Source organism: Heterodontus francisci, chromosome 5, assembly GCF_036365525.1.
Source record: "Heterodontus francisci isolate sHetFra1 chromosome 5, sHetFra1.hap1, whole genome shotgun sequence".
NCBI classification, from domain to species: Eukaryota; Metazoa; Chordata; class Chondrichthyes; order Heterodontiformes; family Heterodontidae; genus Heterodontus; species Heterodontus francisci.
In genome coordinates, this window is record NC_090375.1 from 27,935,525 (window position 1) to 28,079,703 (window position 144,179).

A 144,179-nucleotide genomic window follows, 5' to 3' on the forward strand; every position below is an offset into this window, starting at 1 on the left:
AAACCAGAGTATGAGAGAAAGCTAGCTAGAAATATAACAAATAGTAAGAGAAAAAGCAGGGAATTATAGACCGGTTAGCCTGACATCAGTAGTGAGGGAAATGCTAGAGTATAAAAGATGTATTAGCAGAGCACTTGGAAAACAATGACAGGATCGGACTTAGTCAACATGGATTTACGAAAGGGAAATCATGTTTGACAAATCTACTGGAATTTTTTGAGGAGGTAACTAGTAGAATAGATAAGGGAGAACCAGTGGATGTGGTGCATTTTGACTTTCAGAAGGCTTTCGATAAGGTACCACATAAGAGATTAGAGTGCAAAATTAAAGCATATGGGATTGGGGGTAAGGTACTGACATGGACAGAGAACTGGTTGGCAGACAGGAAACAAACATTAGGAATATAAACAGGTCGTTTTCCGAATGGCAGGCAGTGACTAGTGGAGTACTGCAGGGATCAGTGCTAGGACCCCAGCTATTCACAATATATATTAATGATATAGATGAGGGAATTAAATGTAATATATCCAAGTTTGCAGACGACACAAAGCTGGATGGGAGCATGAGCTGAGAGGAGGATATAGAGAAGCTCCAGTGTGATTTGGACAGGTTGCGTGAGTGGGCAATTACATGGCAGATGCAGTATAATGTGGATAAATGTGAGGTTATCCACTTTGATGACAAAAACAGAAAGACAGATTATCTGAACGGCGACAGATTGGGAAAGGGGGAGGTGAAGCGAGACCTGGGTGTCCTTGTGCACCAGTCGCTGAAAGTAAGAATGTAGGTGCAGCAGACAGTTAAGGCGGCAAATTGCGTGTTGGCCTTCATAGCGAGAGGATTCGAGTACAGGAGCAATGATGTCTTGCTGCAATTATACAAGGCCTTGGTGAGACCGCTTCTGGAGTAGTGCGCGCATTTTTGGTCTCCTTATCTGAGGAAGGACGTTCTTGCTATGGAGGGAGTGCAGCGAAGGTTCACCAGACTGATTCCTGGGATAGCAGGACTGACGAATGAAGACAGATTGGGTCGCTTAGGCTTGTATTCGCTAGAGTTTGGAAGAATGAGAGGGGATCTCATAGAAACCTACAACATTCTAACAGGACAGGACAGACTAGATGCAGGAAGGATGTTCCCGATGGTGGGGAAGTCCAGGACCAGGGGTCACAGTCTAAGGATAAGGGGTAAGCCATTTAGGACTGAGATGAGAACAGATTTCTTCACCGAGAGCAGTGAACCTGTGGAATTCTCTACCACGGAAAGCAGTTGAGGCCAAATCATTCAATATATTCAATGAAGAGTTAGATATAGTCCTCAGGGCTAATGGGATCAAAGGATATGGAATTAATAAGGGAAAATAAGGAGAAGGCAGATGAATTGGACAGGTATTTTGCATCAGTCTTCACTATAGAGGATACAAGTAACATCCTAGAAATAGCTACAAATCAGGAAATGGAAGGGAGGGAGGAACTGAAGAAAATTACAATCACCAGGGAAGTGGCACTGAGCAAATTGTTGGAGCTACAGGCTAACATGTCTCCAGGTCCTGATGGACGTTATCCTAGGATCTTAACAGAAGTGGCTAGTGGGATAGTTGCTGCGTTGGTTTTAATTTTCCAAAATTCCCAAGATTTGGGGAAGGTTCCATTAGATAGAAAAATAGCCAATGTAACTCCTTTATTCAATAAGGGATGGAGACAGAAAGCAGGAAACTGCAAGCCAGTTAGCTTACAATCTGTCATAGGGAAAATATTAGCAGTTATTATGAAAGACATTATAGCAGGGCACTTAGAAAAATTCAAGGTAATCAGGCAGAGTCAACATGGTTTTGTGAAAGGGAAATCATATTTAACCAATTTATTGGAGTTCTTTGAAGTAACAGGGCGGTACAGTGGCGCAGTGGTTAGCACTGCAGCCTCACAGCTCCAGTGACCTGGGTTCAGTTCTGGGTACTGCCTGTGTGGAGTTTGCAAGTTCTCCCTGTGACCGCGTGGGTTTCCGCCGGGTGCTCCGGTTTCCTCCCACAGCCAAAGACATGCAGGCTGATAGGTAAATTGGCCATTGTAAATTGCCCCTAGTGTAGGTAGGTGGTAGGAGAATGGTAGGGAATATGGGGTTAATGTAGGATTAGTATAAATGGGTGGTTGTTGGTCGGCACAGACTCGGTGGGCTGAAGGGCCTGTTTCAGTGCTGTATCTCTAAATAAAAATAAAATAAAATAAAAAATAAAACATGTGTTGTGGACATACTGTGCTTAGATTTCCAGAAGGTATTCGATAAGGTGCCACATCAATGGTTATTGCAGAAAATAAAAGCTCATGGTGTAGGGGGTAACATATTGGCATGGATAGAAGATTGGCTAGCTAACAGGAAACAGAGAGTAGGCATAAATGGGTCATTTTCTGGTTGGCAAGATGTAATGAGTGGTGTGCCACAAGGATCAGTGCTAGGGCCCCAACTTTTTACAATTTATATAAATGACTTGGTTGCTAAATTTGCTGATGACACAAAGATAGGTAGGAAAGTTAAGTTATGAAGAGGACATAAGGAGGCAACAAATGGATATAGGTAGGTTAAGTGAGTGGGCAAAGATCTAGCAAATGGAGTATAATGTGGGAAAATGTGAAATTGTCCATTTTGGCAGGAAAAATAAAAAAGCATATTATCTAAATGGTGAGAGATTGCAGAGCTCCGAGTTGCAGAGGGATCTGGGTGTCCTCGTGCATGAATCACAAAAGGTTAGTATGCAGGTTCAGCAAGTAATTAGGTAAGCTAACAGAATGTTATTATTTATTGTGAGGGAATTGAATACTGAAGTAGGGAGGTTATGCTTCGGTTATACAGGGCATTGGTGAGACCACATCTGGAGTAGTGTACAGTACCGGTCTCCTAATCTAAAGGAAGGATGTAAATGTGTTTGAAGCAGTTCAGAGAAGGTTTACTAGACTAATACCTGGAATGGGCGGGTAGTCTTATAAGGAAAGGTTCGACAGGCTAGGCCCATATCCATTGGTATTTATAAGAGTAAAAGGTGACCTGACTGAAACATACAAGATTCAGAGGGGTCTTGATAGGATGGATGTGGAAAGGATGTTTGCCCTTGTGGGAGAATCTAGAACTAGGGGGTCACTATTTAAAAATAAAGGGTCGCCCATTTAAGACAGAGATGAGGAGAAATTTTTTCTCTCAAAGAGTCATAAGTCTTTGGAATTATAGAAAATGGACTCAGAGGAACAAGAGGTCAAGAAAATACAAATTATAAACATTTTGACCAGATAAAAGCTCACAACTTCAAATTCCAGTAAAACATTAAGTGGAAATGGTAATTAAAGATATGGATTTTAAAAGGAACACACAAAGGTTACATAAATGCTGGAAGTCAGATGACACCTTAGAAATGGTATAAAAATGAGAGGTTTTGAAAGCAAAGTTTAGGGGTGTTGTATCCTCAAACAACACTTCTCAGCCCATGCTTTGCTTGTGGGATTTAAGATAAAAGTTTACTTTAAATTTTGATAGATATTCTGGATATTCTAAGATAATTTTGCTTTAACATTAGCAGGGTTAAACTTTTGGATTCTATGTTAGAAATAAGAATACATGTTACATCTCTCAGTAATATTTGATATTGTGATATAGTGTGTATAGCTAGGCATTATGGTCGGCATGGACACGGTGGGCCGAAGGGCCTGTTTCTATGCTGTACGACTATGACTATGACTTATCCACTTAAGTTTATTGCATGTTAAATTCTTTAATAAATCTTTAAAAGTTAATAAATCATCTCATGTAGTATTCTGCGTACAACTACAAGAACCCCCTCTCTGTGTAAGTGGAGTGATACGTATTGAAGAGAGTTTCCTAGATCCTTATAATATCTGGGATATTTACAACTTAACCGTAAATATTAAAAATAGCTACCCGAAAGATGGTAATATTCTCTGTTGGTTTTCTTTCTTTGAGGGAAAGCTAGTATAATCCTTTGGAGCCAAATAAGTGTCTGAGAATTTGTCTGGTTTGAACTTGATTAAAGGAGATTTATAGGGATGTACTCCTGATTTGATTCAGTCCCTATAAGGGGTTAAAGTTATAAATCACTTCAAATGCACAGAACTCAGTGGGATCCACAAGGAAGGAAAGAAAGGGCCATAGCAATACAAACACAATTAAACAGGGGCAACCAGTTTTATAGCAACCGGTTTCAGTAACCGTATATTGGCTCAAATCCTACAGTTGACACTCACTAATTATAATATTTAGCATTCTCTCCAATGGTCTGTTCTTTGTAAACACTGCTTCCCTTAGCAATGTAAAAAGCGAGAGGGGAATAGAAATGTTGATGACCAGGAAGCTTATGGGTTTAGAAACATTCAAGAGAGAGCTTTTCAGCAAACCAGCTCATGCAGCCTTTACAGGGAGCAGGATGGAGAGAGAGCTGCACAATTCGAGGAGGGCAGTTCATTGTAGGAGTTAAAGTTAACTTATATAGCACAGTTAACATGGTAAAACATTCCAAAGTGCTTCACAGGAGCATTGTTAAACAAATTTGACACCGAGTTACATAAGGAGATAAGTCAGGTGACCAAAACTCAGTCAAAGAAGTAGGTTTTAAGCAGCGTATTAAACGAGAAAAGTGAAGAAAGGCAGAAAGGTTTAGGAAGGGAATTCCAGAGCTTAGGGCCCAGACAGCTGAAGTCACAGCCACCAATGCTGGAGAGATTAAAATCACATTGTGTAAGAGGCCAGAAATAGAGGAGTGAAGATATCTCGGAGGGTTGTGGGCTTGGAGGAGATTACAGAGATAGGGAGGGGGGAACACATAGAGGGATTTGAAAACAAGGACGAGGAATTTATAATCAAAGTGTAGAATGAGGCCCAAAGACAGTTTTAAACTGCTTTACTCTTGCCAGTACCAGGCCACTGCAACCTGACATGGGCTGTCTAGCAGGCCAGTAGAGGGGCTGAATGGCGGCCTCCTCCTCCCGAGCCAAGGCGACCATTTTGGAATTACTCACCTCTTGGCTCACCCGGGGCTCCAGCTTCCCCCTCACTTGGGTCCAAGTGAGCTTTTGCAGATTTGGCAGCTGTCCCACAAACAACACCGGCCTGAACTGAGGATCGGCATCCCCCGCACTGGCAGTGAACACCAAATGCTGTACCACGGCCCCACCGTCACCGCTCTTCACGCCGCCTTTCATCGCGCCGCTTCTATCAGCACGACACCGCCTGCGCAAGACCGGCGCCTGCCGGACCCGGGGCGCATGCGTAGTCTTCTACCCCCCACCCACCACACACACAACACGCAGTGCAAAGAGTAGACTGCAAACGTTGCAAAGTGTTGCTGTCATTTAATAGGTCCGTTCATATTGAATAGAATACAATGCAAAGTTTTAAAAACAAAAATAGCAGAGGTTGGGTACCTGACACAATATATGAATCTGTACAGGTGGCATTCTAATACAACTAAAAGTTTTCACTTTAGGGCTAGTAAAAGCTGAAAGTCCTAATCCCTTTCCTTTTTTCATAAAAGCAAAATACTACAGATGCTGAAATATAAACAGAAAGTGCTGGAAATACTCAGCAGGTCAGGCAATATCTGTGGAGAGAGAAGCAGAATTAACGTTTCAGGTCTGTGACCTTTCATCCGAACTGGCAAAGGTAAAGAAAGTATTAAGTTTTATGCTAGTGAAGCGGGTGGGAAAGAGAACAAAACAGAAGACGTGTGACAGGGCAAAGGATAGGAGAGATTAAATAAAAATGATGTCTCATGGGACAAAGGCAAAGTGAGTGTTAATGATTGTGGTGAAAGACAAAGCATTAGTCCAGAGAGAGTATTAATGGCAGAATAATGAGCAACTCTGTCCAAAGCACAACATGAAAAACAGGCACATGGTTAAAAAATAAAATAAAATAATTGAAAAAAGAAATAAGAAAGGTCAGTCATGCTCTGAAATTGTTGTACTCAATGTTGAGTCCACAAGCTGTAGAGTGCCCAATCGAAAGATGAGGTGTGCTCTTCGAGGAAGGGAAGGGAAGTCTCAGAGATAGACCATGTAAAGGTAAGAGAAGGGTGGAAATTGGAAGGAAATTTGATGAAGTTTTCCAGTTCGGGGCGGGAGCAGGAAGCAGCACAGAAACAGTCATCAGTGTACTGGAAAAAGAGGTGAGGGAGGGGGCCTGAATAGGACTGGAACAAGGAATGTTCCACATAACCCACAAAAAGACAGGCATAACTAGGTGGGTACCCATGGTAACACCTTTTATTTGAAGGAAGTGAGTGGAGTTGAAGGAGAAGTTGGTCAATGTAAGAACAAGTTCAGTCAGGCAGAGGAGGACAGTGGTGGTTTGGGACTGGTTGGCCTCTGTTCAAGGAAAAAGCGGAGTGTCCTCAGACTGTCCTGGTGGGGGATGGAGGTGTAGAGAGATTGGGCATCCATAGTGAAGAAGAGGCAGTTAGCGCATTTTATCTTTCTCACCTTTGGCTTTCCTCTAGTGCATTAGATAGCATAATGGCTTGGATTTTGCTGTCAGTGGTGAATGAACAGCACAATGGCTTTATTACACCTACAATTTCTGTAGGCTTTTGCAATGAAGTTGTCCTAATTAGAAATCTAAAACAGCACTGCATCCTCTGCAGGGGATCTGGGGCCTGTGTACCGATGTGACAGTACTTCTATATTTTTTGTTAGGTTTTTTTGAGGACTCGTGAATTTTAGAATTATGGACACTGTTTTATTTGGGAAAACTGTAAAGGATTCCATGGATTTTTTTTCCACTGGGTCATCGGAAGGTCTTTTGGACTTGTTTGTAAACAATCCTTACTGAAAGTCACCTGTCTTCAAATAAATACCCAGCAGGGGCTTTTTGACTTGGAGAAGATGTTTACGGAGAAGTGACAGGTCAAGATTTATAGGGGTCAGGAGGCTTGACTCTTGAGATGTTTATGTTTAGTTTAGAGATACAGCACTGAAACAGGCCCTTCGGCCCACCGAGTCTGTGCCGACCATCAACCATTTATACTAATCCTACACTAATCCCATATTCCTACCACATCCCCACCTGTCCCTATATTTCCCTACCACCTACCTATCCAAGTGGCAATTTATAATGGCCAATTTACCTACCAACCTGCAAGTCTTTTGGCTTGTGGGAGGAAACCGGAGCACCCGGAGAAAACCCACGCAGACACAGGGAGAACTTGCAAACTCCACACAGGCAGTACCCAGAATTGAACCCGGGTCGCTGGAGCTGTGAGGCTGCGGTGCTAACCACTGCGCCACTGTGCCGCCCCAGATATTGTTTTTGGTTTCGTTTTGGACAGTGTATTGGGGTGAACTGTTTTGGAGGCAGTTGGAGAAAACCAACCAAGAGAGCAGTCACCCCAGCCTTTTCCATCTCTTTGAAAGGTCTGCCAGCTTTTCCATCTCTTTGAGAAGCTCTTTGAAGCGAGTGTAAGAAACAGAGAAATTGATGCTGCATTCCTCATGAAAAGCCTGCCAGAAACCCCTGGTGCTCCATCTTGCCTGGAAAACCTGCCAAATTGATCTTCAACATCGCCTGAAAAGAACTGTTCTGGAAAGAGCCCAGTGACAGCCGTCTACGCATATTTAGGACACCAAACACAAAGAGACAATTGACATCTTTCCAAATCTCTTTTTTCTTCAAGAATTAGCAAGTATTTGGCCAAAGTATTCTTTTTGGGGGGGTTTTGTTACAACTCTGAAAAGAATATCTCTATTTTCCAGTTAACCAGTGTGTGTGTGTGTGTGTGTGTGTATATGTGTGTGAGGGGCTAAGGTAAAAGGAACTTTCATATTTCACTCTGTGTGTTAATGCTTTGCTTCGTTACTGGTTATGTCTTGTTTTATAATAAACTGATAATTTTGTTGTTTATTAAAGAAACCTGGTTGGTGTATTTTATTCTGGGATAAAGAATAGAATCTATGATTGACTGTATCGGTAACTGAGTAAAAATTTAAATGTATGTCGTGACCTGTGGAGAAGTGGAACTAGAAAAGAGTGCACTCCTCCCACCTTGGTCATAACAGTACACAGCCCAAGAAATGGGGAGGTGGTGGCGTAGTGGTAATATCACAGGACTAGCAATGCAGAAGCTTAGGCTAGTGCTCTGGGGACATGTGTTTGAATCCCACCATAGCAGATGATGAAATTTAAATTCAATTAATAAAATGTAGAATTAAAAAGCTGATCTAATGGTGACCATTGTTAAAAGCCCATCTGGTTCACTAATGTCCTTTAGGGTAGATGGTAGAACCTGCAGGGCTACAGTCCAAATGCTGGAAGGTTGGATGAGGCTGGGTGGCTCATCTTTTGGCCAGTGCAGACACGATAGGTCAAGTGGCCTCTTTCTGTGCCATAAACTTTCTATGATTCTATGAACCAGTACTGAAGTCAGGAACACAAATGGTGAAGAAACAGGCTTTGCCATGGCTCTTTAATTCAGCAAGGGCATTAGCATTCCACCTCCAGCTTCCCCAACGAATTAGGGAGGGTGGGCAGGATGACACATCCATTTTGTCAAAGGAAGGATTTCTAGTTAAAGCGATCTGCAGTTGACTACAGCATGGGTTACGATGGCTCAACAGCATTTGGATTTTTGAGGCTGCAGGGTCTTACCAGGAGGTCCTGCTGCGGAATATGAGGGGCTGCAGTGAGGTGAGCTCTTCCAGGGACGGCATAGGCACCTTATTGGCCATGGGCAATGCATGTCCACCTGATCCATTGGGAAGGATGGCTTGTTCCAGGAGGCAGCAGATGTTAGCAGTGGCCTGCCATGTAAATCTGAGGCACTGGTGCTCAGTCATATCAAGAGAGTTCTCTGCCAGTTGACATTTTTACAGCAGGATCCCACCCCGTTTGCCCTGTGGAGGGCCATGTGGCTGAGGAGAAGGCAGCTAGCTGGTGCCTCCGTTAGTGTTATGTTGCTTCTTTTGTCCCTCATCAGAGGTGCAAGGTGAAGCTGCATACACTGCTTCCATGCCATGGTGAAGGCTGGCAGCAGGGAAGTGCAGCTGAAGGTGAGTGAAGAGCAAGGTTGGTGAAGTGCTTTCCAAGCAATTGGCAATCACCTGTCAAGAAGTGATAGCATTCTCAGAGCAGAGGTGCTATCAACAGCAGCATCTCACCTGGGCATGGCTGGAGCTCTTCAGTTTCACTGATCAAAGCCATTCCATCTTGTCATTTTCACTGAAGAAGCACTCCCTGCTGTCCACTTGCCTTGCTGACCATGGTGAGTTCCTGACAGGTTGGGAATCAGGTGCCCTGGCTGATAAAGCCAGAATTGAGGGTTAAAACACATGTTAAGTGCCTATTATATTCAATACCTTACCCGACAGCTGCACAGGGGTTCCCTGCTCACCTTCAATCCTACCCTGGTGAAACCCAGAAGTGGGTAGGATGTCGGGATCCAGACTCGACCACTTTTAGGTGATTTAACTCCCTGCATGCACCCAAACTTGCCTCCCCTTGCCTGGGAAAATTCCACCCACAAAGTCTAAACCAGAAACTTAGAATATTTCTGAGTTCTGAAGAAGGGTCACTGACTTGAAACGTTAACTAGGTTTCTCTCTCCACAGATGCTGCCAGACCTGCTGAGTTTTTCCAGCACTTTCTGTTTTTATTACTTAGAATATTTAATTCAATGCCAAATCTTGCACATGAAGCAAAATAAAAAGTGAGACATAAAAAAGTTTAAAAAAAAATCACCAACAATAATTAAAATCTGAAGGAATGGGACACCACATTGTAAAAGTTACTTTTCAGTGCCAAAGAGATTGTTTGCTAGTAATTGTCTCATCCTGTCATTCTTCGACAGGAAGGGACAAGCCCCAACTTTTACTGGCATGTTTTGTAGGTATCTGGGTGCCACAGAAGGAGTGTACACGTCACAGTCCCTCAGGCTTTGTCAAGCCTGCAAATCCTTCCACAATGCTGCATCCAATTTTCTGCCACCCAGATTTCTCCAGAGTCTGCGTGGAGCAGTGGCAAGGGAAGGTGTAGCAACACAAGAAGTTAGGAACAAAAACAAGAAAAGCTGGATTCACTCAGCAGGTCTGGCAGCATCTGTAGAAAGAGAAGCAGAGTTAACGTTTCGGGTCAGTGACCCTTCTTCGGAACTGACAAATATTAGAAAAGTCACAGATTATAAACAAGTGAGGTGGGGGTTGGGCAAGAGATAACAAAGGAGAAGGTGCAGATTGGATCAGGCCACATAGCTGACCAAAAGGTCACAGAGCAAAGGCAAACAATATGTTAATGGTGTTTTGAAAGACAAAGCATTAGTACAGATTAGGTGTGAATATACTGAATATAGAGCATCAGCAAGTGCAAACCTGAAGAAAAACAACCTGAAAAAAACAGTGGGTAAGCAAACTGAACAAACTAAGATGAAATTAAATAAATGCAAAAAATGTAAAAAGGAATGCAAAAAAAAGGAAGAAAAAATAACTAAAAATGACTAAAAATGAAAGTAAAGTGGGGGGCTGTCATGCTCTGAAATTATTGAACTCAATGTTCAGTCTGGCAGGCTGTAGTGTGCCTAATCGGTAGATGAGATGCTGTTCCTCGAGCTTGCGTTGATGTTCACTGGAACACTGCAGCAATCCCAGGACAGAGATGTGAGCATGAGAGCAGGGGGGAGTGTTGAAATGGCAAGCAACCGGAAGCTCAGGGTCCTGCTTGCGGACTGAGCGGAGATGTTCCGCAAAGCGGTCACCCAGTCTGCGCTTGGTCTCCCCAATGCAGAGGAGACCACACTGTGAGCAGCGAATACAGTATACTACATTGAAAGAAGTACAAGTAAATCGCTGCTTCACCTGAAAGGAGTGTTTGGGGCCTGGGATAGTGAGGAGAGAGGAGGTAAATGGGCAGGTATTACACCTCCTGCGATTGCAAGGGAAGGTGCCCTGGGACGGGGACGAGGTGGTGGGGGTAATGGAGGAGTGGACCAGGGTGTCGCGGAGGGAACGATCCCTTCGGAATGCTGACAGGGGAAGGGAGGGGAAGATGCGACTGGTAGTGGCATCACGCTGGAGGTGGCGAAAATGGCGGAGGATGATCCTTTGGATATGGAGGCTGGTGGGATGAAAAGTGAGGACAAGGGGAACCCTGTCACGGTTATGGGAGGGAGGGGAAGGGGTGAGGGTAGAGGTGCGGGGAATGGGTCGGACACGGTTGAGGGCCCTGTCAACCACAGTGGGGGGAAATCCTCGGTTGAGGAAAAAGGAGGTCATATCAGAAGCACCGTCATGGAAGGTAGCATCATCAGAGCAGATGCGTCGGAGACGGAGAAACTGGGAGAATGGAATGGAGTCCTTACAGGAGGTAGGGTGTGAAGAAGTGTAGTCGAGGTAGCTGTGGGAGTCAGTGGGCTTATAATGGATATTGGTAGACAACCTATCCCCAGAGATGGAGACAGAGAAGTCGAGGAAGGGAAGGGAAGTGTCAGAGATGGACCATGTAAAGGTGAGAGAAGAGTGGAAATTGGAAGCAAAGTTGATAAAGTTTTCGAGTTCGGGGCGGGAGCAGGAAACGGCACCGATACAGTCATCAATGTACCGGAAAAAGAGTTGGGGGAGGGGGCCTGAGTAGGACTGGAACAAAGAATGCTCGACATATCCCACAAAAAGACAGGCATAACTAGGACCCATGCGGGTACCCATAGCGACACCTTTTACTTGAAGGAAGTGCGTGGAGTTGAAGGAGAAGTTGTTCAATGTGAGAACAAGTTCAGCCAGGCGGAGGAGGGTGGTGGTGGATGGGGACTGGTTGGGCCTCTGTTCCAGGAAGAAGCGGAGAGCCCTCAAACCATCCTGGTGGGGGATGGAGGTGTAGAGCGATTGGACGTCCATAGTGAAGAGGAGGCGGTTGGGACCAGGAAACTGGAAATTGTCAAAATGACGTAGGGCGTCAGAAGAGTCACGGATGTAGGTGGGAAGAGACTGCACCAGCGGAGAAAAGATAGAGTCTAGATAGGAAGAAATAAGTTCAGTTGGGCAGGAGCAGGCTGACACAATGGGTCTGCCGGGACAGTCCCGTTTGTGGATTTTGGGAAGGAGGTAGAAGCGGGCTGTCCGGGGTTGCGGGACTATGAGGTTGGAAGCTGTAGAGGGAAGATCTCCAGAGGAGATGAGGTCAGTGACAGTCCTTTGGACGGTGGCTTGATGTTCGGTGGTGGGGTCATGGTCCAGAGGGAGGTAGGAAGAGGTGTCTGTGAGTTGGCGTTGAGCTTCTGCAAGGTAGAGGTCGGTACGCCATACAACAACAGCACCACCCTTGTCTGCAGGTTTGATGACCATGTCGGGGTTAGACCTGAGAGAACGGAGTGCCTCAAGTTCAGAGGGGGACAGGTTAGAGTGAGTGAGGGGGGCAGAGAAATTGAGACGACCAATGTCTCGCCGACAGTTTTCAATGAAGAGATCAAGAGCGGGTAAGAGGCCAGGGTGAGGGGTCCAGGTAGAGGGAGAATACTGGAGGCGGGTGAATGGGTCTGCTGGTCGGGGGGAGGACTCCTGGTCAAAGAAGTGAGCCCGGAGGCGGAGGCGACGGAAGAAGAGCTCAACGTCATGCCGAGCGCGAAATTCATTGAGGTGGGGGCGTAAGGGGATAAAACTGAGTCCTTTGCTGAGTACAGAACGCTCAGCATCAGAGAGGGGGAGGTCAGAGGGTATAGTGAATACACGGCAAGGGGTCAGATCAGAAGGGGTGGGGTCAGAGGGAAGTGAAGCGGAAGGAGGATCTGGAGGGGCATTAGTCCCCATCAGCTGCTGGAGCTTGCGTTCCTTAACACCTGAAAGGAAGAAAAAAAGTTTTTTGTTAATGCGTCGGATGAGACGTAAGATGAGATGAAACTGCGGAGTAGAACAGATTTGAGATAAGGTGAGACGGTGCTGCTGGAGAGAGAGGTCCAGTGTGTGCATATGGCGGCGCATAGCACTGAGTGTAGATCTCAGGATGCGGCGAGAGTAGCAGTCCGAGGAACGTTGTATTTCTCGGAGATACCTGTGATCCTGGGTGGTTTCAAAGCATGATGGGTGAAACTGCAGTTGGAATCCACGTGGAATCAGTCGGAGCCGGAGACAGTCACTGAGGAAGGAGATGTGGCTGTGAAAACGAGTTTTGGTAGATACCATATCAAACACCAGGAGGGAAATAGAAAGCAATGAAGGTGAACAAGGTAAAAGAGACAAACGAAAATCCCGTCGGAGAGAAGAGCAGAACTTCTTCAAGGCAGGCATTCCTGGAAGAGAAGTGGCAGTGAATTAAACACTAAAATAAAAGCAAAATACTGCGGATGCTGGAAATCTGAAACAAAAACAAGAAATGCTGGATTCACTCAGCAGGTCTGGCAGCATCTGTAGAAAGAGAAGCAGAGTTAACGTTTCGGGTCAGTGACCCTTCTTCGGAACTGACAAATATTAGAAAAGTCACAGATTATAAACAAGTGAGGTGGGGGTTGGGCAAGAGATAACAAAGGAGAAGGTGCAGATTGGACCAGGCCACATAGCTGACCAAAAGGTCACAGAGCAAAGGCAAACAATATGTTAATGGTGTTTTGAAAGACAAAGCATTAGTACAGATTAGGTGTGAATATACTGAATATAGAGCATCAGCAAGTGCAAACCTGAAGAAAAACAACCTGAAAAAAACAGTGGGTAAGCAAACTGAACAAACTAAGATGAAATTAAATAAATGCAAAAAATGTAAAAAGGAATGCAAAAAAAAGGAAGAAAAAATAACTAAAAATGACTAAAAATGAAAGTAAAGTGGGGGGCTGTCATGCTCTGAAATTATTGAACTCAATGTTCAGTCCGGCAGGCTGTAGTGTGCCTAATCGGTAGATGAGATGCTGTTCCTCGAGCTTGCGTTGATGTTCACTGGAACACTGCAGCAATCCCAGGACAGAGATGTGAGCATGAGAGCAGGGGGGAGTGTTGAAATGGCAAGCAACCGGAAGCTCAGGGTCCTGCTTGCGGACTGAGCGGAGATGTTCCGCAAAGCGGTCACCCAGTCTGCGCTTGGTCTCCCCAATGTAGAGGAGACCACACTGTGAGCAGCGAATACAGTATACTACATTGAAAGAAGTACAAGTAAATTGCTGCTTCACCTGAAAGGAGTGTTTGGGGCCTGGGATAGTGAGGAGAGAGGAGGTAAATGGGCAGGTATTACACATCCTGCGATTGCAAGGGAAGGTGCCCTGGGACGGGGACGAGGTGGTGGGGGTAATGGAGGAGTGGACCAGGGTGTCGCGGAGGGAACGATCCCTTCGGAATGCTGACAGGGGAAGGGAGGGGAAGATGCGACTGGTAGTGGCATCACGCTGGAGGTGGCGAAAATGGCGGAGGATGATCCTTTGGATATGGAGGCTGGTGGGATGAAAAGTGAGGACAAGGGGAACCCTGTCACGGTTCTGGGAGGGAGGGGAAGGGGTGAGGGTAGAGGTGCGGGGAATGGGTCGGACACGGTTGAGGGCCCTGTCAACCACAGTGGGGGGAAATCCTCGGTTGAGGAAAAAGGAGGTCATATCAGAAGCACCGTCATGGAAGGTAGCATCATCAGAGCAGATGCGTCGGAGACGGAGAAACTGGGAGAATGGAATGGAGTCCTTACAGGAGGTAGGGTGTGAAGAAGTGTAGTCGAGGTAGCTGTGGGAGTCAGTGGGCTTATAATGGATATTGGTAGACAACCTATCCCCAGAGATGGAGACAGAGAAGTCGAGGAAGGGAAGGGAAGTGTCAGAGATGGACCATGTAAAGGTGAGAGAAGTTAGGTATCTATCATGTAAGTACTCCAACTTCACACCATTATATGTATTTGAATACCATGTCTTTCAGTAAGATACCGGGCTAGCACAGCTTCTGGAGGAGCAGGGGAACTCAGACGGCAACTTCCGAATTCTTGCGTTTAACTGTACATGTGCAGTGATCAGAAGTTGCTGTTCGATTTACTCCGTAACGACAGTCAGTGCTGATAGCCTCACCGTTAGTTCTACCGCAAAATCTGGGTCAGTAATATGCGTCCCAAAATAAACAGCGGTGGTGAGGATATGAAATTGACTTGGCTGAGAGCAAGAAAAAAGCTGAATAAATTGGAGTACTGCCTGAAACTGGAAAGACCAAATCCCCTGGCCCCCAAGAACCCCGATTCACCAGGCAATCAATTAAAACTATCACTTACTCTCACACACATGTATTAATATGCAAACATTGTGTACAAGTACAAGTCGGTTGGTTCTCTTTGTTATGCAAGAACCCGTTACGTAGCACAGACAGAAATGTGCCTTTATATGTGCAGCATATTAAAGACAGGGAGTAAAATAGTGTGTCAGCTTGTTTTTTAAAATTCATTCATGGGATGTGGGCGTCGGTGGCTAGGCCACCATTTATTGCCCATCCCTAATTGCCCTTGAGAAGGTGGTGGTGAGCTGTCTTCTTGAACCGCTGCGGTCCATGTGAGGTAGGTGCACCCACAGAACTGTTAAGGAGGGACTTCCAGGATTTTGACCCAGCGACAGCGAAGGAACGGCGATATAGTTCCAAGTGAGGGTGGTGTGTGAGGTTGTATTAACCAGTAACAAGTAGCAAAAATGGCCACTTAGCTTTGGAAGTGTTTGCAATTAGAGAAAGAGGTGCATGAAGCAAGCTCAGATTTCATCATTCGTTCTGAAGGTGGGTTCAGCTGGAAATTAAGATCCAAGTAGGGCAATCTCATTGCTAACAGGGGTTTCAATGTCTCAAGCTCCAGTAGCCAGTACCTGCATCCCATGGAAGATTAACTCAATTACATGGTTCAGAAACACAAAGCTATGCAATCTCAAACATTGCTAACCACAAGTATCCAAACAATATGTCCAAAAAAATGGCTATGAAAAGCTATTTATTTGTCAGTTACATAGAAGTTTAACCCCAAAATGATTTCATCAAATGTGATCATCTAAGACTGTTCATTGCTGTAATACACAGCATCCACTAATGCCCAATTATAGTGATACACTGGCTTAGTGTCATTACTGCACAGAAGGCCATTCAGCCCATTAAGTCCATACCAGCTCTCTGTAGAGCAATCCAATCAGTCCCATTCCCCAGCTTCAACCCAAGCTTATTTCCCTCAAGTGCCCATCCAATTTCCTTTTGAAATCATTCATCGTCTCCACTTCCAGTACACTCGTAAGCTGAGTTCCAGGTCATTATCACTTGCTGCAAAATAAAAGGTCTTCCTTTTATAGGCTGCAGAGCTGGGCTGAGAGATGGCAAATGGAGTTTAATGCGGAAAAGTGTGAGGTGATTCACTTTGGAAGGAGTAACAGGAATGCAGAGTACTGGGCTAATGGGAAGATTCTTGGTAGTGTAGATGAACAGAGAGATCTTGGTGTCCAGGTACATAAATCCCTGAAAGTTGCTACCCAGGTTAATAGGGCTGTTAAGAAGGCATATGGTGTGTTAGCTTTTATTAGTAGGGGGATCGAGTTTCGGAGCCACGAGGTCATGCTGCAGCTGTACAAAACTCTGGTGAGACTGCACCTGGAGTATTGCGTGCAGTTCTGGTCACCGCATTATAGGAAGGATGTGGAAGCTTTGGAAAGGGTGCAGAGGAGATTTACTAGGATGTTGCCTGGTATGGAGGGAAGGTCTTACGAGGAAAGGCTGAGGGACTTGAGGTTGTTTTCATTGGAGAGGAGGAGGAGGAGAGGTGACTTAATAGAGACATATAAGATAATCAGAGGGTTAGATAGGGTGGATAGTGAGAGTCTTTTTCCTCGGATGGTGATGGCAAACACGAGGGGACATAGCTTTAAGTTGAGGGGTGATAGATATAGGACAGATGTTAGAGGTAGTTTCTTTACTCAGAGTAGTAGGGGCGTGGAACGCCCTGCCTGCAACAGTAGTAGACTCGCCAACTTTAAGGGCATTTAAATGGTCATTGGATAGACATATGGATGAAAATGGAATAGTGTAGGTCAGATGGTTTCACAGGTCGGCGCAACAGCGAGGGCCGAAGGGCCTGTACTGCGCTGTAATGTTCTAATTCTAATTCTCACATCCCCCCTGCATCTCTTGCCCAAAACCTTAAATCGGTGTGCCCTAGCGCTTGTACCATCAGCTAATAGGAACAGCTTTTCTTTTGTCTACCTTATCTAAACCTGTGATAATCTTGTACACCTCAATCAAATCTCCCTTCAATTTCCTTTGCTCTAAGGAGAAGTAGTCCAGCTTCTCCAACCTAACCTTGTAGCCAAAATCCCTCATTGCTGGAGCCATTCTGGTAAATCCTCTCTACACCCACTCAGGGACCCTCACTTCCTTTCTAAAGTATGGTGAGCAGAACTGGACACATTACTCTAGTTGTGGCCTAACAAGAGCTCTATAAAGTTTCAGCATAACGTCCTTGCTTTTGTACTCAATGTCTCTATTTATGAAGCCCAAGATTCCATATGCTTTGCTAACCACTCTTTCAATATGTCCTGCACATGAATCCCCAGGTCCCACTTTGGAACTGTGCCATTAAGTCTATATTGCCTCTCCCTATACCTTCTGCCAAAATGCATCACCTCACACTTCTCTCTATTAAATTCCATCTGCCACTCGTCTGCCCATTCTGTTAGCCTATGTCCTGTTACAGTCGTCTGGTATCATCCTCACTGCCTGCCATATCTCCAAGTTTGGTATCATCAGCAAATTTTGAAATTTTACTCTCTTTTCCAATATCCAAGACATTTAAGCAGTGGTCCCGGCCCTGAACTTTGGGGAACACCACTGTTTACCATCCTCCAGTCTGAAAAGTAACCATTTACAACTCCGTTTTCTGTCCTTAAGCCAATTTTTTATCCAAGCTAACACTGACCCTCCTATTCCATGAGCCTCAATCTTATTAAGCAGCCTTTTATGCAATACTTTGTCAAATGCTTTCAGAAATTTGTATAGACAACATCCATTGTTTTCCCTTCATCAACCTTTCTGTTACGTCATTAAAAATTTCAATTAGTCAAGTACAATCTGCCTTTTACAAATCCGTTCTGGCTCTCCTTAAATTAACTCAAACCTCCCCAAGTGCTTGTTGGTTTTATTCCCTGATTATTGTTTCTAAAACCATACCCACTACTTAGACTTGCCTGTCTAACTTTGGCTACTCATTTTGTTCATCAACTTGTCAGTCAACTATTTGCCATTCAGACTGCTAGATAATAAAAAATATATGTAGTCGAGTTAAGTGTTCATGTACCCAATTTTAATCTTAAATTGTGATTTTGCAATCAATAAAAATTCTTAGTTTTCTGACTGATGATTTAGGAAGCTAAGCCACACAGCAGCTTGTGGGTATCCTACTGGAAGAATGAACAAAAACTTAACTTTAATCAAAACTAGTTGACTTAGTCCATAAAGCACAAAAATACATTTACCACTCATTCAAATTCTTTACTCCAGCTCACTGTGGTTATGTATCAAGATAGAATTAATCTTTGCAAGATGCCTGCCACATGGTGTCATGCCTTTTCAGTCATAAAGAGGCAAAACTTGCCACTGAGGATGGATGAATTCTAATGTCACTTGTAATTTCATGACTCTTTTGAGAATTTAGAAAACTACTGAAGCTGCAAAAAACATACATGGACAGAAAGAGCCATTCTGTTTCCAGTTAGTTTCCACATCTATCATTTATTCAAATATAGCTTGGTCAAAATGTAAACTTGTTTCTGTTAGCTGCTTTCCAGTGGGTGTAGGTGTTTGGGTTAAGTAGCTGTATACAATTCTGTCTGGGGAAATAACTAACAGCAACATCATTTTCTATGGTGTGAAAAGTTTTGAATGGCCCAGTGACTTTTTGACCATAGGTAACCATGGATCCTTTGACAGTAACTTACTTCTTTTGTAGGTTCCAGTCAAGGAGAATGAAAGCTTGCAAACACAATAGTCATCTTTAACAGCTGTGCTAAGAAAAAACTCTGCATGATATAGGGCAATGCTTTAATTTGCAAATCAGTCAAATGAAGGTGGCTGATCTCAGGAGTAATTGGATATATTCGCTGTGGATAAGATGAAAAACATTAAATAAAGTGTTTCTATGTTCAAGATGCTCCATTACGCTTTTAAACCTGGCTTAATTAACACTGCTCAGAGGCTTCTTTAAATTGTGATAAATACAAGCAGCTATCTTTTTTGGCAAGCATGGGTAAAGTAAATTAGGTGGCGGCATAAACTGAAACAGGTTCAGTAAAACATTTAACACGCAAAAAAAAATCCAGGCAAATACAATACTTTATTTTGGACAAATTTCAAAACCTGTATACATATCAAAGCAGCTTTTTCATGTTTACACTGTGACACCATTGCCAAACACAAATAATTAACATTAGCAAGTATTTGCTGGCTTGCTAGCCATGTTTTCTCAGTGGCAGCAAGGTAAGGAAATTACTATTTCATTCTTTTTATATTTATCATGAAGTCATTTCCATCAACATCTTCAGTTGCTATTAGTGCTTGTTTCAGCTAAAATGACCAAAATTGAAAATGCACTTACAAAACCTTTTTTCAAGTTTGTAGTCAGGTCTCATAGCATTCATTAACTGATAATTGCTGAAACATCACATTGTTTATCAACACATATATACATGATAAATTATAAATACTGAATTCTATTGGTGAACATGTACAAATATTTCAACTTTTAAGCATATGCTCCCACATTATGGGATAAATACAGAAGGAACACTTTAATGGTAGCAATATCCAGCCTTAATGATACAGTATCCTTTTGTTAACAGTGTACAATAGTATTTCAAAGCTACAATGTTGTTTTGTAAATTAAATCTGAACATATTTTTAAACTTCTCCCATTTTATAATTTTTCCAAAGTTCTATGTCATTCAATGTCTTAAGTTCACCAAAAACAAATCTGTTATTGGGCTGGTACAATAAATAGTAAACTGCATTGATTTGGGATAGTATGACATTTGTGCAGAAGCCTTTAAAAAAAAGTTCTTTATAGCAAGATTTCTTTACACCGATTTAAAATAGTCTAGTTAGAACCAAAAGAAATTGTACCTTTAACATTACATTTCCAAAACAAAAAAAGTACATTTAAGATTATCCAACAAATTATATATAATACAGAATTAGCCAAATCTAAATGCAGCCAACAAGCCTAAATGCTTCACAATGTCTTTAAATCAATCTGGTTCTTGTGGCATTCCTATGCAAATCAGAATCTTACAGATTACAGGTTGGCAGCTAAACATATATGGAGTTATGCAAGAGTCTGGATTCCTCAGAGCTTTGGCCTTCACTTCTAAGCAATTCAATTTGACCTGAAGCATGTCAAACAAGATATCTGTCTATAATTAGCACAATCCAGAGGAGTACTCATCATCTTCTTCATTAACATCACCAGCTGCATTTTGCGTGGATTCTCCAACTTCTTGTTGCGACTCAGGTAACTTCTTTTTTATTCCTCCTCCAGGGACTCTCAAGCTTAGAGACAGTTTGGCATACTAGGAAAGTACATGAAATAATCTCAGATACAGAAAATGTTCAAATGCTAAATATAGTGACATTAACTTTTTTCCAATACGCACATATTTTAAGTTTCTTTTTCACCAGATAATTATTAGTTTTCATTATGCAAGTTCAAAGAGTCAAGAAGGTTCAAATAATCCTGGCAGTAGTTTGGCCATACCTGTCATTACCCTACACCTGCTACTGGCACACAAGGCCTGTCTTATCGCAACAATAAAAGATATAAAGTGATGAGGGATTGACCGGGTAGATGCCGAGAGGCTGTTTCCCCTGTTCTCTACCCTTCAGGGCTTTGGATGCTCAGCCATTGAGTATATTCCAGACTGAGATCGGGGTGGAAAACTGTAACTAGTGGAGTGCAAGAGGGATCAGTGCTGGGGCCTCAACTATTTATAATAATCTATAATAATGACGGATGAAGGGACGAAGTGTACGGTAGCTAAATTTGCTGATGACACAAAGATAGGTGGAAAAGCGAGTAGAAAGCGAAGAGGACACAAAGCATCTGCAAAGATATAGATAGGTTAAGTGAGTGGGCAAAAATTTGGCAGATGGAGTATCACGTGAGAAAACGTGAGCTTGTCCACTTTGGCGGGAAGAATAGAAAGGCAGAGTATTATTTAAATGGGGAAGACTGCAGAATTCTGTGGCACAGAGGGATCTGGGTGTGCTGGTACATGAATCACAAAAAGCTAGCATACAGGTATAGCAAGTGATTGGGAAGGCAAATGAAATGCTGGCCTTTATTGCAAGGGGGATGGAGTATAAAAGTAGGGAAGTGTTGCTACAGTTGTACAGGGTGCTAGTGAGACTGCATCTGGAGTACAATGTACAGTTTTGGTCTCCTTACTTAAGGAAGGATATAATTGCATTGGAAGCAGTTCATAGAAGGTTCACTCAGCTGATTCCTGGAATGAAGGAGGTGTCTTATGAGGAAAGGTTGAGCAGGTTAGGCCTATACTCATTGGAGTTTAGAAGAATGAGAGGTGATCTCATTGAAATATTGGCCGAGCAAGCCACTCAGTTGTATCTAACGGCAACAAAGTCAATAAAGAATGAAACCGGACGGACCACCCACATTGACCTAGATACCTGAAACGACAATGGCTAACCCTGCCCTGTCGACCCTGCAAAGTCCTCCTTACTAACATCTGAGGGCTTGTGCCAAAGTTGGGAGAGCTGTCCCACAGACTAGTTAAGCAACAGCCCCAGACACCGCCATCACAATCCCCGGGTATGTCCTGTCCCACTGCCAGGACAGACTCAGCAGAGGTGGCACAGTGGTATACAGTTAGGAGGGAGTCGCACTGGGAGTCCTCAACAAAGACTCCAGACCCCATGAAGTCTCATGGCATTATGTCAAACACGGGCAAGGAAACCTCCTGCTCATTACCACCTACCGCCCTCCCTCAGCTGATGAGTCAGTCTTCCTCCATGTTGAACACTACTTGGAGGAGGCACGGAGGGTGGCAAGGGTGCAGAATGTACTCTGGAGGGGGACTTCAATGTCCATCACCAAGAGTGGCTCGGTAGCACCACTACTGACCGAGCTGGCTGAGTCTAAAAGGACATAGCTGCTAGACTGCGTCTGCGGCAGGTGGTGAAGGAACCCACAAGATGGAAAAACATACTTGACCTCGTCCTCACCAATTTGCCTGCCGCAGATGCATCTGTTATGACAGTATTGGTAGTAGTGACCACCCTACAGTCCTTGTGGAGCCTTCACAATGAGGATACCCTCTATCGTGTTGTGTGGCACTACCACTGTGCTAAATGGTATAGATTTTGAACACATCTAGCAATACAAAACTGGGCATCCATGAGGTGCTGTGGGCCATCAGCAGCAGCAGAATTGTACTCAACCACAATCTGTAACCTCATGGCCCGGCATATCTCCCACTCTACCATTATCATCAAGCCGGGAGACCAACCCTGGTTCAATGAAGAGTGCAGGAGGGCATGCCAGGAGCAGCACCAGGCATACCTCAAAATGAGGTGTCAAACTGGTGAAGCTACAAAGCCAGGACTAGTTGCCTGCCAAACTACGTAAGCAGCATGCGATAGACACAGCTAAGCGATCCCATAACCAACGGATCAGATCTAAGCTCTGCAGCCCTGCCACACCCAGTCATGAATGGTGGTGGACAATTAAACAACTAACTGGAGGAGGTGGCTCCACAAATATCCCCATCCTCAATGATGGGGTAGCCCAATGCAAAAGATAAGGCTAAAGCATTTGCAACAATATTTAGCCAGGAAGTGTCGAGTTTGATGATCCATTTCGGCCTACTCCTGCAGTCCCCAGCATCACAGATGCCAGTCTTCAGCCAATTCGATTCACTCTGCGTGACATCAAGAAACGACTGTCGGCACTGGATACTGCAAAGGCTACGGGCCCTGACAACATTTTGGCAAGACTACTGAAGACCTGTGCTCCAGAACTTGCCGTGCCCGTAGCCAAGCTATTCCAGTACAGCTACAATACTGGCATCTACCCGGCAATGTGGTAAATTGCCCAGGTATGTCCTGTACACAAAAAGCAGGACGTGTCCAACACAGCCTACCCCACTGCCCCTTTAGTCTACTCTCAATCAGTAGTGATGGAAGGTGTCATCGACAGTGTTATCAAGGGGCATTTGCTTAGCAATAACCTACTCAGTGACACAGTTTGGGTTCTGCCATGGCCACTCACTCCTGACCTCATTACAACCTTGGTTAAAACATGGTCAAAAGAGCTGAACTCAAGAGGTGAGGTGAGAGTGACTGCTCTTGACATCAAGGCAGCATTTGACCAAGTATGGCATCAAGGAGCCCTAGCAGAACTGAAGTCAATGGGAATCAGGGGGAAAATTTTCCCGCTGGTTGGAGTCATACCTAGCGCAAAGGAAGATGGTTGTGGTTGTTGCAGGTCAATCATCTCAGCTCCAGGACATCACTGCAGCAGTTCCTCAGGGTAGTGTCCCAGGAACAACCACCTTCAGCTGCTTCATCAATGACCTTCCTTCAATCAGAAGGTCAGAAGTGGGGACGTTCACTGATGATTGCACAATGTTCAGCACCATTCGCGACTCCTCAAATACTGAAGCAGTCAGTGTAGAAATGCAGCAAGACCTGGACAATATCCAGGCTTGGGCTGAAAAGCGGCAAGTAACATTCGTGCCAGGCAATGACCATCTCCAACAAGAGAGAATCTAACCATCTCCCTTTGACATTCAATGGCATTACCATCGCTGAATCCCCCACTAACAACATCCTGGGGGTTACCATTGACCAGAAACAGAACTGGGGTAGCCATATAAATACTGTGGCTACAAGAGCAGGTCAGAGGCTCGGGAATCCTGCGGCGAGTGACTCCCCAAAGTCTGTCCACCATCTACAAGGCACAAGTCAGGAGTGTGATGGAATACTCTCCAATTTCCTGGATGGGTGCAGCTCCAACAACACTCAAGAAGCTCGACACCATCCAGGACAAAGCAGCCCACTTGATTGGCACCCCATCCACAAACATTCACTCCCTCCACCACCAACGCACAGTGGCAGCAGTATGTACCATCTACAAGATGCACTGCAGTAACGCACCAAGATTCCTTAGACTGCACCTTCCAAACCTGCGACCTTTACCACCTCGAAGGACAAGGGCAGCAGGTGCATGGGAACACCACCACCTGCAAGTTCCCTTTCAAGCCACACACCATCCTGACTTGGAACTATATTGCCATTCCTTCACTGTCTCTGGGTCAAAATCCTTGTGCACCCTTCCTAACAGCACTTTGGGTGTACCTACTCCACATGGACTGCAGCGGTTCAAGAAGGCACGTCACCACCACCTTCTCAAGGGAAATTAGGGATAGGCAATAGATGCTGGCTGAGCCAGCGACGCCCACATCCCATGAATGAATAAAAAAAAAGTTTCTGAGGGGATTTGACAGGATGGATGCTCGGAGGATGTTTCCTCTCATGGGGGAATCTAGAACCAGGGGGCAGAGTTTAAAAATAAGGATCTCCCATTTAAGACAGAGATGAGGAGGAATTTTTTCTCGCAGCAAGTCGTTAATCTTTGGAATTCTCTTCCCCAGAGAGCAGTAGATGCTGGGTCATTAAATATATATTCAAGGTTGAGTTAAACAGATTTTTGATCGACAAGGAAGTCAAGGGTTATGGGGGCAAACAGGAAAGTGGAGTTATGGCCACAATCAGATCAGTCATGATCTTATTGACTGACGGAGCAGGCTCGAGGGGCCAAATGGCCTACTCCTATTTCTTATGTTCTAATATAAAAACTTTGGCACTCAAGAAAGTCAGTGTGAACAAAACTTACATCATTATCCATGTATTTGAAGAGAGGTGAATTACAGATAGCAGAAACCTGGTCCTGGTCTTGTTGATCAAATCCTTCCAGTAGCTGCTCCAAAGCAATGCAGTCTTCACTGCCATTAAATCCTGGTATACTGTGTACAAGAGGACTACGTCAGAAATAGGATCTGTAATTTATAACTTATAGCTCAATTTTGGGAAACAATATATAACAAGTTTCATTGGCTTTTTGGTTAGTTTGTTAGGTTCAAACTTGGGATGAGAAAATAGGTTTGTTCATCTTCCAACATTTCCTGGATACCAAATACGTAAATCAGCACTGTGTATTTTATGAGACAAGCTCAAATCTCCATTAGCTCTACCCTCAAATCTTTGACATGACAGCTCCTCTGTCATGTCTCTATGCCCAAAAAAGGCATCCGAATTCAAGATAATATAATTATTAGAAGGTATAATTACCACTTTAATAATCTGCTAAAAAGATATTTTATCCAAATGCAACTACCCCAAATTTTGCCAACTTGGTCACATTTATAAAACTGAAAAGATTGCCACACAATTGCTAGCAAGCACTACAAATTCTTATTGACCACTGGAAGATACCGTTGCCAAGTAGAAATATAAAAGGTATAACAATTTTTAATAGCAAAATAATGGTTTTTTAAAAAAAACTTTTTTTTAAACCTAATTTAGGGGGTAACATTGGTCTCTGCCAGCAGCACAAGATTGGTTCCTTGTGAATTGACAACCATTTTTCACTGGGTCTGATCACCTTTCCACTGAAGTGCACAGACTATTGTTCAAACTCTACTTAGAGACTTATTTCCTAATCTTACTGCCGCTTTTACTTAGCTTGAAGTTAAAAATCATGGCAATACTTTTTAAGTTAATGGAAAATAAAACTGTAACGTTCAAAAATCTGTTGCCAACTCACTACAAACCCATTTTGCACTTCTGGATTAGAGCAATTTCATCCCCTTTCTCTCTCAACCAAAGGATGGAAATGAAGATGTTAATGTACTGTAACTGTGAGGATTACGATTATAATGAAAGTAGACAGTACAATTGCATTAAAGATCACAATATTGTAGCTGAACACAGAGGGTAAATTGCATATAAACAAAGTCAACATGTATATTTCTTGTATAAATACATTTTAAAAAGATTAATTTTTATGCAAATGAATTTTATGAAGATTGTGATTTGAACTTACAGAACAATCATAGTTAGCTGTTTATGAAGAGCAAGAGGGTTTGAAAGAGTTATATTTTGGGTTGGTCTGCACAATATAATAGCACCTTTTAAGTTTGTAAAAAAAAAGTTGGGCATCAAACTGAAGGATTCTAATACTTGGAAATGGGACACTTTCTCATTTCAGACACAGGATTTTACTGTGGGCTTCAGGACCCCAACATCATGACTAAATTGGGGTCCCAAGCCTGCACATGCTGTCAGATACTCCCGAAGGTGGCCTCCTAACTGGCTGCCTCCAATCGTACAATGCTCAGAGGCCTTGGCAGCCCCACCGGGAGAAGTGGACGCTGTTGAGGCAGGTAGGATACCTTGAGGGCACCTCAAAATGGAGGCACCCACGGAGGGGTTAAATTAAATAAGCAGGGGAATCCGGCAGGCTCCTCAGATTGGAGGGGAAACTCTTCGGACAGCGACAGGGAGGCCACCTCCATTAAACTGGCGGCCTCTGCACATGGTGGTGTTTTGCTGGGGGTCAAATATCCAAGCCCAAAGTGTCAGCATCATATACTCTTCAGGTATCATGCAGCCTTCTCTTCTACGTTCTCTTAACTATAAACTGAACAATATTTCTTCATCTCAATTTCATTGAAGTATTCCCAATCAGTCTGACATATTCAATTTGCACACCTGGCACAATTGAGAGGAAGAATTTGCATTTATATCACATCCTTGGGATATCTCAAAGAACTTTCCAAATAATAAATTCCTTTTGAATTGCATTCAATAAACAAATGCACACAGTAAAGATCCACTCAACAGAAAATAAAGGTATGACTAAATGTCTTTTTAGTGACATTGGTTGAGTGGTAAATTTTAGCCAAGACATCATCCTCTTCCTCAAATATCACTACAGGATCCTTTACAACCAACTGAGCAGGCAGACAGGCTTTGAGTTAATATTTATCCAAAGGACAGCACTTCCTACACTGCAGCACTCACTCAGCACTGTACTGAATTGCCAGCCTAGATTATGTGCTCATGTCCACAGTGGGGCTTGAACCCATTTTTTTTCCATATACGGTGACCCAAACTACTATTGCGTCAAGGCCTCCCCAGTGACAAAGGTCATAATTTGGTAAAAATGTCATTTTATTGCTACACCGATTAGACTACATTGAAACTACTTGTACTAATTTCATGTAGAAGCCTTTCAGCCAGTGAACAAAGTCTTTAAGCTATCAGTCCAAGTTGGATTTAATCAGAGGACAGTATGCTAATCCAAACAGGCCACCAAGCTTGCATCCCAACTTGGTTTTTACCTGATTGAAAATTATAAATTATTTACTCCTCTTAAAAAAAAAGAAAGACGCACTCAGGAATAATTTGTTAATGCTTACCTGTAGCTTTCTCGAACACATTTGTCTGCAGCAACATAGTCATTCCTATGTAGATGGACCAACACTTGTGCAATTGTTTTCTAGAGCAAACAAGCAATAATACTATTAACGTATTAATGCAACAGATATATTTGAAGAAATAGTGCTTACAGCAATTTTCTTCTACATTGGTAAAATATTTCAAATAAATCATCTACAAGTTGAGAAGAAAAACAAACTTTTCAAAAATTTCTTGATCTTATAAAGTTGTTATGCTCCCCCCCACCCCCCCCAAGACTGTCACCATCATATAAATTTTCATTACAAATGGGGCTTGTTGGTGTAACAGAGGACACAATGTTGATACCTTCTGAGGCCAAAGTTAAAACACATTGGCCCACATTTCACAGTAGTAATGACAGCAGAACTGTCGGAGCTCGCGGTCATTACTCCTCTGAAACGAACAGCAATTTCTGGAGTCCACATAGGTGCAGTTAAACACAGAAATTCAGAAGTTGCTGTCAGTGATTCTAAGCTACCATGCAGGTGCACTGTAGAAGTCCCCCTAGACTGCAGACAAGTAGAAATTACTAAACTTAAAAAAAGTTGCCCTTTTATGTTATTAGTCTCGCTGTAAAAATGAGGCGTAACTGGGTTTTTAAATGGTGTACCAACCTCAATTACTGAACAGCCTTACTGCCCCTGAAAACTAATTTTAGTGGAATGTCAAATTTCTCCATGATTGAAATATTCACATTTAAATTTTTTGATAATTCAACTCCTACCGTAATCTCATGTGTACATCCCAATCATTTATTTTGCTCTCTGTAAAATTTTAATTAAGTGAAAAATTCAGTAATTTTTTGCTGTGTGAGAATACTTCAATGTGATTGGCTGCTTACCCTGCATGATGACATCACTGTTGCTGGACACCTGGAGATCCACTTAAATTGGTGTCAGTCAAACCAACATCAGGAAGAGGGAACTCCGCACCACAGAGATTGCTAGATATTTACGGGCAGCTTTCTTAGAGGTCAGCAGCGAGTGCCGTCGCTTCACCGCTGACCGCAAAATCCGGGCCATAGGTAAAGCACATTGTTACATTTAACCACTGCTATACCCAACCACGAAATTTCAAAGACCGTGAAGTTTAAATTCAACTTTGATGGGTTGTTAAATGAGTAGCAGAGGACTGGCCACCTGTTATGCATTCCGCCTGACCTTCCTTTCCATTGAAGTTAACGGAAAACCGCACAAGTAAGCACTTGGTGCCAGATTTGCTACCACCCATTTTACTCACCTGGCAAAGTTGAATTTTTACCCTGATATCAGTCGTTATTAAACATTTAAGGAAGGTTTAAATTACATTCTTATTTCACTCATTTATACACCAACTTGCATTGATCACTTAAGACCTATTACTGTATAAAGTATCAGGAGGCCATTGTTGCTGTGTCAACTATCTGAAAGCCATTCATTTTGTTTCAATCTCCTGTTCTTTCCATGTTACTTTTTCTTTTTCAAATATATCTCCACTTACCTTTCCAAAATTTGCTATAGATTCTGCTTCCACCACCATTCAATAATACAGTCTTACTCCCTCTGTAAAGGAATTTCCCCTACTTCCATTTGTTCTTTGGAGGTGATCTTAATTTATGCCCTGCAGTTACTGACCAATGAGCACTGCAAATTATTTTCCCTATATAACTTATTTGTCTTTATATTTGCACTTAGAAATACACCTTAAAATAAAAACAGCATTACTATAATACCACATGATATGACAAAAACCACACCTGCCAAAATTAGACATATTAATTTCATCATATGGAACATTATTTTTGACGTGTTACTGGACTTGAAATAACTTGTTTAAAAAAGATTATAACAGTGGCTGAAAACATGGCTGCACATTTGGATTCTAAAAGACCGTTGCCTGAAGACGGCAATGGGAGTGCCTTCCTGGTTCAATTAGCCAGATGGATTTTTGATCAACAGACAGTGAATGTGTAAGGGCCGGCATTCCACCCCCACCCCCCCACGCCACATTGAGTGTGTCTGCTAAGCTTGGGGGAAATCCACAAACCTCGAAGAGTTGTTCCAAATAAGGAGCTAGTCACATGACTAACCTGCTGGCTAACTTAGAGTTGGTTGAATTGTGCTCTCAGAACAACTTTTGAAGGGACTGCAATTTGAAGACAACAGAGAAGGAAGGTCTCTCCCTGTGTGTGTCTCTCTCAAGCAAAATTCCAGGGACCCACGGAAGTAACCTAAGCCTCAAGACAGAAGACCAGTCAAATAAGTTTGAAAGTGTGCACTGGGTCCCAACGAGAACTGCAAGACTTAACTTCAATCAAAGACTTTACATCAAACCCAAAGCCAGTAACTCAACTCCAGCTATTGCTTCAAACCTTTTCTCCTTTGATTCTTTCTCCTTTTCTGTCTCTATTTGCGTGTGTATTTATCGCGTATGCATGCCAGTGTGGTTGCGTCGCATATTGTTAGTAGTTTTAACTGAATCAGAGTTTTAAGGTTAATAAACTTACACCTTTCTTGTTGAAATCTGAGAAAATCTGTCTGGTTGATTTCTTTGCCATTACAATTAGAGAGCAGTGAGCAAGGAGTCACTGAGAGGGAAGCTAAAACACAGTGTTTTAAAAATTAAACCCTGTTACGGCCAAACCAGGAAAAGGCTGAGAGGGAACCCCTAGACCCCTTTCTCACCTGGTCGTAACATGTACTGAAGAATTTTTCTAGAATGCTAGTATACAAATTGTAACAAAAATGTTTTAATGAGAAAAATATTTAGCCACATTATTACGTGTTTAATATACAAATTTTCATGCTCAATGCTGGGGAATGAAACAATATTTTGATGAGAGTACTGGATATTCTCAGGCCAGGTACAGCACATAATGATGCAAAGTCAAACTCTGTCCTACTGTGTCGCAACCACAATTTCGGAGGTTCACCTTTTACTGCATTGATATGAATGTTCTCATTTCTCACAGAAAATGTTAAGGCGTTTGAGCATGATTATCAATTTAATTCATGTTGATTTGCGAGCAATTTTGCTCGGTGGATCTCACTCAATAGGAATTGGGTTGGGATTCTCTAAATTAATTCCACATTGAACAAAATGTTTTATATCAGTGCATTTTGAATGCAAAATCAGTACTGTTATTTAAAGGATTGTGCACTAAATGCTATCCCACTAGCTAATCAATTTATTTAAATTGCATTTTGAGTAAGCAGCGCAATCAGTGTAATAGACTTCTCTTTCAATTTATTATATAATGGTTTGAGTGGTTGTTTTCACATTACTGTCCCTAAATCAGTATCAAGTAAAAACATACGAGAGGACTTTATGATTTTATAAGAATTCCTACTTACACTGTTCATTAGAAAGGAGAAGTGTCAACAGTCAGATAGAGATTTAAAGGGGAAAAAAACTCCAAATCTCAATGTAAGAAAATATTCTTCACCTACCTTAAAACATGTTGGGTAATTCTCAATTTCCTTATACATGTTCTTTTCCTTCAGAAGAGATATTGCAGCTTCATCAAGTCTTAAAAATAGAAAGAAATGAGTTAACAGTTTTAAAGCATTTACAAAACCTGATTTTATGACAATATAGAAAAAAATTGTTCACAATCAACAAATATTTGTTTCATACATAAACATAACCCTAAACATGTCAACTATGGTCAATTACCTGTGCATTTGAAAAGACAAAGCTAGTCAAGCACAAATACACGATTCCATTTTCCACCGATACATTTCATTTCTTTTTAAAGTAATGTGCATCACAAAACACTGCTACCGTTCAAGATAACTATTAAAAGCTCCTGATCTGCTCACTTGGAGGAGTGGCACAGAAAGCAGACATCATACTCCAATGAAGGATTCAGAAAAATCATATTAAATTACACCATCCACGACACAGAGCTCATCAATCATTGTTTTTCAAATACTATGGCAGCATTACTCTGCCAAAAAAAGTTTCAGTTTTGAGAGATGTCAGTGTTCTGTCATTTTACAACATATCAACGGGTGGCTATTATAGAAATAGCAAATGCAAACAATTCAATCCTGAAAACGCCAACAGCAGTAGAGAAACACACACAATTGTGCACGGTGTACCACGGAACAGCTGCACCCAAGAATAAGGTCCCATTACAATAAGTTCAAGATCACAGCTGGAATGCCACAGTTAGGACCCCAGAAAAAAAACACACTACTGCCTCCATCTCTGGCTCTACCAATCAGTTAGAGTCAGAGAGTCATTTACAGCACAGAGGGAGGTCATTCAGCCTATTGAGTTATGCCAGCTCTCTGTGGAGCAACCCAGTCAGTCCCACTTCCCTACGCGATCCACATAGCCCTGCAAGTCTATATTCTTCAAGTGCCTGTAGTATAATGCAATATAGGGTTGTTACTGGGCAGAATATGTAAATAGATGGTGAGCATCACAGGAAGTGATGTAATTGAATCTGTACAGAACCTCATGTTGAATGTAAGTGGAAGCCATGAATTTAAGACACATGTAAATAAACTCCTGTCACTCCAACCGTCAGGCTCTTAGATATTCTGTACTAAGCCGTAATAGTTATCAGAACATCACAGGGTGGCAACGGTAAACTGAAGGAAAGATGGAGATATCATTGCCCTTACCGGAGAACTTTGAAAAAGTAGCTGGACTGAACAAAGCTGTGGCATGACCAAAGTGGGTCCGGAGGTTTGCAAGGTACCGTACTACAATGGGTCTCGCGCAGAAGCCAGACAAGGAACAGGTCAGTACGCTATTGTATTTAATGGGGAAATGTGCAGACGACATCCTCATTAATCAAGGCATAGATGAAGAGAAGGCTACATATGAAGAAGCCATTAAGGCACTTGCGACTACTTTAATGTAAGGAAAAATGTCATTGTGGAGCACCAAATTTAATAAGCATACTCAGCAGAAAGGATTCGATTATCAATTATTTATATAAACTCACTGAGAATTGCAAATATGACTGCTTACGGGAAGAGCTGATTAGAGACAGGATTGTGGTCGGTATAGTGGACGACACCCTTTGGGATCATCTACAGTCGAGGAATGATCTTACGTTAACGTAAGTAATTCAGTTGAGCAGGCAAGCAGAGGTTAGAAAATTTAACCGATTTGTTGTTAGAGGGAACAAGAAGAGCCGATCTCAAAAGTAGCAGACTCCATTGAATACATAAAGAAAGTGAAAGAGAAAAATGTTGGTCAAAGACAGGAAAGGCAGGAAGAGAATCTAGAGGCAGCAGCAACTAATTGCAGTAGGTGTGGCCAAGTGAGGTACTGGCAGGAAAATTGCCCAGCCAGAGAAGCAGAGGTTTTCTTATGCAAAAAGAGGGGTTTTAGAAGTGCTTCCTTTTTTTGGTAAATTTTGAAGATTTGTGTTTCAAAACTGAAAAGATTCCATAGATGCTGCAACTTTGTGTGTTTTTTTTTAAAAGGGAGGTCACCAGAAGGCTTTTGGTCTGAGCTTGAAAACATATTGGAAGGCACCTGTCTGCAGATAATTACCCAGTAGGTGTTGTTTTTGACTTGGGGAAAGATGTATCACTTCTCAGTAAACATCAAGATTTATAGAGGCCAGGAGGCTTGTCTCTTGTGACATTGTTCATGGTTTCGCTTTGGACAGTGAGTTGGGATATGGACAATGGTTTCAAAAGACAGTTGGAGAAAACTTGCCAAAAAGAATAAACCACCCTAACTCAGTCTGTTCCAGCAGTTTGGAAAATGCTTGCCAGTTTTCTCTCTCTCAAGGAGCTAAAAAGCAAGAATAAGAAGCAGACTGAAACTGTGGATGCATTCCTCCTGTAAGGCCCGTGTCTGAAACCTCTGTTGCTGCATTTCCTGGAAGCCTACCCAAACTGATCTTCAACGTCGCCTGAAAAGAACTGTTTTAGGAAGATCTCAGTGACAGCCGCCTAAATATACATTTAGGATGCCAAACCAAAACAAAGGACATCTTTCCATATCTTCTTTTTCTTTTTCAAGAATTAGCAAGTATTTAACCCAAGTCTTTTTTTTTTGTAATAGAGCTCTAAAACACAAATCCCTTTATTTTTCTGGTTAACCGCTGTATGTGTGTGTGAGTGAGTGTGAGGAGCTAAGGTAAAAAGGGAACTTTAATATTTCAATCTGTGTGTTTATGCTTTACTTCATTACTGGTTAAGACTTGTTTTATAATAAACTGATAATTTTGTTGTTTATTAAAAGAAACCTGGTTGGTGTGTTTTATTCTGGGATAAAAATAGAGTCTATGATTGACCGCATCGGTAAGTAGGAAAAAAATTTAAATATATGCTGTGACCTGTGGAGAAGTGGAACTAGAATAAACAATGCATTCCTCCCGCCTCGGTCGTAACAGGGGACACTTTCAGTTGCTACGTTGCAGTTAAAAGAAAATCAGCACTGCAAATAATTAAAAGGGAAATCCAAAGAAAATAAAAAAGTTAATGAAGTACAGGATGTGCAAAGTGTTGAAATACCTTTTTCAGGGGAAAACTCAAGGAACAAGTGAGAATTGCTTAACAGCAGAAATTCTTGTGAAAAGCAACAAGATTAATTTCAAACTGAACACCGGAGCAGCAGTTTCAGTACTCTCAGACACAGAACTGTGGCTGAAAAAGAAGTCTCAAACCATTAGGTAAAAAAATTATATGGGCCTGGAGGCATCGAGATGAAAGTAATAGGAGAGTTGAAAACAATATTGAGTTACTGGGCAGAAGAAGCTCCTGAGACCTTTCATGTAATCAAAGTTGTTCATTCCTAAGCAGAAAGGCTTGCATAGACCTACTACTAATGTAGAGTAGAAGGGCTAAATATAAAGAAGAGCAGCCTAAAAATTTTAGGGCTGAATTTCCAAAATTATTCAGAGGATTGGGGAATCTAAAAACAGCATACCACATCACTCTGAGAAAGGATGCTGAGCCAGTGTGTTTGTATATACCTACGAAAGTTCCACAGCCGCTCCTAGAGAAAGTTAAAAACAAAATCAAATTAATGAATAAAAAGGAGTCATTTCACCTGTAACAAAACCAACAGGATGGTGTTCAGGTATGTTCCAATGAAGAAACCTAATGAGTCCATTCGAATGTGTGTTGACCTCACACAACTGAATAAGGCAGTGGAAAGAGAAATTTTGGCAATTCCTATTGGATGAGGGATCTAAACTCTTAACATTCATAACATCATTTGGAAGATTCTCTTTTACAGATTATCATTCGGAATCACGTCAGCACCGGAGACCTTTTCAAAGGACGATATTGAGAATCCTGGAAGGATTAGATGGGATCATCTGCCATATGGATGATGTATTAATCCATGGAGCCAATCAGAAGGAACATGATACAAGAGTGAGAGCAGTATTACAGAGATTGAAAGAAGCAGGTCTCATACTGAACGGAAAATGTGTTTTTTCACAGTCAATGGTGAGATTTCTTGGACATATAATCGATGGGTCCAGTATTAGAGCAGATCCACAAAAAACAGAAGTGATAAAAGATTTCCCAGAGCCTAAAAACATTACAGCTTCAAAGGTTTATGGGAACGGTGAATCAAGTAGGAAAATTTCTACCGGATTTTGCCATGATCAATAAGCCATTATGACAGCCATTGAAAAATGACAATGTTTGGTGTTAGAAAGAAACCCAACAAGAATCCTTTGAGAAAATCAAGAACATGCTAGTATCGTCCGAAGTGTTAGTACATTATGACCCAAAGCTATCTACCATCATAGCAATGGATGTCGTCAATGGGATTGAGAGCAGTCCTATTTCAAGTCCAGGGAGATGGGAGACGCAGAACTGTATATTTTGCTTCTCGGTCATTAACAGAAACAGAGCAGAGGTATGCATTCGTAGAAAAGGAAGCGTTGACAGCAACTTGAGCATGTGAGAAACCTTAAATTACGTCTTAGGTCTTTAATTCAAAATTGAAATCAATCATAAATCATTAGTCACTCTATTAAACACAAAGGAGCCAGTGAAATTACCTCCAGAGTACAGATACTGATGAGATTTGACGTAAAAATTGAATACGTTCCAGAGACACAGCAGATGCTTTCGCACGTATTTCATCAACAGGGCCTGAAGGAGGAGATATTTTGCTTCTTGAAGTAGAAGTCTTTGCTTTGATGTCAACAACTTTACCTGCTACAGCTCAGAAACTGAGCGAGATCAGAAACGTGCAGTAAACAGATGAGGTACGTGCAGCAATCAGAGAATATTACTTGAATAGATGGCCAGCGTACATGCCACATAACTCTGTTCTAAGGCAGTATTCCACTGCTATGTCCAGACTGGCCAAGAGAGTGTGGGAAAATGGCGCACTGACACGGAACACAAAAGTCCGAGTGTATCAAGCCTGTGTCCTCAGTACCTTGCTCTATGGCAGCGAGGCCTGGACAACGTATGTCAGCCAAGAGCGATGTCTCAATTCATTCCATCTTCGCTGCCTCTGGAGAACACTTGGCATCAGGTGGCAGGACCGTATCTCCAACACAGAAGTCCTCGAGGCGGCCAACATCCCCAGCTTATACACACTATTGAGTCAGCGGCGCTTGAGATGGCTTGGCCATGTGAGCCGCATGGAAGATGGCAGGATCCCCAAAGACACATTGTACAGCGAGCTCGCCACTGGTATCAGACCCACCGGCCGTCCATGTCTCCGCTTTAAAGACGTCTGCAAACGCAACATGAAGTTCTGTGACATTGATCACAAGTCGTGGGAGTCAGTTGCCAGCGTTCACCAGAGCTGGTGGGCAGCCATAAAGGCGGGGCTAAAGTGTGGTGAGTCGAAGAGACTTATCAGTTGGCAGGAAAAAAGACAGAGGCGCAAGGGGAGAGCCAACTGTGTAACAGCCCCGACAAACAAATTTTTCTGCAGCACCTGTGGAAGAGCCTGTCACTCTAGAATTGGCCTTTATAGCCACTCCAGGCGCTGCTCCACACACCACTGACCACCTCCAGGCGCTTACCCGTTGTCTCTCGAGATAAGGAGGCCAAAGAAATAAGGCAGTATTACAAAGAGGAGTCATTGAAGCATTGTTGATGATTTATTGACCTATGATGAGAGATTAGTTATCCCTAGAGTACTGAAATTAGAGATCTTGGAAAGATTACACCAAGGACATTTTGGAATAACAAAGCGTAGACAGTGAGTATAGTGGCCTGGTATATCAAAAGAAATTAAGAGATGATATCAAGATACATCAAATGTCATGAGATGAAAGAACCACTTCAGAATGGTTTACTCCCATGCGAATTGTTTATAGGAAGAAGGTTGAAGACTCAACTTTCTACACTCCCAAGAACACTAAAACCACAAGTAAGTGCAGAAGACGTGGAAAACGTGAGGGAGACAGAAGATAGACAGCAGTCGAATCAATCAGAAAATTATGACAGCCGTCACAGAACCAGAAACTTGTCAGCCATCCAACCTGGGGAGTCAGTTTGGGTTAGAAACCAAAATTGGTACAGAGAAGTGATAGAATAATCACCATATCCATGAACATACATTGTTCAAACTGACCAAGGGATGATGAGGAGAAACCAAAGGTCATTGATGGTGATATCAATAAAGCAGCAAATACAAGGGCGGCACAGTGGCGAGCACCGCAGCCTCACAGCTCCAGCGACCCGGGTTCAATTCTGGGTACTGCCTGTGTGGAGTTTGCAAGTTCTCCGTGTCTGCGTGGGTTTCCTCCGGGTGCTCCGGTTTCCTCCCACATGCCAAAGACTTGCAGGTTGATAGGTAAATTGGCCATTAGCAATTGCCCCTAGTATAGGTAGGTGGTAGGGAAATATAGGGACAGGTGGGGATGTGGTAGGAATATGGAATTAGTGTAGGATTAGTATAAATGGGTGGTTGATGGTCGGCACAGACTCGGTGGGCCGAAGGGCCTGTTTCAGTGCTGTATCTCTAAACTAAACAAGACGACCAATCATTTCAAAAGTTTGATGAACTAGTGATGCTGCAATCAGCCATCAACCCAGAAGACAACCCAAATGAAGAACTTGAGTCATCCAATAGTTCTACTCAAGTACAGCAGAGTCAGAAGGAGGAACTAGAAGACTCAAAACCTCACACCCCTCCGAAAGAAAGAATGTTATGATTTGTAAAAATGCCACAGCGGTTAATAATCTAAAACAAAAGTCAGAGACTTGGGCAGAAATATAGTATCGTGTAATATAGGGTTGTTACTGGGCTGAGTATGTACATAGACTGTGAGCATCATCACAGGAAGCGATGCAATAGAATCTGTACAGAACCTCGTGTAGAGAGTAAGTGGAAGCCATAGATGCAAGACCTGTGTAAACAAACTCCTGTTACATCAATTGTCAGACTCTTAGATGTTCTGTACTAAGCCTTAATAGTTAACAGAATATTACAGTGCCAATCCAATTTCCTTTTGAAATCACTGAGCTGAATTTTATGAGTGCACCCCGAACCGTGGCAGTGGACTCTGATTTTGGCGGTGTGCCCATGCGCATCGGCCGCCACTGAGCCCCCGTGATATTACACTCAGCAGGCTCATTTACAAGGACGGGCCACAGCGGCCGCCCCCGATGACGTAGAGGCGTCAACGCGCAGGCGTCATATTTAAAGGGCTTCAAGCCCTTAGGAGATATTTGAATTTTTAAAGCAACAGCATTTTACATTAGCCTTAAAAAATTAAATGAAAGCTGGAGGCCCTTTCCTACAACCCCCAATGTTTTTAAATTGGCCCATATGCTGAACATCAACTTTATTCCCACCCTGAACTTCCCGCTGCCCCAAACTCGTCACATTTGCCCTTCAACTCCTTCCCACCATATCCACAGCCATTAAAAAACAAACATTTTCCCCACTTCCCCGCACCCCCTCCTGATAATTTCACTCCTCCCCCCTTCCCACCAGTGTCTCACCTCGGAACTCCGAACGGAGTTCTGAAGGGGCGGGTTGCGGCCAGCGCCCAGCGCCCGTAATATCGGCGTGGGATGGCCGCCGGGACCAGGTAAGTTTATTTGCATCTTGTTTTAATTGATTTTAATATTTAAATGAAGGCTCCGCCGCTAAGTGGCCGGGGCTACACCGAGGCCCCGCCACTGTCGGTAAAAAGTAGCGGGGCCTTCTCGGCATCATAGCGGGCCTCTCCCACAAGTATTTTACGGGCCTCCCCGCCACAACCCACAATGTCAAGGGCTGGTAAAATCCAGCCCGTTGTTTCCACTTCCACCACCCTCATAGGCAGTGAGTTCCAGGTCCTTACCACTCACTGCGTAAAAATGTTCTTAGTCACATATTCCCTGCATCTCTTGCCCAAAACCTTCAATCTGTGCCCCTTAGTCCTTGAAGCATCAATTAATGGGAACAGTTTTTCATGGTCTAACTTATCTAAGCCTGTCATAATCATGTACACCTCTATCAAATCTCACCTGAATCTCACTTGCTCCAAGGAGACGCCCCAGCTTTTTCAACCTAATCTCATAACTAAAACCCCCATCACTGGAACCATTCTGGTAAATCTCCTCTGGACCCTCTCAAGTACTATCACATCCTTCCTAAAATGTGGTGACCAGAAGTGGACGCAATACTCTATTTGAGGCCTAAACAGAGATTTCTAAAAGTTCAGCATAACTTCCCTGCTTTTATACTCAATGCCTTTATTTTTAAACCCAAGATCCCATATGCTTTGCTAACCACACGCTCAACATGTCCTGCCACCTTGAAAGATTGATGCATATGCACCTCTGTTCTTGCATACTCTTTAGAACTCTGCCATTAAGTCATAGAGTTTTGCAGCACAAACAGGCGCTTCGGCCCACCGTGTTACTTCATCAAGCATAATCTGCCTTTTACAAATCCCTGCTGGCTATCCTTAATTAACTCAAACCTCTCCAAGTTTTTTTCCTGATTACTGTTTCTAAAACCTTACCCACCACTGATGCTAAGCTAACTGGCTGTAGTTGCTAGAACTGTCCTGACACCCCTTCTTGAATAAGGGTGTCACATTTGCCACTCTCTAATCCTCTGGTGCATCCCCCCTTATCCAGGGAAGATAGTAAGATTATGGCAAGCCCTTCAGCTATCTCCACCCCCACTTCCTTTAGCAACCCGGATGCAAGCCATCTGGACCAGGTGGCTTATCTACCCTAAGCAAACCAGCCTTTCCAGTACTTCCTTCCTCTCAATTTTTACCCTAACCATTGCCTCTATTCTCCGCTTCTAACGGTATTTTGTCAGATTCCTCTTCCTTAGTAAGCACTGATACAAAGCACTCATTAAGTAACTTGCCCTGCACCTCTAAGCAGACATCACCCTCTTTGTCCCTAATAGGCCCCACTCCACCTCTTACTAACGGCTTACTATTTACATGCCGGTAGAAGATTTTTGGGTTCCCTTTTATGTTGACTGCCATTCTATTCCCATTCTCTTTGCCAGTCTTATGTTCCTCTTCACTTCCCCTCTTAACTTATTGTATTTGGCTTGGTTCTGACTTTAAGAATTCACCTGAGATGCATCATAAACTATTTCCCTCGTCATCCATGGAGCCCTATTTTTGGTTCCTTTACGTTTCGCACTTGTTGGAACGTACCTAGCCTGTACTGAAGCATCTCTGCCTTAAGGATAACCCATTGTTCAGTTTTTCCTGTCAGACTTTGGTTCCATTTTACGCTGGCTAGGTCTCTTTTTATTGGACTGAAATTAGCCCTCTTCCACCTAGACATTCTAGATGTTTCCCAGATAACGAGAAGTGCCAAACCTATTTTTAAGAAGTAAACTCAATTGCTCTGGGATACATGTGGTCCTTCACTAAGGGAAGTCATCAGTCATTCGGGTGAAGATTACCTAAATGTGTGCTGCAATATTAGGTAATTAAAAATTAGAGTATACAGCACAGAAGCAGGCCATTTAGCCCAATTAGTCCATGCCGACATTTACGCTCCACTCACGCTGTTCTTCACTGGGATATCTGTCGATTGGCTGGCTCATGGTTCACATATCCATTTTTGGCCCCACAGCTTCTATTTTATCTAATGTATTTACAGCTACATCTTTTTCAACCGATGGAAGGGGAGAAATGTTTTTGAATAGAAAACACTCTTCCCTATACTTATCTTCATTTTAAATCTTTAGGTAGCCCAAATGTAGTATGTGAAAAGTCTCTTACCTGCGAGCCCTAACTAGCAGACGTGAAACTTTCCCGAGCAATTCAACAGACTGACGTAAACGTTCTTCATTCTGGCAAATGAAAAATCCATTGTTACAAAGTAAAGTCAACATTTTATAATCAACTACACAACATGCAGTTCATATTCTTAACGAATTATCTGCAGACTTCTAAAATCTTCTTTAAAAACAATTTCCACTAATAAATTCCCAGATTTTTCCAGGTTATTGGAAGCCATCTCTAACCTTTTTCTCTCCAACATCCTTGCATATCCAAATTGAAGTCTACTTCTCTTGCTTACTCTTACTTGAATCTATCCAATCAGATTCTACCCTGTTGGGCACTGAAACAGCTCGGACTAAAGTCATGAATGACAGTGTATGACTGTGACCTTGGTGCATTATCCTTATTCCACTGCTCCACAGCTTTCAACAGTCCACCACACCACCCTCCCCCATGCCTCTTCACCGCTGTCCAGCTCGATGGGATGACCTTGTTTGGTTCCACTCTCACCTGTTCGATCACTGCAAGAACATCCCCAAAAATGGCTTCTCTTCCCATCCCACTAAACTACTTTGAGTCAGAGAGTCATTAAGGCACTGGAGGACATTCAGCCCATCATCTACAAATGACAGTCCTCATCTGCAGACATGGAGTCAGCTTCCACTCAACACTCAGCTCTACCTCTACACTGGAGACCGCCACTGCCTCAATGTTGCCAGTCTACATGTCCAACATCTAGCTCTGGATCAGTTGCAATTTCCTCCAGTTAAATATAGCAACTGCTATATTAAAAATAAGACCAAGGTTCATCTAGTTTACATTCTACCATCCTGGTAGTCACGAGATACAATAATAAGAGTTGTTGGCTAATCATAGCAATTAGTTTATATTATATAACGGAGCCAGAGATAACACAACGAAAGCCTCAGTGGTGGAAAACTTTGGGAATCATGGTACAAGTCACCTGTTTCCCCCCCCCCCCCCCCACCACCCTCCACAAGCATGCTGCACTTATCATGCATTGTGTCTCAAATTACCCATATGCACCAAGGCTTCTTAGACAGCATCTTCCAAACCCGCGACCTCTACCACCTAGAAGGACAAGAGCAGCGGATGCACGGGAACACCACCACCTGCAAGTTCCCCTGCCAAGCCACACACCATCCTGACTTGGAACTATATCGCCATTCCTTCACTGTCGCTGGGTCAAAATCCTGGAACTCCCTTCCCAACAGCTCTGTTGATGTACCTACCCACATGGACTGCAGCGGTTCAAGAAGGCAGCTCACCGCCACCTTCTTAAGGGCAATTAGGGATGGGCAATAAATGCGGGCCTAGCCAGTGACGCCCAGATCCCATGAACGAAAAAAAAACTTTCATGGATGAAAGGCCGTACCTCAAAATGAAATCTTCTGAAAAAAGAACTAATTTGCATTTGAATGAACCAATACTAACTTATACACCAGGATCCTATTCCATAGATTGACCACACACTCATTGTAATATTGGCTTCAATTTTAACCTCCCCTAATGCCCCAAAAGGCAGAAGGCAGTTTAAAATATCAGGCAATCTGACCCCAATTCCGATAAAGTGCAGAAATCAGGGAATGGACGAAACTCAAAACTCTACAAAAGGCCTAACAAACGTATCAAAGTCATGGTGAAATCAAGGCACCATATAATTAGTTGATGATTCCTGCCCAATTCTGGTTGCAAACAGGAAATCTCCTGATCCTATTGGGTCTAAAGATGTGTGCGACTTGCTAGTCATGTAACGTGATAACGCATATACTGTGGGGAAGTGGTGGCGTAGAGGAAATGTCACTAGACTAGTAACCCAGAGCCCCAGGCTTATGCTCTGGGGACATGAGTTCAAATCCCACCAAGGCAGATGGTGAAATTTGAAGTTAATTAATAAATCTGGAATTAAAAGCTAGTGGTGACCATGAAACCATTGTTAATTGTTGTAAAAAACCTTAGGGAAGGAAATCTGCAGTCCTTACCTGGTCTGGCCTACATGTGACTCCAGACCCACAGCAATGTGGTTGACTCTTAACTGCCCTCTGAAATGGCCTGGAAAGCCACTTGGTTCAAGGGTAATTAGGGATGGGCAATAAATGCTGACCTAGCCAGTGATGCCCACATCCAACAAACGAATAAAAAAAAACTTAGCATGATATTCTGCATCTCTGGAACGTATTTTCAGTATCAAATTCGGGAAGGGAAGCAGCTTGAGGTAAGTTGACTTGGTCATATTGCTCATAGGCTGTTTAAAACCAAAAATAAAACAGTTTTGAGCTTTCCAATCCCAAGCAATATTGGAAATTTCTGACAGCCAAAGTGGAAAATAATTTACTGAAATGGGGGAGGGTGGAAAACTAAGAATACATCATTTTGTTGCCAACCATACAATTGGCCCTGTATGTAAATGTTATGAATTTGCTCCTAAACAGATAAGAAAAATCTTTCACTGTATTGAATCCTACAGTCCATAAAAACATAAGTAGGAGCAGTAGTAGACCATTTGGCACCTCGAGCCTACTCTGCCATTCAATAAGATCCCGGCTGATTTAATTGTGGACTCAACTCCACTTTCCTGCCTGCCCCTATAACTCTTTAGTCCCTTGTAGATCAAAAATCTGTCTAGCTCAGCCTTGAATATATTCATTGACCCAGCCTCCATTGCTCTCTGGGGTAGAGAATTCCAAAGGTTAATGACCTGCAGAGAAGAAACTTCTCCTCATCTCTGTCTTAAATGGGAGACCCCTTATTTTGAAACAGCACCCTATTTCTAGATTCCCCCATGAGGGGAAACATCCTCTCAACATCTACCCTGTCAAGCCCCCTCAGAATCTTATATGTTTCAGTAAGATCACCTGTCATTCTTTTAAACTCCAATGAGTATAGGCCCAACCTGGTCAACCTTTCCTCAGAAGACAACCCCTTCAACCCAGAAATCAACCTAGCGAACCTTCTCTGAACTGCCTCCAATGCAAGTATATCCCTCCTTAAATGAGACCAAAACTGAATGCAGCACTCTAGATGTGGTCTCACCAATGTCCACTACAGTTATAGCAAGATTACGCTACTTTAATACTCCATCCGCCTTGCAATAAAGGCCAACATTCTATTTCCCTTCCTAATTACATGCTGTACCTGCATGCTAGCTTTTTGATTCATGTACAAGGGCACCTGGATCGAAAAATATAGGAAACCTCAGAGGATGATGCTTGAGTATTGGCTTCAAGAAAAACCATATTACTCAAGTGAGTGGGCAAAGATCTGCCAAATGGAGTACAATGTGGAAAAATGTGAAATTGTTCATGTTGGCAGGAAGAATAAAAAAGCATATTATCTAAACGATGAGAGATTGCAGAGCTCACATGCACAGGAATCTAGGTGTTCAAGTCCATAAATTGCAAAAGGTTAGTATGAAGGTTCAGCAAGTAATTAGGAAAGCTAATAGAATGTTATCATTTATTGTGAGGAGAACTGAACACAAAAGTAGGGAGGTTGTGCTTCAGTTATAGAGGGCATTGGTAAGACCACATCTGGAATACTGTGTACAGTATTGGTTTCCTTATTTAAGGAAGGATGTAAATGTGTTGGAAGCAGTTCAGAGAAGGTTTACTAGACTAAGACCTGGAGTGGGCGGGCTGTCTTACGAGGAAAGGTTGGACAGACTAGGCTTGTATCTGCTGGAGTTTAGAAGAATAAGAGGTGACTTGATTGAAACATAGAAGGTACTGAGGTCTTAACAGGGTGGATGTGGAAAGGATGCTTCCTCTTGTGGGAGAATCTAGAACTAGGGGTCGCTGTTTAAAAATAATGGGTCGCCCATTTAAGACCGAGATGAGGAGAATTTTTTTCTCTGAGGGTCATGGGTCTTCGGAACTCTCTTCCTCAAATGGCAGTGGAAGCAGAGTTTTTAAATATTTTTAAGGCAGAGGTAGATAGATTCTTGATAAGCAAGGGGATGAAAGGTTATTGGGGGAAGGCAGGAATGTGGAGTTGAGGTCACAATCAGATCAGCCACAATCTTGTTGAATGGTGGCGTGGTCTACTTCTGCTCCTAATTATGCTCGTATGTTCACTTCTCACTTGCTCAGTATCCCACCTGGCACAACTAATGCTGAGGGAATGTTTTTCAAATTAAGCTGCGTTCAAGTTTCCAGTGGAATCAACCTTGGCAAACATATTTTGACACAACTGTTGCGAACACACACCTACCAAGACTAGAAGAAGAATATTTACATGGCGCCTTTAATGTAATAAAACATCCCAAGGTACTTTACAGGAGCATTATAAAACAAAGTATGACACAGAACCACATAAGGCGATATTAGGTCAAATGACCAAAAACTTGGTCAAAGAGGTAGGTTTCAAGGAGCCTCATACAAATTAGAAGTAGGCCATTTGGCCCCTTGGGCCTGCTCCGCCATTCAAGAGGATCATGGCTGATCTGTTTGTGTTTTGAAATTCACACTCCCATCTATCCCCGATACCCCTTGATTCCCTTGCCGAACAAGAATTTATTTACTTCCGCTTTTAAAATATTCAACGTTCCTGCCTGCACCACCTTCTGAGGCACACAGTTCCAGAGTCAGACAACCCTCAGAGAAAAAATTTCTCCTTATCTCTGTCCTAAAAGGGAGACCCCTAATTTTAAAACAGTGCCCCCTAGTTCTGGACTCACCCACAAGAGGAAACATCCTCTCCACATCCACCTTGTCAAGACCATTCAGGATCTTATAAACTTCAATCAAGTCTCCCCTCACTCTTCGAAACTCCAGTGAAAACAAGCCCAGTCTGTCCAACCTTTCCTCTATAAGACAACCCGCTTATTCCAGGTATCAATCTAGTAAACCTCCTCTGAACCGCCTCCAATACATTTACATCCTTCCTTAAATAAGGAGACCAAAACTGCACACAGTATTCGAGATGTGGTCTCAACAATGCCCTGTATAACTGAAGCATAACATTCTTACTTTTATTTTCAATTCCTCTCGTAATAAAGGATAGCATCCCATTAGCCTTCCTTATTACGTGCTGTACCTGCATACTAATTTTTTGTGACTCCTGCATTAGAACACTTAGATCCCTCTGCACCTCGTTCTCAGTTTAAGTAATACTCTGTTTTTTTATTCTTCCTGCCAAAGTGAATAACTTCACATTTTGTCACATTATACTCCATCTGCCAGATTTTTGCCCACTCACTCAACCTATCTATATCGGTCTACAAGCTCATGTCCTCTTCACAACATATTTTCCCACCTATCTTTGTGTCATATGCAAATTTAGCTACCATGCCATCACTCCCCTCATCTAAGTCATTGATATAAATTGTAAAATGTTGAGTCCCCAGCACAGACCCCTGTGGGACTCCACTCATCACATTCTGCCAATCAGAAAAGGACTCATTTATGCATACTCTCTGTTTTATGCCAGCCAGCCAATCTTCTATCCATGTTAATATGTTACCCCCTATGCCATAAGCTTCTACTTTGTACAGTAACCTTTTATGTGGCACCTTGTCAAATGCCTTCTGGAAACCAAGGTGGAGAGGCGTGGGAAAGGTATTCCAAAGCTTGGGGCTTAGACAACTGAAGGCGTGGTCACCAATGATAGAACAATTAAAGTCAGGGACGCACAAGAGTGAGAGGAGCATAGTGGTGTTGGAGGAGATTACAGAGATAGGGAGGGGCGAGACCATGGAGGGATTTGGAAACAAGGATGAGAATTTTAAAATCAAGATGTTGCTTAACTGGGAGCCAATGTTGGTCAGTGAGCACTGGGGGTGATAGGACTTGGTGCAAGTTAAGACATGGGAAGCAGAGTTTTGGATGACCTCAAGTTTACGAAGAGTAGAATGTGGGAGACCAGCCAGGAGTGCATTGGAATAGTCAAATCTAGAGCTAACAAAAGGCATTAACGAGGGTTTCAGCAGCAGATGAGCCGAGACAGGGGTGAAGTTGGGCAATGTCACGGAGGTAGAAATAGGCAGTCTTAGTGATGGCACGAATATGAGGTCGGAAGCTCACCTCAGGGTCACTCGTGACACCAAGGTTGCGAACAGACTGACTTAAGGGAGAGGAATGGAGTCAGTAGTTAGGGAATAGCGTTTGGAGTGGGGACCAAAAACAATGGCTTCAGTTTCCCAATATTTAATTGCAGCAATTTTCTGCTTATCCAGGAGCAGATGTCAGATAAGCAGTCTGATAATTTAGCAACAGTGGAAGAGTCATGAGAATTGGTGGTAACGTGGAGCTGAGTGTCATCAGCATACATGTGAAAACGAATGAGAACTGCCACTGAGTCCTATATAAATGACCTACACAAACTGTGTAATTAATTGAGTTGTCATTTAGCTTAACTGTGCCTTGTTAGTCTTTTTAATTATTTTTTGAGGTTTACTAACGTTCAAAACAAAAACTGAGTTGTTAATGGTTTTCTCTGAACTTACACTTTTATTGGGGCTGATTTTTATCCTGGCTGTTGATACTAAGAATATAAACTGAAAAAGCAACCAAAAAGACCCAGTTTTTAAATTGGCAATTAAAAAATTGAATTTAAAAAAGGTCATTAGTTATCCATAACTTACCTCAAATACTGAAGCAGCCTGTTGGTAAAGATCCACAGCTTTTTCCAAATTTACATTTTCTATCAGCCTGAAACAAAACAAAAACATTTTTTTCTTCCTTCATAACCTAGCATTGCCTTTTAATCAGTTATTACTATAAAACATACCAACACAGGTAGTTCTGTGGCTTCGAACATTGATCTTTTATCATTGAGAACCTGATTCAATCCAGTCCAGAGTGATAGAATGCAAGTCACATGGAAGGGTCTCAAGTAAAAAGTCAGACATGGGAACTATCGGAGTGACAGGGAGGAAAATAACAGAACAGGAGAATACTTGTAGTGGAAAATTCTATAATCAGGTGACTAGCTTTTTTTCTTTTGCAGTTATGACTGGACTCTCCAATGGTATGCTACCTTCCTGGTATCAGAGTGAGGTATGTCACAGAACAGGTGAAAAAACCATGGATGGGAGGAGTGCAACCTCGTCCATGTTTTAACCATAAATGAAAGTATGTTTCAGGCCATGTAGAAGGCATTTGTGCAGTTACGAACTAGACTGAAAAGCAAGGCAAGCACTGGATTGCTTCCTGTGCCACGTGCTGGATAGAGAGGATGGATGGGTTCACATTCCTGGGGCGTCGGTACAAGTTCTGAAACAAGAGCAGGCTATATCGAAGGACAACCTTCATCGAAACCAAAACAGCATCAGTATCCTTATAGCTGGGGGAGGGGGGAGATTTAAACTAGTGAGGAGGCAGGCAGAGAAAGTCTGGGCTTGAATAGAAAGAGACAGAGAGCAGGATTAATAAAGCTGTTAGACTAAAATCAGAGTCTTCAGCTGAAATAAATAGTGAGAAAATGTCAGAGGGAAAAAAAAGGGACTGCAGGTAGGGTAAGATGAAAACTTCTTAAAAAAATTGTTCTCTGATATGAGTGACATTGGCAAGATTTCCGATCTCTAGTTTCGCTGAGAGGTGGTAGTTGGCTCTCTCCTGGGACCGCTGCAGTCTTTCCCCTAATGGTGTTCCCACAATGGTGTTAGGTATGTACTGACTCAGTGATGATGAAATAATGTCAATATATGTCCAAGTAAGAATGTTGTGTGACTTGAAGGGAACTTGGAGGTGATGCTGTTCCCACAATATTGCTGCCCTAATCCTTCTTAGTGATAAAGGTAGCAGCTAAGGTTGAAGTACTGTTGAAGTAACCTCAGGCGAGTTGCTGCCAGGACACCAGCGGAACTCTTTGCTCTTCGAATAGAGCTTTGGGATCTTTTATGTCCAGCTGAAAGGGCAAACAAGGCCTCAGTTTATCACATCCAAAAGACAGAAAATTTAATTCTTTCAGTACGGCACTGAAGTGCCAGTCTAGACTGTGTGCTCAGGTTTGTGGAGTGGGCCATGAATTCATGACTTTTTGGCTCCAAGGAGTAAGTGTTTCCACTGATCCAAGGGAAACGTAAAGAGTCCAGTTGCAGATGATATAGGTTTGGCAGAGATAATAAATATTCTAAATCTGATTTAGATACTGGTTCAATAGGAGAAAGCCATTTTATATTCATTCTACTTTGAGACTGCTCAATATTTACAGCAATATTTGCACTTACACTTACAGATAGGTGAGCATTTTATACAATGATAATAGGACTGCACAATAAAAATAATCCTCATTATGTGCATGAAAGAGGATTATGTAGAAGTAAAATGCGCACGCTGCACTGGTGTAGACCATTTCCCCCATTATGCTTCAAAATGATAGTTACAGGTTACAGGCTTTCCCATACTTTTAAGTATCAGAAATTTGTAATCTTTCACCTAAATGCCATCATATTTGTGTACTATAAACACATAAAGGGATGCGTATGAATAGTTCAATTACTGTTTTAAATTTCTTACTTTCCAGCACGGTCCAGTGCCATGGCAGCCGTGTCGGGCGTTCCACTCTCTACGAACATCATGCTGGCTTTCTCGATAAGATTAACTGCTTCTGGCAACCTTTGCATTTCCTATTTTAAAACATTCTATTATATACACATGTGCTTTTTTAGACAACCTTCACATTATTGTTGAGTATTTAAACTATGTTCTATAGATGAATTTAAATATCAAATTACAAATTTCAATTACAACACAGTACAGAGGATAAATGATGGGGAAAATAGTGAAACATCATGTATCCATAATTTGCAAGGAATTAATTATTCTCCATGCATACTTAAACACCACTGGTAAATATTATTTAATAAAAGCTTTTTAAAAATAATTTTGTAACGCATTCTCATAGTATCACTCCTTCTAAAATCATGGCATCTAACTATGTTCCTAAACAATCTCAATCAAACAAATCAGTGCATAAAATGTGCATAATTAAACCAGTTCACAAATAAATTATTCCACTTGTAAGGTTCAATGGACATTTATTGATATTTGGCCAGCATTTTCAAATATAAAATAGTTCACTTGAGAGATAGGGAACATACATTTCTACAGTGAGCAGCAACTAGCACCACAGAAAGTGACAGAAAAGCTGCCAGATTGTCATTAAAAATCCAACTGGTTCACTGATGTCCTTCAAACCTACACACGATTCCTGACCCACACTATAACAAGTGCTTGAAGGATGATCACCTTCAGGGCAACCAGGGATGGGAAATATATGTGACTTTGCAATGATCCTGAGAACAACCTTTTCTTTTTTAAGGAAAAAAAATAGGGTTTTTAAAATGCACTTCTGGATAATCAGAATAAAAGCATACGAAGATGGCACTAAAATTTATGATTTACTTATATATTAACCATAGCAACTCACACGGCAATATTCAGCAGAATATTGTTTTGAAGTGGAACAAATGGAAGCATTCCTTTTTAATATTACAAGCACCAGCTCATATCCAAATATTAAAGCAAAATACTGCAGATGCTGGAAATCTGAAATACAAACAAGAATAGCTGGAAATACTCAGCAGGTCTGGCAGCATCTGTGGAGAGAGAAGCAGAGTTAACGTTTCAGGTCAGTGACCTTTCAACAGAACTGGCAGATATTAGAGATGTTAAAGGTTTTAAGCAAGAAAAGCAGGGGGTGGGGCAAGAGATAACAAAAGAGGTGTTGATAGGACAAGGTCACAGAGAATAACTGACCAGAAGGTTATGCAGCAAAGACAAGCGGTATGTTAACGGTGTGCTGAAAGACAAAACATTAGTAGAGAGGGGGTGTTAATGGACAGAAAACTGAGCAGCCCGGCCCCAAGCACAAACATGAAAAAAAAGTGCGTAAGCACAGTAGAAACAAACTAAACAAACTAAAATAAAATAAACACATGAAAATTAAGAAAAAATAACGAAAAATAAAGATAAAAAGGGGGGCTCGTCATGCTCTGAAATTATTGAACTCAAAGTTTAGTCTGGCAAGCTGTACCATGCCTAATTGGTAAATGAGGTGCTGTTCTTTGAGCTTGCATTGATGTTCACTGGAACAGTGCAGCAATTCCAGGACAGAGATGTGAGCATGAGAGCAGGGGGGAGTTGAAATGGCAAGCAACCGGAAGCTCGGGGTCCTGCTTGCGGACTGATTGGAGGTATTCTGCAAAGCGGTCACCCAGTCTGCATTTGGTCTCACCAATGTAGAGGAGACCACATTGTGAGCAGCAAATACAGTATACTACATTGAAAGAAGTACAAGTAAATCGCTGCTTCACCTGAAAGGAGTGTTTGGGGCCTGGGATAGTGAGGAGAGAGGAGGTAAATAGGCTGTTATTACACCTCCTGCGATTGCAGGGGAAGGCGCCGTGGGAAGGGACGAGGTGGTGGGAGTAATGGAAGGGTGGGCCAGGGTGTCGCGGAGGGAACGATCCCTTCAGAATGCTGACAGGGAGGGGAAGAAGCGTTTGGCAGTGGGATCATGCTGGAGGTGGCGGAAATGGCGGAGGATGATCCTTTGGTTGTGGAGGCTGGTGGGGTGTAAAGTGAGGACAAGTGGAACCCTGTCGCAGTTCTGGGAGGGAGGGGAAAGGATGAGGGTAGAGGTGTGGGAAATGGGTCGGACACGGTTGAGGGCCCTGTCAACCACAGTGGGGGGGGGGGAATCCTCGATTGAGGAAAAAGGAAGACACATCAGAAGCACTGTCATGGAAGGTAGCATCATCAGAGCAGATGCGTCGAGACAGAGAAACTGGGAGAATGGAATGGAGTCCTTACAGGAGGCAGGGTATGAGGAAGTGTAGTCGAGGTAGCTGTGGGAGTCAGTGGGCCTATAATGAATATTAGTAGACAGCCTATCTATCCCCAGAGATGGAGACAGAGAAGTCGAGAAAGGGAAGGGAAGTGTCGGAGATGGGCCACGTAAAGGTGAGAGAAGGGAGGAAATTAGAACCAAAGTTGATAAAGTTTTCCAGTTCCGGGCTGGAGCAGGGAACGGCACCGATACACTCATCAATGTACCAGAAAAAGAGCTGGGGGAAAAGGGTCCTGATTAGGACTGGAACAAGGAATGTTTGACATATCCCACAAAAAGACAGGCATAACTAGGACCCATGTGGGTACCCATAGCAACACCTTTTACTTGAAGGAAGTGCATGGAGTTGAAGGAGAGGTTGTTCAATGAGAGAACAAGTTCAGCCAGGCAGAGGAGGGTGGTGGTGGATGGGGACTGGTTGGGCCTCTGTTCAAAGAAGAAGCGGAGAGCCCTCAAACCATCCTGGTGGGGGATGGAGGTGTAGAGAGATTGGACATCCATAGTGAACAGGAGGTGGTTGGGGCCAGGAAACAGGAAATTGTCAAAATGACATAGGGAGTCAGAAGAGTCATGGATGTAGGTGGGAAGAAACTGGACCAAAGGAGAGAAGATAGAGTCAAGATAGGAAGAAATAAGTTCAGTGGGGCAGGAACAGGCTGAAACAATAGTTCTGCCAGGACAGTCCTGTTTGTGGATTTTGGGAAGGAGGTAGAAACGGGGGTCTGGGGTTCCGGGACTACGAGGTTGGAAGCTGTAGAGGGAAGATCTCCAGAGGAGATGAGGTCAGTGACAGACCTATGGACAGTCGCTTGATGTTCAGTGGTGGGGTCATGGTCCGGGGAAAGTAGGAAGAAGTGTCTGAGAGTTGGCGCTGAGCCTCTGCAATGTAGAGGTCGGTACGCCAGACAACAACAGCACCACCCTTGTCTGCCTTGCTTAAAACCTTTTACATTTCTAATATCTGCCAGTTCTGATGAAGGGTCACTGACCTGAAATGTTAACTCTGCTTCTCTCTCTCCACAGATGCTGCCAGACCTGCTGAGTATTTCCATCATTTCTTGTTTGTGTTTCAGATCTATTTTTTGCCTTGCAGCTAATGGAAGAAGGGAAGTAAAGTTACTGACTCAGTGAAGAGATGGACACTTCACTTACTGTTCTTCAGAGCTGAAATACCAAGTGGAAATTTAAAAAAAAAAGGTTGGCAAATAAATGAATGAGCAGCAATACTTGGAATAGGGTATGTGCATGGCTGCTTCACAACAGGGCTGGGTGTAGTTGAAGCTCTGCATGCAAATGATGTGATCTGTGTGGTTAGATGGACTCCGCAACACTACACAAACCTGGACATATAAACGAACAAAGAACAGTACAGCACAGGAACAGGCCATTCGGCCCTCCAAGCCTGCGCCGATCTAGATGCCTACCTAAACTAAAACCTTCTGCACTTCCGGGGTCCGTATCCCTCTATTCCCATCCTATTCATGTATTTGTCAAGCTGCCTCTTAAACATCTCTATGGTACCTGCTTCCACCACCTTCCCCGGCAACAAGTTCCAGGCACTCACCATCCTCTGTGTAAAGAACTTGCCTCGCACATTCCCTCTAAACTTTGCCCCTCTCACCTTAAACCTATGTCCCCTAGTAACTGACTCTTCCACCCTGGAAAAAAGCTTCTGACTATCCACTCTGTCCATGCCGCTAATAACTTTGTAAACCTCTATCATGTCGCCCCTCCACCTCCGTCGTTCCAGTGAAAACAATCCAAGTTTATCCAACCTCTCCTCAAAGCACATGCCCTCCAGACCAGGCAACATCCTGGTAAACCTCTTCTGTACCCTCTCCAAAGCCTCCACGTCCTTCTGGTAGTGTGGCAACCAGAATTGCACGCAATATTCTAAGTGTGGCCTAACTAAAGTTCTGTACAGCTGCAGCATGAGTTGCCTATTTTTATACTCTATGCCCCGACCGATGAAGGCAAGCATGCCGTATGCCTTCTTGACTACCTTATCCACCTGCGTTGCGACTTTCAGTGACCTGTGGACCTCTACGCCCAGATCTCTCTGCCTGTCAATACTCATAAAGGTTCTGCCATTTACTGTATACTTACTTCCCACCTGTATTAGAACTTCCAAAATGCATTACCTCACATTTGAACAGATTAAACTCCATCTGCCATTTCTCCGCCCAAGTCTCCAACCGATCTATATCCTGCCGTATCCTCTGACAATCCTCATCACTGTCCGCAACTCCACCAACCTTTGTGTCGTCCGCAAACTTACGAATCAGACCAGCTACATTTTCCTCCAAATCATTTATATATACTACAAACAGCAAAGGTCCCAGCACTGATCCCTGCGGAACACCACTAGTCACATCCCTCCATTCAGAAAAGCACCCTTCCACTGCTACCCTCTGTCTTCTGTGACCGAGCCAGTTCTGTATCCATCTTGCCAGCTCCCCTCTGATCCCATGTGACTTCACCTTTTTATCAGTCTGCCATGAGGGACCTTGTCAAAGGCTTTACTGAAGTCCATATAGATAACATCCACTGCCCTTCCTTCATCAATCATCTTTGTCACTTCCTCAAAAAACGCAATCAAATTAGTGAGACATGACCTCCCCTTCACAAAACCATGCTGCCTCTCGCTAATAAGTTAATTTGTTTCCAAATGGGAGTAAATCCTGTCCCGAAGAATCCTCTCTAATACTTTCCCTACCACTGAGGTAAGGCTCACCGGCCTATAATTTCCTGGATTATTCTTGCTACCCTTCTTAAACAAAGGAACAACATTGGCTATTCTCCAGTCCTCTGGGACCTCACCTGCAGCCAATGAGGAAGCAAAGATTTCTGTCAAGGTCCCAGCAATTTCTTCCCTTGCCCCCCTCAGTATTCTGGGGTAGATCCCATCAGGCCCTAGGGACTTATCTACCTTAATGCTTTGCAAGACACCCAACACTCCTCCTTTTTGATAATGAGATGACTGAGACTATCTACACTCCCTTCCCTCGGCTCATCATCCACCGAGTCTTTCTCCTTGGTGAATACTGATGCAAAGTACTCATTTAGTACCTCGCCCATTTCCTCTGGCTCCACACATAGATTCCCTTCTCTGTCCTTGAGTGGGCCAACCCTTTCCCTGGTTACCCTCTTGCTCTTTATATACGTATAAGCAGCCTTGGGATTTTCCTTAATCCTGTTTGCCAATGACTTCTCATAACCCCTTTTAGCCCTCCTGACTCCTTGCTTAAGTTCCTTCCTACTGTCTTTATATTCCTCAAAGGATTCGTCTGTTCCTAGCATTCCAGCCCTTACGAATGCTTCCTTTTTGTTTTTGACGAGGCTCACAATATCCCGCGTTATATTCACAAAGACAATAATTTTCATTAGTTATATATGTAACAGACTGTGCAGTAATCAACTGAGGGTTATATTTTAATAAACCTGTGATGTTATATCACTTTTGTTAGGTGTTATGATCCCCTAGGAGACCACAAACAAACCAAAAGAATCAAATCTACCGACTGACCCCAATTTAGGGGACAAAAACAATTGGATAAGATTTCACTTTTATAAATTTTACTTGAACACTCAAACCAAAACCAACATAAAATGAACATGAAATAATTAAATCACGATCGATGTATGCATATATCTTAAAAGGTTGCACATTAATTAGCAGATGCAACCTCCTGACTCCCCAAAGCCTGTCCACCATCTACAAGGCACAAGTCAGGAGTGTGATGGAATACTCTCCACTTGCCTGGATGGGTGCAGCTCCAACAACACTCAAGAAGCTCAACACCATCCAAGACAAAGCAGCCCACTTGATTGGCACCCCATCCACTGCCTTCAACATTCACCCTCTCCACCAGCAATGTACAGTGGCTGCAGTGTGTACTATCTACAAGGTGCACTGCAGCAACGCACCAAGACTCCTTAGACAGCACCTTCAAAACCCACGATCTCTACCACCTAGAAGGACAAGGGCAACAGATGCATGGGAACACCAGCTGCAAGTTCCCCTCCAAGCCACACACCATCCTGACTTGGAATTATATCGCTGTTCCTTCACTGTCACTGGGTCAAAATCCTGGAACTCCCTTCCTAACAGCACCATGGGTGTACCTACCCCACAGGGACTGCAGAGGTTCAAGAAGGCAGCTCACCACCACCTTCTCAAGGGCAATTAAGAATGGGCAATAAATGCTGTCCTAGCCAGCGATGCCCACATCCCATGAATGAATAAATAAAAAAAACAAAGATAGTTAATCCTATGAACGGGCTTATCAGCAACATGGTACTGAACAGTTCCACAGTACAACAAAATCAGAAACTTCGTTAGGTAGTTTTCCCAAGTCCTGTCCTCCAGGATGCAGATACAGACGTAATGAGGTCCCATCAATAGCAAGCGATCCAATCTTCCCTTTAACGGTTCAGTCTGGTCATCTTTCGAACAATCTCGATCACAACTGTCCTGATGGTGTGGTTCCATTGATAACTTAAGTCACCGAAGACAACTGCCGTAAGTCATTCACCAATGTTCAGTCCTCAGCCCAGGCTCCTCTGTTTGCACCCTGATGTTTTATTGCACACATGTACAGCAGTCTGTTTTAGTTCCAAACAGCTTCTCTGGAAGCACCACAACCTGCTGCTGGATTCCCACAGCAGGCCAGAAATCAGGTTCTAAACTCAATGCTTGTCTACTCTGGAGGCCATTTACTGTTGAACAATCTTTTCAATCCTTTCTTAATCCACTTGTTAATTTATATTATTTAGCAGGGGCATTCTACTGTTCAACATGGCTCTCTCACAGCTATTCTAGCCTAATGCTTTTTGCAGTCTGTGTAGTCTTGAAAAACCTAAAACCTGAGCTTCAATCACATGTATCCAGTTAAAAAAAAAACTGTGTTTTGTTTTAGTTCTGACCTCCCAGACCTTTGAAGCTTTTGATTTCATTTTCAAACCAGGGTTTGTCTCAAAAACCACACTTTGAATCCAAAGTCACAGCCCCCAACAGCTCAGCTACACAGAACGCAGTCTGCAAACAAGGACTCCATCACACTTCCCACACCCTCTCCCCTTTTGGAAAAAGAATGCCTTACCATAATGAGGTTTCCTTTCAAACTGTTCAAAAAGATCAGTTTTTAATACCATAAATACCAGATTCATGGCAATTTTCTCAAATGACACAAAGTACATTTCTACTCCAGGTACCAAGCAAATATGCTTTGTCAAATCAGAACTACAAGGAGTTTCCTCTGGATCATCCTCACCTTTCACCTCCAACTCTTGCCCTTTGAGTCTTTCGATTTTCAATTCAAGGTTCAATGCAAATTTTCGCATTTCTTTTTCTTTTTCTCGTCCAATTCAAATTGAATTGAATGTCTTTTTCTCTTCTCTTGTTCTCTTTCTTTTTCTTCTCCTTCTGAACTTATCTTCTCTAACTCAATTTTGGCTAGTTCTATTTGTATACTAGCAGAAAAATCCTTCCTCCCCCCACCAAGCTACCAGTGAGGAACCAATTCTTGGATTATCTCATCATCCCGAGCCCCTGATTTTAACATGACCCCTAGGTTCCCTGCTCTAGATTTTTTTTGTCAGTTGTTTCAAGGTACTAAGAGGCAAATCTTTCTCCAAACAGGCCTGAGCAAAGATACTCATGTTGGTTTCCCACAGAACACAGCCAAAGTAAATGTGCAATATTGCTTGTTTAAATCTAGAAAATTCAAGCGAACCTGTTTCACAGCCTAATCTGTGTCAATCCCAGATGAGCCACCAATTTTGTTATGATCCACGTGTAGACCACCAACAAACCAAAAGAATCAAATTCACTGACTGACCCCAATTTAGGAAACAAAAAACAAATGGACAATATTTCACTTTTATAAATTTTACTTTAACATTCAATCCAAAACCAACATAAACTGAACATGAACTAACAGTTAAACCATGATTGATGTATCTATGCGTGGTGGAAGGCGTCATCGACAGTGCTATCAAGCAGCAAGTATTCAACAATAACCTGCTCACTGATGCTCAGTTTGGGATCTGCCAGGGCCACTCAGCTCCTAACCCCGTTACAACCTGGGTCCAAACATGGACAAAAGAGCTGAACTCAAGAGGTGAGGTGGGAGTGATTGCCCTAGACATCAAGGCAGCATTTGACCAAGTGTGGCACCACGGAGCCCGAGCAAAACTGAAGTCAATGGGATAAAAACAGAAAGTGCTGGAAAAACCCAGCAGGTCTGGCAGCATCTGTGGAGAGAGAAGCAGAGTTAACTTTTCAGGTCCTGACCTGCCAAGTTAACTCTGCTTCTCTCTCCACAGATGCTGCCAGACCTGCTGAGTTTTTCCAGCATTTTCCGTTTTAATTTCAGATTTCCAGCATCCGCAGTATTTTGCTATTAATGAAGTCAATGAGAATCAGGGGAAAACTCTGCGCTGGTTGGAGCCAGACCTAGCACAAAGGAAGATGTTTGTGGCTTTGAGAGGTCAATCATCTCAGGCCCAGGACATCGCTGCAGGAGTTCCTCACGGTAGTATCTTAGGGCCAAACATCTTCAACTCCTTCATCAATAACCTCCCCTCCATAATAAGGTCAGAAGTAGGGACATTCGCTGATGATAGCACAATGTTTGGTACCATTCTTGACTCCTCAGATACTGAAGCAGTCCATGTCCATATGCAATAAGACTTGGACAACATTCAGGCTTGGGCTGATAAGTGGCAAGTTACATTTGCATCATGCAAGTGTCAGGCAATGATAATCTCCAACAAGAGAGAATCCAACCACCTCTTGTTGACAGTCAATGGCATTACTATCGATGAATTCCGCACTAACATCCTGGGGGTTATCATTGACCAGACTAGAACTCGACCAGCATATAAATACAGTGGCTTCAAGAGCAGTCAGAGGCTGGGAATTCTGTAGTGAGAAACTCACCTCCTGACTCCCCAAAGCCTGTCCACTATCTATAAGACACAAATCAGGATGGAAAACTCTCCACTTGCCTAGATGAGTGCAGCTCCAACACTACTCAAGAAGCTTGACACCATCCAAGATAAAGTTGCCCATTTGATTGGCACCCTTTCCACCACCTTCAACATTCAATCCCTCCATACTGACGCACAATGGCAGAAGAGTGTACCATCTACAAGATGGTCTGCAACAGCTCACCAAGGCTCCTTTGACAGCACCTTCCAAACCCGCGACTTCTACCAACTAGAAGGACAAGGGCAGCTGATCCATGGGAATAGCATCACCTGCAAGTTCACCTCTAAGCCACACACCATCCTGACTTGGAACTATATCACCGTTCCTTCACTGTCACTGGGGTCAAGTTCCTGGAAATCCCTTCCTAACAGCACTGTGGGTGTACCTACACATGGACTGTAGCAGTTTAAGAAGGCAGCTCACCACCACCTTCTCAAGGGCAAATGGGGATGGGCAATAAATGCTGGCCTTGCCAGCGATGCCCACATTCCATGAAACAATTTAAAACATTTTAAAAGGTTACATGTTAATTAGCAGATGCAACAAAGATAGTCCCTACTAATTCTCTGAACAGGGTTATCAGCAACATAGTGCCGAACCGTTCCACAGCACAACAAAATCAGGAACTTCCTCAGGTAGTTTTCCAAGTCCTGTTCTCCAGGATGCAGATAGGGAAGTAATTAGGTCCCGCCAATAGCGAGTGGTGCAATCTACCCTTTAAACGGATTAGTCTGGTCACCTCTCGAACAACCACAGCCTTGCCCACCACTGACACACTGACACACACACACAGTTGTTTTACTTCCAAACAGCTTCTTTGGAAGCACCACAACCTGCTGCTCGATTCCCACAGCAGACCTGAAATCACGTTCCAAACTCAGTGGCTTGTCCACTCGGAAGACCTTTTACTATTGGACAATCTTTTCAATCTTTTCTTAATTCACTTGTTAATTTATAATTTTCGCAGCGGCATTCTACTGATAAGTGTAGTGCTTTCTCTCAGCCAAAACAACCGTTCTAGCCTGCTGCTTTTTGCAGTCTCTATAATCTTGAGAAAACTGAAACCTGAGATTCAAACATATGTCTCTGGTGAAAGAAATGTTTGTTTTGTTAACCTGGTTCTGACCTCCCAGAACCTTGAAGCTTTTAGTTTCATTTTCAAACCAGGGTCTGTCCCAAAAAAAAACTCTTTGAATCCAAAGTCACAGCACTCAGCAGGTCAGCTGCACAAAACAAGTCTGCACACGAGGACTCCATTACATTAGGACTATGTGGCAAGAAATATGGACACTAATGACAGTTTCCACAAGGAAAAAGTTATTTAAAGCAAGAACCCTCTCAATAATAAAATGAAAGTATACTCATTTTCTTCTATAAATAAGTACGCGCATGCTCAGAAATCTCACATTTCAAAGCTGGGCATTTATGCCACATATGAACAGACGAATTAGGAGCAGGAATAGGCTTACTCCAGCATTCAATAAGATCATGGCTGATCTGATTGTAACCTTTACTCCACATTCCCACCTACCCCCAGATAACCTTTCACCCCCTTGCTTATCAAGAATCCATTTATCTCTGCCTTAAAAATATTCGAAAGCTCTGCTTCCACTGCCTTTTTAGGAAGAGAGTTCGAAAGACTCACAACCCTCAGAGAAAATCTTCCTCCTCACCTCCGTCTTAAATGGCCGATCCTTTATTTTTAAATTGTGACCCTTAGTTCCAGATTCTCCCACAGGGGGAGTCGTTCTTTCCACATCCACCCTGTCAAGACCCCTCAGGATTTTGTATGTTTCAATCAAGCCACATTTTTAGCAGATTAGCCACAGAGGGAAAAGAAATATACTTTGTCGAAAAAGGAATTTTACACATTTCCTTCCAGTAATCAAAAACTCTTCATTTAAAAAAAAATCAATCAGATTTTAGAAAGGAAAAAGTCAAGGGACCAACCTTCAGCATCATTCCAGCCTGTTCATATGCTCTGCAGAGAACAGAGAAAGAGATCACAGCACGGGGATACATTGTATCATGGGTCTATAGTACAAAATTGGCTTTAATTTGTTAATTTAACATAACACAGAAGTGTCATAAAGATAGCTGATGTAGTCCTAGGCAGAGTACAGGATGTAATGTTATACCTGACTAAAAAATGCATAGCAATACTGGGAGCCAAAAATAGGAAATCATCTAGCACAGATTTGTTTGTTTGAATTTGTTCTTGGGATGTGAGCGTCGCTGGCAAGGCTAGCATTTGTTACGCATCTCTAATTGCCCTTGAGCAGATGGTGGTGGGCTGCCTGCTCAAACTGCTGCAGTCCATCTGGTGTAGTTACACCTAGAAGGCCGACATAGAGTGTGTTCCAGGACTTTATCCAGTGACAGTGAAGGATGAGTGATATAGTTTCAAGTCAGAACAGTGTGAGACTTGGAGGGGAACTTGCAGGTGGTGGTGTCCCTATGTGTCTGCTGACTTTGTCCTTCTAGAGGGTAGAGGTTGCAGGTTTGGAGGATGCTGTCAATGGAGCATTGATGAGTTGCTGCAGTGTATCTTATGGATGGTGCATACTGCTACAACTGTGCACTAGCGATGGAGGGAGTGAATGTTTAAAGGTGGTGGATGGGGTGCCGATGAAGTGGGCTGATTTGTCTTGGATGGTGTTGAGCTACTTCAGTGCTGCTGGAGCTGCACCAGGCAAGTAGAGAGTATTCCATCACACTCCTGACTTGTGCCTTGTAGATGGTGGACAGGCTTTGGGAAGTCAGGAGGTGAGTTATTCACCACAGAATTCCCAGCCTCTGATCTACTCTGTAGCTACAGGATTTATTTGACTGGCCCTGTTAAGTTTCTGGTCAATGGCAACCACCAGGATGTTGATGGTGGGGAATTCGGCAATGGTAGTGCCACTGAATGTCAAGCGGAGATGGTTAGATTCTCTTGTTGGAGATCGTCATTTCCTGGCACTTGTTTAGCACAAATGTTACTTGCCACTTAGCCCGAGCCTGCTTGTTGTCCAGGTCTTGTTGCATGCAGACATGGACTACTTCGGTACCTGAGGAATTGCGAATGGTACTGAACACTGTACAATCAATCATCAGCAAACATACCCACTTCTGACCTTATGTTGCAGGGAAGGTCACTGATGAAGCAGCTGACGATATTTGTGATAATAGGACAGGTTGAGAGTGCTTACTAAAGCATAGAGCATCCTAGGCTTTAATAATAGGGGCACTGAGTACAAAAACAAGTAAGTTATGTTAAACTTGTCTAGAACACTGGTTCGGCCTCAACTGGAGTATTGCTACACTTTGGGAAACACGTGAAGGCATTAGAGAGAGTACAGAAAAGATTCACGAGAATGGTTCCAGGGATGAGGAGCTTCAGTAATGTAGATAGATTGGAGAAGTTGGGACTATTCTCCTTGGAGAAAAGAAGGTTGAGAGGAGATTTGATACAGGCATTCAAAATCATGAGGGGTCTGGACAGCGTAGATAGTGTTACGACCAGGTCAGAAAGTTGTCCAGAGTTCCCTCTCAGCCTCCACCTGGTCTTACCGTAACAGGGTTTAATTTTTTTTTTTTTAAACTGTTTTAAGCTCCCCCTTGGTGAATCTTTGTTCATTGCTTTCCAATTATAAGGCAAAGAAACCAGCACACATAGGTTTTCTTAGGTTTAAAGGTTGAAATTTATTCAACTTAAACTCTAACTTGGTTAACACCTACAGATATACAACACGCCCACGCTAGCATGCATACGCAATACACACATACAGATAGAGACAGAACAGAGCAGAAGAAAAATAAAGTGGAAAAGTTTGAGGCAATCTCTGAAGAGGGTTTTTGTTACGGACCTTCGCGTTCACTGTAGAGTCGTTGATTGTAGGCAGACCTTGCTTTTCGTTGGGGCCCAGTATTCTTCTTAAATCTTATTCACTGTAGATGACTTTTCTGTCTTGGGGTTCATATGTCTTCAGTGGATTTGGAGTTCTGTGAGAAAGAGATGGGAGCTGACAGGAGAGGCTGTGACGAGCCAGCCAGGAGAGGTCTTTTCAGTTGAGGAGCAAACAGACTCTCAGTTCAAAAACTCTGTGGTTAGTTCAAAAACCCTGGACCAGCCAGTTAGTCATGTGACCAGCTTGTTTACCCTGTTTGTGGATTGTATCACCTTAGCAGTCTCTGGAATGCTCCTCTTACACACAATACCTTGTGATCAAAGTCCATTTTAGGATAAGTGGATAAGGGAAGTAAACCTCTCTTGTCCCTATTGGTATGCATATGTCCTCCATTCAAGTCTGGCAGCCCATGTAACAGGCCTTCTCTTCTTCCCAGCAACAATTTGAAATTCAATGTCCCTCATTCTTGGCAGGTGGGGGCCCACATGACAATAGGGAGAAACTGTTCCTATTGGAATAAGGATCGAGAACAAGAGGGCGCAAATGTAAGGTAATTGGCAAAAGAAGCAACAGGTTTATGAGGAAAAACCTTTTCGCACGGCGAGTGGTTAGGATTTGGAATGCACTGCCTGAGAGTGTGGTGGAGGCAGATTCAATCGATGCATTCATTAGGGAACTGGATTGTTATCTGCAAAGGAATAATGTGCAGGGCTACGGAGAGAACGTGAGAGAGTGACACTAGGTAACTTGTTTCTTCGGACATCTAGCGCAGAGACAACAGGCTGAATGGCCTCCTTCTGTGCTGTACCAATTCTGAGATTCTGTAGTTGATCGGAGGACATTACCTTGAGGAACTCCTGCAATGACGTCTTTGGACTGAGATGACTAGCCTCCAACAACCACAACCATCTTCCTTTGTGCTAGGTACAACTCCAGTTAGTGTAGTGTTTTCAATCTGAGCATCAGTCAGCAGGTTGTTGCTGAGTAAGTGCCACTTCATAGCACTGTCGACAATACCTTCCATCACTTTACTGATGATTGAGAGTAAGCTGATCGGTGGTACTTGGTCGGATTTGATTTGTCCTGTTTTTTGTGGACAGGACATACCTGAGCTATTTTTCACATTGTCAGTAGATGTCAGTGTTGTAGCTGTACTGGAACAGCTTGGCTATGGGCACAACTAGTTCTGGTGCACAAATCTTCAATACTACAGTCGATGTGTTGCAAAGGCCCATAGCCGTTACTGTATCAAGTGCCCTCAGCTGTTTCTTGATATCATGTGGACTGAATCGAATTGTCTGAAGACTGGCATCTATGATGGTGGGGACCTCAAGAGGAAGCCAAGATGGATCATCCACTGGACATTACTGGCTGAAAATGGTAGCAAATGCTTTAGTCTTGTCTTTTGCACTGACATTCTGGGCTCCCCAATCACTGAGGATGGGGATGTTTTTGAAACTTCCTCCTCTGGTTAGTTGTTTAATTGCCCATCACCATTCATGACTGGATGTAGCAGGACTGTAGAGCTTTGTTCTGATCCGTTGGTTATGGGATTACATAGTTCTGTCTACAGCATGCTGCTTCCACTTTTTAGCATGCATTTAGTCCTGTGTTGTAGCTTCACCAGGTTGGGCACCTCAGTTTTAGGTATGCCTGGTGCTGATCCTAGCATGCTCTCCTACACTCCTCATTGAACCAGGGTTGGTCGCCTGGCTTGATGGTAATGATAGAGTGAGGAATATGATGGGCCATGAGGTTATAGATTGTGGTTGAATACAATTCTGTTGCTAATGGCCCACAGCACCTCATGGATGCCTAGTTTTGAACTGCCAGATTTGTCCCAAGTCTATAAAATTCAGCACGGTGGTACTACCACACATGATGTAGGGTGTCCTCAGCGTAAAGTCAGGACTGTGCAGGGGTCATTCTGACCAATACGGTCAGGGGGAGATGCATCTGTGACAGGTTGGTTGATGATGAGGTCAAGTAGGTTCTTCCCTCTTGTTGGTTCTCTCACCAGCTGCCAAAGGCCCAGTTTGCCAGACACGTCCTTCAGGACTCAGCCAGCTCCGTCAGTACTGGTATTATCGAGTTGCTCTTGGTGATGGATATTGAAACTCCCCCACCCAGAGTACATTGTGTCCTTGCTACCCTTAGTGCTTCCTCCAAGTGGTGTTCAACATGGAGAAGCGCTGATTCATCAGCTGAGGGAGGGCAGTAGGTGGTAATCAGCAGGAGGTTTCCTTGCCCGTATTTGACCTGATGCCATGTGACTTCATGGGGTCCAGAGTCAACATTGAGGACTTCCAGGGCCACTCCCTCCCGATTGCATACTACTGTGCCGCTACCTCTGGCAGATATGTCCCGCTGGTGGGATGGGACACACTAAGGGATGGTAATGGAGGAGTCTAGGTCATTGGCTGTAAGGTATGAGTTGGTGAGTGACTATATCAGGCTATTGCCTGACTAATCTGTGGGACAGCTCTCCCAATTTTGTCACAACTCCCCAAATGTTGGTAAAGAGGAACTTGCGGGGTCGACAGGGCAGGGTGTGCCTTTGTTGTTTCCGGTGGTTAAGTCGATGCTGGGTGGTCCGTCCAGTATTATTCTTATTCGACTTTTCTGCAGCAGTCTGATACAACTGAGTGACTCGCTAGGTCATTTCAGAGGGCAGTTGCTCGGAGTCTGGAGTCACATGTAGTCCAGACTGAGTAAGAACAGCAGCTTTCCTCCCCTTGTGGACACTTGTGAACCAGGTGGGTTTTGACGACCATCTGGTCGTGTCATTTAAAGGCCTGCTACCCGACCCCGACAGGACACGACAACAAGTGTCGGGTTTGGGTCGGGCCGCTCTTCCAGGTCTGGCCTTCGGGGTCGGGTCGGCTGGACCCAGGTCAGACACACACAACAAGGTAAGTGTTAAAAGTTAAAAACTTACCTGAGCCGAGTCTGGGACGTCAAGCAGTGACACTGAGTCGGCACAGTAAGCGTCTCTGTGACATCATCACGCTCACGCTGCAGCTTCTGGCAGATTGGGAGTCGGAAGGTAAGTAAAGGGAACATTGCGGTGGTTGGGTTGGGGCGGGCTCGGGTTGGGTTGCGCTCGGGTCCTATGTGGTTCCGTCGGGTTAGGGTCGGGTTTTTCTTGAGACTGTAGTAATGATCATGAAACTATCATTTTATTCCAGATTAATTAATTAATTAAATTTAAATTCCCACAACTGCCGTGGTGGGATATGAACTCTTGGCTCTGGAGCATTAGCAAGATACTGCAGAATGATAATATGGCATGAACAAGCAATATGTTTTTCTTAATACTGCCATGGACAAAAGCCTCCAACTTCACTATGTACACTAGGTTTCATTTAGTTATATGAATTGAATTCTGTGATGCAATGAAAATAATCACAGTAGGAATTTACAGTACTTACTTAGCAGCGTGGAAGAAACTAGAGTGAACAAATAGTTAAGGAAGACAAACAGAAGTGTCAGCAATAAAGACATGTCATTACACATATTATCAGTTCAATTATTCAGTTTGATCTCATCAGACTGATCAATTTCTCCTCTGGATCTCATCACTGCTTGAAAAATGACAACGAGAAGTCATTAGTCCCTTTAAGGGTTCAACGAGTTTATGAATTTTCATTACTGTGCTGATTTCAGGATCTTACAAAATAACAGTTTCAATGCTTTTTTAAAAAAAAAAGTTAGTCTACAAATCAAAATCTTAAGAGTTTCACCCATTTAATTCATACTAACATATGAATTAGGAGCAGTAGGCCACTCGGCCCCTTGAGCCTGCTCCACCATTCAACAAGACCATGGCTGATCTGATTGTAACCCCAACTCCACATTCCCGCCTACCCCCAATAACCTTTCACCCCCTTGCTTATCAAGAATCTATCTACCTCTGCCTTAAAAATATTCAAAGACTGCTTCCACCGCCTTTTGAGGAAGAGAGTTCCAAAGACTCACGACCCTCAGAGAAAAAAATTTCTCTTCATCTCTGTCTTAAGTGGGTGACCATTTATTTTTAAGTTGGTCATCCTTGCAGCTTCCTGCTTCAAGAACTATCTAATTCAGATTACTAATGGTCTTTAAAGCCAGTGGGCAGAGCATTGCCTTTCTCAATGTCTGTTGAAATTGTCAGATGTGGCTCAGTGATAGCACTTTGGCCTCTGAATCAGATATCTTAATGTTACAATAAAATATTACAATAAGGGGTGCATCTGCTGGTGGATTTATTTGGTGTGTGTACCTAGGTTTAGTTATCAGTGCCATTTTTAACTAAAGCGGAGGCGAATAACGCAAACAAATTTTTTTTTAAGCGGGATGATGCGCATTACAAATTTGTAAAAATGTTGTTTCAGGGAAGTGTTAGCTAATTGCGAGAAAAAAAGTGTAAGATAAGCTCCCTGGGATACAGTTAGGTGAGGTGCCGACTCTATCTCACGCCATCCCCCTCCACCACCCTGGGGTTCAACCAGGTGAGGTGCTGACTCTCTACCCCAAGAAACCGTTAGACGGGGCGCACACGGCATGGGCGGGATCACAGCATAGGCGGGGTTGGGGAAAGAATCACAGCAAGGGGTGGTGGGAAGACAAAAAGTACAGGGGAGGAACAAAGGAAATAGGAGTAGGAGGTCATTGAGCTCCTCGAGCCTGCTCCGCCATTCAATTAGATCTATTACCTCAATGCCTTTTTCATCCACTATCCCCAAATCCCTTGATGCCTTTAATATCTAGAAATCTATCGATTTCTGTCTTGAACATACTCGATGACTGAGCCTCCACAGCCCTCTGGGGTAAAGAATTCCAAAATTCCACCCTCTGAGTGAAGCAATTCCTCCTAATTTCAGTCCTAAATGGCCTACCCCTTATTCTGAGATTGTGTCGCCTGGTTCTAGATGCCCCAGCCAGGGGAAACATCCTTCCTGGATCTAGCCTGTCAAGCCCTGTAAGAATTTTGTATGTTTCAATGAGATCACCTCTCATTCTTTTACACTCTAGAAAATACAGGCTCAGCTTCCTCAATATCTCCTCATAGGAGAACTCCTACATCAAAGGAACCTTCATTGCACTCCCTCTATGGCAAGTATATCCTTCCTTAGCTAAGGAGACCAAACCTGTACAGAATACTCCAGGTACAGACTCACCAAGGGTCTATACAATTGCAACAAGACATCCTTACTTCTGTACTTAAATCCTCTTGCAATAAAGGCCAACATACCATTTGACACCAGAGATGCGGCACTTTGGGGGGGGGGGGGGGGGGGGGGGGGGCGGGTGGAGATGCGGTGACGGGGTGTAGGGTTTGGGGATGGCATAGTGTCATGGTCCTGTAGTTTTTTTGGGGGGGGGGGGGTGGGGGGGGGGGGGTGCGGAATATGCAGTTTGCCTTTAAGGCTTGCAAAGGGTCAGTATTGCTTTAAGAACCAGCAAGCCTCAGGAGTTACAGGAAGGTACATTTTTGTTGCCTTAGAAACAGCCATTTGGAGACTGCCATTCAAAGGGTACAGTCTCGTTACCATAGATACAGCCACTGGGAGTGGGTATAAAGCGATACATTTGTTACAATTCAATTTTGAACTGGCTTTTTAGTTGAAGACAGTTTGTTCTAACAGAACAGACGACACACAGACAGCTGTGATGACAGCACCTGGAAAAAGAGCTCTCAACCATTTAAACTGAAGGAAGAGGATTTTAGTCTGCTTATTATCTCTCAAAATTCTAAAAAAGTCGAGCCAAAAGAGAGATCTCTGGTAATTTGAACTGAAGGAAGGGAAATTAGACTGTGACAATCTTTTATCCCTTAAAAACTCTAAAGTCAGATTGATTCTGTTGGAAGTGTTTGCAAGTCATTAACTGTTGAAATTCGCTGGAGAAGAAAAGCATCACCTCCTGCTGGAGTTAGACGACGAACTGTTCGACTGTGGAAGAACCTTTTTTCCGCATTGGACGACTGTGAGGACTTCAAGCAATATTCTATGAGGACTTCAAGCAACATTGGACTGTAAATTTGCAAGGATTTTTTTTTTCTATTTTAAATGTTGTTTATGTCTTCATAGTGTTTAAGAATTTAGTTCTTCTAATTAAAGAGTTAATTTGTTGATTTTTTTAAAGACACCTGGTTTGGTTAGTCTCATTCAGGGGTTAATAGATGGTACAATATGGCTGGGTCTTTCTTTAATTTGGAAAGTTTTAAATGATATGTTAGGCAATCTGTGGAGTGATGGGATTGAATTAACAGTGCGTTTCTCCCACCACAATCAGAATCGTATATTTTGATTGGGGGCTTTGACTGGAGCGGTCGGTCGTAACAATAGGAAGAATGGGTGGAATAGGGGATGGGATGGGAATGATATAAGAGGGATGAAAGGAATGGCATGGTATGGTGATTTAAAGAAGTACTGTTGCAATAAAGATACTAATTTAACTGCAAATGTTTTACGGTTCTCTGCTAGTTTTAAAATATCACTATATAAAACCAAGCAAAGGGTTTCCTGCAAGCAATTGGTCATTTTCAACATAATAAAAGGATACGCTCTATTGTTTTGATGTGATTCGGCTTCTCTTAGGTAGGCATCTTTTGCTTGGTCATATTGTTTCGCATTTTTAAATGCAACAGCTATAAAGAAACAGAATACAAGTGAATTTATATATTAAGAAATTATATAACCCATTATAATTAAAAGGAAACAGCCTTATTCTACAAGAGCAAAATACAGCAGATGCTGGAAATCTGAAATAAAGACAAAAAATGATGGAAATAGTCAACTTTATTCTAGTGCCTTGTGGAGAAGAGGTATGAACGAACAAAAAGTTATACAGTAGCAATTTTCATCTGATCAATTACTCTACCGACAACATGGAAACAGAAAATTTATGGCATGAATGTAGGCCATTCGGTCCATTGCATCTGTGCCAGCCATAAATGAACTTTCCAGCTTTTGATCCGTAGCCCTGTAGGTTACAGCACTTCAAGTTTTTATCCAGGTATTTTTAAACGCAATAAGGATTTCTGCCTGTACCCCACTTTCAGGCTCCCACCATCCTCTGGGTGGAAAGAAATTCTCAACTCCCCTCCAATCCTTCTGCCAATTATTTTAAATCTATCAAATGAAAAGTCACTGACCTGAAACGTTAACTCTGCTTCTCTCCCCACAGATGCTGCCAGACCTGCTGAGTGTTTCCAGCACTCTTTGTTTTTATTTCAGATTTCCAGCATCTGCAGTATTTTGCTTTTACTTTAAATCGATGCCTGGTTATCGATCTCTCTGCTTATGGGAAATAGGACCTTCCTATCCACTCTATCTAGGCCCCTCATAATTTTGCACACCTCAGCCTCCTCTGTTCCAAAAACCCCAGCCTATCCATCTTGCCTCATAGCTAAAATTGTCCATTCCTGGCAACACCCTTGTAAATCTCCTCTGTACTCTCTCGTGCGATCGCATCCTTCTTATAATGTGGTGACCAGAACTGTATGCAGTACTCTAGCTGTGGTCTAACTATAGTTTTATACAGTTCTGGCATAATCTCCCTGCTCTTATATTCTATGCCTTGGCCAATAGAGGAAAATATCCCATATGCCTTCTTAACTTACCTACCTATCCTGCTATCTTCAGGGATCTTTGAACATGTGGTCCCTCTGCTCATCCATACTTCTCAGTAACCTACCATTTAAAGTTATTTCCTTGCCTCGTTTGCCCTCCGCAAGTGCATAAGCTCACATTCTCCGGATTTAATTCCATTTGCCACTTTTCTGCCTAACAGGCCTGTACATCGATATCTTTCTACAGTCTTTCTCAATATCAACCACACGATCAATTTTTGTATCATGTGCTAACTTATTAATCGTGACCTCCACCTTTAAGTCTAAATCATTGATAAATACCACAAAAAGCAAAGGACCTGCAAAACCCCACAGACTTCCAAACACAAAAACACCCGACCATAAGCCTTTGCTTCCTGACACTGAGCCAATCTGGATCCAACTTGTCATTTTCCCTTGGATCCCATGGCCTCTTACTTTTCTGACCAGTCTGCTACGTGGGACCTTGTCAAAAGTCTTGCTAAGATCCATGAAGAGTATATTAAACATGTTACCTTCATCAACCTTCCACATTACCTCCTTAAAAAAAAGTCAATCAGGTTAGTCAGACATGACCTTCCCTTAACAAATTCATTCTAACTGTCCTTGATTAATCCCTGCCTTTCTAAATGACGATTTATATTGTCCTTCAGAACATGCATCACAGTAACCTGGATGCCCTGCTAGTGTAAAATCCTGCCGAGGCATCTTCAATAGGGCAAGAATTTCAACTAAAAAAATGAAATTGCAGAACTGGCACAAGAACGCAACCTTGATGCCAGCCAATCTTCCAGGGTCAGGCCACACCACTTTACTGATTTCAAACAAGCTCCCAGATTCTGCTGGGGAATCTGCAGGAGTGGCAGCTTATGGCTGAAATATTTAAAAATGCACCATTTAAAACATTTTCAAAAGACGCACCTTAGGGTTTTTGGCCCTTAAACTTTTAAATCCCTTTTGCTGAGTACAGCAGCACTAGACTCAAAGGATGAGACAGTACTCCTTTGTTGAATGTTGTTATGGCATATATGACAGATTTATACAGTCCAATGTATTTTCTATCATTTGCATACCATCACAATACGCACATTCATAGATGAACAAACATACTGTCACCCCCGTCATTTCTGAAGGGAAATACGGAAAAGCTCTGGAGACCGGGACCCAACAGCATGGTTCCTGAAGGAAGTGCAGTTTAGATTCATTTAATTTATGCTGGGGAGCCAGCATAACATGAGTGGAAAATCTAAAACAAACTTTATGGGAAAGCTGAAACCCAATTTACTGTTCTGAAATGAAAAATCCATGAAGTAAAAACATTTTCCTTAAATCACCCTCCTTAAAACATATTATGGTGGAGTCCATGTGTGCAGACTGCTATCTGAACACTTGACCTGTTGAATGTACTGCTATGTGCACTGACTTTGGATTCAAAGCTTTTATTTTTTCTGAGACAGTCTGTTACTGGAAAATGAAACCGTGACTTCTGGGGAAATCAGAACTGGATGGAACCAGGTAAAGTCATATGATCAGGTATGTGACCAGAGCTACTCCAAGCTCAGATTACACTGTAGTGTTGAAGCAAGGAGCAAGCCATTGTTTTTATAAAAAGACAAGCTGCTGTGATTGAAACCTGTTTTCTGGGTGATAACCCTTGGCAAATATGAGGTGCTACAGCTGTTTTCGGTGCCTCAAAGAGATACTAGTGAAACCATGTCATCAAGACTGTCATGAGCAGGGCTGAGGGCGTTGAGAGGTGACAAGATCGAAATGTTGAAGGGAAGATTGCAACGCTTGCCATCGATGAGAAGGCATCACATCTGTGTCTGCATCTTGGAAGACAGGATTCGGAGATCTACCTAAAGATTTCAGAGATCTGAAGGATTTTGTGGACTTAACTGGTGCCATCTTTACTGAGAGGATTGTTCAGCAGATCCGTGAGATCTACCTTTGTTGCATCTGATAATTAACGTATAACCTTCGACTGTGATTTAACTGTTAATTCATGTATAATTTGTGTTGGTTTTGGTTTGAGTGTTAAAGAAAAATTGGTAAAGTAAAATCTTGTTTGTTTTATTTTCTAAATTGGGGTCAGTCAGTAGATTGGATTCTTTTGGTTTGTGATCACCATGGGGATCATAACGATATTGTTACTCTACTTTCAGACTCCTCAGCCATGTACATAACATGAAGCAGCAAACTGAGATTTATCTTGAAATCACTGCCAGAACAATGCGAAAGGGGATTTTTTTCCACAACTTTAATTAATGTAATTCTCATGACAAAAACGTGTCTTTGAGGTACTGGATTCCTTCCATACATATTTGAATAACTCACCGCTATTCATGGCAGAATTATGTTTTAAAAAAATTAACCAATTCACAAACAATTGTTCAGCATGAGCAGTATATGCACCCCTAGCCAAAGTATTCCAGTACAGTTACAACACCAGTATCGACCAGACAATGGGAAAATTGCTCAGGTATGTTCTGTCCACAAAAAGCAGGACAAATCCAATCCAGCCAATTCCCGCCCCATCAGTCTACCCTCAATCATCAGCAAACTGATGGAAGGTGTCGCTGACAGTGCTACCAAGTGGCACTTACTCAACAATAACCTGCTCACCGATGCTCAGTTTGGGTTCTGCCAGAGCCACTCAGCTCCAAACTTCATTACAGCCAAACATGGACAAAGCAGCTGACATCAAGGAAGCATTTGGCTGAGTGTTGCATCAAGGAGCCCTAGAAAAATTGAAGTCAATGGGAATCAGGGGGAACATTCTCCAGTGGCCAGAGCCATACCTAGCACAAAGGAGGACGGCTGTGGTTGTTGGGATACCAATCATGTCAGATCAAGGACATCGCTGCAGAAGTTCCTCAGAGTAGTGTTTTAGGGATAACCATCTTCAGTCGCTTCATCAATGCTCTTCCCTCTACCATAAGGTCAGAAGTGGCAATCTTCACTGATGATTTCAGTGTTCAGCATCATTCACAACTCCTTAGATACTGAAGCGGTCTGTGCACACTTGCAGTAAGACCCTGGGCTGAATTTTACCCTCGACAGACGGGAGCCATTCAACGACTGAAAAGTCGGTGGCGAACCTGCCTCCGCCTGGCCTGGGGATCCAATCCGCATTTCGAGATCCCCAGGCCTTTAATTGGTCTGAGGCGGGACTTACACCTCATTGAGGCTGGAAGTCCCGCCTAACAGAGCTGCCGGCCAATCAGTGGGCCAGCAGTTCTTAGTCCAGCAGCGGTGGCCACGGCTGGGACTGCAACCCAGCTTTGAAAACAAGAGAAAGGACGGCCACAGGAAAAGGTAAATTTTTGGGGCGTTGCTGGGAGTGACTAATCGGGTGCCGGTTGGGGGACAGGGTGCATATTGAGGGTGGTTGGGGCATCGGGGGCAGCCCTCCGTCGGGCACAGGGTGCCTGATCATGAGGGCCTCTTCCCAGGCCGTCAGAAAGCCACCTGCTTTTGTCAGGCGGCTTTTCTCAGGCCTGGGCCGCCCGACTGCCAAGTGTAAAATCCCTGCGGTGGCGGGAGGAAGCCTTAACTGACCACTTATGGGCCTTGATTGGCCAGGGGCGGGCAGGTGGGCCTGTTTTCGCCGCTGCCCCACATAAAATGGCAGCGGAGGCTGGAGCCGGTCGGGAAGGGCACCCCGAGCCTCCCAATACATTTTACGCGCCCCCGCACCCCCACATCCTACCCACTCTTTGGGGGACAGATGTAAACTCCCGGCCTCAGACAACATTCAGGCTTGGGCTGACAAATGGCAAGTAACATTCGTGCCACACAAATGCCAGGCAATGACCATCTCCAAGAGAGAATCCAACCATCTCGCCTTGACAGTATCTGCATTACCACTGCTGTCTGCCCCACCAACACCCTGGGGGTACCATTGACCAGAAACTTAAATGAACCGCCAATATACTGTGGCTATAAGAGCAAGTCAGAGGTTAGGAATTCTCCAGCAATTAACTCACCTCCTGATTCCCCAATGCCTGTTCACCATCTATAAGGCACAAGTTAGGAATGAGATGGAATACTCTCCACTTTCTTGGATGAATGCAGCACTCAAACAACAATGAAGAGGCTTGACAGCATCTAGGACAAAGGAGCCTGCTCCATTGGTACCCCATGCACCACATTAAACATTCACTCCCTTTACCACTGGCACACAGTAGCAGCAGTGTGTACCATCTACACGACAGCACCCACAACCTCTACTACCTAGAATGACAAGGGCGGCAGACACATGGGAGCAACACTAGCAAGTTACACACTATCCTGACTTGGAACTATAATCGCTCATCCTTCACTGTCACTGAGTCAAAAACCTGGAACTCCCTTCCTAATAGCACTGTGGGTGCACCTACACCACACGGACTTCAGCGGTTCAAGAAGGTGGCTCATCACCACCTTCTCAAGGACAATCAGGGATGGAAACACATGCTGACCTCTCCAGCAATGCTCACATCCCTTCAATGAATTAAAAAAATAAACTAAGTGAATGGTGGGAAGCGAAAGGGGTGGGGGGAGGGGGTTGCAAACTATTACTTTGCTTTATCAAAATGTTCAATAGTTGGTTTAACAAAGGTTTTTCCAATTATTGTTAAAATAGAATGGTTCAAAAGAATGCCAAGTTATCGATATTCCAATTCCAAAATCTTAACATAATACCTGAAAAGTCAGCCTTATAGATTTACATAGGCTTATTGCTATGAATTAACATAATGTGCAGCTTTTATTGCATAATCAAAACTTGTAGTGTTCAGTATAAGTAACGCACTACAGAGGAAACAGCTATGTTTTAGAATGAGACCAAATTGAATTGTGTGATTGAAACTCCACAAAGTAACTTCAGATGTTAAGATTTTATATCTCTTACCTGCCTTTGCATATTCGGATGCTGCACTGTCATAATCAGGTTTCCACTTTAGAAAGCCTGTTTTCAGACTGAAAAGAAAACAGGATCAATCATGTGAATCTTATTCCATGTACTTTAATAGTGCATTCACATATTTGCACAGTTACAACAGGTTTACAGCAGACTGAAGTTAGAATTGTAGTAAAATACTGATTTTTTTTGATACATGTAGGGTGGCACAGTGGTTAGCACCGCAGCCTCACAGCTCCAGCGACCCGGGTTTGGTTCTGGGTACTGCCTGTGTGGAGTTTGCAAGTTCTCCCTGTGACCGCATGGGTTTCCTCCGGGTGCTCCGGTTTCCTCCCACATGCCAAAGGCTTGTGGGTTGATCGGTAAATTGGCCATTGTAAATTGCCCCTAGTGTAGGTAGGTGGTAGGAGAATTGAGGGAAGGTGGGGATGTGAGAGGGAAAATGGGATTAATGTAGGATTAGTATAAATGGGTGGTTGATGGTCGGCACGGACTCAGTGGGCCGAAGGGCCTGTTTCGGTGCTGTATCTCTCTATGACTCTATATTAATGATCTGGACTTGGGTATACGAGGCATAATTTCAAAGTTAGCAGGTGATATGAACTTGGAAATATAGTATACAATCAGATGGATAGTAACAGACTTCAGGAGAGCATAGACAGACTGGTGAATTGGGTTGAAATATGGCAGATGAAATTTGACAACTGAGAGCTTATGTTTTGGTAGGAATAATGAGGAGAGACAATATGAACTAAATGGTTCAATTTTAAAGGGGGTGCATGTTCACAAATCTTTGAAGGCGGCAGGATAAGTTGAGAAGGCTGGTAAAAAGCATATGGAATCCTTAACCTTATTAATAGAGAAATAAAATACAAAAGCAAGCAAGTTATGCTAAACCTTAATAAAATACTGGTTAGGCCTCAGGTGCAGTATTATGTTCATTTCCGGGCACCACCCCTTATGCAGGATGTCAAGGCCTTAGAGAGGGCACAGGAGAGATTCACTAGAATGTTACCGGGCATGAGGGGCTTCAGTTGTGTGGAAAAACTAGAGAAGCTAGGGTTGTTCACTTTAAAGCAGAGAAGGTCAAGAGGAGATTTGAAAAAGGTGTTCAAAAGTTTGAATGACTTTGATAAAGTAAATAAGGAGAAACCATTTCCAGCGGCAGAAGGGTCAGTAACCAGAAGACATAGATTTAAGGTGATTGGCAAAAGAGGCGATATGAGGAACATTTTTTTTTGTTTTTACACAACGAGTGATCTGGAATGCACTGCCTGAGAGGGTGGTGGAAGCAGATCCAAACATTAACATTCAAAAGAGAATACTGGAAGGGAAAAATTTACAGGCCTATGGGGAAAGACTTAGGGAGTGGGATTAATTGGATTGCTCTACCACAGGCATGATGAGCTGAATGGCTTCTCTCTGCGCTGCATCATTCCATGGTTTGAAAGCTTTGGTAATGTGCCAGTTCCTATAGTCATGACCAACTTTGTTCTTAATTTAGTCTTACTGCCTTTATATTAACAACCTTTGATGCACGAAGTCACCAAAACTTTACTTAATTTCATCTTTCATAACGGTTACAATTTTTAAAAAAACTAAAATTAAAAGATTGATATCTGACAAGTTACTAGAACACCACAAGAAAACTCAAGCATAAAAATTTAAGTTTTGGACCTTGATTTTTAATAACAATTTCATGTTCTGCAGTTTTTCAGATAGCTGAGTTTTTATTGTTCTGCATTAAACAATTTATAAAATATTATGAACTGAAGTATCCTGTCCTGACAACCAAGTTTTGGTGCAAAAGCACTAATACTACAGACAAAGAATCAGCACCAATCCACAAGTTCAAACCACCAATGATAGAGTAGGAGTGAAATACCTTTCAGTGCACAGACAGGATATTAAATTATAATTCCACTCTGGCCTCTTCTCCAACCCCCACTGGCAGCTGTGCTTTCAGCCACATAGGCTCCAAGATGTGAAGTTCGCTCACTAAATCTCTCCACCTCTCTCTTCCTGACGGTGTCAATTTTGGACCAGTGAAGCACTTTGGGACATTTCCTTACATTAAAAAGCACTATATAAAATAGAAGCTGTTTTTTCAAAGAAAGACAAAAATTAACTCTCATAGGAACTCAACTTTAATCCATGAAGTTTCTGCTAGTTTGGCTGCATTAGTACGTGCTAAAACTGAAGTATAGTTAGATCACAAATCAGCATCTGCAAGAAAACTGCTCAACTAGCTTAATAGCTATTTACCAATTTTTGGCAATCCGATCCAGTGATTGGTTGGGGAAGAAGTTACCTGTTTGGTGAGTATCTGGTAAGTGGCTAAGGTCTATTCTAATCCTAACGTTTAAAATAGAAAAGGAACTAGTAGTAAGCTGAATAAAATATATAAAAAAGTAAAATAAAATAAAATAATTAAGTAGTTAATTGAAACACATTGAGAATGGAAGGACAGGTGATGTGTCACGGCTTCAGCACGTGGAAGCTCCAGGATGCAAGTGTGATCCAGGGCAAACACGTTTGCAGCTCGAAGAGCTTCGGCTCAGAGTCATTGAACTGGAGGCCGAGCTGCAGACGCTGTGACACATCAGGGAGGGGGAAAACTACCTGGATGCTGTACCAGGAGGTGGTCACACCCCTTAGGATAGGGTCTTCTGATTTGGTCAGGGACAGGAGAGTGTGGCTGCAGCTGAGACAGGTAAGGGGACCCAGAGGGCAAGAGTCTCGGCTTTCCAATTATCCAACAGGTTTGAGGTTTTTTCAGCTTGTTTGGATGACAGTGGTGGCTGCGGGTTGGATGAGCAATCTGACCATGGCACCACGGTACGGGAAGCCATTCAAGTGGAGGAAGCAAAAAGGTGGTAGTAGGGGACAGTACAGTTAGGGGGATTAACACTGTTCTCTGTAGCAACAAGCGAAAGTCCAGACAGCTGCGATGCCTGCCCGATGCCAGGGTTCAGGACATCTGTTCAGGGCTGGAGAGAAACTTACAGTGGGAGGAGGGGATCCAGTCATCGTGGTCCATGCAGGTACCAACGACATAGGCAGGACAAAGAAAGAGGTTCTGTTTAGTCAGTATGAGGAGCTCAGCACCAAATTAAGAAGCAGAACCTCAAAGGTATTAATCTCTGGATTATTACGTGAACCACGTGCAAATCGGCATAGGGCAAATAAGATTAGAGAAATTAATGTGTGGCTCAAAGACTGGCGTGGTAGAAGTGGGTTCCAGTTCATGGGGCACTGGCACCAGTACTGGGGAAAGTGGTGGCTGTACTGTCGGGATAGTCTAAACCTGAACCGTGCTGGGGCCGGTGTTCTAGCGAGCCGCATAACTAGGGAAGTAGAGAGGGTTTTAAACTGAATGGTGGGAGCAATGGATCAAATTTGATAAGATATGGTAAATACAAGGCAAGAGAGAAAGGTAATAATATGGGAAATGATAAACAGACTGTGACAGGAAGGGACAGAGTGTACAAATCTAAGAGTAAATCAACAGATAAGGCTAGAGGTTACAAAAATAATAAAAGGACAAAACTAAAGGCTCTGTATCTGAATGCATGTAGCATTCAAATAAAACTGATGAACTAAGAGTGCAAATAGAAATAAATAAGCAAGCTCTGATAGCCATTACAGAGACATGGCTGCAGAATAGATTGGGACCTGAATATTGTAGGGTACATGGCATTTAGGAAGGACAGGAAGCTAGGAAAAGGTGGAGGGATGGCTCTGTTAATTAATGATGGTATTAACGCAATAGAGAGAGAGATGACTTAAGTTCAGGAAACCAGGATGTAGAAGTAGTTTGGGTCGAGGTGAGCAATCATAAAGGCAAGAAGTCACTTGTGGAAGTGGTGTACAGGTCACCTAACATTAACCACACTGTAGGATGGGGTATAAAGGAAGAAATAATGGCAGCTTGTCAGAAAGGTATGGTGATAATCATGGAGGATTTTAAACTACATATAGACTGGAAAAATCAGATGGGCAGAGGTAGCCTAGATGAGGAGTACATAGAATGCTTTTGTGATAATTTCTTGGAACAGTATGTTCTGGAACCAACCAGAGAGGAAGCTACACTAGACCTGGTATTGTGCAATGAGATAGGATTACTCAATGACCTCATTGTTAAGGCACCCCTAGGTAGCAGCGATCATGATATGATTCAATTTTAGATTCAGTTTGAGGGAAGGAAGAGTGGGTCCAAGACTAGTATTTTAAACATAAATAAGGGCAATTATGAGGGCATGAAAGTAGAGCTAGCTAAAGTAAACTGGCAAATTAGGTTAAGGGATAGGTCAATAGAGATGTAGTGGCAGACATTTAAGGGGATATTTCAGAATATACAGAATAGATACATTCCAACGACAACGAAAAATTCCAAGGGGGGACCCGCTATCCGTGGTTAACTAAAAAAGTTAAAGATAGTATCAAACGTAAAGAAAAAGCATATATTTACGCAAAGATGGGTGGCAGATCAGATGATTGGACAGAATATAAAAACAGCAACGAATGACAAAGATTGATAAGGAAGGTAAAATTACAGTATGAGAGAAGGCTAGCCAGAAATATATAGATAGTAAGAGTTTCTATAGATATTTTTTTTTTTAAAGTGTTAACAGTGTTGGTCCTATACAAAGTGAGTCTGGGAAATTAATAATGGATAATAAGGAGATGGCAGATGAATTGCATCAATCTTCACTATAGAGGATACAAGTAGCATCCCAGAATTAGATGCAAGTCAGGAAATGGAATGGAGGGAGGAACTCAAGAAAATTACAATCACCAGGGAAGTGGTACTGAACAAATTGTTGAAGTTTCGGGCTGACAAGTCCCCGGGTCCTGATGGACTTTATCCTCGGGTCTTAAAAGCAGTGGCCAGTGAGATAGCTGATGCGTTGTATTAATTTTCCAAAATTCCCTAAATTCGGGGAAGGTTCCGTTAGATTGGAAAATAGCAAATGTAACTCCTTTATTCAAAAAGGGAGGGAGACAGAAAGCAGGAAACTACAGGCCAGTTAGCTTAACATCTGTCTTAGGGAAAATGTTAGAAGATAATATTAAAGACGTTATAGCAGGGCACTTAGAAAAATTCACGGTAATCAGGCAGGGTCAACATGGTTTTGTGAAAGGGAAATCATGTTTAACCAATTTATTGGAGCTCTTTGAGGGAATTACATGTGCTGTGGATGAAGGGGAACCAGTGGATGTATTGTATTTAGATTTCCAGAAGGTGCCACAACAAAGGATATTGCAAAAAATAAAAGCTCATGGTTTAGGGGGTAACATTTTGGCATGGATAGAAGATTGGCTAGCTAACAAGAAACAGAGAGTAGGCATAAATGGGTCATTTTCTGGTTGGCAAGATGTAACGACTGGTGTGCCACAGGGATCTGTGCTGAGGTCGCTACTTTTTACAATTTATATAAATGACTTCGATGAAGGGACCGAATGTATCGTTGCTAAATTTGCTGATGACACAAAGATAGGTAGGAAAGTAAGTTGTGAAGAGGACATAAGGAGGCTACAAAGGGATATAGATAGGTTAAGTGAGTGGGAAAAGATCTGACAAATGGAGTATAATGTGGGAAAATGTGAAATTGTCCATTTTGGCAGGAAGAATATAAAAGCATATCATCTAAATGGTGAGAGCTCTGAGATGCAGAGGGATCTAGGTGTCCTAGTGCATGAATCGCAGAAGGTTAATATGCAGGTCCAGCACATAATTAGGAAAGCTAACAGAATGTTATTGTTTATTGCGAGGGAATTGAACATAAAAGTAGGGAGGTTATGCTTCAGCTATACAGGGCATTGGTGAGACCACATCTGGAGTACTGTGTACAGTACTGGTCTCCTTATTTAAGGATGTAAATGTGTTGGAAGCAGTTCAGAGAAGGTTTACTAGACGAATACTTGGAATGGACGGGCTGTCTTATGAGGAAAGATTGGACAGGCTAGGCTTGTATCCGCTGGAATTTAGAAGAGTAAGAGGCAATTTGATTGAAACATATATGATCCTGAGGGGTTTTGACAGGGTGGATGTGGAAAGGATGTTTTCCCTTGTGGGAGAATCTAAAACTAGGAATCACTGTTTAAAAATAAGGGGTCGCCCATTTAAGAGGGAGATGAGGAGAATTTTTTTCTCTCAGTGGGTCGTGTGTCTTTGGAACGCTCTTCCTCAAAAGACAGCAGAAACAGAGTCTTTTGAATATTTTTAAGGCAGAGCTGAATAGATTCTTGATAAGCAAGAGGGTGAAAGGTTATCAGGGTTAGGCGGGAATATGGAGTAATCAGTTCAGCCATGAACTTATTGAATGGCGGAGCAGGCTTGAGGAGCCAAGTAGCCTACTCCTGCTCCTAATTCGTATGTTTATATGTTTAATTAGCACATAAACGTGCATTTATATAGGACTTTATTTAGTCCTCAGCATGACTCAGCACTTTACAACCAATTGCTTTTTCAAGTGCAGGCACGTTTGTTCCTTAAGAAAGCACAGCAGCCACCTGCACATAGCAAGGTTCCACAAGGAACAAATGAGATGCATAACCAGAGATTTTCTTTGTGGCGGCAATAGGTAGGTTGGCCAGGAGAGAGAGAGAGAGAACCCCACGCTATTTGAAAAATGCCATGGACTATTTTACATCCTGCTGAACACAGAAACTGAGGCATGGTTTAAGTTTCGTCTGAAAGGAAATCATTATCCAATTTAACTGTAATAAGCCTTAAGCAGTCATACACCTCAACTTCCAAAAGGCATCCAATGAAATTCCATACAAGAGGCTTATTAATTAAACTCAAAACTGAGGTTGAGGATAAACTCGGGAAATGAATAAGAAATTGGCTGAAGTGTAGCAAATAATGAGGAGTCAAGAGAGGAGTTATATTGGAGATGAGGGCTGGAACCTCAGGACTCAGTGCTGGCACCACAATTTTCTCTAATATACATAAATCAAACTTAGAAACTTAAGGTAAACTGGCCAAGTTTGCAGATGATATTAAACCAAGAGGGGAACTAATAGGAAAGACTGGAAAGCCTTGGACATTTGAGTCTGGGAAGGAGATGTCTGAAAGGTACTCTTATAGGAGGTATATAAAATTGTTACAGGTCTATTATTATATTACTATAATTTAAAATGAAGAACTAGGGAGCATAGGTTCAAACTAGTTTGGAGTCATCGAGTCATTTATGGCAAAGGAGTCATCCATGCCAGCTCTCCACGGAGTTATGCTATCAGTCCCGCTCCCTGGTTCAATCCCCGTAGCCCTGCAAGTCTATTTCTCTCAAGTGGCCATCCAACTTTCTCTTGAAGTCAGTGATTGTCTCCGGTTCCACCACCCTTGTGGGCAGCGAGTTCTAGATCATTACCACTCTGCATAAAAAAGTGCTTCCTCATGTTCCCCCTGCATCCTTTTCCCAAAGCTTTCAATTTGTGTCCCCTAGTCCTTGCACCATTTGTTAATGGGAACAGCTTTTCCTTGTCCAACTTACCTAAGCCCATCATGATCTTGTACACTTCTAATAAATCTTTGTTCCAAGGAAAACAAACAAAGCTTTTCTAACTTTGTAACTGAAATCCTCCATCCCTGGAACCAATCTGGTAAATCTCCTCTGTACCCCCTCAAGGATCCTCACTCACATCCTTCCTAAAGTGTGGTGACCAGAACTAAATGCAATACTCCACTTGGGGGCCTAACCAGAGCTTTATACTTGTTCAACATAACCTCCCTGCTTTTGCATTCAAGGCCACTATTTATGAATCCCAAGATCCCATATGCTTTACTAACCACTCTGTCCATATGTCCTGCCACCTTCAAAGATTGCAGCACATGCACCCCCAGGTCCCGCTGTTCCTGCACACTCTTTAGAACTGTATATATTGTCTCTCCCCATTCCTTCTGCCAAAATGTATCACCTCACATTTGTCAGAATTAAATTCCATCTGCCACCTCTCTGCCCAGTCTGCGAGCCTATATATGTCCTGTTGCAGGCAGTTCATATCACCATCACTGTTTGCCACATCTCCAAGTTTGGTGTCACCAGCAAATTTTGAGATTCTACTCTGTATTCCAAGAATCAAGTCTTTTACTGGTAGCAGGAAATTCAACTTCACATAAAGTGATCAAGATGTAAAATAAACTTCCATATAGAGCAGTAAAGAATCCTAAATCATTTAAAAATTGGATGCAACAAATAAGATATTAGCATCTCTCTGGGTGGATGAATTAAAATAAGCCAAAAGGCCTTTCTCATCTGGAATTGTCCTGTGATTTTGTGAAAGGTAGCACCTCCAACAATGCAGCACTTCCTCAGTACTGCACCGCCAGCTGAGATTATTTTTTCAAGTTCTGAAATTAAACATTAACCCATGACCTTCTAACTCAGAGGCAACAGTGCTACCAATTAACATTCCAACTAACAATTGCACCACACAAATGCCAGGCAAAGATTATCTCAAACAAGAGAATCTAACCATCTCCCCTTGACATTCAATGGCATTACACTCGCTGAATCCCCCACTATCAACATCCTGGGGGCTACCATTGACCAGAACCTGAACTGAAGTAGCCATATAAATACATGCCTACAAGAGCAGGTTAGAGGCTAGGAATCCTGTGGCAAGTAACTCACCTTCTGACTCCACAAAGCCTGTCCACCATCTGCAAGGCACAAGTCAGGAGTGTGATGGAATACTCTCCACTTGCCTGGATGAGTGCAACTCCAACAACACTCAAGAAGCTCAACATCATCCAGGACAAAGCAGTCCGCTTGATTGGCACCCCATCCACCACCTTCAACATTCACTCCCTCCACCACCAACGCATAGTGGCAGCAGTGTGTGCCATCTACAAGATGCACTGCAGCAATGCACCAGACTCCATTGACAGCACATTCCAAACCCATGACCTCTACCACCTAGAAGGTCAAAGAAGGTAGATGTATGGGAACACAACCACCTGCAAGCTCCCCTCCAAGCTACACACCATCCTGGCTTGGAACTATATCGCCGTTCCTTCACTGTCGCTGGGTCAATATCCTGGAACTCCCTTCCAAACAGCACTGTGGGTGTACCTACTCCACATGGACTACAGCGGTTCAAGGCTGCGGCTCACCACCACCTTCTCAAATGCAATTAGGGATGGGCAATAAATGCTGTCCTAGCCATCGAAGCCCACATCCCATGCATGAACAAAAAAAAAATGAAAGCATAGTGCCTAATCTCCCTAACAATTCAGTATGAGCTAACTGAATAGTAGGAAGTGCAATTTGAGAATTGGCTAAGCCTCCTTGTGCCTCCTCCTCACTATCCCTTTCATCCTTCACTGTCCTTACTCTCTGACATACCTGTGCTTGCTTACCCTCCTCCCAGCGATTATATTGTTTCAACATATTGATATGACACAGCCGATTCTTTTTCTGGCGATCTGAGGTGTCAATCAAATAAATTACTTTACCAATTCTTTTGATCACTTTATCTGGACCACTGAACTGTGCCTTCAGCAGTTCATCCTGTAAAGGCAGTAATACGAACATCTCATCCCCTGATTGAAATGTTCAGATCTTGGCATGCTTGTCTGCCCATTTCTTCACAATTGTTTTGGAAGCTTTCAGGTGTTCCTGAGTCACTTTGCTGGCTCTCGTAGCCACTCCCGGAACACGGATACGTAATCTAACACAGAAGATTCGTCCCTCTGTTCTTAAAAACTTTTCTTAAAAACTTTTCTTTGAGTAGTTTTAGAGGACTTCTTATCTCATTTCCATAAACTAATTCAAAAGGACTAAAACTGGTAGACTCATTAGCTGAATTCCTGGTGGCAAACAAAAGAAATGTTAGCCCTTTATCCCAATCATGAGGATATTCATGATAGTATGCCCTCATCATCACTTTGAGGGTCTGACTGTACCTTTCTAAAGCCCCTTGTGTCTGTGGATGGTATGCTGAAGACTTTGTGTTATACCCAAATTACCCATAACTTACTGAAAAATTTTACAGATAAAATTGCAACCTTGATCCAACTGAATCTCAATCAGTGATCCATATCTAGTGATGATCTGGGTGAAATTCTCTACCACTACCTTAGCAGAAATTGTTCTCAAGGAACTGAGTAGCTATATCCATGATAGCGGGTATATACATATTTATATCAAGTGGAAGGCAGTGGCATTGTGGTAATCCAGGGTCCAGATCAAATGCTCTGGGGACATGGGTTCGAATCCCACCAGATGGTGAAATTTGAATTCAACTCATAAATCTGGAATTAAAAAGCTAGTCTAATGATGACCATAAAAGTATTGTCGATTATTGTAAAAACCCATCTGGTTTTTAGGGAATGTCCTTTAGGGAAGGAAATCTGCAATCCTTACCTGGTCTGGCCTCCATGTGACCCACAGCAATGTGGCCTAGCAAGCCACTAAGTTCAAGGGCAAATTAGGGATGGGCAATAAAATGTTGGCGATGCCCACATCCCACAAAACAAATTTTTAAAAAAATGTTTCCCGCTTTTGTTTCCTACGCAGACTACCAACACTGTACTAAATGGTTCCCCAAAAACAGGTATGGGAATTAGAGGTGCTGGTTTTATGGCAGGTTGCAGTTTTCCCACAATCTGGCACGTATGGCACAATTTGCAAAACATGCATCACATCCTGGCCAGTAAAAATGTCGACCTATACATGATTGGGTCTTCCGGAAGACCCACATGTTCCACTACAGGAATTTCACGCGCTATCCTTAATAGTTCCCAGCAATACTTTAGCAGTACCATTATATGATGAACTACAGTCCATTCTTCGTCCGTAAGTCTGTGAGGAGGTCTCCACTTCCCCATCAGAATCCCATTTTTAGTAGCATTCCAGAACTCCTTTTGCCTCAGATTGTTAAGTTAATTGTGCCACTTTGCCACTCTGGATCAGCTTGCTGAGCCTTGATCAGAGAAGACATACTGAACATTTCTTTCGGATTATCAAATCCTCAAAGAAAGTTTCAGATATTCAACTATCTGACTGGTGCCAACTTTACCCTCCAACAATGGAACTTGTTCAGCCATTGCTCGGGTTACTACACATGAAGGAAATATTCCTGCAACTGTTCTGTCTCTAACTTCACTTGGTTGTTGCATGACTGCTGGAGACACTACTACCTTCGTTCTAGCCAAATCATTCCCCAGGAGGTGGTCAACTCTGTCTACTGACAAACTATGGACAACTCCTAGAGTTACCATTCCAGACATTAGGTCACACTTTAGGTGCACCCAATACAAAGGCACGGGTATATACTCCCCACCAATACCATTCGCTAAAACCTTGGCACTCTCTGGTGGAAAGGTTATGCCTTCCCCCACCAAAAAGGGTAGCTCCAGTCTTTCTTTCTTTGGCCTCCTTGTCTCGAGAGACAATGGTTAAGCGTCTAGAGGTGGTCAGTGGTTTGTGGAGCAGCGCCTGGAGTGGCTTTAAAGGCCAATTCTGGAGTGACAGACTCTTCCACAGGCGCTGCAGATAGAATTGGTTGTTGGGGCTGTTACACAGTTGGCTCTCTCCTTGCACGTTTGTCTTTTTTCCTGCCAACTGCTAAGTCTCTTCGACCCGCCACTCTTTAGCCCCGCCTTTATGGCTGTCCGCCAGCTCTGGCAATCACGGTCAAATGACTCCCACGACTTGTGGTCAATGTCACAGGATTTCATTTTGCGTTTGCAGACGCCTTTAAAGCGGAGACTTGGACGGCTGGTGGGTCTGATACCAGTGACAAGCTCGCTGTACAGTGCATCCTTGGAGATCCTGCCATCTTCCATGCGGCTCACATGGCCAAGCCATCTGAAGCGCCGCTGGCTCAGTAGGGTGTATATGTTGGGGATGCTGGATGCCTCGAGGACTTCTGCATTGGAGATACGGTCCTGCCACCTGATTCTCCGGAGGCAGCAAAGATGGAATGAGTTGAGACGTCGCTCTTGACTGACATACGTTGTCCCGGCCTGGCTGCCGTAGAGCAAGTTAGTGAGGACACAGGCTTTAAACACTCGGACTTTTGTGTTCCGTGTCAGTGCACCATTTTTCCACACCCTCTTGCCAGTCTGGACATAGCAGCGGACGCCTTTCCCATGCGCTTGTTGATTTCTGCATCGAGACAGGTTACTGGTGATAGTTGAGCCTAGGTAGGTGAACTCTTGAACCACTTCCAGTGCATGGTCGCCGATATTGATAGATGGAGCATTTCTAACGTCCTGTCCCATGATGTTCGTTTTCTTGAGGCTGATGGTTAGGCCAAATTCGTTACAAGCAGCTGCAATCCTGTCGATGAATCTCTGCAAACACTCTTCTGCGTGAGATGTTAATGCAGCATCGTCAGCAAAGAGGAGTTCCCTGATGAGGACTTTCCGCACTTTGGTCTTCGCTCCAAGACAGGTAAGGTTGAACAACCTGCCATCTGATCTTGTGTGGAGGAAAAATCCTTCTTCTGAAGATTTGAACGCATGTGAGAGCAGCAGTGAGAAGATCCCAAACAGTGTAGTTGCGAGAACACAGCTCTGTTTCACGCCACTCAGGATAGTAAAAGGGTCTGATGAGGCACCGTTACGCTGAATTGTGCCTTTCATATTGTCATGGAATGAGGTGATAATACTTTGTAGCGTTGGTGGACATCCGATCTTTGCTAGAAGTCTGAAGAGACCACAACTGCTGACGAGGTCAAAGGCTTTGGTAAGATCTATGAAAGCAACATAGAGGGGCATCTGTTGTTCGCTGCATTTCTCCGGTAGCTGGCGAAGGGAGAACAGCATGTCAATAGTGGAGTGGATCTTTCCGCTCGAATGCCACACTGTGCCTCAGGGTAGACATGCTCAGCCAGCTTCTGGAGTCTGTTTAAAATGACTCGAGTGAAGACTTTCCCCACTATGCTGAGCAGGGAGATTCCACTGTAGTTGCTGCAGTCACCACGGTCACCCTTGTTCTTATAGAGGGTGAGGACATTGGCATCGCGCATGTCCTGTGGTACTGCTCCCTCATCCCACCACAGGCAAAGCAGTTCATGGAGTGGAGAGTATAGCAGGCTTGGCACTCTTGATTATTTCAGGGGTAATGTCATCCTTTCCAGGGGCTTTTCCAATAGCTAGAGAATCAATGGCATCACTGAGTTCCGATTTTGTTGGCTGTTCGTCCAGCTCATCCATGACTGGCAGAGATTGGGTTACATTGAGGGCGGTCTCAGTGACAACATTTTCCCTAGAGTACAGTTCTAGGTAGTGCTTCATCTAGCAGTCCATTTTCTTGCTTTGGTCAGTGATCCGTCCCCCGATTTAGACTTGAGGGGGGGCCATCTTCTTGATGGTTGGCCCATAAGCTCTCTTAATGCCATCATACATTCCTCTGATGTTTCCGGTGTCGGAGACCAGCTGAATACGACTGCACAGGTGTTGCCAGTAGTCATTTGCACAACGCCTGGCTTTCTTTGTGCAGCACTTCTGGCTACTTTAAGTGTTATGGATGTTAACTCGCTGGGGGCTTTCTTGTAGTTCAACAGTGCAGTGCGCTTAGCGGCTATGACAGGTTCCAGCTCTTCAAAGTGAGATTGAAACCAGTCTGCATTCTGCTTCTCACGCTTGCCAAAGGTGGTCATTGCTTAGTCACAGATGGCATCTCTGATGTGGACCCACTTCGTCTCTGCATCCCCTGCAGGAGTGTTTTGAAGGGCTTTTTCAAGTGAATTCAGAAACTTACGTAACAGCTGTGGATAAGAAATTCTGTTAGTGTTTATGCGCAGGTGGCCCATCTGCTTGGAGCGATGTAGCTTCTTTGGTTTGAGTTTAACTTTGCTGCACACCAGGGGGTGGTCGGTGTCCTCGTCCGCACTTGTGGATGCTGCGTGTGATTTGGACACTGCTTATAGAGGCTTGCCTTGTGATGATGAGGTCCAGCTGGTGCCAACGTGATCTTGGGTGTCTCCGTGAAACCTGGTGATAGGGTTTGAAATAACACGTTGGTGATGCAGAGGTTGTGATAGGTACACAACTCCAGCTGTCCTGTAACCCCAAGTATAACTATAGGTTTGACTGCCTCAGTTGAGGGATTAGAAGTTACTTTTCTTTTCGACAAGAATTCCCCATAACTCTCAGGTATCTTATTCACAACCCCTGCACTCAGTGGTTTTTGCATTTAGCGTTACAGCTGCAGTCAGAGCTCACTGTACAGTGCATCCTTGGAGATCCTGCCATCTTCCATGCGGCTTACATGGCCAAGACATCTCAAGTAACACTGGCTCAGTAGGGTGTATGTGCTGGGGATGTTGGCTGCCTCGAGGACTTCTGCGTGTGAAGGCGGGACTTCGTCTCCACAAGGACTGTGCGGTGGTCACTCCTACCAATACAGTCATGGACAGAAGCATCTGCAGCAGGCAGATTGGTGAGGACGAGGTCAAGTATGTTTTTCCCTCGTGTTGGTTCCCCCACCACCTGCCGCAGACCCAGTCTAGCAGCTATGTCATTTAGGACCCGGACAGCTCGGTCAGTAGTGGTACTACTGGTGGTGTTCAACACGGTGGAGTACTGAGTCATCAGCTGAGGTAGGTGGTAATCAGTAGGAGGGTACCTTGCCCATGTTTGACCTGATGCCATGAGACTTCATGGGGTCCGGAGTCGATGTTGAGGACTCTCAGGGCAACTCCCTCCCTACTGTATACCACTGTGCCACCACCTCTGGTGGGTCTGTCCTGCTGGTGGGACAGGACATACCCGGGGATGGTGATAGCAGTGTCTGGGACATTGTCTGTAAGGTATGATTCCGTGAGTATGACTATGTCAGGCTGTTGCTTGACTAGTCTGTGGGACAGCTCTCCCAACTTTGGCACAAGCCCTCAGATGTTAGTAAGGAGGACTTTGCAGGGTCGACAGGGCTGGGTTTGCCGTTGTCGTTTCCGTTGCCTAGGTCGATGCCGGGTGGTCCGTCCGGTTTCATTCCTTCTAAGGAGGATTGCAAGATTATTGCCAGTGCCTCTGAAATTTCCAACTTTACTTCCCTAAATATCCTTGAACGCATCTCATCTGGTCCTAGTGACATCAACTCTAAGTATAGACAGCCTATCTAATACCCCCTCTATCAATTTTTAACCCATCTAATCGCACCTACCCCCTCTTTCACCATGACTTGGGCAGTATCTTCTTCCTTGGTAAAGACAGATGCTAAGTATTGGTTTAGTACCTCAGCCATGCCCCTGTCTCCATATGTAAACCCCCTTTAGGTCCCTAATCAGACCTACTCCTCCTTTTACTATTTATATTCCTAGAGAAGATTTTTAGATTCCCTTTTATGTTAGCTGCCAGTCTCTTCTCATACTCTCTTTTCTTCTTATTCGTTTTCTCACTTCCTCTCTGAACCTTCTATATTCTGCCTGGTTCTCAATTGCATTATCCACTTGATATGTCATATGACCCTTTTTTCTGCTTCATCTTACTCTCTCTCTCTCTTTCATCATCCAGGGAGCTCTGGATCAGTACCTTTCCCCATCGTAAGAATGTACCTTGACTGTACCCAAACTATCTCTTTAAAGGCAGCCCATTGTTCAGTTACAGTTTTGCCTGTCAATCTTTGGATCCAACCAAACTAAATTAGAAACCTTCTCACTCCATTGATAGTGGCCCGCCCCCAATTAATTATCTTTACTCTGGATTGCTCCTTGTCCTTTACCATAGTTATCCTAAAATGTTCCCCTACTGTTGACCCACCTCATTTCGCAGAACCAGATCCAGCAATGCCTCCTTCCTCATTGGACTGGAACGTACAGATGTGGAAAACTCTCCTGAACACTTGAACATATTAGCATTGAAAGGGAGGAAGTATTAGCTGTTTTAGCAGGCTTAAAAGTAGATAAATCTCCAGGACCAGATGAGATGTATCCCAGGCTGTTATGTGAGGCAAGGGAGGAGATTGCAGGGCCTCTGACACAAATTTTCAAATCCTCTCTGGCCACAGGAGAGGTTCCAGAGGATTGGAGGACAGCGAATGTGGAACCATTATTTAAGAAGGGTAGAAGGGATAAACAAGGTAATTACAGGCCAGTGAATCTAACATCAGTAGTAGGGAAAATTCTGAGGGACAGGATTAATCTCCACTTAGAGAGGCAGGGATTAATCAGGGATAGTCAGCGTGGCTTTGTCAGGGGGAGATCGTGACTGACTAACTTGATTGAATTTTTTGAGGTGGTGACGAAATGTGTAGATGAGGGTAAAGCAGTTGATGTAGTCTATATGGACTTCAGTAAGGCTTTTGATAAGCTCCCACATGGGAGACTGGTTAAAAAGGTAAGAGCCCATGGGTTCCAGGGCAATTTGACAAATTAGATCCAAAATTGGCTTCGTGGCAGGAGGCAGAGGGTAATGGTTGAGGGTTGTCTTTGCGAGTGGAAGCCTGTGACCAGTGGTGTATCGCAGGGATCGATGCTGGGACCCTTGCTGTTCGTAGTGTATATTAATGATTTAGATGTGAATATAGGAGGTATGATCAGTAAGTTCGCAGATGACATGAAAATTGCTGGTGTCGTAAATAGTGAGGAGGAAAGCCTTAGATTATAGGACGATATAGATGGGCTGGTAAGATGGGCGGAGCAGTGACAAATGGAATTTAATCCTGAGCAGTGTGAGGTGATGCATTTTGGGAGGACTAACAAGGCAAGGAAATACAATGGATGGTAGGACCCTAGGAAGTACAGAGGGTCAGAAGGACCTTGGTGTACTTGTCCATAGATCACTGAAGGCAGCAGCACAGGTAGATAAGGTGGTTAGGAAAGCATATGGGATACTTGCCTTTATTAGACGAGGCATAGAATACAAGAGCAGGAAGGTTATGATGGAGCTGTATAAAATGCTAGTTAGGCCACAGCTGGAGTACTGTATACAGTTCTGGGCACCACACTACAGGAAGGATGTGATTGCACTGGAGAGGGTGCAGAGGAGATTCATGAGGATGTTGCCTGGGCTGGAACATTTCAGCTATGAAGAGAAACTGAAAAGGTGAGGGTTGTTTGCAGAGAAGGCTGAGGGGAGATATGATTGAGCTATACAAAATTATGAGGGGCTTCGATAGGTTAGATAGGAAGAAACTTTTTCCCTTAGCTGAGGGGTCAATAACCAGGGGGCATTAATTTAAGGTTAGCTGCAGGAGGTTTAGAGGGGATCTGAGGAAAAATATTTTCACCGAGGGTGGTTGGAATCTGGGATGCACTGCCTGAACAGGTGGTAGAGGCAGTAACCCTCACAACTTTGAAGAAATATTTAGATGAGCACTTGAAATGCCATAGCATACAAGGCTACAGGCCAAGTGCTGGAAAATGGGATTAGAATAGTTAGGTGCTTGATGGCCGGCACAGACACGATGGGCCGAAGGGCCAGTTTCTGTGCTAGAACAAAGAGAACAAAGAAAATTTACAGCACAGGAACAGGCCCTTCAGCCCTCCAAGCCTGCGCCGATCCAGATCCTCTATCTAAACCTGTCGCCTATTTTCTAAGGGTCTGTATCTCTTTGCTTCCTGCCCATTCATGTATCTGTCTAGATACATCTTAAAAGACGCTATCGTGCCCGCGTCTACCACCTCCGCTGGCAACGCGTTCCAGGCACCCACCACCCTCTGCGTAAAGAACTTTCCACGCATATCCCCCCTAAATTTTTCCCCTCTCACTTTGAACTCGTGACCCCTAGTAATTGAATCCCCCACTCTGGGAAAAAGCTTCTTGCTATCCACCCTGTCTATACCTCTCTACTATTGGTAGTAGATACTAATGGTATCTCTACTATTTCTTAGCTCTAACCAAATACATTCTGTCCATGACCCCTCTCGGTCATCCTCTCTCTCCAGCACTGTAATGTTCTCCTGAATCAATACAGCTACCCCCTCTTTCCTTTCTGCTGGTGAGGGTTTAAACTAGCTTGTCTGGGAACCTGAGAGGTAGCCCAAATTGGAAGGACATAAAGCTGGTAACAGGAGGTAGAAAAGTAGCAAGTGACAGTGGCGCAATGGTTAGCACTGCAGCCTCACAGCTCCAGCGACCCGGATTTGGTTCTGGGTACTGCCTGTGCGGAGTTTGCAAGTTCTCCCTGTGACCGCGTGAGTTTCCGCGGGTGCCCCGGTTTCCTCCGACAGCCAAAGACTTGCAGGTTGATAGGTAAATTGGCCATTCTAAATTGCCCCTAGTGTAGGTAGGTGGTAGGAGAATTGAGGGAAGGTGGGGATGTTGTAGGGAATAATGGGATTAACGTAGGATTCGTATAAATGGGTGGTTGATGGTCAGCACACTCGGTGGGCTGAAGGGCCTGTTTCAGTGCTGTATCTCTTTATGACTCTATTAGAAGGCAGGTGAAACAAAGGAAAGCATCAACCCGGCTTAGAATGCATAATAATGTCAAGATGACAAGGCTAAGGGCACCCTACCTGAATGCACGCAGCATTCGCAACAAGGTAGATGATTTAAAGGCCCAAACAGAGGGAAATGTGTATGATCTAATTGCTATAACAGACTAGAGAACAGGCTATTTTAGATCTAGTTTTATGAAATGAGAAAGGGCTAATTATAATCTTCTTGGAAAAGAACCTTTAGGGATGACCACAATATAGAATTTTACATTATGTTTGAAAGTGAGGTAGTTCAATCTGAAGCCAGGGTGTTAAATTTGAACAAAGGAAATTATGAAGGCATGAGGAGCAAATTGGCTGAGGTGGATTGGGAAAATACATTGAAAGGTATGACAGTACATAAGGAATGGACAGTCTTTAAAAAAATATTACATAGTTGACAGCAACTATACATTCCTTCAAGGCACAAAAACACCAAAAGTAAAGGCAGTCAACCGTGGATAACAAAGGCTTTGTATAAGATTAAAAGAAAAGCCCTATAAAGTTGCCAGAAATAGTCGTAAACCTGAGGATTGTGAGGATTTTAGAATATAGCAAAGGAGGACGAAGAAACTGATAAAGAAAGGGAGAACAGAATATGAAGGTAAGCTAGCAAAAAATATAAAAATGGACTGTAAAAGCTTCTACAGGTACGTAAAGGAAACGTTTTGCTGAGACAAATGTGGGTCCATTACAGGCAGAGTCAGGAGAATTTATAACGGGAAATAGAGAAATAGCAGAGAAGCTAAATGATTACTTTGTGTTTGTCTTCACTGAGGAAGATACAAGAAATCTCCCAGAATTAGAGATCCAAGGGATTAGGGGGAAAATGAGGAATTGAAGGAAATTAGTATTAGTAAGAAGGTTGTATTGGAGAAATTAATGGGGCTGAAGGTTGATAAGTCCCCAGGACCTGATATTCTACATCCCAGAGTATTGAAAGAGATAGTGGATGCATTGCTGATCATCTTCCAAAATTCTAGTTCCTGCAGATGGAAGATCACAAATGTCACTGCCCTATTTAAGGGAGAGGGAAAACAGGGAATTACAGACCTGTTAGCCTTACATCAGTCGTTGGGAAAATGCTAGAATCTATTGTAAAGGACATGATAAATAGACACTTGGATAATAATGATCTGATTGGGCATAGTCAACATGGATTTATGAATGGGAAATCATGCTTGACAACCCAGTTGGAGTTTTTGAGGATGTTACTAACATATAGGGGAGTCGGTGGACGTGGTATATTTGGATTTTCAGAAGGCTTTTGATAAAGTCCCCCCCAGGAGGTTGGTTAACAAAATTAAAGCACAGGGGATAGGAGGTAATACACTGGCATGGATTAAGGATTGGCTAACAGGCAGAAAACAGAGAATAGGAAAAAACATGTCATTCGCGCGTTGGCACATTGTGACTAGTAGGGTACCACAGGGATCAATGCTTGGGCCCCAGCTGTTTACACTGTATATCAAAGATTTGAACGTGGGGACCAAATGTAGTATTTCCAAGTTCGCAGATGACACAAAACTAGGTGGGAATGTGTGTTGTGAGGAAGATGCAAAGCGGCTTCAAGGGGATTTGGACAAATGTTTAGCGTGTGGGCAAGAATGTGGCAGATGGAATATAATGTGGAAAAATATGAGATTATCCACTTTGGAGGAACAGATGTGCAGAGTATTCCTTAAATGGTAAGAGATTAGAAAGTGTAGATGTACAACAGGACCTGGTGTCCTTGTCAGTAAGTCACTGAAAGCTAACATGCAGGTGCAGCAAGCAATTAGGTAGGCTAATGGTACGTTAGCCTTTATCACAAGATGAATTGAGTATAGGAGTAGTGAAGTCTTGCTTCAATTGTATAGAACCTTGGTTAGACCACACCTGTAGTACTGTGTGCAGTTCTGGTCCCCTTACCTTAAGAAGGATAGTGCAACAAAGATTCACCAGAAATAAAAACAAGAAATGCTGGAAATACTCAGCAGATCTGGCAGCTTCTGTGGAGAGAGAAGCAGAGTTAACGTTTCAGGTCAGTGACCCTTCATCAGAACTGGCAAATATTAGAAAAGTAAAAAGTTTTGAGCAAGTAAAGTGGGGGTGGGGCAAAGAGGTGTTGATAGGACAAGGTCACAGAAAGTAACTGACCAGAAGGTCATGGAGGAAAGGCAAACGGTATGTTAATGGTGTGCTGAAGACAAATTGTTAGTATAGAGAGGGTGTTTCTGGACAGAAAACTGAACAGCCTGGCCCCAAGCACAAACATGAAAAAAAAAAGTGCGTAGGCACAGTAGAAACAAACTAAACAAACTAAAATAAACACATGAAAAATAAGAAAACAAAAGAAAAAATAACTAAATATAACATACCGTTTGCCTTTGCTCCATGACCTTGTCAGTTATGCTCTGTGACCTTGTCCTATCAACACCTTCTCTTCTGTTATCTCTTGCCCCACCCCCACTTTACTTGCTTAAAACCTTTTACATTTCTAATCTTTGCCAGTTCTGATGAAGGGTCACTGACCTGAAATGTTAACTCTGCTTCTCTCTCCACAGATGCTGCCAGACCTGCTGAGTATTTCCAGCATTTCTTGTTATTATTTCAGATTTCCAGCATCTGCAGGATTTTGTTTTTATTAAAGGTTCACCAGACTTGTTCCCGGGTTGGCAGGACTGTCCTATGACGAGAGACTGGGGAAACTGGGCCTGTATTCTCTAGAGTTTCGAAGAATGACAGGTGATCTCAAAGAAACCTACAAAATACTTAAAGGGATAGACAAGGTAGATGCAGCTAAGATGGCTGGGGAGTCCAGAACTGGGGACACAATTTCAAAATAAGGGGGAAACCACTTAGGACAGAGATGAGGATAAATTTCTTTACTCAGAGGATTGTGAATCTTTGGAATTCTCTATGCCAGAGGGCTGTGGAAGCTCAGTCATTGAGTATGTTTAAAGCAGAGTTTGACAGATTTCTAAGTACAAATGACATAAGGGGATATGAGGATAGTGTGAGAAAAAGTCAGTGAAGTGAATGATCAGCTATAATCATACTGAATGGTGGGGCAGGCTCGATGGGCTGAATGGCCTACTCTTGCTCCTATGTTCCTTCCTTCCTTATCTTTCACAGTCAAGAGGACTGAATTATGAGTAACCACTTGTCCTTTCCCGGCCCATATATTTCCACAAACATGACATATATACATACATTGCGCAAAAAAGATACAATACCATGAAGGTCTTGCTCAAAATGATAAAGTACGAATTTAAGAACTGATATCAATAAGTTATGACTTAGAATGGACATCAGGTGATGTCAGAGAGTATTGAATGTTACATTTACATTGCAACTACACCAGTTCTATAATTGTACACGAGACAAATTGAAGGTGTAATGATGGGGGAAAAGAGTGAATTTTTCCTCATCTGTATTGATCGTATTAAATACACAGCCAAACCAGCAAACAAGCTAGCTCGCAAAGCTTCCTGGGAATTGTAGTGCGTCAGCCGGAGTGAAAAAGAGACATAAAAACATTCCAGCATTTCTTGTTTTTATTTCAAATTTCCAGCATCCGCAGTATTTTGCTTTTATTTTAGTGAAAAAGAGACAGGCAATGAGACAGGACTACAACTCCCAGGATGCTCCGCGCGAGCCATGGGCGGTCAGGCCAGTGGCCGCGAGCCATTTCGGTTAAGGCGACGCGGTACAAACCGTTCAGAGCCCAAAGAGGTAGCAACAGCCTGACGGAACATTGCAAGAGGGAGGAAAAGAGAATTCGCCCAGGCCGGTGCCTTATTTACCATTTCTCAGCTGTTGCTATGTGTTCCAACGCCTCGTTTATCTTCTGAGCCATCCACCCGTCTCGTCAGTAAACCTCACACTTCCTTTTCCGTTTAAAATAAAATGGGTAAATGGACTCGAAAACAACGACTCCTCGTCCTAATCACAGATCTTCGCCCAGATTCTCACACGGTCTCCACCGGTTGGATGCGCTTGACGCAACAAGACGGAAGAAAAAAAATTAATGACGACCCATAGGTAAAATGCGCAGGCGTGTCCGCATTGGGTAGTTCCCTCCAGGTGCGCAGGCGCGTCCGCCCAGGTGGTTTCCCTCCTGTTGCGCTTCCGCCTGGGTTGTTCCTCTTCAGTCGCGTTCTGTTTCTCAGTGCAGCTTACAATCCAGTGCAGTGTGCCCTCTCCTGTTTGCTTATTATATAATTTGCAGTAGTGCAGTTTGTGAAGCAAAGATAGCTAGGAGTTATTGCAGTCTTTATTTTGGTGCAAGGCGTGGCACTCCGAGCTTATCTGAGCTCATTCAACGCTTGTTTACAACAGAGCTTTCACTACCAGCAAATTTCATCAATCATTTGGGTACCTTGCATTTATCTCCACTGAAATCATAGAATGGTTACAACAGAGAAGGAGGCCATTCGGCTCATTGTGTCTATGTAGGCTGTTTATACTCACTCGATTCAACTCCCCCGTTGCCTTTTCCCCGGAGCCGTGCAATTTTTTTCTCTTCATGTACGAATATATGAATTAGGAGCAAGAGTTGGCCACTCGATCCCTCGAGCCTGCTCCGACATTCAACAAGATCATGGCTGATCTGATTGTAACTTCTACTCTACATTCGTGCCTACACCCGAAAACCTTCCACCCCCTTGCTGATCAAGAATCTATTGACCTCTGCCTTAAAAATATTCAAAGACTCTGCTTCCACTGCCTTTTAAGGAAGAGAGTTCCAAAGACTCATGACCCTCCGAGAAAAATTTTCCCCTCATTTTTTGCCCACTCACTTAACCTATCTATATACATTTGTAGCCTCCTTATGTCCTCTTCATAGCTTACTTTCCTACCTATCTTTGTGTCATCAGCAAATTTAGCAACCATACCTTCGGCCCCTTCATATCAGTCATTTATATAAATTGTAAAAAGTTGAGGCCCCAGCACAGATCCCAGTGGCATGCCATTCGTTACATCTTGCCAACCAGAAAATGACCCATTTATGTCTACTCTCTATTTCCTGTTAGCTAGCCAATCTTCTATCCATGCCAAAATGTTACCTCCTACACTATGAGCTTTTATTTTCCGCAATCACCTTTGATGTGGCACCTTAGCAAACGCTTTCTGGAAATCTAAGTACAGTACATCCACTGGTTCCCCTTTATCCACAGCACATGTTACTTCTTCCAAGAACTCCAATAAATTGGTAAAACATGATCTTCCTTTCACAAAACCATGTTGACTCTACCTGATTACCTTGGAATTTTTCTAAGTGCCCTGCATGTCTTTAATAATAGCTTCTAACATTTTCCCTATGACATGTTAAGCGAACTGACCTGTAGTTTCCTGCTTTCTGTCTCCCTCCCTTTTTGAAGAAAGGAATTACATTTGTTATTTTCCAATCTAATGGAACCTTCCCCGAACCTCTGGAATCAGCTATCTCACTAGCCACTTCTTTTAAGACCCTAGGATGAAGACCATCAGGACCTGGGGACATGTCAGCATGCAACTCCAACAATTTATTCAGTACCACTTCCCTGGTAATTGTAATTTTCTTGAGTTCTTCCCTCCCATCCATTTCTTGATTTACAGCTATTTCTGGGATGTTACTTGTATCCTCACTAGTGAAGACCGATCAAAATACCTGTTCAATTCATCTGCCATCTCCTTATTTTCCATTATTAATTCCTCAGACTCACTTTCTATATAACCAATGCTCACTTTGTTAACTCTATTTAAAATAGTTATAGAAACTCTTACTATCAGTTTTTATCTTTCTAGCGAGCTTTCTCTCGTACTCTAATTTTTCCCTCCTTATGAATCTTTTAGTCGTTCTTTGCTGCTTTTTATATCCTGTCCAATCATCTGACCTGCCACCCGTCTTTGGACAACTATATGCTTTTTCTTTAAGTTTGATAAGACCTGGTATTGTGCAATGAGATAGGATTAAATAATGAACTTATAGTGAAGGCAGGGATCAGTGTTGGTGCCTCAACTTCTCACAGTTTATATAAATGACCTGGATGGAGGGACTGAAGGCATGGTTGCTAAATTTGCTGATGACACAAAGATAGATCGGGAAGTAAGTTGTGAAGAGGACATAAGGAGGCTGCAAAGGGATATAGATAGGTTAAGTGAGTGGGAAAAGATCTGGCAAATGGAGTATAATGTGGGAAAATGTGAAATTGTCCATTTTGGCAGGAAGAATAAAAAAGAAGCATATTATTTAAACGATGAGAGATTGCAGTGCTCTGAGATGCAGAGGGATCTGGGTGTCCTAGTGTATGAATCACTAAATGTTAGTAAACAGGCACAGCAAATAATTAGGGAAGCTAATCGAATGTTATCATTTATTGCAAAGGGAATTGAATACAAAAGTAGGGAGATTATGATTCAGTTATACAGGGCATTGCTGAGACCAGATCTGGAGTTCTGTGTACAGTATCGGTCTCCTTATTTAAGGAAGGATGTAAATGCATTGGAAGCAGTTCAGAGAAGGTTTACTAGACTGATACCTGGAATGGGCGGGCTGTCTTATGAGGAAAGATTGGACAAGCTAGGCTTGTATCCACTGGAGTTTAGAAGACTAAGAGGTGACTTGATTGAAACATATAAGATTCTGAGGGGTCTTGACAGGGTGGATGTGGAAAGAATGTTTCCTCTTGTGGGAGAATCTAGAACTAGGGGTCACTATTTAAAAATAAGGAGTCACCCATTTAAGACAGAGATGAGGAGAAATTTTTTCTCTCCGAGGGTCATGAGTCTTTGGAACTCCCTGCCTCAAAAGGCAGGGGAAGCAGAGTCTTTGAATATTTTTAAGGTAGAGGTAGATAGCTTCTTGATAAGCAAGGGGGTAAATGGTTATTGGGGGTAGGCGCGAATGTGGAGTTGAGGTTACAATCAGGTCTGCCATGATCTTGTTGAATGGCGGAGGAGGCTCGAGAGGCCGAGTGGTCTCGATTTCCAGAGGCTCTCTCTCTGACAAGTATCTCTGCCAAGGTAGTGGTGGAGGGGCTAACTCAATTCTTCACCCAATATGAGCTGCCTTCTGAGATCCAATTAGATCAGGGCACAAATTTTATGTCCAGTATTTTTCAAAAGGTCATGGGTAATCTGGGTATAACCTACCACCCACAGTCACAAGGGGCTTTGGAGCGGTACCACCAGATCCTAAAGACAATGATCAGGGAATGATCTTGATCTTGATCTTTGGGCCTCCTTATCTCGAGAGACAATGGATACGCGCCTGGAGGTGGTTAGTGGTAATACTGCTATGAGTACCCCCATGACTGGGACAAAGGGCTGGGATTTCTTCTGTTTGCTAGCAGAAACTCACCCAATGAGTCCACTGGAATTAGTTTATGGGCACGAGGTGAGAGGTCCTCTAAAACTAATCAAGGAGAGGTTTTGGGACACAGGGACGAATCTTCCCTGTTCCGAGAAAGGCTCACGAGAGCCTGTGTGGTGGCCGAGGAACACCGAAAAACCTCCCAGACAGCTATGAAAAGGCAGGCAGATAAACATGCCAAGGCCAGAACATTTCAGGCCGGAGACCATGTGTTAGTGCTATTACCAATACAGGGAGGACCATTGAAAAACTGTACAGTGTAGTAAAGACAATTAGCCAGATGCATTATATAATTGATACCCCAGATCATAGGAAAAAGCAAAAGCTGTGCCACATAAATATGGTATCACAGCTGGGAAAGGGACAAACAAGCACAGATCTGTCAGGCAGTCAGGAAAGAGGAGGGCAAAAGGGACAGTGAGGACGAATTAGAGGGAGGACTGGAGGCTTCCCAAATTGAACCCTCTACGATCCGTCCCACTGAAATGTTAGGGGAATTAGACACCGTACTCCCCTATTTAAACACAGAACAGAGAGGAGACCTAACAAGACTGTGCACAGCATTTAGAGGGATCTTCAGGGACAAATCTGGGTGCACAACCCTGACTCTACACAATGTGGATGTAGAAGAGACCCCTCCCATAAAACAAAATTCCTCTCACCTAGGTCCCAGGAAACTGACTGACATTTGGGAGGAAATTCAGTATATGCTGGAGCACTAGCTAATTGAACCCAGTCAGAGAAGTTGGAGTTCCCCATTTTTGCTGTTGCCCATAGCCACTGGCTCAACAAGGCTCTGCAGTGATTACAAAAAGATTAATGGAGTAACCAGGGCTGATTCCTACCCAATTCCCGCCTGGAAGACTGGAGAGATAGAGTCATAAATGCTACCGACATAACCAAAATAGACTAGTGTTACAAGCGAGGCAGGAAGAGTGCACTGTTAATTCAGCGTCACTTCTCCACAGGTCACAGCATATCAATACATTTTCCCACTTACCGAAACAGCCAATTAAATACTCTAATTGTTCCCAGAATAAAGCACACGAACCAGGTTTCTTTAATCAACAACAAAATTAACTGTTTATTATAAAACCAAGTCTTAACCAATAATGAAGTAAATCTATCTACCGATTGAGATATTAAAGCTCCTTAAGGTAGATAAGTCCCCAGGGCCTGATGGGATCTACCCTAGAATACTGAGGGAGGCAAGGGAAGAAATTGCTGGGGCCTTGACAGAAATCTTTGTATCCTCATTGGCTACAGGTGAGGTCCCAGAGGACTGGAGAATAGCCAATGTTGTTCCTTTGTTTAAGAAGGGTAGCAAGGATAATCCAGGAAATTATAGGCCGGTGAGCCTTACGTCAGTGGTAGGGAAATTATTAGAGAGGATTCTTCGGGACAGGATTTACTCCCATTTGGAAACAAATGGACTTATTAGCGAGAGGCAGCATGGTTTTGTGAAGGGGAGGTCATGTCTCACTAATTTGATTGAGTTTTTTGAGGAAGTGACGAAGATGATTGATGAAGGAAGGGCAGTGGATGTTATCTATATGGACTTCATTAAAGCCTTTGACAAGGTCCCTCATGGCAGACTGATACAAAAGGTGAAGTCACATGGGATCAGAGGGGAGCTGGCAAGATGGATACAGAACTGGCTCGGTCATAGAAGACAGAGGGTAGCAATGGGAGGGTGCTTTTCTGAATGGAGGGATGTGACTAGTGGTGTTCCGCAGGGATCAGTGCTGGGACCTTTGCTCTTTGTAGTATATATAAATGATTTGGAGGAAAATGTAGCTGGTCTGATTAGTAAGTTTGTGGACGACACAAAGGTTGGTGGAGTTGTGGACAGTGATGAGGATTGTCAGAGGATACAGCAGGATATAGATCGGTTGGAGACTTGGGCGGAGAAATGGCAGATGGAGTTTAATCCGGACAAATGTGAGGTAATGCATTTTGGAAGGTCTAATGCAGGTGGGAAGTAAATGGCAGATCCCTTAGGAGTATTAACAGGCAGAGAGATCTGGGCATACAGGTCCACAGATCACTGAAAGTGGCAACGCAGGTGGATAAGGTAGTCAAGAAGGCATACGGCATGCTTGCCTTCATCGGTCAGGGCATAGAGTATAAAAATTGGCAAGTCATGCAACAGCTGTACAGAACCTTAGTTAGACCACACTTGGAATATTGCATACAATTCTGGTCGCCACACTACCAGAAGGATGTGAAGGCTTTGGAGAGGGTACAGAAGAGGTTTGCCAGGATGTTGCCTGGTCTGGATGGTATTAGCTATGAGGAGAGGTTGGATAAACTCGGATTGTTTTCATTGGAACGACGGAGGTGCAGGGGTGACATGATAGAGGTTTACAAAGTTATGAGTGGCATGGACAGAGTGGATAGTCAGAAGCTTTTTCCCAGGGTGGAAGAGTCAGTTACTAGGGGACATAGGTTTAAGGTGCGAGGAGCAAAGTTTAGAGGGGATGTGCGAGGCAAGTTCTTTACACAGAGGGTGGTGAGTGCCTGGAACCTGCTGCCGGGGGAGGTGGTGGAAGCAGGTACGAAAGCGATGTTTAAGAGGCATCTTGACAAATACATGGATAGGATGGGAATAGAGGGATACGGAACCCGGAATTGCAGAAGGTTTTAGTTTAGACAGGCATCAAGATCGGCGCAGGCTTGGAGGGCCGAATGGCCTGTTCCTGTGCTGTACTGTTCTTTGTTATAGAGTCATAGAGTCGTACAGCATAGAAACAGGCCCTTCGGCCCACCGTGTCCATGCCGACCATAATGCCTATCTATATTAATCCCACCTCCCTGCATTAATTCCGTATCCCTCTATGCCTTGCTCATTCGAGTATCTGTCCAGATGCCTCTTAAATGTCGCTACTGTTCCTGCCTCCACCACCTCCTCAGGCAGCTCATTCCAGATACCAGATTGTTCTTATTTTTTCCTAGCCTTCATGCACATGCACATACATCCAAAAACCGGTTAACCAGGAAGAAAAGGATTTTTGTTTACAGCTGTTTCAAAGGAATGGAAGGAATAATAAAACCTGGACTGTAATGATCTGGAAGGAAGTTCTTTGGTTTGGTGAGGTGTCCCAAAGTAGAATAGTTGGATGCTGCTCGAAATCTTTCCAAGCGAGGTTGTTGAACAGTTTGTGATGGGTAGGCATTCAAAGAAATTCACTTGTAGAAGCTTCACATAGGTCTTCTATCAGAGATGTAGCAACAGGTGTCAGTTCTCACATTTGATGCAAAAGTACTTTTTTTTAAAGATGCAAGATTTCTGCAAATTCGGGGTTTCTTCAAAAATACAGGAGGCAACAGTACCACTTCATACAAGCTTTGCTATTCAAGAGCAAGGATTCTTTACAGAGAGGTAATACTTTTCTGGTTCTTCTTCTGATCTCGAGGCAGGTCAAAATCAAATTCCAATTGCCTGCTATAGTTCAAACCCACTGGTTTTTAAACAGTTCAAAATGAAACCAAAACCTTCCAGAAACAAGTCACATGCCAAGTCATAAATTCTTTCTTGTCACACAAAGGGTAGCTCTGAGGTCAAACCCCCTGCTGGTTTCCTTGAAATTACCTGATTTCCGGTATTTATTTACTGGTCAAAATCAGGAACCTCTCGTTGACCCTGCCTTCCTTCCAAAAGCGTCCATAATGTTCAGCTATCTCCAGATTTCTCAATGTCCACTGAAGTCTTTTTCAGTTTCTAAAAATATAGAATCCCAAGTTTTAATACAAAAAAATGGAAATCCTCGTAACACTTGTTAAAAGGGTTCCCTTAACCATGCGAGCTAAAGAGATCTCAGCTTTTTTTCACCCCAGACGGCTTATTCCAGTGTACAGTGACACCTGAGGGGACCACCTAGACCAGTTAGAAATCCTCTTCTGAAGGTTACAGTCAGCTGACCTTGTGGTAAATCTTACAAAGAGCAAGGTCGCTGAAGTTCAAGTAACCTACCTAGGGCATATTGTGGGTCAAGGATGAGTGTTGCCCAGAGAAGCAAAAGTACAGGCACTGATAGATTTTCCCATCCCCATGACCAAATGGGAAATAATGTGATTTTTGGGGATATGTGGGTTTTACGTTTGTCTGAAACTTCAGTACTATAGCCACTCCACTGACAGACTTATTACAGAAAGAAGCAAAGGTAGTGTGGTCAGGAAGGTGCCAAACAGCTTTCGAGAAGCTGAAAGCCAGCTTAACCAACGAACTGGTGCTGGCAGCTCTAAACATTAATAAACCATTTAAAGTGACAGTGGATGCTAGTGACCTAGGGGTAGATGCTGTCCAACTCCAAGATGATGAGTTAGACATTGAGAGACCAGTTGGGTATTTCTCAAAAAAATTAAACAAACCTAAAAGGAGATATTCTACTGTGGAGAAGGAAGCCCTGGCACTGTTGCTGACTCTCAAAGATTTTGAGGTATATGTCCAAAATGGCAATAGAGACACCGTAGCTTATACTGACCACAATCCTTTGACCTTTGTAGAGAAATTCAAAACCCAGAGCGCAAGGCTTTTTCATTGGAGCCTGATTCTGCAACCTTACCATGTAAAAATTGTCCACATTGCAGGGAAAAATAATGTGATAGCTGATGCTTTATCTAGGGTTTAGCTCAGCACGGAACTATCCCGATATAAAAAAAAATAACTGAACAAGAGCATGGCTATGACATTGAGACTGATGAGTGTGTGTGTACTGTTTCTTTTTAGTTTGTGACATCATCATGAAATGCTCCTGTCGTCACCTTTCATTTCGCATGGTGGGGAGGTGTCACACCAGCTTGATTTGTTGAATGATAATTTTCTTTAATCCACTGACTGGACATTTGAATTTATATTTTATTCAAATAAATTTTAAAAAGAACAGATAAACGATGACTTTGCTAGCAGCTTAAGATGGCCTCCTAATTTGCAGCACTGTATCCTACAATGCAAGGCCTGTGAGGAGAGAGACGAAATGTCTGCACATTCCAGCAAGAACCAAGACCCAGGAAATTTAAGGGAACTTCTTGTTCTTTTTATTTTAGCAAGAAGAAATACTGCTAACTATTATGCTTGAATCACCGAGTGACTGTCATGTGACAAGCCCCTCTCATCTGTGGTTTTAAGCTTGTGATTCTCTGCAGCAGCAAGGAGAAGCATCTGGACTCTGACATGTGCAAACCCAAGTGGGGGGTCTCTCCATTCCAGCTCGCAAGCTTCAAATCCTGCCTGTTGACTAACCACCTTTGCATACTCCAGAAACCCCGTTGGAGGAAATCATCCACATCGCATTCTCCAAGAGACCCATGAAACCAGTCATCTACCTCTTCAAACCAAAAGCCGCAGGACTATTAATATGTTAATTTTTTATATTTTATTTATTCATTCAGGGGATGTGGGCGTCACTGGCTATGCCAGCATTTATTGCCCTTCCCTAATTGCCCTTGAGAAGGTGGTGGTGAGCTGCCTTCTTGAACTGCAGCAGTCCTTGGGGTGTAGGTACACCAACAGTGCTGTTAGGAGGGGAGTTCCAGGATTTTTACTCAACGACTGTGAAGGAATGGCCATATAGTTCAAGTCAGGATGGTGTGTGGCTTGGCAGGGGAACTTGCAGGTGGTGGTGTTCCGTGCAACATCCTCATAAATCTCCTCGATACCCTCTCTGGTGCAATTACATCCTTTGTGTAATGAGGTGACCAGAACTGCACATAATACTCAAATTGTGGCCTAACCAATGAGTTATACAGTTCCAGGATAACCTCCCTGCTCTTGTATTCTATACCTCAGCTAAGGAAAGGAAAGGATTCCATATGCCTTTTTAACCACCTTATCGACCTGTCCTGCTACCTTCAGGGATCTGTGGACATTCACTCCTGGTCCCTCACTTCCTTTACACTTCTCAGTATTTTTCCGTTAATCGTGTATTCCTTTGCCTTGTTTGACTTCCCCAAATGCATCACCTCACACTTCTCCAGGTTAAATTCCATTTGCCACTCTTCTGCCCATCTGACCAGACCATCAATATCTTCCTGCAGCCTACAGCTATCCTCCTCGCTATCTACCACACAGCCAAGCTCCTTGATCATGCTCCCTACATTTACATCCAAATCTTTAATGTATACCACAAAAAGCAGGGGACCCAGTACTGAGCCCTGCGGAATGCCACTGGAAACAGCCCTCCAGTCGCAAAAGCAGCTGGGTTGGACTTGTCCTGCTTTTTGTGTACAGGACATACTTGGGCAAATTCCCACATTGCTGGGTAAATGCCAGTGTCGTAGCTGTACTGGAACATCTTGGCTAGGGATCCGACAAGTTCTGGAGCACAGGTCTTCAGTACTATTGCCGGAATATTGTCAGGGCCCATAGCCTTTGCAGTATCTAGTGCCTTCAGTCATTTCTTGATATCACGCAGAGTGAATCGAATTGGCTGAAGTCTGGCATCTGTGATGCTGGGGACTTCAGGAGGAGGCCGAGCTGGATCAACTCGGCACTTCTGGCTGAAGATTGTTGCAAATGCTTCTGCCTTATCTTTTGCACTGATGTGCTGGGCTCCCCTGTCATTGAGGATGGGGATATTTGTGGAGCCACCTCCTCCAGTTAATTGTTTAATTGTCCACCACCATTCACGGCTGGATGTGGCAGGACTGCAGAGCTTTGATCTGATCCATTGGTTATGGGATCGCTTAGCTCTGTCTATCACATGCTGCTTATGCAGTTTGGCACGCAAGTAGTCCTGTGTTGTAGCTTCACCAGGTTGACACCTCATTTTGAGGTTTGCCTGGTGCTGCTCCTGGCATGCCCTCCTGCACTCTTCATTGAACTAGGGTTGGTCTCCTTGCTTGATGGTAATGGTAGAGTGGGGGACAACATGCCGGACCGTGAGGTTACAGATTGTGGTTGAGTACAATTCTGCTGCTGCTGATGGCCCACAGCACCTCATGGATGCCCACTTTTGTATTGCTACATCTGTTCGAAACCTATCCCATTTACCACGGCGATAGTGCCTGCTACAACACAGGACTACTTGCGTGCCAAACTGCATAAGCATGATGGAGGGTATCCTCAATGTGAAGGCGGGACTTCCTCTCCACGAGGACTGTGCGGTGGTCACTCCTACCAATACTGTCATGGACAGGTGCATCTGTGGCCGGCAGATTGGTGAGGATGAGGTCAAGTATGTTTTTCCCTCTTGTGGGTTCTCTCATCACCTGCCGCAGACCCAGTCTAGCAGCTATGTCCTTTAGGACTCGGCCAGCTCGGTCAGTAGTGGTGCTACCGAGCCACTCTTGGTGATGGACATTGAAGTCCCCCACCCTGAGTAAATTCTGTGCCCTTGCCACCCTCAGTGCTTCCTCCAAGTGGTGTTCAATATGGAGGAGTACTGACTCATCAGCTGAGAGAGGGCGGTAGGTGGTAATCAGCAGGAGGTTTCCTTGTCCATGTTTGACCTGGTGCCATGAGACTTCATGGGGTCCGGCGTCGATGTTGAGGACTTCCAGGGCAACTCCCTCCCCACTGTATGCCACTGTGCCGTCACCTCTGCTGGGTCTGTCTTGCCGGTGGGACAGGACATACCCGGGAATGGTGATGGCAGTAATAAAAACAAGAAATGCTGGAAATACTCAGCAAGTCTAGCAGCATCTGTGGCGAGAGAAGCAGAGTTAACGTTTCAGGTCAGTGACCCTTCTTCAGAACTGACAAATATTAGAAATATGAAAGGTTTTAAGCAAGTAAAGCGGGGGTGGGGCAAGAGATAGCAAAGGAGAAGGTGCAGATTGGACAGGGTCACAGAGAATAACAGACCAGAAGGTCATGGAGCAAAGGCAAACAATACGTTAATGGTGCATTGAAAGACAAAGAACTGGTACAGATAGGATGTTAATGGACTGAAAACTGAACAGCCACAAGCACAAACATGAAAAAATGGTGGGTAGGCAAACTGAACAAACTAAGATAAAATAAAATAAAAAGAAAAAAGAAAAAAATAACTAAAAATAAAAGTAAAGTGGGGGGCCCGTCATGCTCTGAAATTATTGAACTCAATGTTCAGTCCAGCAGGCTGTAGTGTGCCTAATCGGTAAATGTGATGCTGTACCTCGAGCTTGCGTTGATGTTCACTGGAACAGTGCAGCAATCCCAGGACAGCGATGTGAGCATGAGAGCAGGGGGGAGTGTTGAAATGGCAAGCAACCGGAAGCTCGGGGTCACGCTTTCGGACTGAGTGGAGGTGTTCCACAAAGCGGTCACCCAGTCTGCATTTGGTTTCTCCAATGTAGAGGAGACCACATTGTGAGCAGCGAATATAGTATACTACGTTGAAAGAAGTACAAGTAAATCGCTGCTTCACCTGAAAGGAGTGTTTGGGGCCTGGGATAGTGAGGAGAGAGGAGGTAAATGGGCAGGTATTACACCTCCTGCAATTGCAGGGGAAGGTGCTGTGGGAAGGGACGAGGTGTTGGGGGTAATGGAGGTGTGGACCAGGATGTCGCGGAGGGAACGATCCCTTCGGAATATTGACAGGGGAATGGAGGGGTAGATGCGTTTGGTAGTGGCATCACGCTGGAGGTGGTGGAAATGGCGGAGGATGATCCTTTGGATGTGGAGGCTGATGGGGTGGAAAGTGAGGACAAGGGGAACCAATGCCTGGGACATTGTAAGGTATGATTCCGTGAGTATGGCTATGTCAGGCTGTTGCTTGACTAGTCTGTGGGACAGCTCTCCCAACTTTGACACAAGCCTCCAGATGTTAGTAAGGAGGACTTTGCAGGGTCGACAAGGCTGGGTTTGCCACTGTCGTTTCCAGTGCCTAAGTCAATGCCGGGTGGTTCATCTAGTTTCATTCTTTTTTATTGACTTCGTAGCGTTTTGATACAACTGAGTAGCTTGTTCGGCCATTTCAGAGGGCATGTAAGAATCAACCACATTGTTGTAGGTCTGGAGTCACATGTCAGCCAAACCAGGTAATGATAGCAGATTTCCTTCCCTAAAGGACATTAGTGAACCAGATGGGTTTTTTACAGCAATCGACAATGATTTCATGGCCAATTAACAGCCTAGGGCACATTTCAACTGGCCCTGCTGATTTATCAACTTTCAAGGATGCTAATCCCATCAATACTTCCTCTCTCCCTTTGTTTATTACATCCAATACTTCACACTCCTCCTCCTTAACTACAGTATCTGCATCGTCCCCCTCTTTTGTGATGACAGACGCAAAGTATTCATTAAGACTCATACCAACATCTTCCGCCCCTACACATAGGTTACCTTTTTGGTCTTTTATGGACCCTACTCTCTCCTCAGTTATCCTCTTGCTCTTAAATGTCTTGATAAAACATCTTTGGGTTCACCGTGATTTTGCTTGCCAATATTCTTTCATGCCCTCTCTTTGCTTTTCTAATATCCTTTTTGATTTCACCCCTCCACTTTCTATACTCCTCTCGGCTTTCTGTAGTATTGAGTTCTCGCTGTCTGTCGGACATAAGCTTTTCTTTTCAGCCTTATGTTACCCTGTAAGGTCCTTGACATCCATGGGGCTCTAGATTTGGCCGTCTCACACTTTTTCTTTGTAGGATCAGGTTTATTCTGAACCCTTTGAATCTCCCCGTTGAATGCCTCCCACTGCTCTGACCCTGATTACTTTCAAGTAGCTGTTTCCAGTCCACTTTTGCTAAATGACTCCTTAGTTTAGTAAAATTGGCCATGCCCCAATTGAGAACTCTAACTCCTGTATCTCTGTCCTTTTCCATAATTATGTTAAAACTGACTGAATTATGATCTATACTACTCCTTCCACCTGCCCATCTGCATTTCCTAAAACTAAATCCAAAACTGCGCCCTCTCTTGTTGGACTTGCTACATACTGGCCAAGAAAGTTCTCCTGAATGCACCTCAAGAATTCTGCTACCTCAATTCTTTTCACACTAAAACTATCTCAGTTAATATTGAGGTTGTTAAAATCCCCTCCTATTACTGCCCTATTGTTCTTGCACTTCTCAGAGATTTCCCAACATATCTGCTCTTCGATCTCCCTCTGACTGTTAGCGGGGTCAATAGTACACTCCCAGCTGTGTGATTGCCCGTTTTTTGTTCCTTAGCTCAATCAATAAGGCCTCATTTGATGAACATTCCAACAGATCATCCCTCCTCACAGCTGTAAAACCTTCCATGACCAAAATTGCTGCTCCCCCTCCTTTCTTATCCCCCTCCCTATTGCGTTTGAAAATCCTGTAACCAGGAATGTTGAGCTGCCATTCCTGTCCTTCCTTAAGCCATGTTTCTGTAATAGCTATGATATCATACTGCCATGTGTTTATCTGTGCCCTCAGCTCATTTGCTTTCTTTGCTATACTTCTTGCATTGAAATAGATACCCTTGAGCACTGCAAAACTTTTCAAAAATTATTTTCTAAACTTTGTTTCATCTGTCTTCCATCAATTTTCTGCCTTCCATTTTCATTTCTGATGTTGTCCCAACTGAGTATACCCTCAGGTCCCCATCCCCTGCCAATCTAGTTTAAACCCTCCTCAACAGCACCAGCAAAACGTCCTGCAAGGAACTCAGTCCCGGCTCTGTTCAGGTGCAACCCGTGCGGCCTGTACAGGTCCCATCTCTCCCAGAGCTGGTCCCAATCTCCCAGGAATCTGAAGCCCTCTCTCCTGCACCATTTTTCCAGCCATGCATTCATCTGTCTTATCCTTCTTCTATTTCTATACTCACTTACGCGTGGCACTGGGAGTAATCTGGAGATGACTACTTTTGACGTCCTGTTGGCCAATTTCTTATCTAGCTCCCTAGATTCTGACTGCAGGACCACATCCCTCTTTCTACTTATGTTGTTGATTCCCATGTGGACCACGACTGCTGGCTGTTCACCCTCCCCCTTCAGGATGCTCTGCAGCCACTCAGTGACATCCTTGATTCTGGCACCAGGGAGGCAACTCACCATCCTGGATTCACATCTGCAGCCACAGAAATGCCTGTCTGTTCCCCTGACTATTGAATCACCTATCACTCTTGCTCTTCTAGTCTTCTCTGTACCCCCCTATGCATCTGAGCTACCCGTGTTGCCATGGATGTAGCTCTGGCTGCAACCCCAGGTGAAGCAGTCCTTTCCTCAGTATTCAGAACTGAATACCTGTTGGAGAGTGAGATGCACTCAGGGGTGTCCTGTACTACCTGGCTGATTCTTTTTGATTGCCTGGAGGTCGCCCATTCCCTCTCTCCCTGCATCATCTTAAGCTGTGGAGTGATCACATCTATAAACGTGCTATCCACGTAGCTCTCATCATCAAGAATGTTGCTCAAGTTCCAAAACCCAGAGCTCAAGCTGCCGCAATTGACAACACTTCCTGCACAAATGATGCTCCAGGATACGGGAAGCTTTCTGGAGCTCCCACATAGCACAGGAGATGCACTATCGAGGTTGAAGCACCCCTGCCATTCCTTTATGAGTTGACCCTTTGCTACTGCTAAAAATAAACTTACCAATACTACAACACCTTAGAATTATTAATAAAACTGATAAATCCTACTAAAAAAATGTTCACTAGTTAAAATAAACCTTACTCAAAAAATAATACTCACTAGCCACTCATTTGTTCATTATTAATATTTAATTTTTTACTCATTATTAGTCTGTCAATTGTTGAGACACTGTAACTCAGCTATTTACACACACACCCTAACAGTAGTGTACTAACCCAGCTATTTACTGATATTCCCTTCCAGCAGTTACTCACTAACCAATCACCTTGCAGTTTTCCTGTGATGTCATTTTCACTTTGTTTTCAAACTCAGGCACGCCTGGACTCCTCTCCGCTGCTCTCCCAGAAGGTAAGTCAACAATTTGCTGATGATCGGGAGTAGACTGATAGGACGGTATTTGGCCGGGTTGGATTTGTCCTGCTTTTTGTGGACAGGATATACCTGGGCAATTTTCCACATTGCCGGGTAGGGGAACAGCTTGGCTAGGGGCGTGGCTAATTCTGGAGCACAGGTCTTCAGTACTATTGCCAGAATGTTGTCAGGGCCCATCGCCTTTGCAGTATCCAGTGCCTTCAGCTATTTCTTGGTAGGGGCGGTAGGTGGTAATCAGCAGGAGGTTTCCTTGCCCATGTTTGACCTGATGCCATGAGACTTCATGCGGTCCACAGTCAATGTTGAGGACTCCCATGGCAACTCCCTCCCGACTATATACCTCTGGTAGGTCTGTCCTGCTGTTGGGACAGAACATACCCAGGGATGGTGATGTATGGGACAGTGTCTATAAGGTATGATTCTGAGAGTATGATTCTGTTTCTTGACTAGTCTGTGGGACAGCTCTCTCAATTTTGGCACAAGCCCCCAGATGTTAGTATGGAGGAATTTGCAGGACTGGGTTTTCCATGGTCATTTCCAGTGCCTAGGTTCGCTTTCATTTCTTTTCTTAGACTTTGTAGTGGTTTGATAAAACTGAGAGGCTTGTTAGGCCATTTCAGAGGGCATCAAGAGTCAACCACATTGCTGTGTGTCTGGAGTCACATGTAGGCCAGACCAGGTAAGGACGACAAATTTCCTTTCCTGAAGGACAATTGTATCAATTGTTTGATTATATGCAGGTGGAGGATGTTAATTGGGGTCTTACTTGAGCACTTATAAGCAGACACTTACTGATACAGGTGAAGGGTTTGAGTAAGGAGCTACATGTCTTTAATCCTTTTATTCTGTACAATAAATGTGAAACTGAGTAAAGATAGGCTCTAGCATTATCCTTCCATAACAAGCTTTCTGGAGTTTAATAAGGGCCACTGAATATTACTGCCAATGTCTGCATCATGCTACAAAGTCAAGTCCAGAGTCTAATGGCGATCTAATATTACCAGCCTGGAATTTCCATATGAGTTACATAGACTTCAGAAAATGTTGGAAACCTACCTACAGAATCACAGAATTGTTACAGCAAAGAAGGAAGCCATTCAGCCCATTATGTCTGCGCCAGCTCTCCGAAAGAACAGTTTACCTAGTGGTGCTCCCCTGCCTTCTCCCTCTTGATTGCCTCATTTGAACTTGCCTTCACCACACTCTCAGGCAGTGCATTCCAGATCCTAACTACTCGCTGCGTGAAAAAGCTTTTCCTCATGTTGCCATTGCTTCTTTTGCCAATTACCTTGAATCTGTACCCTCTTGTTCCGATCCCTCCATCAATGGGAACAGTTTTTTCCTATCTACCCTGTCCAGACCCCTCATGTTTTTAAATACCTCTATTAAATCTCCTCTCAAGCTTCTCTTCTCCAAAGAAAACAGTCCCAACTTCTCCAATCTATCCACGTAACTGAAGTTCCTCATCCCTGGAACCATTCTTGTGAACCTTATCTACATTTTCTTCAATGCCCTCACATCTTTCCTAAAGTGTGGCACCCAGAACTGGACACAATACTCCAGTTGAAGCCAAACCAGTGTTCTACACAAGTTTAACATAATTTCCTTGCTTTTGTACTCTATGCCTCTATTAATGAAGCCTAGGATGCTATATGCTCTATTAACCATTCTCTCAACCTGTCCTGCCGCCTTCAATGACTTATGCACATATACACCCGGATCCCTCTGCTGCTGCACCCCCTTTAGAATTGCACACTTTATTTTATATTGTCTCTCTCCATTCCTTCCTACCAAAATAAATCAGTTCAATCTTCTCTGCATTAAATTTCATCTGCCACTTGTCCGCCCAATCCACCAAGCTGTCTGTCTTTTTTGAAGTTCTACACTATCTTCTTCACAGTTCACAATGTTTCCAAGTTCTGCATCATCTGCAAATTTTGGAATTGTGCACCAAATTCTAGGTCAAGAACAGCAAGGGTCCTAATACCGACTTTCTCCAGTCTGACAAACATCCATTAACCACTACTCTTCATTTCGTGTCACTCAGCCAATTTTGTATCCATATTACTACTGTCCCTTTTATCCCATGAGCAATAACTTTGCTGACAAGTCTATTGTGTGGCACTTTATCAAATGCTTTTTGGAAGTCCATGTACACCACATCAACAGCATTGCCCTTAACAACCTTCTATGTTTACCTCATCGAAAAACTCCAGAAAGTTAGTTAACCGCGATTTGCCCTTCACAAACCTGTGCTAGTTTTCATAATTAACCTGCATTTGCGCAAGTGACTATTAATTTTGTCCTGAATTATTGGATTGGATTTTAAGAGCCTGCTGCCGATCTCGGTGGCGAGTGGACAGGCCGCACGCCAAAGAGCCATCACAATCTCCTGCATGGCAGCTCATTTAAATAGCTGGTGACATGGTTCTCGGCAATGGCGTCAGCTGCCTGTGCGCAGGCACTGGCACCATTTTTAAAGGGCAGCCAGCCCTGCTGGCACATTTAAATTTTTAAAGAGGTACCCCCACAAAATTAAATAAATAAATTTATAACACCCCTTCCCCCCCCCCCAATAACAATTACATTAACTATTTGCCCTTTCCCCCACAAAACACTTAACTTTTATCTCTGACCTTCCCCCCTCCAAACTGCACAAAGTTTAAGGTTCAACCCTTCCCCCCACCCCTTCACCCCTTACGCTGATTTGACCCCCCCCCCCACTGCACTGACAAACTTACCTCTTCCTCCCCAACCCCCCTCCCCACCAGTGTGTCGCCGTGTTTCCCCGGACGGGGATCTGAAAGCCGGGTGTACTGGCCACCATGCTGAAGATCGCAGCAGGCCCTCAAGGTCACAGGCAAGTCTATTTAAATGTATTCATTTTCTTAATTTGAATATGTTAATTGTGGTCCCGTCACCCAGCGGGGGGGCCGCCATGGAGCCTCTCCGCCACCGGGAGAAGTGGGCCGGGCCTTCCCGGTGTCAAGGTCCATGGCGCGCCTCATCCTGAGCCATCTTCAGGCCCCCTGCTGCCACGGAAGCTGACGTCTGGGGGAAAACAAAATCCAGTCCATCGTTTCTAGAAGCATCCCTGTCACTGAGGTTAAACTGCCTATAGTTGCTGGGCTTATCTTTACACCTATTTTTGAACTAGTGTGTAACATTTGCAGTTGTCTAGTCCTCTGGCACCATCCATGAATCTAAGGATGATTGGAAAATTATGACCTGTACCTCGACAATTTCCACTCTCTCTTCCCTCAGTATCCTTGGATGCCTCTCATCCGGTCCTGGTGCCTGATCAACATGAAATACAGACAGCCTATCCAATAGGCTCACAACATTTAATAAGTATTTAGATGAGCACTTGAAATGCCATAGCATTCAAGGCTACGGAGCAAGTGCTGGAAAATGGGATTAGAGTAGATAGGTTCTTGATGGCCGGTGTGGACATGATGGGCCGAAGAGCCTGTTTCTGTGCTGTATAACTCTATGACTCTAATCCCTCCTCCTTATCAATTTTAAACCCTTCTAGCATCTGAATCACTTGCTCTTTCACCAAGACCTGCACAGGAACATAGGAAATAGGAGCAGGAGTAGAACATTCGGCCCCTCGAGCCTGCTCTGCCATTCAACTAGATCATGGCTGATCTTCTACCGCAATGCCATTTTCCCGCACTAACCCCATATCCCTTCATATCTTTAATATCTAGCAATCTAACAATCTCAGTCTTGAATATACTCAATGACTAAGCCTCCACAGCCCTTTGGGTAGAGAATTCCAAAGATTCACCACCTTCTAAGTGAAAAAATTCCTCCTCATCCCAGTCCTATATGGCCTATCTCTTATTCTGTGACTGTGTCCCCTGGTTCTAGACATCCCAGACAGGGGAAACATCCTTCCTGCATCAACACTGTTGAGCCCTGTAAGAATCTTGTATGATTCAATGAGATTACCTCTCATTCTTCTAAACTCTAGAGAATATAAGCCAAGTCTCCTCAATCTCTCTTCCTTAGTAAAGACAGATGCAATGTATCAATGTATTCATTTAGTACCTCAGCCATGCCCCTTGCCTCCATGTGCAAATCCCCTTTTTGGTCCCTAATCGGCCCTACTCCTCCTTTTACCACCCATTTACTATTATGATGTCCATAGAAGACTTTTGGATTCCCTTTTATGTTAGCAGCCAGTCTATTTTCATACTCTCTCTTTTTGCTTTGCTTAGTTGCTTTTTCACTTCCCCTCTGAACCTTTTATATGCCACCAGGTTCTTGTGTTATCTACCTGAAATCTGTCATAAGCGCATTTTTTTCTCCTTCATCTTAATCTCTATCTCTTTCGTCATTCATGGAGCACAGGATTTGTTTGCCCTACCTTTTCCCCTTTGTGGGAATATACCTTGACTGTGCCTGAACTATTTGTTCTTTAAAGAAAGCCCATTGTTCAGTTACTGTTTTACCTGCCAACCTTTGATTTCAATTTATCTGGGTCAGATCCATACTTACCCCATTGAAGTTGGCTTTCCCCCAGTTCATCATTAGAACCATAGAAGAGTTACGTCACAGAAGGAGGCCATTCAACCCATCGTGTCTGTGCCAGCTGTAAAACCTAGCCGCCCAATCTAATCCCACCTTCCAGCTCCTGGTCCGTAGTCTTGCAGGTTACAGCACTTCAGGTGCATGTCTAGGTACCTTTTAAATGAGTTGAGGGTTTCTGCCTCCACCACCATTCCCGGCAGTGAATTCCAGACACCCACCACCCTCTGGGTGAAAATGTTTTTCCTTATGTCCCCTCTAATCCTTCTACCAATCACCTTAAATCTGTGCCCTCTCTCCGCTAGGGGAAACAGCTCCTACCTGTCTACTCTATCTAGGTCCCTCATTAATTTTACGCATCTCAATTAAATCACCGCTCAGCCTCCTCTGTTCTCAGGAAAACAACCCTAGCCAATCCGATCTTTCCTCATAGCTGCAACTTTCAAGCCCTGGCAACATTCTTGTAAATCTCCGCTGTACTCTCTCCAGAGCAATTATGTCCTTCCTGTAATGTGGTGACCAGAACTGTACGTAATACTCCAGCTGCGGCCGAACCAGCATTTTATACAGTTCCAGCATTACATCCCTGCTTATGTATTCTATGCCTCAGCCAATAAAGGAAAGCATTCAAAAGTCTTCTATAGACATCTATGCCTTCTTCACCACTCTATCTTTGGGGGCCTGTGGAATAGCACTCCAAGGTCTCTCACTTCTTCTACCCCTCTTGAGATCCTCCCTCTTATGGTGTATTCCCTTTGTTTGCCCTCCCCTTACTTTGGGTTGTTCCTTGTTCTTTTCCACAGCTAATTTAAACCTATGATACAATGATCACTGTCCCTAAGTGTTTCCCTATTGACACTTGATCCACTTGGCCCACCTCATTCCCAAGAACCAGGTCAAGCAGTGCCTCCTTTCTCGTTGGACTAGAAACATACAGCTGTAGAAAGCAAGCGTGAGGGGCCAAAAGTCCTGCTCCTAATTCATATGTTCACCTGAATACACTCTAGGAATTCTTGCCCCTCTCTGCCCTTTACTACTGTTCCAATCTATATTCAGATAAAGTCTCCCATTGTAACCACTCTATAATTCTTGCACCTCTCTGCAATTTCCTTGCAAATTTGTTCCTCGACATCAACTAGCTTTTGTTGGTGGCCTATATACTACACTGAGCAATGCAATTGGACCTTTTTTGTTCCTCAGCTCCAGCCAAATAGATTTTGCCCTTGTCCACTCTGGGATATCCTCTCTCTCCAGCACTGCAATGTGCTCCTTAATCAAAACTGCCACCCTTTCCTGTCTTTCCTGAACACCTTGTATCCAGGAATACTTAGTACCCAGTCATGCCCTTCTTTGATCCAGGTCTCCATTATTGCCACAACATCATACTTCCACCTGGCTACCTGTGCCTGCAGCACACCAACATTATTTACCACACTCCGCATATTCACATACATGTGTAGTAACCCTAATTTAGACTTTATTACTTTCTTTCTTACTCTGACCCCACCTAATACTTTACTGTTTCCTACTCTAGTGCAATCTGTCTCTCCCAATTCTCTGCGCACCTTGGTGTTCCTCTCTTGTATCATCTCATGGTTCCCACGTCCCTGTCAAGTTGGTTTAAACCCTCCCCAATAGCACTAGCAAATCACCCCACAAGGAAATTCATCCCAGCTCTGTTCAGGTGCGAACCATCTGGCCTGGAAAGGTCCCACCTACTTCCAGTGTCCCAGGAATCTAAAGCCCTCCTGCCTACACCATCTTTCCAGCCAGGCACTCATCTGCACTATCGTCCTATTTCTACACTCTGCACTGCCTGGGAGGGTGGTCGAGGCGGGTTACCTCACATCCTTTAAAAAGTACCTGGATGAGCACTTGGCACGTCATAACATTCAAGGCTATGGGCCAAGTGCTGGCAAATGGGATTAGGTAGACAGGTCAGGTGCCTTTAATGCATCGGTGAAGACTCGATAGGCTAAAGGGCCTCTTCTGCACTGTATTATTCTGTGATACACTCGCTTGCACGTGGCACCAGGAGATTACTACGTTTGAGGTCCTGCTCTGCCAGCAGGTCCACACCCCTCTTCCTACCTATGTCGATGGTACCAATGTGGACCACAACTACTGGTTGTTCACTATATCCCTGTTATGGTCATGTGAGGAGGATTCAAAGGGCTTCCCTCTTTTCCCTCTCCTTGTTTGACCATAACAGGTTTCATTCTTAAAGTTGCTTTACTGGTCAATTCAGGAAGTGTTTGATTACTTATTTGCTATGATCCTAACAAGAACCAATCGGACAGGGTTTCTTTAGTTAACAAAGAAAGAGGTTAACTTTATTGTACCTAATCAACGTGCCAACTTTTACTCACACACACACACTGTATGTTTACACACACCCACACGCAAATAGATTACAGAGAGGGGAAAGGTAGATTGGTTGAGTTGGAGACTATAGAAAAAAGGGATATATTGTCTGTGGAGTTTGGTGATTCGACTGGTTTCTAGCTGAATTCAATGGTCCTGAGGTTTTTACTTTGAAGAGGTAGATGACTGGTTTGGTGGGTTTCTTGGAGACAGCGATGCAGATGATTTCCTCTAATGGCGTTTCTGATTATAGCTGGAGTATGCAGAGGTGGTCAGTCAACAGGCAGGATTTGAAAGCTTTCAAGCTGAAATGGAAAGAGAGAGAGAGAGACCGAGACCCCCAATTGGGTCTGCACTTGTCAGAGTCCAGTTGCATCTCCTCTCTCTCTGCTGCAGTAAGACGCAATATTAAAAAAATCCTCAGGATAGCTCAGATGGGGAGGGGCGTGTCACATGAAAGTCACTCAATCATTCAAACATAGCAATTAGCAGTATTTCTCTCTCGCTAAAAAGAACAGGTAGTTCCTTTAAACTTCCTGGGTCTTGGCTCTTGCTGAGATATGAGCAGACATTTTGTCTCCCTCCTCACAAGCATTGCAGTATAGGATACAGCGTTGCAAATTAGGTGCCATCTTAAGCTGACAACAAAGTCATCCTTTTAGCTGGTCTTTTTAAAATGTCAGCGGATTAAAGAAAATCATCATTCAACAAAGCACATTGGTGGCGTAACAGCCCTATGAACTTTACTCCCCATTCGTGATTTAAGGTTTCCGTTTTGGAAGGATACTTAACAAAACATGGCCATGGACACTATAATATGAATACTTGTACTAGAAAATCATGGTAAGATTAGATTAACTATGCTTCTAGGATTGTTGTTTCAATAAGCATTTTGTACCTTGTTATTGCACGTCAGGCTTATTTAAATACTCAGGGTTATGTTCGTGAAGCATATTAGGATTATAATAATCTAAATCTGTGCCAAAGTAAATTTCCTTTTACATTCCGAATTTTCCAGTATTTTTCTTATGGTGAATGTTACTGAACTGTGGATATTTTAGGATGTTTCAAAATTATTTTTTTATAAAGGATATAGTTTACATATTGTGGGGAACTTTCTGCTTTTCAAGTTGAGAGTCATTTGCACTAGGAAATGAAATACTTTCCCATTACAGAGGTTAGTGCCCATACCTAACCAGGGAGCATCTAACGCCAGAAAACCTGGGGTTGTTCTCCTTAAAACAAAGGATATTGAGGGGACATTTGATAGAGGTGTACAAGATTATGACAGGCTTAGATGAGTTAGACAAGGAAAAACTGTTCCCATTAACTAATGGCACAAGGACTAGGGGACACAGATTGAAAACTTTGGGCAAGAGATGCGGGGGGAATGTGAGGAAGAACTTTTTTATGCAGCGCGTGGTAATGACCTGGGACTTGCTACCCACAAGGGTGGTGGAGGTGGAGAAAATCAATGACTTCAAAGGGTAATTAGATGACCACTTGAAGGAAATAGACTTGGAGGGCTATGGGGATTAAGCGGGGGAGTGGGACTGACAATAGCTTCGTGGAGAGCTGGAATGAACTTGATGGACCAAATGGCCCCCTTCAGTGCTGTAAATGACTCTGACTGTATAAATATAGGCAGTTAGCAGTGTCAATAAATCAAGCAGACATGTATTACAGTACTACCAAACCGAATCAACAGTTAATTAGACCAGCTGACAATAACAATGACTTGAGATAGAGATGCTGTCTATTGAAAACTGAACGCAGTACTCCAGAGGGATCTGACCAAGGCTCTGCACAAATGAAACATAGCTTCTTCACTTTTGTATTCCAAATCCCTTGAGATAAAGGCCAACATTCTATTAATATTTTTGTGTGCTTTTCGTATCTGTACCTTTTAGTGATTTTTGTTCATGGGCAACATTCCTTTTATTCATTCATGGGATGTGAACATCATTGGCAAGTCCAGTATTTATTGCCCATCTCTAATTGCCCTCGAGAAGTTGATGGTGAGCTGCCTTCTTGAATTGCCGTAGTCCATGTGGCTTAGGAATACTACCAGTACCGGTAGGGAGGGACTTCCAGGATTATGACACAGCAACAGTGAAGGAACAGCAAAATAGTTCAAAGTCAGGATGGTGTGAGACTTGGAGAGGAAATTGCAGGTGGTGGTATTCCCATGCATCTGCTGCCTTTGTCCTTCTAGGTGGTATAGGTCGCAGATTTGGAAGGTGCTGTCGAAGGAGACTTGGCGAGTTTCTGCAGTGCTTCTTGTAGATGGTACACACCGCTGCCACTGTGGGCGGCACAGTGGCGCAGTGGTTAGCACCGCAGCCTCACAGCTCCAGCGACCCGGGTTCAATTCTGGGTACTGCCTGTGTGGAGTTTGCAAGTTCTCCCTGTGTCTGCGTGGGTTTGCTCCGGGTGCTCCGGTTTCCTCCCACAAGCCAAAGACTTGCAGGTTGATAAGGTAAATTGGCCATTAGCAATTGCCCCTAGTATAGGTCGGTGGTAGGGAAATATAAGGACAGGTGGGGATGTGGTAGGAATATGGAATTAGTGTAGGATTAGTATAAATGGGTGGTTGATGGTCGGCACAGACTCGGTGGGCCGAAGGGCCTGTTTCAGTGCTGTATCTCTAAACTAAACTGTGCTGCAGTGGTGAAGGGAGTGAATAGGTGGGGTGCCAATCAAGCATTCTGCCTTGTCCTGGATGGTGTTGAGCTTCTTGAGTGTTGTTGGAGCTGTACTCATTCAGGCTAGTGGAGAGTATTCCACCACACTCCTGATTTGTGCCTTGTAGATAGTGGACAGGCTTTGGGGAGTCAAGAGATGAGTTACTTGCCAGAGCTTCTGATCTGCTCTTGCAGCCACGGTATTTATATGGCTACTCCAGTTCAGTTTCTGGTCAATGACCGTATCATTCTCATTTAAACCAAACCGACACTGACCCTCCTATTCCATGAGCCTTGAGCCTCAGGCTTTTATGTGGTACTTTGTCAAAGGTTTTCTTAAAGGCTGCCTTTGCTGACAACGCAACCACTAAGTGGCGCTATACTGGCACATGCGCAAATGTAGCCTGTTCCACTAAAATGTCACAGTCTGTGACATTCAGGCAGCTGCCAGGACTAAAGATGGTGCTGCTCAAATAATCACAGCGAGGCAATGTAAACCCATGGCAGCACACAATGGCTGGAGAGCATGGGCGGGGAAAGCGGGGAGAGAGCAGGTGGGGGAAACGGGGAGAAAGTGGCTGGAGAGATGGGGGGGGGGAAGTGGGCAACGAGCGGCCGGAGAGAGAATGGGCGAGGTGTGGGGGGTGGAGAGAGAGAGAGCGGGTGGGGTGGGGGGGGGGGGGGGTGGAAGAAATCGTGGGTGGGGTGGGGGGGGAGAGAGTGGGCAGGCTGGGGGGAGCGGGTGGGGAGAGCGGGCAGGGTGGGGGGGGGGTGAAGTGAGCGGGTGGGGTGAGGGGGAGCGAGCGGCCGGTGAGGGAGGAGTGGGGAGTGAGCGGCCTGTAGTCAGTGGCCGGGGGGTGCTCTCTCCCCGTCTCCCCCCCCACTCCACGCTCTCCCCGCGTTACATGATGACGTCATCTGTGCATGCGGCAACCAGTCCTGGCAATGTGGAATACCACGCACGCGCAGAGAGCAGGAGCCCGTTTGCGCATGTGCACAGCTTGGCGCAGTCTGATGACGTCCACGGCCGGCTGCATTGTCAAGAATCACTTTGTTTCTTAAAATTCATATAGACAACATCCATTTCTTTCGCTTCATCAACCTTCTCTGCTACTTGGAGGGAAGGTCATTGATGAAGCAGCTGATGATGGTTGGGTCTAGGACACTACCCTGAGGAACTCCTGCAGTGATGTCCTGGGAGGCAGTACCTCAACTGAGCATCGGTGAGCAGGATGAAATAAAATTTTAAAAAAGGAAAAAGAAAAAAATAACTAAATAAAAGTAAAAGGGGGGGGGGGCCGGTCATGCTCTGAAAGAGCATGCTTTTCAGAGCCTGGCGGACCCCCATTTTACTTATACTTTTATTTTTAGTTATTTTTTCTTTTTCCTTTTTTTTGTGTTTATTTTATTTTATTTCATCTTAGTTTGTTCAGTTTGCTTACCCACTGTTTTTTTCATGTTTGTACTTGCAGCAGCTGTTCAATTTTTCAGTCCATTAACACCCTTTCTGTACTAATGCTTTGTCTTTCAACAGATACAAAGTACTTTTAACAAGTCTGCCATTTCCTAATTGTTCTTTATATTCTTACCTGCAGCTGTTTTTAATAGGCCCACAACTCCCTTCGCCAGTCTAATTCTGTTAATATATTTATAATAACTTTTGCTATTAGCTTTGATATCCTTCGAACGTCTTTTTCTCATACTCCTTTCTGCATCTCTTTACTTTCTTTGTGTCATACCTTATCATAAAATATCAGTACAACACATAGCAAGTAAAATTCGGTCATAAAAGTTAAAATATTTGAAATGGAATAAATCATATGTTTTTACAGAAAAGGCTTGAAATGCCTCTGATCATTGTAATGATTTATCATGTTTAGATGGCTGTTACAACCAATCCTCCCTCTTTAAATGACAAGAACATTGATGAAATATGATTTAGTTATTAAATCTAACTTCAGAGCAGTTTCTGCAAGGCACTGGATCATTTTGAACATATTCAATTATCTCCATCAATCTTGATAACTTTAAGTACTTTCAGGAACATAACCCTTTGCCTCAGAAATGACTCAAGTGTTTTTAATTGAATTCAGGAAATTCATTTTCTTTCTCTCCTTACCTGCCTCTGTCTGAAATAATTTTCTTTAACAAATTGCTTTCTATTCTATTTCTATTGTTTTCAATTAAGAACCTGAAATAATGAAGGATTGTAATGTAAAATGATCATCCAATTTATCTAACCAACTTGAAAGTGAGTTCATGTTTCATTTCAAAACAGAACTGCTGAAATATATGGAGTAAAAACAGAAAGTGCTGGAAATGCACAGCAAGGCACTTTGCATCTAAAGAGATAGATTAAGTGGATCGAATGGGACCGTTCACAAGAACTTTTAACTAATTTTCTTTGTAGTTTTTCTTTTTATACAAAATATAGGTTGATTGCTGGGATGAGAGGGCTGTCTTATGAGCAGGGATTGAGTAGAATGCGCCTGTATTTTGTTGAGTTTAGAAGAATGAGAGGTGTTCTTATTGAATCATATAAAGATTCTGAGAAGGCTTGACAGGGTAGATGCTGAGGGTCTGTTTCCCCTGGCTGAGGATTCTAAAACGAGGGGGCACAATCTCAGGATAAGTTCTCAGCCATTTAGGATTGAGACAAGGAGGATAGGAGATAGGGCAGGAAAGTGGAGTTGATGTAAAAGTACCACCATGAACCTACTGAATGGCAGAGCAGGCTCGAGGGGCCATATGGCCTACTTCTGTTCCTATTTGTCATGCTCTTTTTTTGGATGCAAGGATATGCTTGCTGGAAATGGTAGCATACTGATATTACTACTAGTCCGGAGACAGGAGTTCAAATCCCACCATGGCAGCTGGTGGAATTTAAATTCAATTAATAAATAAATCTGGAATAAAAAGCTAGTCTCAGTAATGTTGACCATGAAACTACCGGATTGTCATTAAAAACCCACAGCAATGGGGTTGACTCTGATGGTCTGCAGACCATCAGTTTTTAATTTGTATTAAAATTTTTATTAAAATTTAAATTAATCGATGATAAAGTAAGAATGGATCAATTAATTAGCATAAAACAAAAGCCAAATTGATAATTTATCAGATAATTACAATCAGTGTTCAATTAACTAATCAAATCTAGGAATAAAGTTAAAATTAAATAGAAACAATAAAGGGTTATGCATTTTTCAGTAAAATAAAATTTGAGGCATATGGTTGTCCAGGACATGAGAAGATTCCTTGAGTTCCCACATAGAACAGGATGTGCATTCCATGGGACTGTGATGCCCTACCATCTCTCTATTCACTAACTGAACAGAAATAAAAAAAGAGAATATTGCTTTAATCCAATAAAGAAATACCAACGCAGGAACTATAACAAATATAGGTGATAAGAGTTAAGTAAAACATTTAAGTTAATTCCCTACAAAATAAAGTGATGTCTGCACAAGGGAAGCAGCTGATTGGTGAGTCCATTCATTTAAGTCTTAGGTTTATTTCTGTTATGTTAGTTAATAGAGGGATGGTAGGGCATCTCAGTCCCATGGATTGCACATCCTGTTCTATGTGGGAACTCAAGGATGCTTCTCTTGTCCTGGACAACCATATGCACATGAAGTGTCGTCAGCTAGAGCAGTTCAAGCTCTGGGTTTCAGAGCTTGAGCAGCAGATGGTCATCGCATCCACAAGGTTGAGAGTTTTGTGGATAACACGTTTCTGGATGTGGTCACCCCGCAGCTTAAGGGTTTGCAGGCAGAGAGGGAGTGGATGACCGACAGGCAGTCGAGGAAAACCAGGCAGGTATTGCAGGAGTTCCTTTACTGTCACTCGCTGTCCAACTGATATTCAGTTCTGAATACTGGTGAGAAACATAGCAAAATAGGAGCGGGAGTAGGCCATTTGGCCCTTCAGACATGCTCCGCTATTCAAAAAAGATCATGGCTGATCGTCTAATTCAGTACCCTGTTCCCGCTTTCTCCCCATATCCCTTGATCCCTTTGCATTAAGAAATATATCTATCTCCTTCTTCAATATATTTAATGACTTGGCCTCCATTACCTTCTCCAGTAAAGAATTCCACTGGTTCACCACACTCTGAGTGAAGAAATTTCTCCTCATCTCTGTTCTAAATGGCATACCCCATATCCTTAGTCTGTGACCCCTGGTTTCGGACTCCCCAGCCATCGGGAACATCCTCCCTGCATCTAGCCTGTCTAGTCCTGTTAGAATTTTATAGGTTTCTATGAGATCCCCTCTCATTCATCTAAACTCTAGTGACCTTGCCGACCCAATCTCTCCTCATACGTCAAACCTGCCATCCCAGGAATCAGCCGAGTAAATCTTCTTTGCACTCCCTCCATGGCATGAACATTCTTCCTCAGATAAGGAGACCAAAACTGCGCACAATACTCCAGCTGTGGTCTCACCAAGGCCCTGTATAATTGCAGTAAGACATCCTTGCTCCTGTACTCAAATCCTTTTGCAATGAAGGCCAACATACCATTCACCTTCCTAACTGCTTGCTGCACCTGAATGCTTGCTTTCAGCAACTGTGTACAAGGGGAGGCAGTGGCGTAGTGGTATTATCACTGGACTAGTAACCCAGAGACCCAGGGTATTGTTCTTGGGACATGTGTTCAAATCCCACCACAGCAGAAGGTGGAATTTGAATTCAATTAATAAATCTGGAATTACAAAAAGCTCGTCTAATGATCGATTGTCGATTGTTGTAATGTCCTTTATGGAAGGAAATCTATTGTCCTTGCCTGGTCTGGCCTACATGTGACTCCAGACCCACAGCACTGTGGTTGACTCTTACATGCCCTCTGAAATGGCCTAGCAAGCCACTCAGTTGTATCTAACCGCTACAAAGTCAATAAAAAGGAATGAAACTGGACAACCAGACGGCATCGACCTAGGCACCGGAAACGACAACGGCAAACCCAGCCCTGTTGACCCTGTAAAGTCCTCCTTACTAACATCTGGGGGCTTGTGTCAAAGTGGGGAGAGCTGTCCCACAGACTAGTCAAGCAACAGCCTGACATAGTCATACTCACGGAATCATACCTGACAATTAATGTCCCAGACACTGCCATCACCATGCCCGGGTATGTCCTGTCCCACTGGAAGGACAGACCCAGCAGAGGTGGCGGCACAGTGGTATACAGTAGGGAGGGAGTTGCCCTGGATGTCCTCAACATCGACTCTGGACCCCATGAAGTCTCATGGCATCAGGTCAAACATAGGACAAGGAAACCTCCTGCTGATTACCACCTACCGCCCTCCCTCAGCTGGTGAGTCAGTACTCCTCCATGTTGAACAGCACTTCGCGGAAGCACTGAGGGTGGCAAGGGCACAGAATGTACTCTGGATGGGGGACCTCAATGTCCATCACCAAGAGTGGCTTGGTAGCACCACGACTGACTGAGCTGGCCTAGTCCTAAAGGACATATCTGCTAGACTGGGTACGCGGCATGTGGTGAGGGAACCAACAAGAGGGGAAAACATACTTGACCTCGTCCTCATCAATCTGCCTGCCATAGATGCATCTGTCCATGACAGTATTGGTAGGAGTGACCACCGCACATTGTGGCGACCAAGTCCCACCTTCACATTGAGGATACCCTCCTTCGTGTTGTGTGGCACTACCACCGTGCTAAATGAGATAGATTTCGAATCGATCTAGCAATGCAAAACTGGGCATCCATGAGGCGCTGTGGGCCATCGGCAGCTGCAGAATTGTACTCAACCACAATCTGTAACCTCATGGCCCGGCATATCCCCCACTCTACCATTACCATCAAGCCAGGAGGCCAACCCTGGTTCAATGAAGAGTGCAGGAGGGCATGCCAGGAGCAGCACCAGGCATACCTCAAAATGAGGTGTCAACCTGGTGAAGCTACAACAGAGGACTATCTGCGTGCCAAACTGCGTAAGCAGCATGCGATAGACAGAGCTAAGCGATCCCATAACCAACGGATCAGATCTAAGCTCTGCAGTCCTGCCACATCCAGCCGTGAATGGTGGTGGACAATTAAACAACTAACTGGAGGAGGTAGCTCCACAAATATCCCCATCCTCAATGATGGGGGAGCCCAGCACATCAGTGCAAAAGACAAGGCAGAAGCATTTGCAACAATCTTCAGCCAGAAGTGCCGACTTGATGATCCATCTCGGCCCCCTCCTGAAGTCCCCAGCATCACGGATGCCAGACTTCAGCCAATTCAATTCACTCCGTGTGATATCAAGAAATGACTGAAGGCACTGGATACTGCAAAGTCTATGGGCCCTGACAATATTCCGGCAATAGTACTGAAGTCCTGTGCTCCAGACCTTTCCGCGCCCCTAGCCAAGCTGTTCCAGTACAGCTACGACACTGGCATCTACCCGGCAATGTGGAAAATTGCCCAGGTATGTCCTGTACAGAAAAAGCAGGACAAGTCCAACCCGGCCAATTACCGCTCCATCAGCCTACTCTCAATCATCAGTAAAGTGATGGAAGGTATCAACAGTGCCATCAAATGGCACTTGCTCAGCAATAACCTGCTCATTGACGCTCAGTTTGGGTTCCGCCAAGGCCACTCAGCTCCTGACCTCATTACAGTCTTGGTTCAAACATGGACAAAAGAGCTGAGCTCGAGGTGAGGTGAGAGTGACTGTCTTTGACATCAAGGTAGCATTTGACCGAGTATGGCATCAAGGAACACTCGCAAAACTAAGGTCAATGGGAATCTGAGGGAAAACCCTCTGCTGGCTGGAGTCATACCTAGTGCAAAGGAAGATGGTTGTGGTTGTTGGAAGTCAATCACCTGAGCTCCAGGACATCACTGCAGGAATTCCTCAGGGTAGTGTCCTAGGCCCAACCATCAATGACCTTCCTTCAATCATAAGGTCAGAAGTGGGGATGTTCGCTGATGATTGCACAATGTTCAGCACCATTCGTGACTCCTCAGATACTGAAGCAGTCCGTGTAGAAATGCAGCAAGACCTGGACAATATCCAGGCTTGGGCTGATAAGCAGCAAGTAACATTCGCACCACACAAGTGCCAGGCAATGACCATCTCCAACAAGACAGAATCTAACCATCTCCCCTTGACATTCAATGGCATTATGATCGCTGAATCCCCCACTATTAACATCCTAGGGGCTACCATTGACCAGAAACTGAACTGGAGTAGCCATATAAATACCGTGGCGACAAGAGCAGGACAGAGGCTAGGAATCCTGCGGCGAGTAACTCACCTCCTGTCTCCCCAAAGCCTGTCTACCATCTACAAGGCACAAGTCAGGAGTGTGATGGAATACTCTCCACTTGTCCTGGATGGGTGCAGCTCCAACAACACTCAAGAAGCTCGATACCATCCAGGACAAAGCAGCCCGCTTGATTGGCACACCATCTACAAACATTCACTCTCTCCACCACAACGCAAAGTGGCAGTAGTGTGTACCATCTACAAGATGCACTGCAGCAACGCACCAAGGCTCCTTAGACAACACCTTCCAAACCTGCGACCTCTACCAACTAGAAGGACAAGGCCAGCAAATGCATGGGAACACCACCACCTGCAAGTTCCCCTCCAAGTCACACTCCATCCTGACTTGGAAATATATTGCCGTTCCTTCACTGTCGCTGGGACAAAATCCTGGAACTCCCTTCCTAACAGCACTGTGGGTGTACCTATCCCACATGGACTGCAGCAGTTCAAGAAGGCAGTTCACCACCACCTTCTCAAGGGCAATTAGGGATGGGCAATAAATGCTGGCCTAGCCAGCGATGCCCACATCCCACGAATGAATAAAAAAAAGACTCTCGTTGCACCTCCCCCTTTTCCCATCTATCACCATTCAGATAATCTTCCTTTCTGTTTTTACAACCAATGTGGATAACCTCACATTTATCCCTATTATACTGCATCTGCCATGCATTTGCCCACTTGTCCACCTTGTCCAAATCACACTGGAGCCTCTTTGCATCCTCACAGCTCACTCTCCTCCCCAGTTCCCTCACCCAAGTCATTAATATATATTGTGAATAGCTGGGGCCCAAGCACCGATGGTACCGCTGGGGACTACAGCCAGAGCCAAAACCATGGCACCACAACTGGCTCAGCTGTACAGGGGGTAGGAGGAAGATTGGAAAAGCAATAGTGACCTGTCAAGCGACGCCCACATCCCATGAATGAATTTTAAAAAATCATTCTATGATTCTATTGATTTTATTGAGTAATCATTTTAAATTATCCAATGAAGTAGTACATGGAGGTAAGTCAAACTAAAACTAGCCTATAATTCTCATCAAGATAATAGAAATTCGTAAAGCCCTGGGTAGGAGGGCATGCACACATGATGCCTGTCTCGGAAGGAGTTTGGATGATTAATGGGGTAGACTGTGAGGTTATTGTAGGTCACTAGTTTGCATTATAAAACTGGTTTGCATTAAACAGAATGCACTATAGAAAGTAATATTCATATAAAATATCAATGCATGAATCAATTTTTTAAAATGGAACCATTTTACAGAAGATATGGTTTCAACTTGAGTGAATGCAGAATATGTTAATGCTGTGTTTCTACTAACTGAAATATAGTTTATGATATCAAGCTCATTTTCTGGCTTCACTCATAGGGCTGGATTTTGTGCTGGAGGCGGGAATCCTGGTCCAGGTCGAAAAGGCGGGGGGACCTCGCATCTGCCTTTTCATGCCCCCCACCCCACCCCACCCCACACTACAGCGATCCTCCGGTGCTTTTGATTCAAAGTTTCAGCAGCCAGGATCCCTATTCCTTTAAAGACGGGGATCCTGTCTCCAAGAGCTGCTGGCCAAGCAGAGGGCCAGCAGCTCAACAGTATCAGCAGCAACACTGGGAGTGGTGGCCACTGCTAGTACTGCAGAGGCCTTGGACCCAGGCCCAGTGCTAGAACCCCGGACCAGAGGTAGGTGAGGCGGGATCGTTGGGGCTAGTCTGGAAGGCCCCAATGAGAGGGTGGTCGTGCACTCCAGGGGGCGGGGGGTCCCGGGAGTGATGTTGTTCCCAGTGGGGGTCCTCCTGGGCCACAAATTGCCCATGAAGGAGGGACCTCCACCCCCCATCACGCCCACAGGGAGGGCACCTCGTGTTGCAAGGCATCCTCCCAGTACAGCAGAGGGCCCTCCGGTAAGATCCCAGCGGCGGTGGGAAGAGGCTCTTAACTGACCATTAATAGGTCACTTAAGGGCCTAAATTGGCCTCTGAGTGGGAAGGCCTTTGTTGGCCTATCCCACCCCCTGGAATACCGCTCGTCGACGGGGAGGCAATGGGCCCTCTGCCTTGCCAAACCCCGCCACCCATCGCAATGTCCCCTGACTCCAACCCTGCCTCAGAGGGCCACACAAAATCTTGGCCATAGATTCTACTTCTGTTGTTAAAATGAGAAATAGGAGCAGGAGTAGGCTGTTTGGATCATCAATCCTGCTCCACCATTCAATAAGATCAAGGCTGATCTGATTGTGGCCTCAACTCCACTTTCCTGTTTGCCCCCCATAACCCTTGACTCTTTTGTAGATCATAAAACCGTCTAACTCAGCCTTGAATGACACATCTTCCACTGCTTGCTGGGGAAGAAAATTCCAAACAATAATGACCCTCTGAGAAGAAATTCCTCCTCATCTCTGATTTAAATGGGAGACCCCTTAATTTGAAACTTTGCCCCCTAGTTCTAGATTCCCCCATGAGGGGAAACATCCTCTCAGCATCTACTCTGTCAAGCCTCCTCAGAATTTTATACTTTTCAATAAGATCACCTCTCAATCTTTTAAACTCAGATGAATATAGATACAACCTGTTCAACCTTTCCTCTTAAGACAACCCCATCATCCCAGAAATAAGCCTCGTGAAACTTCTCTGAATTGCTTCCAATGCAAGTATATCCCTCCTTAAATAAGGTGACCAAAACTGTACACAGTACTCTAGGTGCAGTCTCACCAATGCCCTATACAATTGCAGCAAGGCTTTCCTACTTTTATATTCCATCCCCCTTGTAATAATTTCATTTGCCTTCCTAATTACTTGCTGTACCTGCTAACTTGCTAACTTTTTGTGATTCATGTTGCAATGCTTTTAACTGTAAATTTCTGTTTATGAATAGTCTTTCTGTTCTTTTATCAGTTTTAGAATCCAGCTGACATTACAGTTTATTTCCTATTGCATAATGGATGCATTAGAAAGCTTTAGAAAAGACTTGTTTTAGCTTATTATTGCATATGCATCCTTAAAGACGATTTGAACCCGTCAGAATTAGTATATTGTCTGAATGTGGTAGTGAATTATTGGTGAATAATTGGTCTTCTTTTGTTCCTATAGTTTATGCTAACAAAGCTTGGGGACATCTAATTTTCTGTAGAATCCCTGTTTAGTAATATTGTGAAGAATCACTCAACTCAGATGAGCCAGAGGTACATTGTTCAATGTATTTACCATGATTTGTGCCCTTTGAAGACTAGATGTAGGGTTGTATGTTAGATGCAGGCGATCAGTGATCTTCTGATAGAGATGGGGCCCACTTTTTTTGGAATCTGGATCTACGTAAGTATCTTTTTGGTATTCTATTCATGGAGGTAGATGCCAGTGATGCACAGAATAAAGGAATTTACGTGCATTTATGTGAATAAAGTGCATTTATATAGAGCCTTTTACGATCACAGGACATCCTAAAGTGATTGCAGCCACTTTTGTGCTTTTGTGTAGTTACTGTTGTAATGTAGGAAATGTGTCTCTCAATTTGTGCACAGCAAGCTCGCACAAACAGCAATATGAGAATTGCCAGATAATCTGTTTTGCGATGTTGATTGAAGGATAACAATTGGCCAGGATACCAGGGATAACTCCCCTGCTCGTCTTTGAAATAGTGCCATGGGATCTTTTACATCTATCTGAGATGACAGACAGAGTCTTGGTTTACTGTTTCATCTGAAAGACGGGACCTCCGGCAGCGCAGCACTCCCTCATGTTCTGTGATCACAGCATGTTTTACATTCATTCTTTCTGTTACTGCGAGCATGCTGGGAGGGGGTATTCAGAGAGGTATTGCAATTTGAGTCGCATAGGGATAAATCGGAACTTTGAGAGGTTTTTGCAATGGTGTGGTAGCATAAGCCCATGCATCAGAATAGAAGGTCAATAAAATTTATAGCTAATACACATTACTCAGATGTACAGACATACTGCTGAAAATATATTGGTATTGCTACTTATATTCATTTGTATATTTATATGCTACTGGTAATAAGCTACTTATATTCATTTGTGCAACTGCAGTATCCCACCAGATATCAGAATTGGAAAATCCATTTTTGATTATCAGAATATTTTTTCTATGAAAACTTCTATGAAACACGAAAGAAACTGTAATCTCCAAAATAAAATATGAAATACTTCAGTAGTTTAGAAGTTACAATTGCCTTACAAAGAAAATGCAACCCAGTTTTAACATTTATATGGCATGCAGAGGTGACTGATTAGCTTGTTAACTAGCTGTCACAGTGGTGGATTCTTTAGATAATTAATCAGGCAATAATTAATAGTCTTTAGCCCTGACTGTGGGAAACTATCATTCTGAATATAAGATTGCTGGTGTGGAAAAATGGAAATGTCAAGCTGGTGTAGTCAGACACATTATCAATAAAACACTTAGCAACTCAGAATAGGACTATTTTAACTGTATAATCTGAACTACGTAGACATCCGATTATGCCCCAGGCAGATAGCTGATAGGTTTTTTATAGTAAATTGCTCCAGGAGATCTTCGTTCTTGAGTGTAATGGGTTATATCTTGTTGATGTGAACATTTAAGGGGAAGTTTTTGTGATAATTCCTAGCATTGGCTTGGACTGCAGATTGAAAAATTGCATAATGGAGCCCATGATTTTCCAACCATTACAAACAATTTACTGCTCCACTACACCCTGCTTGTGGGCAGAACAGGGGCATTTTAATCTGTTAATTTTTTTTTAATCAAATGACTTTCAGTCTCTCCTTTTCTGGTTAATTATTCTTTTTTATATTTTCGGTAGGATAGTAGCAAACTTCAGCAGGACAGACATGTAGTAGTGAAATGGATAGGCCCATGGAAGATGTAGTTTAATGTGGTTAACTATGAAGTGATGCACTAAGGAAGGAACAACATGGAGAGGCAATAGAATCTAAATTGTACTATGTTGAGATGGGTGCAAGAGCATCGGGACCTGTGATGCATAGTCACAAATCTGAAGGTGGCAGGGCAAGTTGATAAGATGGTTAAGAAAGCATATGGGACATTTGGGTTCATAAATAGGGACTTTGAATAGAAAAACAAGGAAGTCATGCTAAATCTTTATAAATCACTGGTTAGGCCTCAGCTGTAGTATCATGTACAATTCTGGGCAGCACTCTTTAGAAAGGGTGTCAAGGCCTTGGCAAGGATACAGTGGAGGTTTACCAGGATAATACCGAGCAGAAGGGACTTCAGTTATGTGGAGAGATTGAAGAAGCTTGAATCTTAGAGCAGAGGAGGATCAGGGGAGACCTAATGAGGTATTCAAAATAATGAAGGATTTTGATAGAGCCAACAGAGAGAAATTGTTTCCTCTGGCAAGTGGGTCAGTAACCAGAGGTCATAGATTTAAAATAATTGGCAAAAAACTTGAGGGAAAATTAGAATTTTTTCACACAAATGGTTAAGATCTCGAATGCTCTATCTGAAAGGGTGGTGGAATCAGATTCTATAGGAACTTTCAATTTGACGTGTACTTGAACTAGACTAATTTACAGGGTTATGGGGCAAAGAAACTGGACTGCAGTCTAAATTGGTCAGCTGTTTCAAAGTGAAAGCACAGGCTGAATGTGTTGTAAGATTCTATGATTCTATGCTTCATTCCTGACCATGACCTTTTGCCAGAGCTCTGCCAATGTTATCCTAAAACTAGCAACTGGGAGACACTCCAATTTATCTTTCTGTCCAATGGGAATGTAGCTCTCAAAATTATTATGGTAGCACTGAGGCGACATACTGCAGAATCACTATTTTATGAATTTTGAACCACAAACGGCACAGTGGCGCAGTGGTTAGGGGCGGCACAGTGGCGCAGTGGTTAGGGGCGGCGCAGTGGTTAGCACCGCAGCCTCACAGCTCCAGAGACCCGGGTTCAATTCTGGGTACTGCCTGTGCGGAGTTTGCAAGTTCTCCCTGTGACCGCGTGGGTTTTCGCCGAGTGCTCCGGTTTCCTCCCACCGCCAAAGACTTGCAGGTGATAGGTAAATTGGCCATTGTAAAATTGTCCCTAGTGTAGGTTGGTGGTAGGGAATATGGGATTACTGTAGGGTTAGTATAAATGGGTGGTTCTTGGTCGGCACAGACTCGGGGGGCCGAAGGACTGTTTCAGTGCTGTATAAATAAATAAATAAAAATAATGCCTACAGGCAGGAATTCAGAATATGAAGGATTTGAAAACAATCCATGTCCCATCATTCAATGATTTGATTCATTTTGGATTCCAAAATCCTATGTCTCTATGCTACTGCTTCATAAGGTCTCCTTAAACTTCTGTAGTCTTTTGTGGTTCAAAATGCATAAAATAGTGATTCTGCAGTATGTCGCCTCAGTGCTACCATAATAATTTTGATGATGAACATGGGTCTGGGAGCACTTGGGACAAATAAGAGAGTGGTTCCAATAGGAGTAAAATCCATGCTCAGATTGATGTTTGCTGGGGCTGTTTGTCGGGTACTTAGTTTAGGAATAGATGTTGGTAATTGTGGATCAAACATGTCTGCTGGATGACAATAATAGGGTTAATAGTGGCCAATGAGAAGTTGTTGTCAGGGAATAGCAACCAATTTGACATTTAAGGATAAACAAAAGAGGAGATTCCATGGCTATATGGCTCTCAAACCAAATGAACTCAAATGGATGAAGATTCAAGTCACACATTATTAGCTTGCTTCAAAGGTATTTATATATGGATGGACTGATGTTCCATTTTTTATAACATAGATTCGCAAAAGGGTATAGTAAGCAAAATTTCTCAAGTTAAGAGGCTGTCAAATATTGAACAGCAATGCAAACACTGAGCATGGTACCATAGTGCTTACAATACTAGAGTTTGATAAATCTGGTAATTTGAGAGCTAGGACAAGAGGAAAACATGACCATGAAAGCTCTAGATTGTTTTAAAACCAAATTCACTGATTTCCCTCAGAAAAGGAAACTAGCCTCCTGACTTTATCTAGCCTTCACATGATTAGTTTACACTTGGAGGGCATTAAGAGTCAACCATATTATCTACAATACATGTTAATATCCTCTGTACTTGCCTAGAAAGTCACTAGAAGAATGCCCACCACATCTGTTCAGGACAACTAAAGATGGAAATAAATGTAACCTTGCTTTCAGTGTCCGTATAACCCCAAGCATAAATACAGATTCAGAGACAAAACATGGCAGATGCAACTGAAATTTAGAAAAGTGTAAAATAGTTAATGTGGGAGCAAGGAACTAAAAAAAACAAGTTTGTTAAATGTGGTACAATTTGTGAGGTTTGTAAGAGATTTCAAAGTTATAATCAATAAATCCATGAAATCTTTTGCACAGTGTCTAGCTACAGCAAACAAAGTCAATAAAATATTTTGTTGCATAAGCAGAAAGGTAGAATACAAATTTAAAGGGATTGTATTGTTACTGTATAAGCTGTTGGTCTGATGCATCTGAAGTATGTACTTCTAGTCATCTAATTATAGGATAGATATTATTGCTCTTGAAAGGGTATACGGGCACACAACAATAATGATGCTGTGCATCAGGGATTTGCGTTTTAAGGAACAGTTAAGCAAGTTGAGTTTGTTTTCTTTACAAGAGAGGAAACTGCTAGGTGATTGAAGTTTTCAAGAGTATGAAGGGATTGTTTATTCTGGTAAAGCAGAGAAAGGCCTCAGACTAGATGGCTCATGCGGTAAATATACAGTGCAGACTTGATGGGCCAGATGGTTCCATGATATTATTCAAAGGGTTTCACGTATTAGAAGGCAGAAGTCAGGCAGGCCCCAGTGAGGAGTTGGGGGTGGTGGTGGTTGGTTGTTGACAGCAGGGGTGTAGGTGGCCTTTGCTACCAGGGGGCGACCAGGGGCCACAGATTGTTCAAGCAGGAGGGCAGCCCCTCCCTCCCCCACCAGCCCCCAGAGATTCCGCCTGGTTTTACTGGGCGGCCTCCGCACATAGCAGGACTCCCACCAGTCACAGGTAAAATACCAACGGCAGAGGGAAGAGGTCATTAAGTGGCCACTTAAGGACCTCAGTTGGCCTCTGGGCCTTTCCTGCCCTAACAAAATTGAATGGAGGATGGGAAGGCAGCGGGCACTCTATCCCCCATGCTCCCTCACTATTTTATGGGGTCACACTCCACCATGCCCATCCTTAGAGGACTGATAAAATTCAGCCCAGTAAGTGGGCCTACCAGGGAATGCAGATGATCCTGTTTGTGCTTGATTATGTTGACCAGGGGCTGCAAGAAGTACAGAGTCTGTTACAAATTGTTGTTTAGCTCATGAACTGAAGTAACCTGAGCTCAGACACTGGCCTGTGCTGGTAAAAACCAGTTTGAGCTAATTAATTTATGTGAAAGACAAGGGAGAGATCACAGGAATAGAGCCTTATTTGGACACTGAGTAATACCGAGGTCTTTGGGCCTGGGCCAATAAGGAGAAGATACGAACGAGGTGAGCAGGCCTAAATCAACAGGAAAGAGACAGCACAGTTTGAAAAGATAAGAAAGAGAATAAGTATGGAGAACCTCAGGCATAAAGCCAGTGAGAAAATCCGGAGACCAACCATCATGGAAGTGGAAGATCCTGTGTGAGCAACGCAGCGACGACGTAAAAGAGAGAGAGAACGGAACGCCTGGACAGTGTCAGCTCTCCCCTTTTTCGGGTATTAGCCTTTGTTTTCTGTGACTAGGTCAGGGAAAGGTCAGAGGAACCTAGTGGGTGTGCTTATCGATTCTAGCTAGCTTTGTTATTAACTGTATAACCCAGTTTGAGTTGCATGCTTTTGTCTAACCAAGTGTATAAGCCTTATTCTTACATTGTACAACAACGTGAATAAAGTAAATTGATAGTCAAAGAAAGGACTGAGTTTCCTCCTCTTTGTACTAAGCCATTAACCGTAGCCGGTGGATTATGTGGAGGGTGGCTCTCCTGTAATCCCGTTATCCCAAACACCCAGCCTGAGCCTGAACTAAGAGGACTTAGTCCCACGTGACGGCCAGGATCAAGTGGGTGAAGGGAATAAAGGGGCCAAGGGGGAGTTGACTCCGTGCCACGGTTTACAATTATCTTTCCATAGCAAAGGTTTGGGTCCTTTCAGTAGGCCCACAGAGGAACTCCGGCCAGATCTCAGTTTCCCTGCCTGAAACTATATAAGGGCAGAAGGATGGAAAGTCTCACAAGGAAATAGGGAGGCGACAAAAGAAAACTGCTGTCGGCAAGAATCATAGAACCAAAGAAAAATTACAGCACAGAAGGAGGCCATTCAGCCCATCATGTCAGCACCGGCTGAAAAAACTAGCCGCCCAATCTAATCCCGCCTTTCAGCACCTGGTCCGTAGCCAGGCAGTTTACAGCACTTCAGGTGCAGGTCCAGGTACCTTTTAAATGAGTTGAGGGTTTCTGCCTCCGTCACTGATCCAGGCAGTGAATTCCGGACACCCACCACCCGCTGGGTAAAAAAGTTTTTCCTCATGTCCCCTCTAATCCTTCGACCAATCACCTTAAATCTGTGCCCCCTGGTAATTGACCTCTCCGCTAGGGCAAACAGGTCCTTCATGTCTACTCTATCTAGGCCCTTCAATTTTGTACACCTCAATTAAGACAGCCCTTAGCCTCCTCTATTCCAAGGAAAACAACCGAAGATGATCCAGTCTTTCCTCATAGCTGCAACTTTCAAGCCCTGGCAACATTCTTGTAAATCTCCTCTGTACACTCTCCAGAGCAATTATATCCTTCCTGTAATGTGGTGACCAGAACTGTATACAATACTCCAGCTGCGACTGAACCAGCGTTTTATACAGTTCCAGCATTACATCCCTGCTTTTGTATTCTATGCTTCGGCCAATAAAGGAAAGCATTCCATATGCCTTCTTCACTACTACCTGTCCTGCCACCTTCAGAGACCTGTGGACATGCACTCCAAGGTCTCTCACTTCTTCTACCCATATCAATATCCTCCTGTTTGTGTATTCCCTTGCTTTGTTTGCCCTCCCCAAATGCATTACCTCACACTTCTCCGGATTGAATTACATTTGCTATTTTTCTGCCTACTCAACCAAACCATTGATATAATTGTGGAGTCTACAGTCATCCTCTTCGCTATCAACTACATGGCCAATTTTTTTGTCATCTCCAAATTTCCCAATCATGCCTCCCACATCTAAGTCCAAATCAGCAAGGGACCCAATGCTGAGCCCCGTGGAATGCCACTGGAAACCGCTTTCCATCGCAAAAACATCCGTCGACTACTACCCTGTGTTTCCTGTCACTGAGCCAATTTTGGATCCAACCTGCCAGATTCCCCTGTATCCCATGGGCTTTTATTTTTCTGACCAGTCTGCCATGTGGGACCTTGTCAAGTGCCTTACTAAAATCCATGTAGGCCACATCCACTGCACTGCCCTCATCAATCCTCCTTGTTACTTCCTCAAAAAATTCAATTAAGTTAGTAAGACAGGATCTTTCCTTAACAAATCCATGCTGACTATTCCTGATTATTCCATGCCCTTCTAAGTGGCAGTTTATCCTCTCACTCAGAATTGATTCTAATAATTTGCTCACCACAGAGGTCAGACTGATTGGCCTATAATTATTTGGCCTATCCCTCGCACCCTTTTTAAACAATGGTACAATGTTTCCAGACCTCCAATCCTCTGGTATCTCATCTGTATCTAATAAGGATTTGAAGATGATCCTCAGCGCATCTACTATTTCCACTCTGGTTCCTTTAACAACCTGGGATACAATCCATCCAGCACTGGTGATTTATCCACTTTCAAGGATGACAGACCCTCTCCTACTTCCTCTCTCATTATGCTTATTGTATCTAATATTTCACACTCCTCCTCTTTTACTACAATGTCTGCATCATTCCTCTCCTCTGTGAAGACAGAGACAAAAAACTCATTAAGAACCTTGCCCACATTTTCTGCATCCACGCCTAAGTTCCCTTGTACATCTCTGATAGGCCCTATCCTTTCCTTAGTTATCCACTTCTTGTTGATGTACTGATAAAACATCTTTGGGTTTTCCTTGATTTTACCTGCCAATAATTTTTCATGTCCTCTCTTTGCTTTCCGAATTTCCTTTTTTACTTCACCCCTGCACTTTCTATACTCCTCCAAGCTTTCTAAAGTATTAAGCTTTTTGTGACCGTCATAAGCTTTCTTTTTCTTACCCTGCATGCATCTAGATAACCAGGGGCTCCAGATTGGGCAGTACCACCCTTTATCTTTGTGTAGATATGTCTACACTGTGCCTGTAGAATCTTGCTTTTGAATGCCTCTCACTGGTTTGCCATTGATTTTCCTTCAAGTAGCTGTATCCAGTCCACTTTCACCAGATCACCTTTCAGAATTGTAAAATTTGCCTTTCCCAATTTTGAACTTTTACTCCTGTTTTATTTTTATCCTTTCCCATGATCATGCTAAAACTGTATTATGGTCACTATCTCCAATATGGTCATCCACTGATACTTCATCCACTTGCCCAGCTTCATTCCGAAGACTAAATCTAGAATTGTGCCTCTCTTGTTGGGCTTCTTACGTACTGGCTAAAAAAGTTGTCATGAATGCAGTTCAAGAATTTTGTGCCCTCCAGAGTGTTTGTATCCCAGTTTATATTAGGGTAGTTGAAATCCCTAACTATTATTGCCCTATAGTTTTTGCACTCAAATTTGCCTACATATTTGTTCTTCTATCTCTCTCTCACTATTTGGGGGTCTAATAGTACACTCCCTGAGTCAGCGGCGCTTGAGATGGCTTGGCCATGTGAGCCGCATGGAAGATGGCAGGATCCCCAAAGACACATTGTACAGCGAGCTCGCCACTGGTATCAGACCCACCGGCCGTCCATGTCTCCGTTATAAAGACGTCTGCAAACGCGACATGAAATCGTGTGACATTGATCACAAGTCGTGGGAGTCAGTTGCCAGCATTCGCCAGAGCTGGCGGGCAGCCATAAAGACAGGGCTAAATTGTGGCGAGTCGAAGAGACTTAGTAGTTGGCAGGAAAAAAGACAGAGGCGCAAGGGGAGAGCCAACTGTGCAACAGCCCCAACAAACAAATTTCTCTGCAGCACCTGTGGAAGAGCCTGTCACTCCAGAATTGGTCTTTATAGCCACTCCAGGCGCTGCTTCACAAACCACTGACCACCTCCAGGCGCGTATCCATTGTCTCTCGAGATAAGGAGGCCCAAAAGAAAGAAATAGTACACTCCTAGTAGTGTGGCTGCCCTTTTTTACTTTCTGAGCTCAACCCATTTGGCCTCATTTGATGATTCATTTAGCATATCAACCCTCCTCACAGCTGTTATTGATTCCTTAATCAATGCTACACCCCTCCTTTTTTATCCCCCTCTCTATCCCACCTGAAAACTCAATTTCCAGGGATGTTGAGCTGCCATTTTTGGCCCTCTTTAAGCCAAGTTTCTGTTATAGCAATGATATCGTGTTGCCATGTGTCTGTGTCCTCAGCTCATCGACTTCATTTGCTATACTCCTTGCATTTAAATAAATACCTTTTAACACTGCCAAATCCCCCACTATGAACATCCTAGGAGTTACCATTGACCAGAAACTGAACTGGAGTAGCCATATAAATACCATGGCTACAGAGGCTAGGAATCCTACGGCAAGTAACTCACCTCCCGACTCCCCAAAGCCTGTCCACCATCTACAAGGCACAAATCAGGAGTGTGATGGAATACTCTCCACTTGCCTGGATGTGTGCAGCTCCAACAACACTCAAGAAGCTTGACACCATCCAGGACAAAGCAGCCCCCTTGATTGGCACCCCATCCACAAACATTCACTCTCTCCACCACCGACACACAGTGGCAGCAGTGTACCATCTACAAGATGCACTGCAGCCACGCATCAAGGTTCCTTAGACAGCACCTTCCAAACCCGTGATCTCTACCAACTACAAGGACAAGGGCAGCAAATGCATGGGAACACCACCACCTGCAATTTCCCCTCCAAGTCACACACCATCCTGATTTGGAACTATATCGCCATTCCTTCACTGTCGCTTGGTCAAAATCCTGGAACTCTCTTCCTAACAGCACAATGGGTGTCCCTACCTCACATGGACTGCAGTGGTTCAAGAAGTCAGCTCATCACCACCTTCTCAAGGGCAATTAGGGATGGGCAATAAATGCTGGCCTGGCCAGCGACACCCACATCCCATGAATAAATTTAAAAAAAAATTCCAATGCTGTACACTTTCTAACCTTTGCTTCTTCTGTCTTTCAGAGTCACTGATTAATTTTCTGCCTCCTGTTCCGTGGCCTGAAATTGTCCAATCTGAAACTGCCCTCAGGTTCCGATCCCCCTGCCAAACTAGTTTAAACCATCCCCAACGGCAGTAGCAAACCTTCCTGCAAGGATATTTGTCCCAGTCCTGTTCAGGTGTAGACTGTCTGGCTTGTACAGGTCCCAACTTCCCCAGAACCAGTCCCAATGCCCCAGAAATCTGAAGCCCTCCCTCCTGCACCATCTCTCCAGCCACGCATTCATCTGGTGTCTTCTCCTATTTCTATACTCACTAGCACGTGGCCTTGGGAGTAATCCGGAGATTACTATCTCTGAGGTCCTGCTTGCTCATCTCGTTCCCAACTCCCTAAACTCAGCCTGCAGGACCTCATCCCTTTTTCTACCTATATCGTTGGTATCAATGTGAACCACGACCTCTGGGTGTGCACCCTCACCCCCCAGAATGCTCTGTAGCCGCTTGGTGATATCTATGACCCTTGCACCAGGGAGGCAACATACCATCCTGGAATCACATCTATGACACAGAAATGCCTGTCTGTTCTCCTAACTAAAGAATCCACTACCACTATTGCTCTTCTGTTTTTTCGCCTCCCTCCTTGCACAGCTGAGACACCCATGGTGCTCTGGTTATGACTCTCACTGCACTCTCCAGAGGAACCCTCTCTCCCATCGGTAGAAAGTGGGATGCCCTCTGGGGAATCCTGCAGAGGTGTAAACAGTGCATCCTGTAGCACTTCAATCAAGGTTGGCTTGGTGATGGTTCTTCTTCAAGGCAAACCATCTGGAGATTGCAAGGCTTTAATCCACAAAAGGACTCAACTGGCATCATAAGCAGTAGGATATCATCCAAAACCTTTTATGGAATTCCTAATTTGATATTAATGGTCCAAATATGTTGGTTGATATTGTCAAGGAACTGTAATTATTATTCTCCTCGGATTAAAACAGTGTGCCTTTAAGACAGGGAGATAAGTTTTGGATTTCTGGGGATAGTCTGCATAGCTGCACATTACCCTAGGCAACAGCAGGAGAGAGAGGTCACATGGTATAATGTTTCCACTTAATTGTGTGTAAAACTGGCAAAAACTGGTCTGAACCAGTCTCACCAGTGAAGCATACTGAAGAGAAAAGAGCTGTCCATTTTCTATCAGCAGAAATTCTACAAGGAGCTACAGGCATAGTTAATTGCCCAAAGAGGAAATAATGTTTTTAAGAGATCATTTGGTATTGCTGAAGGAAGTGTTGATGCCTGCTGCAGCTAAAGAGTTTGAATGCCTATCAAAAAACAGACTGCTTCATCAAATCCAAGTGAAGACTTCAAGTAGCCTTTGATTATTTTCACATTGGAATACCTCATCCTTCAGGAATGTAACCCACAAAGACTTACATGTTTATTTATTCTTAAGGAACAGCTAATTTTTAAAAACACCATTTTAAAAACTGGTTAACTACTGTTATTTTTGAGTGTGTGTGTGAATGGGGAAGTTAGATTAAAATAAGAAGTTATAAGGTCTTTAGACATAAGTTTATCTTAATGTTTAAGCTTTAGTTTTAATAAGTAGTTAATTTGTTGTTGTCTAAAGATACCTGGTTTGGTCTGTTTTGTTCTGGGGGTTACAAGAGTGTTTCATTTGGCTGCTTTCTGGTCG

General features: G+C 43.5%; 2 protein-coding genes across 2 annotated transcripts in view; both read right to left on the bottom strand.

The window, feature by feature from the left end:
- Positions 1–5,252, bottom strand: part of LOC137369781 (probable aminopeptidase NPEPL1) — a 53,125-nt gene extending 47,873 nt beyond the window's left edge. Inside the window, exon 1 of the mRNA XM_068031237.1 lies at positions 5,016–5,252. Coding sequence (XP_067887338.1) covers positions 5,016–5,198 — 183 coding nt within the window. The 5' untranslated portion in view covers positions 5,199–5,252. The remainder of the gene's footprint in view (positions 1–5,015) is intronic.
- Positions 5,253–19,253: 14,001 nt separating this feature from the next.
- On the bottom strand, positions 19,254–97,246 carry napgb (N-ethylmaleimide-sensitive factor attachment protein, gamma b). The gene is made up of 12 exons (XM_068031238.1): positions 96,971–97,246; positions 74,793–74,860; positions 68,851–68,935; positions 65,736–65,753; positions 60,365–60,395; positions 49,086–49,195; positions 47,210–47,276; positions 40,606–40,676; positions 30,902–30,980; positions 27,434–27,513; positions 24,847–24,976; positions 19,254–20,503 (listed from the first exon to the last, which is right to left on the bottom strand). Exons 1-12 carry the CDS (start codon positions 97,021–97,023, stop codon positions 20,354–20,356), a joined length of 942 nt encoding a protein of 313 aa, XP_067887339.1. The 5' UTR covers positions 97,024–97,246; the 3' UTR covers positions 19,254–20,353.
- Positions 97,247–144,179: the final 46,933 nt, after the last annotated feature.

Excerpts from the sequence above, each read along its gene's own strand:
- napgb (XM_068031238.1), bottom strand. The coding sequence starts at position 97,023 with ATGGCTCAGAAGATAAACGAGGCGTTGGAACACATAGCAACAGCTGAG. Across the intron at positions 74,861-96,970 it reads ATAGCAACAGCTGAGAAATG|TCTGAAAACAGGCTTTCTAA; the intron begins GTAAATAAGGCA and ends TTTTCTTTTCAG. Across the intron at positions 68,936-74,792 it reads ATCCGAATATGCAAAGGCAG|CTGTTGCATTTAAAAATGCG; the intron begins GTAAGAGATATA and ends GTTTCTTTATAG.